The sequence below is a fragment of the Sylvia atricapilla genome, chromosome 1 (assembly GCF_009819655.1).
Source record: "Sylvia atricapilla isolate bSylAtr1 chromosome 1, bSylAtr1.pri, whole genome shotgun sequence".
Classification (NCBI taxonomy): Eukaryota; Metazoa; Chordata; class Aves; order Passeriformes; family Sylviidae; genus Sylvia; species Sylvia atricapilla.
The window spans coordinates 112,514,000-112,658,178 of NC_089140.1; the positions used below are offsets into that span (position 1 = coordinate 112,514,000).

A 144,179-nucleotide genomic window follows, 5' to 3' on the forward strand; every position below is an offset into this window, starting at 1 on the left:
TGAGGCTTTATTCAGAGCTGCCTCAAAGAGCTACAAAGCTCCTGCAACCCTGTCATGAGCAACTGGCACTGCCCTTGGAATAGGTGAGAGTCCTGCCAGTGCTGAAGCAGAGTTACAGTCAGACTGTACTCCAAATTGCTCTACCATAGGACTAGAAATAAAACACATATCTTACTCAGAATTTACTCCCATGTATCTTTATTGCACACAGAGGACTACATAGCAAAGAAAGATCTTGGTAATGTGTCTTGAGCATTTTTTCCAAGTTCATCTCAACCTGGAGCATAGAAATGGAACAGTTCTGTTGCTGCCAGAGATAAGAAATTTTTCAAATTATTTTCTAAACATTATAAATGCTTTATTCATTGATACATTTTCTTAAAATAACCTGTTGTCAATCTGTATCAGTCTTTTTTAAGCACAGTTATAGGAATCAGATAGTGTAAATATTTCTTTACCCCAACAGGTAAACACATGGGAAGAAGAGTAATACATCTTGTGTTTTTATAAAGATTTCCATTTTTTTAGGAGATGAAAAGATGATTGAAAAGATGATGAATAGAGAATGGATATAGGCATTCCCTATATCCTTCCCCTATCCTCCTTCCCACTCCACTCCCCCACCCCCCACAATCCTTTCTGCCTGATACTGTCTTTCTTTAAAAAAATGTAAGTAGAAATAGTAATGGAAAATAAAGAAAGATATATTAAGGGGTAACTAGAAATGGACTTCAAGCTGCAAGTAAAGCTACTATCTCTGGCTGTTTTATTTCTTCAGTGTTCCAAAAGACAGTATTTTTTTATTGCTCTATCAAAAGGATAACAGAGACATACATGCTAGAAAAATACTTTTTCTTGACCCGAGTTGTTAAATAAGGAATTTTTATATAGCTTTATCAATACTGGTTTTCTAATGGAGAACTCACCTTCCTATAGTAAAGACCATCAACCTTCAAAGTTTTTAGCCTTTATACCCAAGGCAAAACACCAAGTATTAGCAAGACGTAGAGGAGGAAAAGAGCCCCCAACATTTATAACTTACATGATTCCAGCAGGAAGGAAAGAAGCATGGATGTATGAGGCTTTTTAAAAATTCAGGCATTCTGTTTTGTTCTACTCCAGCTGTATTTATATACTTCTGCTGCTGAAAGGTGTTGATATTATTCAACATAAACTGATCTAGACATTAAAGAATTTTTTTGCCTTTGGTTAGATTGCTAGTGACAGTGTTGTGGGTTGTAAAGGGCTGATTGTGAAATCAGGCGAACAACAATAATTCAGAAAGTTCATTTTAACATGACAGAGCTGACTGGAGGCTCATTATAAATACCAGCTCTATATAAAGAAAGGCAGAAGGGAATTGACTGCAGTGTTTTTATTCCTGGAGGTGACAGACACACACACGCAAAGTGAAAATAAACAAAGAATAAATAAAAGCGACTTCGCTTTGTAAAAGGTCAAGCTTGTTTCACTCAATTTTGATTTAAACTTGTTTAAAAACCCCACAATATTTGGTTTACTTCAGCTTTTGCATCCCTTTGACTGAATACCATTCCATGTATTCAGAGAACAGTCTTATTTCAGATCATGACTGCTCTAGTACTGTAAATATCCTGCTCTGTCTTAAAAGACCTCTCAAAGAAATTCCTGTGAAAGCTCTATTTTGTCATTTAACATGATATGTCAACTGGATGAGAAAACTACAGTCCATTTTTAAGTGCCTGACTTCAATTTTTTTAAGGTAGTTCTTTACCAGAGCAGTAAGTGTAGATAGCTTGCTCCTTACAGCACGTCTTCAAGCATTTATGGGGAGGCACAAGTTCAGTCTGGCTGCTCTGAGCTGCGTAAAAGCTGCATAGCCCATAAGATGAAGAGAATGCAGACACATTCTGGTGCACAATTCCTGAGCCGACATAAATTCTCACTCCATGTTCTCTACACATGGCATCTGAATAGTTAATTCTTCTTACTCGATGCTGGCACAGTAACACTGGATAATGCTGTCTTCCTCCTGAAAGTCTTCAGTGATTTTGTAAATGTATAAACATCAAGTAAAAAATGTGCAGAATGATCCATCTAGCACGTTCCCAAGCCATTAACTGCTTATTCGTGTGGACAAAGAGAGGAGGATCTAGAACTTCCTATCTGGAAAGTGTAAAACATGTCAACAGATGTATTTGAAGGTGTTTGCTATTACCTACAGTGGGCATGAGGCCCCAGAAATCAAAGGTGTGTCTTCCAGTGTTATATGGATGCCATTTGGCATGGCAATTTGAACAGAATCTGGAAACTCAGGAAGCTACTAAGATAGCAGAACAGTGACAGATTGATGGTGTGGTAAATCCCTTAGTCAAAGGCGATCCTAATAAGCTCTGAAGAGACTAACTCAGAAAAGGTTAGGGGAAACAGAAACTCATGGCACACATTAAAGTTCAAATGAGTAATTGTCATGTGGATTCTATTTTGTGGCTTACCAGCCTCTCAAGTTTGGAGCAGAGCATTTATTTTTTGAAAAAGCTGGTTGCATTGATAGGGCATTCTGTCCCTGGATAATTTTATTGACAACAGGTATGCAGTTAAATCTGCAATTTCTCAGACAGTATTGTATTGATTACCTTTCACTGTATACTGTATGCTCCTTAAAGATCAGATCACCAAGAGTACATTAAGGAGTAAACTAGCTTTTAATTGAGTGCCTTTTTATTAGACTAAGTAGTTTGAATTAGTGGCACATCAGTGTGCAGGATGTGTTTACAGCTTCCTCTAATACTGTGCTTCTATAATAGCTAGAGAAAGGGAAGCTGAGGGCTTTAAAAAAAAAAAAAAAAAAGGAAATCAGTTTAGATAGCTATGCACTCTACAGAGAACTTCATTGACTAAAATATGATTAAGTTAATGGTGTGAGATCAGACACTAGTATAACAATAGATACTTGTTTAAAACTAAATAATGTGCAAATCTGTGAAACAAAGAGAAACAAGGTGCAAATTTCTCTGGACAAGAGCAAAGAACAATGCAAAACAAGAGAATTACAGGTGAATGCAAAAAAAAAACCCAACAAAAACCAACCAAACAAAAAATCTCCACAACAACAACAACAAAAAACTCAAACCAAATTAAAAAAAAAAAAAAAAAAAAAAAGGAAAATGCCCACAAATTAAAAAAAAAAATCAGATTTATCTTAAAAGAGCTTTATGTCAACTAGGCCAAAAGTGATATGAAAGGAAAAATAGAACTATATATGGTGCTCTATATGGTGAATTGTACTAAAATCACAAAATCTGAAATGTAAGAAGACAATATTCATGTCAGTGATTATTTTTACTGCTACTCAAGTCCTACCCTTTGCCCTATCCATATTTGTTTTCTCTACTTCATCTAGATTTTCTGACCTGTCTCATCCCATATTCTATGGGAAGCAATGACTTTTGCTTGCAGGGCTGTCAGTTCATCCCAAGAGGAGAGAAGACACAAGATTTGCCAATACCTTAATCAAGGTATTTATCTGCAAGGGGATGTGTTTTGGCCAGGGTAAAACCTTCAGTTTATGTAGCATCCTCAGACCAATGCTCATGTGACAGCTTTTCTACCCAGAAGCTCAATAAAGGTGCAATAAGGCTTCTCAGTCTGTCTTTCAGGGCTGATGTTTCTCCTTCAGCCACTAACTGTACTAGATCCCAGCAGGTGACAGGATGGAGGAGGAAGATGAATCATTTGGATTCTACTGCCATGGATTGACTTATCTCTGACTTATCTGTGAAACAACTGATGTGTCCTCCCAGAGATGTAGCCAGCAGCCCCCGCTCCAGGGCACTTCCTAACATGAGGCCTCTGCCTCCTCCACCTCCTGTGAGCATAAGCTTTGTCAGTGTGCAGTCCAGCACTCCCCCAGCTGATTATTGGTAAGATGACTGAGGATGCATTAATCCCCAGAGAATTTGCTTATGCAGTTCATCATCTTGTAAATTATTTTTCAGCCTCTCTTCGTCGCTTCTGGGCAGACTAATCATAGAAGCAGAACTGCAAAACTTACTGTTCCACCTGTGCTTCTTTATTGTTTCTCATCTGCTTGGCTCTCTGTAAACAGCACATGCTGATGAACATAGGGCTCAGGCAGAGTGAGACTAGAAGGTGGGAGAACACCCCAGCAGAGCAAACTGCTTCCTCCTCTGGAATCATCATAGAACCATAGAATGGTTTGGGTTGGAAAGGACCTTACAGATTATCTACTTTCAACCCCCTTGCCACCTTCTAATAGATCAGGTTGCTCACAGCTCTGTCCAGCCCAGTCCTGAACACTTTCAGAGGTGGGGCATCCCAGAGACAGCTTCTCTGGACGATTTGTTCCAGTGCCTCACCACCCTCACAGTAGAGAATTTCTTCCTCATATCTCACCTAAACCTAATTTCAGTTTAAAGCTGTTTTCCCTTCTCCTGTCACTCCATTGTCCTTGCAAGAAGTGCCTCTCCAGTTGTCTTGCGTAGCCACTGTAGGTACTGAAAGGCCACAACCATCTCTCTGGATATTACTGAGCCTCAGAAGAGCAAAATTCCTAACTAATTTATCAAATAGTCAGAAAACCTTTTATTTCAAATTATTTACTTTCTTTTGTTAGGAAAAGTTAAAAAGTAGTACAGCTAATAAACAGACATGGGGTCCCTACCCAGCAGCATTTTTTATCCTATGCACAGGCTGGCTGACTGGCTCAGAAATTCCATTTTGATATCTTATGTCCTGTACAAGCTGCCCCTGGTACCCCAGCAGTCCCAGAGGTTCTGTCTTGTATTGGCTTGGAAGTTGTGCCCTGACATCCCTCTGCTCCAATCACGCTAGGTGAAATGCATCAGTGAACACCCACACTGGGACCCTGACAAAAGTACAAAACTCGCACCAATATTTTTTTCAGCTAGATTAGCAGGCTGGAGGTATTAGCTTCATTACAAGACCACTAGGTGGCAATTTAGTAGCCCTGTTTTAGATGTATAATATATTTGATTTCTTTGTTGCTTTAGATACAAACTTGATGAATGGCAAATTGAACAGCATTCTGGAAAACCTGCACTGGTCATTCCTGCCAAATATATCAAAGTCTTTCTGCTTATCACACCTCTCCCAGAGATTCATTAAATTCAGTGAATGCCTCTGAGCACTCAGTGAACACCTCTGGCCAGGTGGCAGCAAAGGTAATTGATTATCAAGAAAAAATAAGAGGGTCCTTCTAGCTCTTTGATAAATACTTGTTGTTGCAGGCTGTATAGGAGTCGTAGCTGTATATGCCATGAGGAGATTGACCCTGCCACAGCTACAGTACCACAACATAGCTATCTGCATACACTGAAGGTGAATTTCTGTGGCAGCACACCAAAGGCTACAGGAGAGCTACTGTGGCCTTTGTATCTGCCAAATGTGTTTGCAGTGACCTCACAACCCCTTCACTGCAATAACTGTAGATCAGAAAGATAGTATGAACCATTTTCCTAGAAATTCAAAATTATTTTCCTAATAAACAACTATTGTATGATTGTCTGAGAGGACTGGATTGCTGCAGAAAGCATTTCCAGTCTGGAAGCTTTAAGACTTGGCACCTAAACAGAGGGAGGAGCTGAACAATGCAATTATATGAGTATGTGAGTTTGTACAGTTATTTTCATTGCAAATACTATATAATTGATAGAAATTGATGTGGTACCACAAGATATATACCAAAACACATACAAAAGCTACATACAAGAGAAATGTTTTGGTTGCATACCTCTTCATCTTTGGGATAATGTGTTTTTGTCTTCTTGTTCAATGTTGAGAGTTTTTATTAATTTTACTCAGCAGTGAAGTGATGCTGAAATAACTGATCGCAGAACTTTTGTGAAAACTATTTATAGTAGCGCCCACGGTTAATGATTCAATAAGGAGGGTTACAAAGTATTTTTTTCCCAGTGATCTCAAGTGACACATACTAAAAGTAGTGAGCTTTTGATGCATTGACATTTGTTCCTGGAGAAAAAAAAGAGCAATAGCATATTGTAAAATTTCAGCCTTCAGATGCTAAAAATAGGAGGAAATGGAAAAAAGAATTGCTTGAAGTCAGAAACCAACATAACAATATGTAATGCTTCTGTGGCTTCAAAGCAGGCTGACTCAGAAGCTAATGTTTTGGTGGAAAAGGTCAAGAAGAAAATGGTTTATGATTTTCAGTGATCTTTATGTTAAGTGACTCTTAGGTTTCTGATTACCGAATTCAACCAGTCTGTTAATATCAGAAAATATTTCAAATGAGGTGCAGCTTAAAGTTGCAGGATGTGGGGAGGGGGGACAGAAGAGAAAATGTGCATGAGCTGTAAGGAAAGGTTTTGTGAAGAGTGCTTCAATCCAGATGAACAATTGAGCAAAGGATGCTCCCAGATAACACAGTAAGGGAAACCAAATTGATCAATAACTACATTAATAATAGGAAGAGTGATACCAGCTTATAATTTCTTTTTTTCTATGTTTTCTTTTAACTGTTGTTTTCATTTTTAAAGGATCTGAGGAAGGGATTCTCATTTAAGGTAGGAATGTCTTAGCATTAAAGAGAGTCAGCTGAAATGGGGGCAGGGTGAGGAAGAGAAGGTAGCTGTTTCCAAACCAGCAAGGAGAAAGGAAAACTTACTTATTTTATGTACAGCTTGGAAACTGCACTAATTTTTAACGATAATGAGTATGAAGTAAAAAATACTAAAAAATCCCAGGATTTATTGGAGTAAGAGTGTGACCTCAGACACAGACAGCTGAATTCCTTTCCCACTGTCGGTGTCACCACTTGTGACGGAGGGTCACACTTGCGGCTGCTGTTAGAAGTCCGAAAGGACGACGCAGGCCAGCAGGAGGTCAAGCAGGAAAGCTTCTACTTTATTTTTCTGACTCTATATATATATACAAATTTACAGACAGGCCAAGATTGGCTACACAGGTAGCCACCTCTTCGACCTCGTTGGTGACCATCACCATCAATCATCATTCTCCTCCTAGAGAGGAAGAATGTAAACAATTCTAATAATATACATAGTTTACTTGAAGCTGCGTGAGAACAAAATGCAAAAAGTGAAAAACAGGCAAACTTGAGGCAACATAAGAGGGTTTGAGAACCTCATCAATATATAAATATAGGAAGGGAGGGTGACAAGAGAAAGGAGCCAGGCTCTTCTCAGTCATGCCAACCTATAGGACAAGAGACAATGGGCAGAAACTGATGCTCAGAAATTTCCACCTGAATATGAGGAAGAACTTCTTTACTGTGAGAGTGATCATTCAATGAAAGATTGTCCAGAAAAGTTGTGGAGTCTCACTCACCAGACATACACAAGAACCACCTGCACACAATCCTGTGCCACATGATTTAGAATGAGCCTGCTTGAGCAGGGAGATTGGACCTGATGACCCACTAAAGTCCCATTTTACCTGACCCATTCTGTTATTCTGTGAATACATTAGAAACTGAAGAAGATCTTAGATTTCCCAAGTCGTGGAGTTTTTTTGGATAGCTCAAGACCTTAAAAGTTGTAAGAGTGGTACTGTTGCTTTTCATGCAGTGACTGATAAACAGCTGCTGGTTTCATGTTTGCTCCCAGCCCTCAGCCTGTGTTATCTGCTGGAAATCCCAGTGCCATCAGCTGAAGGAGGGAGTTTACCAAAAGGAACTGAAATACAGGGACATGCTGTGATATGTTTAGATGTTTTGATGTTGGCATTTTCCTACCAGGATTCTTTCCCAATGCTTCACCTAGGGGTGTTGGATCACATTACAGATTGCATCCCGCCCCTCCCGCAGTGCTTATTACAGCCTAGCGAGGGGAGAGTCGTGCCAAGGATCATCCTATGAGGAGAGGCTTAGAGGTTTGGAGTTCTTCAGCCTGGAGAAGAGAAAGCTCTGGCAGACCTTAGAGCAGCCTTCCAGTGCCTGCAAGAGATCTGTAGAGGGACTTTTTACCAGGTCTGGTAGTGATAAGAGAGGGGGAAATTACTTCAAACTGCAAAAGGTTTAGATTAGGTATCTGGACGAAAACCTTAATTGTGAGGATGGTGAGACACAGGAAACGGTTGCCCCATCCCTGGCAGTGTTCAAGGCCAGGTTGGATGGTGACAGAGGGGGTAGGACTGACACCAAAGAAGCATCAGCACCTTGTTACCTAAAAGTCCTTCATACCTTTTCTTTGTAGCCTCCCATGGGCAGCTCTGGCTCTTTCTCTCCTTCTCTCTTTCTTCTGCTGTTCTAGCTCACTTCTTCCTGTCCCTGGCACAGCCACCTAACTTCATCCGTCCCTCATATGGCATCTTACCTATTCTGTCTCTCACACAACCTCCTGTCCCTTCCTCCTCATAGCACAGTCAGCAGACTCCATCCAACTGTCTACCAGCTAATTCACTCTTTTAACACACCCATGGCTGTGAGGGCAAGGCTGTTCCCTGGTAATTAACACAGCTGCAATATATGGGGGCAAGATTGCCTTCAGCACTATCTCTGTCTGTCTTCCCACAGGATGGGGTTCTGAGCAACCCGGTCTAGTAGAAAGTGTCCCTGCCAGTGGCAAGGGAGTTGGAACCAGATGATTTTTAAGGTCTCTTCAAAGCCAAGCTATTCTAGAATTCTATGATGACCCACAGTTTTATTGAGCAACAGGTAGAGGGAAGCTGAATAGAGGCTGCAAAGCTCACTGACAAAGGCATTCCTTATTTGACACTTCTTCTTCTTAAGTAGTTGTTAGTTACACTGGCAAAGTCTCATATTTGAAAATTTTCTACAAAAAACGCAATTAAAAGCACAAGAAGTAATTTTTGCTTGTTTATTTTCCATGTGTAAACTGAGAAACTTCATGTTTAATCATAAGTAATAGCCGTAGGAAACTGCTTTTTATATAAAAGTCTTAGAAAATTCTTTCAGAGAGAATTTTTCTTTCTTTCATAGAGAAAAATTATTTCAGAATATTCGAGAGAGTATTCCAAAAATAAACATTTTCTTTAACCTTAAAAAGCAGTATGGAGTTTATTTTAATCGAATAGGTGGATTTTTGATTCCTGGCAGTCATTTCTTTCTTTATCAACAATTAAAACAATTTCATAATATTTTCTTTTTGACAAAGTAATAATTGTCCAAATTCCAAATGCTTCATTTCTCTTTCAGCCACGACAAATTAATGTATGTGGGCATTTCAATTCAACACATCAGGCTTTAAAGCACATATTTTTAATTTTTATACAGTGTTTACTGTGTTACTTGTTGCCTGTATAAATTTTCTTCTTTAAATCAAAAATAAATAACCAACCTCTGACACCTCTTCCATTCCATATCTGAAACTCATAAAAAATTTCAGATGCACTGTTATCTGAATAACATACTTGAAACCTAAACTATGAATAGAAATTAAAGGCTATAGACTAATTTTTTCCTCATTTTTGTGAATTATACCAGTTGTCTTCCTACTTTATTGCTGTCTTTTATCTTCCAGCAGTGACACCCCCATCTGACTTATGATCTCTCCACAGGAAGTCATTGAGTGACACAATAGAGTTAATGAATTGGTCTTTCACCTCCAAAAACCTGATCTAAATGCTAGCCTGAGATAATGAGCATGATGGAGTTCAGTAATGTCAGCAGAGTATTAACTTCTGTTTAAAGGAAGAATGAGCACTGGCAGGAAAATGGATTTTAAGAGAGATTTGGAGCAATTGCACCTGCATGCATTATGGCAACTCTAGCCTTCCTTCATTAGAGTCATATTCACATTATCCCTTTGCTATTTGAATAGAATTTGGCAGAGGTTTGTCTGCAGAGTGTATCATTTATCAGGGATCTTTCTAGATATTTAAGTTCCCTACCATTCTAATATCTGAGCACTACACCTTCAGTACCTGGTGGCTCAATGTCATGATACATCAATGCAGAGAATCAGAGAGGACCATTTAACCAGTCAAGGGTAATATATTTTATCAGAGACATACATAATGGCAATATATTTCAGGGAAAAAAACAAAACAAAACACTACCATCTAGGAATTGCTGGGTTGACTGCAGAAGTCAGCAGGACTGACTGTTTATCTTTCCACCACAGAGAGGCCAAATACAGCTTACTTCATTGAGGATCACTATCCTTGCGGTAGGTGGATTATTGGCATCTTCTGGAGGCCTCCACAGGCATCTACAGAGGTAACACCTTTGCTCAGTTTTGGAGCCGCTCCCTAGCTGCAGCTACATCAAGAAGTCAAAGAGAAAAAGAAAATCCCAAGCAGCAAATCCCAAAACTCACCACCAACAAAAATAAGTCTTAAACAAGTAAATTCTTAACAGGAACAGCAGCAGCTATCCATTCCCCACATTTTATCCCCACTGAATTTCTTTCCCTGTGTATGTCCTGAGTCTTTGGGAGAGAGATTCCTGACTGCTCCTCAAAACTATAACAGAGAACAAGATGCTCAGAGTAGCTCTACTGTTAATAAATCTTAACTGATTTATTTCCCTCACACAACAAAGTTCAAACTTTTATCTAAAAAAACCAAAAACAAAACAAAACTGAAACCAACCAAACTCCACAAACCCCTCAAACCACAATCCAACTTAATTCAGACCAAACCAAAAAAACCATAATACCATAAAATACCATAAATCAGGTATTTGCAAACTAACCACTGAAATTTTTCAAGGCAATAGAATCATGAAAAAACAAAGGAAGCAAGGACTTAAGAATAATGACATAGTTGTTACCATCAAGTGTACACAGAAAACACCATCTTTACCTTTTAGCCAAATAAGCTTTACATTTTCCTGAGTGGAGCAGCATCTGAGTAACTTGTTCCCTGCACAGTCACTGGCTCCTCACACTCTTACACAGACTGACATTTAAGCACTCACCAGTTCTGTATCTCACTGACTTTAAGCTTTCAATCCCAGCAAAATAGGTCTATTATAGCAGGCAGACTGTAAACAGTTTACAGGCTGGTACTCTGTTAGCTTAACCATTACCATCTTTTTTGCTTGCCTCTTGGTTTTACCATTTGTTTGGGTTGTTTGTTTGTTTTTCCTTCACAGCTTTTGATTCACCCCTAATGACTGTCCATAAACAGCTTCAATATAGCTTTGTCCTCCTCTTGTGCTCTCCTGCCTTCCCCTACACAGCTGCCTGCAATTCCCACCAAAAGGCTGGTTCAGACCCTCACTGTGCACGTTTATATCCAAGTTTATCTGAGCCCAAACCATGCCTGTCTCTGATCAAAAGTTAATTTTAAACTTAAGCAGATGTTTGTCCCCAGAGTTTACATAGTTTATATATTTAGAAGACAAATGATCTCTTGGCTTTTGTTATTCTATATTAAACAAGCCAAATTCTCTTTGGGTATGACCAACAGGGAGCAGACAGTGGTGTTTGTGCTCAGTCAGTGCCAGGGGCCAGCTGAACTGCAGCAAACCTGTGCCTTAAGTCAGGCAGATCCGTGTGTGTGGATACCTACTCAGTGCTACACTTACAGTATTTAGTCCTGCCCTTCAGGGCTTGTTTCAGCAGCAAGCATCAGCCCACATCCACCAGGTATATTGTTTTGAGTCCTGGATGGCTGTGCTTTGGTCATAATACAGGTGGAGAAAAATGCACCAAGATGTGTGAAGCAGGACCTCAGTATCTTCTTGGACACAGTCTCCAGTCACACAGTTTTAAAAGAGGTTTTCTCAACCCTAGCTGTTAAACAGCTCTCTTCTATTCTTCTCTATGGAACACTGTTCTTAAGACCATATCCTTACACCTGGTAAAGCTAAGCTGTTTCCAATAGGTTTGAAGGTTTTATTTGGGATTGTTTCTTTTGTCTGAGGCCCAGAGCTGTAGGGCTTGGTGTAAATCACTTGCCCTGGTGGTATGACCTAGGACTTGCTCCAGGTGGCATTAGCAGAGCTCTCATCAGGGCACTGATACGTCAAATGCTGACTAGGCACCACTGAAATGCTAAATGAGAAACATAGGGAGGCACATATTTCTCTGAGCCAAGGGAAATATAGGTTGGATATTAGGAAAAGGTTTTTCACGGAAAGAATTATTAAGTACTGGAATGGTCTGCCTGGGGATGGTGGAGTCACCATCCCTGGATGGGTTTAAAAAATGATTGGATGTGGCACTTGGTGCCATGGTTTAGTTGAGGTGTTAGGGCTGGGTTGGACTCGATGATCTTGAAGGTCTCTTCCAACCTTGTGATTCTCTGTGTGTGTCTGTGTACATGGAAAATGTCCTGTGCACCAGGGATTTGATGTCATGTGTGGGATATACAAACGTGTAAGCTTCAAGACTTGCAGAGCCTGACATGGGCACAGCCCAGGAATCACTGCTTTAGAGTACACGTGTGTGGGAGGAGGAATGTAATGATGCTTAGAAAGGAGCTATCTTCTCCTTTTTCTACCTGCCTATTCACTCCATTTGTTCTGTGCTCCAGCAGAGAAAGAATCTTAGATGTACCAGTACATACTGTCATAGTACATTTGCTCAACTACATTAGGCTTTGTTGTAATTTTGTATCATCTTAGATGTCTTTTTGAATTTTCTTCTTCTTCTTCTTCTTTTTTTTTTTTTTAACTTTAAAGGTGCAATATTGCAATATGGTAAGATTTAGAGGGCTTTTAGGCTGTATGGGATGCATATCAGTATGTCAGACATTTGTCGGTTATTTTCTTTCAAAAGTGTGTGGCAGGCCAGTAGAAAGGAATTCTGCTTGCCCTGTCCTGCTTCACACACTAGGTCTTCCTCTGCCTTCTGGAGTTGCCACCTTCCCCAGAAATTCATGGGCATGATCAGAGAATGGAGGATTCACAAGTGAAGAATGGGGCAGGCAGAAGGAAAAATGGAAGATCCAGCAAGAAAAAAGAATGGAAAACAGGCATGGGCGGCTCCTGAAGAGACCAACATCAAAATCACAGCCAAAACAGGAGATGAGCTAAAAAATCACCCCTCTCTAAGGTTTAAAAGAGGGCAGTGTGGGCACTTGGAAAATAAATGAATTATGAGTTTGAAACGCAGACTGAATGTGAAGGCTGCCTCTGCTGTAATACTTGGGACTGGAACACCCTCAAATTATCTTGTCTTACCTTTTAGTTTTGAATTTTCTCAGATGTAAAAGTATGCTCTTGGAGCATTTGTTCAGAAATAAACTGGAGATATGTACATATGGGTATATATATATACACATATATACATATATAAATAAATTATATATATATAAAAAAATATATAAAACTCCTTTATTAATCTGATAGTGGTTACTTCCAAGAAAGAGATTTGTACGTATCTACCTTACACTGTGGTGTATTCAGGATGAGCATCTAAACAGATCCAAAATAAATCTCCAGTACTTCTTGGTGGCAGTAACTGCAGCCTTTCACTATGCTCCGGAAGGAGAAAACAGGTTCATCCTGCTGCTTGTTTTGTTGAAGTCAGTTGACTGTAGAAACTGAGCAGACAACTCAGAGACTTTAGAGTGGACTTGTTTATGCCTTCCTTCTCTCTAAGCATTGTATATTCACAACTGTATTTCAAAACACAGCTGTCCAGGATATCTCATGTCTGGATATGCTCAGAACAAAATAAGAAATGGCAGAGTCAAATTTTACATGGTGCTGTGGTCAGGTTAATAAATCTTGCAAGCTTTCCAAATAGTATGTCATCTGAAATATTTTTATGTAGCTTCTGCATCTTCAAAGATTTGCATCCAGTCAGCTGAAAACATGCAAAGACCAGGCTCATTTTCATCTGCAGAATGCCAAGTAATGTACCCTAAAAGAATTTGTATTTGTGCCAAAAATATGTACACAGAAATAGTAGTTATATTTCCAAGCTTTAGGTTTGTTTTTTAGCAAGCTAACAGAAATGGCTTTGTTTTAAGATCAGCAACCATGTCTATAAAAAGGTATGATACACCAGAAACATTAAAATAGCCTTATAGGGATACACAGTATGTCTCTGGTGATAATACCAGTAGTGTGCCTTGTGCACATGATTTTATTTGCATGACGGGCTAGCAGAGTTCTGCTTCTTTTGATCATATACATGGTGGAAAATTGACCAGATTAATGTTCTCTTGACAAACTGAGATTTCTGATACTCTGATCAGTGTTTTAATGACTAGTGTAAACATATCTAGTGTTTTTAGCTGGCGGTGAAATGGCTCTGAAGCTGTAAAATAGGAATGCAGTCTGTGTTTGTAAGATGTTGAGGATAGAAATAAGAGAAAGGAAAACAGTTATTTTAAAGCATTGGTAAAATGTTTCCCATAACTCAAATTCATCCACAAACCCCAGGAAAATGTATTTTTAACCTTTCTTAAGAAGTGCAGGGTGCCCTATTCCTTAGGGGAGAAAATGTGGCTCAGCAGTGCTGCCAGATAGCAAAGAGCTCTCAACTAGTCAGCATTTAAGGAGGAGGTGGCCATGAAGGGATAGGTAGCTACACTTCCTGCTGTAAGAAAGCGACCTTTTGTAACTTGAAAGCACTTTTCACTTTTCTTCATGGGTTCAGGCAGAGACCTTGCTCGAGTTTTCTGTCTCAGGATTCATTTCCATTTTTGTGATGTTGGAGAACTCCATAATTCACATGGAGAAACAGAAACTAGATGTGAGGAGTCCAGAGAGTTCAGTTAAACCTCATTCACACGGAAATTATTTGGAATTCCTGGAAAATGCACGAGAATTATTTTGCCAGTTTTTGGACCTAACCAAACTGAGGAGACCTCAAGGTGTTCATCCCAGTCCTGAAGCCCAGAGTTTAGCTAAATCAGTGATGATTTTTAAGCAAACTCTCTTTGCTCAAAATAGGCATATCCATGTTTTCAGGATCTAAGAGTCAGGATGCAGGAAGACAGGGTAAGAACAAGAATGTTCTCCCATAATGAACAGAAAACCTGCACTGATCTCTAGAATGATAAAATAGAGAAGATCCTCCTGAGCTGCTGGCAGGAGCAAACAGAAGCTTCTGCCTCTTCAGTTTACTGCATCTGAGACATGGAGATAGTCTGGATTTGTTATTACCTAATGTTGATGTTATACTGCAATGTGCATGTACTCTGGGCTTTCACTAGTATCACTGTGGCCTTGAGAAAGGTGAATTAAAGATTGAATATAATAATTTTACTAGATCTACCTGCAGTGCTAATTTTCAGTGAAGAAAAAGGAAATTTCCACTTATTTCTAAATTTAGAGAGACAATAGATCTGAACAAAAGACAGTAATTCTGTGGTGTAGGTTTTGAACTTTGTAGTCATATAGTTTTAATTTTTAATTTACATTAAAGTCATTTAGATTCAATTTTGAGGACAGAAAGCAGATTAGAAATCCACAGTGTGGTTTCAAAAGCTTCTGTGAAGTTAAATTTGACTCATGTGGTTACTGCTACTGGGTTGTTTTTTTTTTTCTCAAACTGTCTGATGAGTTTCTTAAGTAGATTTATTGAAAATCATTGTTTAAAACATGGTTCTCCCTAGAACACCTATGTAAACATAACAGATGAAATAAGTATTAAGAGGGAAAAATAATACTAAAAAATCTAATTATACTTAATAAGATAAGAAGTTATGGAAATTATTTTAATGATGTCTTTCCCAGTTATTGTGAAAGGAGAGAACATTGAAGCCCAATTAATTATTATTACTACTTCAGGATTTGGGGCTAGTGTTAAGGGGGGAAAATGGAGGTTTTGCAAATTTGGCAAAAAAAAATACATTTTTCTGAAAATAAACAAAGGCTACTATCTACACTTTGTGTGATAGAACAGCAGGCTTTAGAACATTTAGTGAAAGAGAACAAAATAACATGTTGCTTGTATGTCACATTGGTACTGGTCCCCTGTCTGAAAGCTGATAGCCCACTGGCACCTTGGCCTGGGAAGGAGCAGCACCATTAACTGCAAAATAACTTCATTGCAGGTAAAATCCCATTTGGTGGAACTGCTTAATTCTGACTCTGCTCCACAGAAGCAAAACACATAAAAGTACATTTTAACTGGAGTATTTAACCTCTTTCTTACCTCCTCCACATAGAAGAACTTATTACTCTACTGTCCCATGAGTCAGTTTTATCACCCTATAGTTTTCATTACTGGAAAAACAAAATGAAAGTCCTTGTCAAAATGTAAGTCTTCCTTGCCTTCACTACAGGCTTCTCAACATAAAGAAAACCTTAGTCTTTGGGTATGTGTACTCACAACAAGTAAAAAATTCTAGAACAATGTTTTTAATCAGAATTTAGCAACCACATTTGGATACTTTACAACACCTAGTAAGGAACTAAATCAGATGGCCAAGTGAGTCACTGAATGTCTGTCACACATCAGAAGGGAGACATGGAATTAAGACCAAGCTCAGGAAAAGTGCTTTGTTCCAGTGCCATTTTATAGGTGTGGCAAAAGGCTTGTTTACATAGTCCACAGGCAAGTGGGAAATACCCCAGCTGGCAGGGACTGTTCCTTCATAGGCAGAACTAACAACTAGCAGAATCATTGCGAGCAACTACACACGAAAATCCCTAAAAATTAAGGTGAATATTTGTATAGATCCATACACACATTCCATTTACCTTTTTTTTTTTTTAAATATTATTTATTTAAGTGCATGCCATATGGACATTTGACTGTTTTCCTGCTAACAGTATATATATGCTGCCTGCGATCATTTCCCTGGAACACGAAAATTGGAACTTAGAAAGGATTTTGTTAATAAGCCTTTCCTAAATGACACTTTTACAGTCCACCTCTCAAAGGAGTACAGTGCCAACTTTGTTGTGAGGCAGATGGTAGTGAAAAAGGTGGATGTGACTCTGATCATTTAGCAGGGAAATTAATTTATGTGGTACTAACCAGCCTCCAAATTGGCTTTATTGGCTCATTACGGTTTCTCCAAAACACCAAGGCTTTATGTTTTAAAGAAGCTGAAGGTTATTTTCAGGATATTTGAGAGAAAGGGAAAAAGAAAGAGAGAGAGAGAGAGAGAGAGAGGAGAAAATTGACTGAATGATGAGGATCTCTATTAAAGGTAAGATGACAAATTTAATGGAAATTTCAATGAAGGACTTTGCAGATCAGTCAAAGAATGTTGAAGAAATTCTCCCATCTGGTAGAGAAATGCATCTTTATCTATCTTTCACTGTTGTAGTATGAGTGTTCTTAGATTGTTAGCATTGTGCTTTTGGCATCAATACACCTTCACTGCACAAAGTAAATGAAATGCACTATGGCGTAGCATTACAACATATAGATATTACCCTATTTTTTTAATAAATAAAAAATGTGGATATCTTTATAGGAGAATAACTCTGTGTCTATTTAGTATATTGAAGTGAATAAATTCAGGATAAAACTTGGACAGCAAAATGGAGATCATGCTTTATGTTTCAGAATTTTTGTCAGATGGGTAGTCCTTATATTGTCTCTGCTTGTGGCATTCTATGGCCCATCATTATCCTAAGGGCAATTAGGAGCCTTTACTACCAGTCTGCCTGAGAAAACAATAGTGTTCCTAGAACTGGTGCTTTAAACTTTATTGCTTCACTTTCTTCAAAGTTATTATTTGTGTATGTAAATTACCTACTCTGGAAAGGATTTATGTAATGCATTATAATATGTACTCTGATGATATTTGCAAAAATTCCTTAAAATACAGTTCTGAAGTTTTATTTGGATGCTGTAGCCAACTGTTATCTTTAATAATTTTTTGAAATTTCATGGAATGGGCTACAATTTCAAGACTAATTAAACACTAGTCTGTGACATGGTTTTAGATATCTTTCCTTACACTCCTGGTGGGAGGGACCTAAAAGATGATCTAGTTTCAATCCCTGCTATGGACAGGAACACCTTTCACTGAACCAGTGACTACTCTCAGTTTGAATCCATTACCACTTATCCTGCCACCACATGCTCTTGTAAACAGTCTCTCTCCATCTTTGCTGCAGGCTCCCTTCAGGCACTGGAAGGCCGCATTTATGTTGCTCTGAAGTCTTCTTTTCTCCAGGCCAAATCTCTCTCAGCACTTCCTCATAGGAGGGGTGCTCCATCCATCTAATCATCTTGGTGGCCTCCTCTGAACTTGCTCCAACAGGTCCATGCCCTTCTTGTTCTGGCGACCCCAGAGCTGGATGCAGTGCTGCAGGTTGGGCCTCACCAGTGCTTAGTTTGTGTTTAATTCTGTAGAAATTGAGTACTATAAAATTAATGTTTTTTTTCAAGAACAAGTGGTATTTTAATATTTCTATTTTTATCACAGTATTTTTTTTTAACTTCATGGAGTACAGACTTCAAAAATATTAGCAGTTTGTATCCAGGCACACCTGCAGAGAAGCACAAGTCATGATGTGGCAGGTAATACTCCCAGATTAGGATAACTCCTTCACATCTGTTGGATAGGCTTTTTTATAGATCCTACACTACAACCTGAAATATGCAGGAGGCACACGATTGTGCTTTCCACTTGAAACAGGAGCACTCTCATGGTTTTCATTCTGTGAGCTCATATTTATCACCAGAAACAGAATCACAGAAAATTTTCAAATGGAACAAGATGATGAGAGCCAGAAGCTTGGGGGGATTTTGTGGCTTTCGAAGTTTGAAGGCAGGGCTACTTATATTGTCAGGTGAATTAAGGTTTCTTTCAGATAATGAACAAAAAATTCTGATACTTTTTGAAAATGGAATTGTTGCATAGAAGCTCATATGTGTGTCCTATTGCATTTCAGTCCTGTACTAATACTCATTTTCTCCGGAACAGATTGTCTGTAATTAGTTGAAATAATTACCTGCTATGGAGTTTAGGACATCCTCCAGAAAGACTTGGCTGGAATGAAGGCTTCCCAAATCCCAAATTGAGATGTAAAATAGTCCTCCCTAATCATAGGGGTATTTATATTTGACAGCTCAACCTTGTTTGACATGGAAATTTTCAAGGCCTATGCTTCTGTTCCACTTTTCTAGAAGTAAATTAAGTTTGTCTCCACTTCATCCTGTTTTTGCCAGCCTGATTGGGTTTCTCATAGAGTGTACATGTGGGATGTACAAAACAAGCTTTATCACTTAGCAAATGGATGTGGCAAAAGCTATGCCAAAGCTCTGAGTTCAGAGCATCTCTGTAGATGCACACCTTTGCAGAGAACAATTCCCTCCCACGGTATTAAAAAGAAGAAAGTTTTTTCTCCAGTTCTGCTACAGTTAACAGGTGTAGATCAAAGTGGTTGAAGTGACCAAGATGCATTGGATTCATAAGTACAAGACATTCCTCTCTGCTGGTTAGGCTTTCATTTCAATTACAGCCTAATCCTTTCATAATTTATGCTAAAGATTCTCTACCTGTTCCAGTTGCCTGACTTCTTACAAGCATCAATATGGTTGTAAACTTTTGAAGGGCAATTAGAGACAAAAGCATTACATATAAATAAAGCCTGATGAAGTGAAATGGAGCAAGGAAAGAGAAGGGCTTCTTATCAAATGGTTTTCGGTAACACCACTGGAGTGTGGAAGTGTGGAGTAACTCCCTGTGAAAAGCTCTAGTAGTCCAGTTATCTGAAGAAAATGCAGTAGTGGTATAAAAGAGCTGCATAAGCCTCTCTTGCATCATCATGCTTCTCTTCTCCTTGCCTGTGATTAAAAGCTGACTTTGGATGCTAAGATCTGAGTCTCTCTAGATACTGAGGTGGAATCTTGAAGAGTCCAATAACAAGCAACCAAAACACAGCAGATAATATTTTACACTTTAGAGTGGAAAAAATACAAATAAAAGTGCCTGTTCCATGAAATGCTGCAGATTTTCTGTTTCCTGTACATCTATGGCAGTTGTACATGTTCACTGCCTACAAAAGATAAATGGGTCTTGATATCATACTCAGAGATTCCCATGGGAACATTTTGTGAGATGGTATAACTGATATGACCCCGAGTGTGAGCCATCAGGACCAAAAAGTCCACACACTCCTTCCCAATTTAATTCCTTTCTTGCTCAAATCCTGATATGATCTCCATATGTAATATTATATTCTCATTTGATATTAAAAAAAAAAAAAGGAAAAAGAAAAATAAATAGAAAGGAACCAAACACTTTAAATGGATTTTAAAATTCCCATACACAATTATTGTAAATTTAATAGATTATCTGTTAGTTGATAAACTGTACCATTTTATAAACCCTAGATCAGACTTTTTGGAGTCATCTAGTCATTGCCACTTCAGGTTTTAAGTGACTATTTGAAGCATATCTAAGACAGATTTTCAGAAAATGGCAACATTTTATTTAGAAAGACTGAAAGGCTGAGAGAATTTGAATTGTTCAGCCTGAAGAAGACAAGGCTTCAGGGTGTCATAACTGAGGCCTTCCAGGGTATAAAGGGAGCCGCAAGAATGACAAAGAGAGGCAATTCACAAGAGCTTGTAGTGACATGACAAGGGGCAATGGCTTTGAACTAAAAGACGGTTGGTTTAGATTAGATATTAGGGAGAAATTCTTTACTGTGAGGATGGTGAGGGACTGGAACAGGTTGCCGAGGGAAGCTGTCAATGGCATGGGGTTAATAACTAGATTATCTTTAAGATCCTTTCCGGCTCAGGCCATTCTAGGGTTCTCTGAAGTCAGATGTGTTTCTCCTCATGCTTCACAGTGTTCCAGGTCTAGGTGTGCAAACATTCAAGGAAAACATGCAGAATGAAATGAGTACCTTGCTAATGCCTTGGGGGATCTCTGTGCAACACATTACAGCAGTTCTCCGTAGAGCCACCCTGTGCCTGCCATCGCTGGTGCAATGCAAGGTCTTGTAGGTTGAGGCTTACTAGAATATCTAATTTCCACTGCTTTAGGGCCAGTTTCTGAAGTGCCTTTGGTTTACCTTAGCAGTAGAGTCTGTCACAAGACATGTTCTGGGAAGATTATGCAGTTCAGGACATCACATGATTTGAACTTGGTCCTTGTACAGATACTGTGCTTCAATATCATCTATCAGGCTTCCCCTGAAGATAAAGTGTCAGCTGCTATGGGAACCAGACACCAAAATGGCTCTGCATGACCCTATCTGGGTTTCTGAAGGGTTGGCAGTGGGCCAGCATGAAAGAGCTCAGCCAGCCCTGCACATTTTCTCCTCCATAAATTCTTGGGGATGTCTTGCTGTACTAACTGTCAGTTCCTTGTGCTTTTAGCAATACCCACATTAGGTCTTCCCCCATCTGACCATTGCTTGTACCCTAGTCCTAAATCATGGGGTTTGCAGTGGTAGCTCTGAAGTTAATTTTGTTTCTTTAATCCCAAGAATGAGTATTAACTATGTTTTTTCATTGTTGGGGACATACACTATCAAAATCCTTAAGCCTGAGTATTTATTTACCTGGTAAGGTTGACTGTTTGCTGACATTAGGAAAGATATGAGAGTGCATTTGTTAGTGAGGGTTTTTTGTATGTATCGTGGCTTCATAAATTCTTGTCTGTCAATCACCCATTGTCTTGGTTCATTACACAAACCATTTCTTAAGGCTTACCACAGCAGGAATTGTTTTCATTTTTGTTCTGCTAATGGAACCTGATTTGGAAAAACTCAATGGAAGTTATTTAAGGAGCCTTAGCTTCAAATGAAAAATATGAAACAATTTATTTCCCATTGGGGAAAAATGTGGGTTGGAGAAAGGAAAAGGCAGCAAAAGAAAGAAATGAGATAGATATAGAATCACAACTCAGTCCAGACTGTGAGACCCTAAAACACTGCAGGAGTAATCCAGTTAATGAACCAACAGTCTGAGAAACCCACAGGGAATTTCCAAAACATTTTGTCTTTGGAGAAGATAAAAATAATTTCCATAAGAATTACATTCAGGGGCTTATAACCAACACAAAGATCATATACTCTGTTTTCAGCCAACTGTTTCTGCAGTGTGGATGAATAGAAGTTGGTAAAGCCCATCTCTCAGACAAAGGATGTTGTTCTGCAGCTCATATAGCAGAAATATCCTTGTTTCAAGTCCTGTTGTCACCATCCTAAAAAAAGATTGCTCTCTATCTTTGATACACAGCAGTATATCCAGATGACAACACCACTACAATGTTTAGTTTGTTCAGATTTGAGGTTGCAAATGATTTATGAAGCTTTTCAAAAATTCAGTATCAATAACAAAACTTTTCTCTCTTAATAAATTTCCTACAAAAGCTTCTGTGAGTTGTTTCTTTTTTTCATAATATTTTTTGTAAATATTTCGTAGAATATGGGGAGCAGAAGAACCAGAACACTCATTATTTGCAATTCACTTTATGAATTTGTTTTTAGGTTCATGGATATTCAGCACTGTGGTACCAAAACTCCTTGTGTCAACAAATTTTTTACTTTCAGTGATTAAGTCTCAGGAAAACATCACAATTCTAAGGATTATAAAACTGTGGTTAAACAGTTACATTATTACCAGTGAAAACAAAGTACAGCATTTGGTATAACTAGGTTGTCAAGTGCTTAATCCATTATTCTTGAGAATTCTGTGAATTACAATGCTTTTTTAAAAAATTACGGAAGTACTGAAAAATAGCATGTAGTATAGGCAGAACTTAAAAACTAAACTGGTAGGCCACATGAAACTAGTTAAAAGCAAAGCAATGAGCACTGAAATATTTGAATCCTTCTTTAAAGGTGTGATTGGAAACCATGAGAAAAAGAGCTCACAAAAATCTCAATCCAGACCCTCTGCACTGCTTTCTGGTCAGGAATTTTTCCAGGCTGAAAAAATAGGAATTTCTCCATGTCCAGTTTCACCTCTTGACTGACAAATCTGACTCTGAACTTCCTTGGTGAGGGTCCCCTTGCAAATCTTCATAAAGGCAAGGTCCTTCAGATTTTCTTTGGACCATGACACTGCTAACAACACCCCAGCCATCAAGTTTCTGCATTCAGCAAAATCCAGATGGATTCAGAGTTGAGGGTATGAGATAATTAACCTTGAAATCTGTTTCCATCCTCTTACTTTCACGTCCCATATTCACAACGGTCAGAAAGCACAGGTAGAAATACTGCTTAAAACATGAGCAAATATTTTCTTTTGCTTAATGCAGCCAAGGTCATTCACTCTGGAGTACCTGCTGTACCTGTGGGAAGATGTGTTGCCTAAGGGTTTGAACTGAAGGAGAAAGAGTTTGCAAAACTCAGTTATACTGATATTAATAGAATACAGCCAGATGGTGCAGTCATCAATAATCTAAAAATATCCCTGGTGCATAGTCAAAAGCAAAGTAGCATGAAAATTAAAGTTAAAAAACTGCACTCACCAATAATGTCCAAAAAAACCTTTAATGGCACCCTATGTTTGCTAAAAGGTCAATGCATAGGGACAGTGAAAGTCTTTGGCTGTGAGAAGTCATTGAAAGAGAATCTTACCTATTACATACCTGGCTGATTTTAATGTGCTCTTAAGCAAGTGAGTTAGAATAAATACTTTAAATGGCGGCTTTAAATGATACCAAATTTTTTGTTAAAAACATGTACTCATCCTTCTGTATACCTGGACCACTAATGAGTCAAAATTCCTGTGACAAGCCCGATTCATCACTCCTGTGTGGGTTTTGATATTGTTCCTAAACTCTTCTGCAGAAAAGGCAAAAAAAATCAGAATATATGTATTTATGTTTATAAGTAAAGCTATGAGAGTACCATAACTAACATATATATATATTTGATAGTTGCTCAAGTTATTTATATATATGTATATATATACACACACATATATGCATACATAGATATGTATTTGTGAGCAGTGATCCACCCTGCCATCTGCATAGAAATGCTTCTAGACCTCAGCTACTGCATTTTTGTATTACTGTGAACCTCTTCATCTAAGACTGTGGTTGATCACTGAATTAAAGAAAGCAAAATAAGCACTAAGCAATAGGCATAATGTTTATTTCAATGTTTATTTCAATGCTAATAAGATTTTGAATATTTTTATAGAAATTTCTGAGGAAGTAGTCCACATTTCAGTCTTAGCAATTAGTTAATGCAAGCTTTAAATTCAACAATATTAGCTAAGGAAAATAAAATACAAACGCGCACTTTTTAAAACCCTTACCTGATGATCTAGAGTTTTGATTTTCTCTAGGCCCAGGGGAGGAAACGCCACCCAAAATAAATCAGTTTTCCTTCTGCTAATCCCCAAAGAAAAAGGCTGATACAGTACATTTTTATTTTGTGCACATAAGCTATTTCTCACTAACTCAGTCTTTTTATAGTACATGTCAAAAGGCGAGTAGGATGGGTTTTGTTGGTGTTTTTCTCTCCCCCACAGGTATTCCCTAGGAATGGATTTGGGAGCCTTTGTTCTATGCAAAGTCAAAATCTCCTGTATGTCTTCAGAGATCTACATGCACAGGCTCTGTAAAAGAAAGAGTACATGAAATTTCTCAGGGCATGTCAGCTTTTATGAAACCCAGCATTTCTTCAGTAACAAAAGAAGCAAATGGAAAAAGACATGGCAGGAGATTATACTTGTCAAGTAGAAGAAATAGCACAACTGCCTGCCACAAAGCCACCTCAGCCCCATAATTGCCTCTACAGCTCAAAGAGATAACTCAGACCAACAGTGCTTGAAATGGTGATGTGCAGGAAAGACTCCATAAATCTTCAGGGCAGGAGAAGATCTAAAGATTTTTTTCATTAGTTTTGGGGATTTTTTTTTTTTGTTGTTGTTGTTGTTGTTTGGTGGGGGTTTTTTGGGGTTTTTTGGTTTTTTTTTTTTTGTTTGTTTTTTTTTTTGTTTGGTTTGTTTGTTGGTTGGTTGGTTTTTCTTGGTTTTTTTTTGGGGGGGGGGTTGGGGTTTGGTTTGTTTGTTTTATTTCTTTGGTTTTGTTTTTGTCTTGGCCTCACTTTCCCCTCATGTTCTCTTCTGACAACCTTCTCACAGATTTCCCTTTTCCAAGGCAGTTCTGGACTGGGTTGCTGAGACCACATGGACTTGCTTTGTCAGCGATGGCTTTTCTAAAGTATGGAAAAAAGTTATTTTAGGGGGAAAAGACACCATGAAAATGGGAAGTGAGATGGAGGTTGGGATGTAAAGTTTAGGGTGTGCTAGAGATGACACTAGATTTAGAATACTCCCATACTCTCCCATACCATAAGAAATGCTCAAATTATTAAGGAAAAAAAGCCCATTTTTAAAATGCTTGAGAGCTGCTGAGAAGAAAAGCATTTGAAGGAAATGAGTAGATATACAAAGGCTACTTTTGCTCAAGAGAGCAGGCAACTAAGACAAAGTGTTCTGCTCAGCCTCATGTCTCACTACAGGTGCCATATTATAGAAATGCAGCAACATCAGAAGCATGTATAAGAATGAGATTTGTGCTGATTTTTCATTGGTGTAACCAACAGTTGAATCTAGACCAGATTTATACAGTTCTATCCAAATCTTCATTAGTTGCTTCTTAGAATGATACTTATTACTTTTCCTCAAAACTATTCACTCCTTGAACCATTTCAGAGTAGATAGGAACAACCCCAAACCACACTGAAAGATTAGCAACAACTGAAATGAAGGTAAAGCATATCAGTTTTTATAAACTTTTACTTTTTTTTTATGCAAAAATAAGACCAGAGGTGTTGCGACAGTTCTTACAGTACAATACTTCTGCAGCTATAAAACCTGACACTTCCTTTTGGGGTCACGCAAAAACCAATCCAAATATTTCAAAGGGCCAAAATATCCTGTAATTGAAGGCTCCCAGCACCCATGAGTGATACTCAGAAAATATTTGGATTTATGTGTTAAAAAAGCTTAAAAGGAACACATTATGATTTTGGGGGTTTTTTTAAAGCCAGGGAAAACCAATTTGTTTCAAAGCAGTTCACTGAAAAAACCTAAACACCAATATGGTGTTGGGCTTGTTTTATGCTTCTATTTTTTTCAGACAGCTGGTGATACCCTTTTTTCTATGAATAATTTTTTATTCATGCTTACTTCAGGGATGATTTCTGAAGTTAGCAGTGGTACTTGTGAACGAAAATAATTTTTGAGCATCCAACTTTTAAGGATAAATTTTTCAAAGGCACATAAGTGACTTAGGATCCTACACTAATTTTCAAAAGTGACTTAAGCCCCCTTAGCCTAGTTTCTTGACAGCCAGAAAGGTTTAGGATTTGAAGGGATTTATTTAGATGGTTTTCAGCATTGTTTGGCAGAGATGCACAACACAACTCCTCGACCGCTCACAGCTTGGAATTTCAGCACCAACTTGAGTGCCTATTTGCAGCTTGGGATCCCTACATGGGAATTGCTAAGCTTGTAAGAAAGGGATTTTCAGCTTTTTAAGGCAAACAGCTGAGGGAGGAAGCTGCCTGAATTAGCCAATAGTGCAAGGCTGAAGAATGGGGCTTATGTGTCAGAGCAACTGATGTGATGCCAGTTTAGAGGTGGCTCCCCTCGCTCAGGATCCTTGGCTGGGAGCTCTACTGGACGTGGGCACCACAGCCAAGTCAACTACTTAAGCAGCCTGTGCCCTAGTTGTCAAAACCTCTGCTAGTCTTGAAGGCTGTCTCTCTCACTTATTCCATTATTTTCATTATCCCTCAGCTGTTAGGTAGTCTGGAGTTGGCTTTTCTTCCGTCTAGAGGTGTCCTTGTATTTATTTTTCTGCCATGGTGCTGGGAGACAGCCAGCCTCAGGCATTCGGAGGACACTGCTGGATAGGTAAATCCGTAGTGGAAGGATATTGCTTAGATAGAAGGATATATACATTTAGATATCCAGACTAAAACCCTGGTGTCAGGATTTGCAGGATCTTTGCTTGAGGCAGGGCTCAGAGCAGCTCATTACTGTGGTGCTGAGGTTGAGATCGGGCTGATTTGAAAGTGCTGGATAGCAGCAAATGAGAAGTTATCCTTACTGATTTGAACTGATGGATTCGCCATCATCTGGTTTTCAAATGCTCAGTGAAGCTTCTTCAGGTGCACAGTTTGACTGTATGACTTGGCTCAAAGGAAGTTGTTTTTGGAAATGGAATTTATTATCATAACCTATTAATGCTGGGATCCCCAAGGTAATCACTATCACACAGCAGAAGTGACTAAATATTTAGGTATCTAAGTATTTGTGTGAATCTGAATCATACATGCTTTAAAAATCATGGATGCCTATCAGCATCCTCTAATACCTAAATGTCCTTACAAACATAACCTGTAACTTACCTGAAACTGGGGGTTTTTAATTGGAAGTTTTTCTGAGCATCTGAATTAAATTATTATAAACATATTAAAAAAAACTTTAAAAGTATCTTCTTCTGAGATAACTGTTAAGTTATTGACTATTGAAGCAGCTGCACTTTCTATTTTAAACTTCTTTATAATGGAACATGGATTTATTATTGCACAGTTTGTTTTGAAGTCCTGCCACCTATTGGTTTATCAGAGCAATGATCAGGGCAGCTGGATGTCTCCCTGTGAAACCACAAAGGAAAATAGATCTTACAGCATCAAACCCCTAAGCACTAAGAAATCTAACAAGTGAGCAGAAGTAATTTAGCCCCTTTGCAATTGCCAGATAATTTTGTAGTGCTGTATTTGCACCCCATATGGACAAGGCAATTGCTAAACCTTAGTTTCTCTCCTTTTGAATTTAGAAAAAAAAATCCTCTTCAAAGATCAAAACACTGAAGCCCTGAATCTTATTCAAAGGATTTGCAGACTACACTAGAAAAAAATGTACATATGTTCATTGATGCAAAATAGTTTTTAAATATACAGATATGCATGCACTACATTTACTTGTTTTGAGCCAAATTGTGCATAAATAACTTCTCTCATAGCTGCAAACAGATCAATCACTTTGCCTGTATTTGCAAATGCCTTCTTCTGTACCACTAATACATTGCACTGAGAGAATATTTTAGACTGCTCTTGTAGGTTATGTAGATGTTATCCTGGCACCACATTACTTTCAAGGTCCTTACTACAGTACTAAAAATTGGTAATCATAAGAGTATCTGGGTAGTGAAAGCAGAGCCCAGACAGAAGTTAAGAGTTATATGAACAGTGCAGGACAAAAGTCTAATGAGTAAATATCACCTATGGGAGCAGAAGTAAAAACTGGGCGAAAAAATGTATTTCTAGACCTTCTGGTACTGATATTTGAAATTTTGCTATGGAAGTGAGGACTTTTCAAGACATAGCTGAACCTGCTTTTAACCTTAACTTTTGTTATCGCTTTGTTCAGGAGATGTTTCCCTTTTGGACAGTGACCTTTGTCACCTCCACTACCTGATTTCTGCCCAGTATCCTTCAGGGCAAAATAAAACAAATAACCACCTGAGGAGAAGAGACTTACAGCTACTGCTTTCCCTGCTATTACCAAAGCAGTGTAGGCAAGTACTGTACAGAAGAAGCAATGATCAACTTGTCACAGCTGCAACATCGACTGTATAGAATAAAGCATCATTGTCAACAAAGCTTGCCCTGACAGCTCAATCAAGTTGTGTTATGCTTATTCACGCAAAAGGGTCTGCATGAAGAAGACAAAATATTTTAAGAAAAGAGCTTTAAAAATATATCACCCACAAGAAACTTCCAATTAGTTAACGGTTCTTTAAATATTTTGGATAGGAAACTGCTTAATTCACAAGCCTTGCTGTCTTCTGTTCATTATTTTGTGTACCCAAAAGAATTCACTAAAGTGCACTCCACACGATGACAGTGTGACAAGGGCCAATTTGTGAATAACTTGTCAACAGCTTGAATGAAACTCTAGAAATCCATAACAGGTGCTCGATAGCTATAATCGAGTGACAGATGGATTAGATACATGAAACCACAACAAACTGACTGAATGGGAGAGGGAGAGAGAACGAGGGTGAGAGTGGGGGAGGTTCATTAACTATTGAAGAGAGCAAAAATACATGAATTATTAAAGAAGCAGCATGAGCCAATTTGTGTGGATGCTTCCTGCTCATCTTCAGCAGCCCTGGGAAGAGGAGCTGCAATGCCAGCTACTACACACAGCAGCATTGGTCTAATATCTTGACTCTAGGCAGGGGTGTACCAGAGCTTGGCACTGGCCTTGATTGCAGAAATCACTGTTATATTTCAGTACACACACAAGAGCTGATTCAGCAGTGTACTTGAGTGCAGGCCTTGCTCTAAGCATGTGAATAGCACCATTAAGGTCAGCAGAACAACTGTGGTAACTCACGCAAACACGTTTAAGCGTCTTGCTGAATTTTTGTTCTCTGTTGTGGGATACAAAATAGGAGGGGATGAACCCCAGCTAGTACAAATTGTTACAAGCCCCTTGGGGATTGCTGACACAAGCATGTTGAGCACCACTTGGGAGCAGGCAATGATGGACCAGCATTTCTCTGTGGGTTTTAAGTGAGGGTGTTGCCATCTGGGCCAAACCTGAGCCCTGCAGGTCTGTTCCTGTGCCAGCAAACCCAGAGGCCCTCTCCCCATAGCCAGAGGCTGCCTGCACCCACCCCATCACCTTTCCCTGGTGGGGCACCCACAACACCATCAGTGCTGGATACCCTGTGTTTTAAGCACACAGAGCCATTGGTAGGAACCCACTGACTGTGCACAGCTTTGTTCCAGGTGTGTCAGAATATCATACTTAGTCTCAGCAGAGACACATTCTACTAGTCAGTGTCCAGCCTTTGTCTTCTACCTGACCCTGACTGCAGGCAGGAGGGGGGCTCCTGTTACCACTCCTCATCTCTCTTCCTCTCCAGTGGGTTTTCCCTTAAATATTTTTTTACTTTAAATTAAATCGTCTATTTCCTTATTTTCCTCCTGTGCACCCTGCTTAATGCCTTAATCCCAGACTTGCAGTTATTCTATCCAAACAACGCTTTTCCACAGCTACCTATTAAGGGAACAACCAAAACCTTGACAGCTGGTTTGCTTTTATACAGTGACATATCTTTTTTGTTCTGTCACAAATCTTGCTGTGCCTAATATCTTCCCTCAGAGAAAAAATTGTCACATTTTGGAATGTATTCAGATGACAAACAAAATCCAGTTCCTGAATATTTCAGGTGCAAAAACAAGACTTGCTTTTGTAAAAACAAAACAAAACAAAAAAACAGTAGAAGCTTGATTTCTATTTCTCTTCTCCATAAATGTAATGTAAATACATGGGCTAAACTACTGCTTAGAAAAAGAAGTTGCTGTGCAGTCGTTATCTTACCAGAAACCCCTGTGATAATAAAATGCAGCCATTTTGCAGTAAATGTTGGACCCTTGACACCATTTAATTTTTTTGCACTTTGGCATAATCCTTATGTTTTATGATACCTTCACTCCTGCCACCATCCAGGATGGTCTGTTTACCTGAGGTGAGACTGTTCTCTCTGGCTGTGGCTATGTGGGTAGTGATCCCCAAAACACCACACTAGCACGCTCATACTCCCATGTGAACCTTGGATCAGTGAATTCAAAGTGCCAGAATTATGCCAAGAAAGGCACTGCTTCATACTTGAATGCCTTTCAGCTCCTAGCAATGCAAAACAAAGTTGAGTTTCTAGATCCGGAATGTAGGGAAAAGGCAGTCCTGCACACAAGGATAATGCATTAATGAAATTCCATTTTGTTTCATTTAAGCTCTGTAGTCTTTCAGCAGCACATAGCTGCTTACCTTGAAAGATTGCCCTGAGAAAAAGATTTCACTGATTTTTTTTTCTTGATATGCAGTAATGTTCCTCTAAAGATATGACTGAGGTGCTGAAAGAGTATAAGATAGGAGATGAAGAGATCATGAGCTCTGATAAGGGTACTCAGCTATCACCACTACCATGGTGGTCAGTAATGATAATATAATAGCTAACACCACTGTCTCTGACAGAGCAGGCAGGCACATGTAGCAAGCAATAAAAGCATATTAAAGAAAATTGCCTATCCATAGACAATCAATCGTAATTCAGTCTCTGGAAGAGTTTGTGTGCTTGGGTAGTTCTTAACCGTTGTGTCTATAAAAACAAAACTAAGAAAGTTTCCTGTTTAGTAAGTGAATTTCCTCATTCCTCATTCAGATCTAACTAAATGTTCCTCTCTTTTGACTGAGAAACCTATTTTATGTATATTAGCCTTGGATCTAGCAGTGTTTCTCTGTTCCAAAGTTAAAAAACCCAATCTGATTGCATGCTCTTATGTCTATGCCTCCTTTGTAATGCACACTGTAATTATCACCATGCAGAGAATTTTGCCTGTCTACTCCACAGCTGCTTGTGGGTGAAACAGCAACTCTATGTGAGCAAGTACACAGATGTTCAGCTATTGAATCACTTCTTTGCAATCCAGACCTGACAATAATTAGGATGACAGTGATCTCCAAGCACCTGATCCAGTGTTGGCTTTCTTATTTTGAGAAATCAAATTAAACTTTGTCCTGGTGGATTTTAAGGTACTGAAACAAAAAGTGATGGTTGTGTAGACTGGGAGAAACTGGCAATTGCGCCTTGGATCTACAAGGAGATGCTTATTTTGAACCTTTCTAATTTGCCTAACCCTTTTGAGGAATATTCATAATATCAAGAGGGCAATCAGCCTCTTTCACTGGAATGAACAAATACTAGACAATGGTTTGTATTTGGTTTGAAATTTTTTGCACCTATTAAACCAGGTACGAAACTCTGTCTGAACTCCCAAAGATTGTGTTAATAGGTGTAGCACTGATTTATACTTAGGATCTCACTGAGAGCATTCTAGAGACCACTGCAGGTCTTGCTCAAGTCTACTGATAACAGCTAGATGAAAGAAATGTTGTTAGCCCCATTTCACAGATGGAAGGTGAGAAAGAAGCAGCAGCAGCTTCTTCACAATTGCAGATTCATACACTTGTGTAACCAAATGGCAGACAAATGCCTGTGCACATCTTTCACTTCTCCATGAATAGGAGTGAGAATTTGCACATGGGCCATTTGCATGTGGTCTGTTGTTTGAAGTGTAAATGGTGTTAAGACCATGCAGATTTGCTTTTCAAACTCATTCTATTAAGACACTTTGGCCAAGACTTGTAGATCATAAGTGTTAGAGCCAGGAACAGCTGCAAGGAGAATACCTTTCCCCTTGCATTGTGAGAGCAGCTGTTGAAAGAGGTGTTCTCCTGATTGGATACTATAAACAAGAACTAGAAACAATCTGAAATGCTTCACATTACAACTTTAGCAAAATCCAGTCATCTAGATAATCTGATAGTAGCTCATATGAAACTGAAAAATTTTAGAAAGCCATTACTTTAGCTTAAATAAATTTTTCCTTTAGCTGATCTGACCTGAGGACATCAATTTCTTCACAGTTTGATTTGGCTTAGGACTTTCAGCTTGAGCCAGTAGAAAACAGGAATAAAAATGTCACACAAAAAGTTTCCCACATAATTCACCAACTTCCAAGCCAATTTGTTATTTCTATGCCAAAATAAAGGAGGCATAAGGGCACAGTTTCTACTCAAACACTTTTCCTATAGAGATTTTGTCTTCTGGACAGAAACAAACAAACAAACAACAAACAAACAACCAAACAACCAAAAAACAACCACCAAAGGAAGCCTCCAACACAATGAAGCAGTATAAAACCTCCCATTAAAACCATTAAAACACCTCCATTAAAACACTCATCCTTTATTATCAGCCTCTGTCACTGATGTAGGGTGAATCCTTATGTAATGACTGGGTCTAGGTTCTGAATTTTCAAAAGTTGTTTTAAAGACCATGAAGCCAACCAAAATTGGCATGATCAGACCTCCTTATGTTTAAACCTGAAGTTAAGAGTTTCTCTTAAGCAAAAATCCATGTGTATATTGTAACTGCTAGGTAAATTTGAGACCTGGAATACTTGGTTGGATCCTAGATTTCAGTGTTAGAACTATTCCTGTGTTACTGAGGTACGTGCCAAGGGGTGCATGAGAGTGCACTAGGAGATGCGTTGAACAGACTTCATGCTGATTTTCAGGTCTTCTGCATCTTTCTGGGATATCTTAACTTACTGACTGGCTTTGATACTGCATATCACTCTGAAGTGGACAAGAAGTCTAAAGGATGAAGCACCTGAATCATATGTCAATGATGTGTATTCGTACCATAGGGGAAAGAGAGAGCGAGTATGAAAATTTTGGATGCTGAACGCTTGTGCCCTCAGGCCAATGCTGTACATTCAGCAGCAGGCTGTCACACCCTAATTGCTAGTACCCCTTTGTGAATCAACATCTCTGAGAAGCCAATTCTACATGAGGCTTCTTTAATATACATCTTCTCATTTGCCCCATGTATATTTCAGTTTGCCATCTGATAATTGGAATTGTGTGGGTAGCAGCCGGTACCATCTGGCTTGTTAATAAGTAGAGGATAAAAATGTCTAATGCCTTGCTCTACATAAATACAAGAATTACCCTACAAATAAACAGCTCCCTAAAATCTCAACTGATGAGAACAAAAGAAAATAGTGTGGTCTTAGCTCATTAAAAAAACACTGAGGAGAGAATGAGGGAACAGTGGGAAAGCCTCATCACTTCCCATCTGAAGTTTCAGTGTAACCAAAACATATGGGGAAAATAATGCAAAATTAAAAGTGATAATGCACTTTTCACACCAAAACATATTGGACCACTATACAAATGATGCAATTAAAACTGCTGCCTTCAGGAGCCAAAACCTAAGCTGAATAAGTACGGTACAATTGAAGTTTTTGATTTAAAACCAGCAAAAGATTTATCATAATGAAGCTCAGAATAGAGATAATATGACTTGGGGGCATCAAAGCTAAGCTATAGAAAGCCACATTTCCTACAACATAGAGTTAGAATTGGAAGACTGACATCAGCAGATTTTAGGGCACAGAAAGGCTTACAAGTTCATTTGCACGTGAATGGCCAAGACCATGCAAAATCTTACATGTAAACAGTGCAGTATTGTAATCACTACTTTAATTAACAGGAAGGCAGTGCAAAGCTGTCTGCATTGGGGAAATAAACCCTGATCCTGCAGGCTGGATGCGAAAGCCACACTGTTGTATTTGGAACCTGCTGGAACTTGTACAGCGCCTTATCTGGAAGGCTTCATGTGCACCACGACAATGTCCTCTAATCTAGCAATAAAAAGGGCATCATGAGCAGTGGCAGCCAGACCAGCCAGAGAAGGCTGCAGTCACGCTGTGCTCCCAAGATGGTGAAAGGAGATTTAAGCCTCTTGCAGAAAAAAACCCAGCAAGGACTGCCTCCAGCCTGGCCTGGGTATGAAGGAGGGAAAAGGAAGGAAATGCAGCTGGACAGCCACTACCTGGTTGGGGCTGGCAGTATGTGGGAAGGTGCCAGCAGGCAGAGGACACAATGCACACAGCCAGCACCTCGGTTGCTCCTAACCACAAGCCACCCCCACCAAACCTCAGCCTGCAAAAGCAGACGTGCTGGTCATCGGAGTTTTGCACCTCTGGGGTTTTTCCCGGCAAGGTTGTGCCTGGCTTGCTGATGCTGGGTAACAGCTTCATTCCTCCAGATATAAAGTCATCCCAGGGCGAATAAGAGCCCAAAGGTAGCATGTGCTTCCCCAGGAAGGAGGGTTAGTCACGCTATTCCTGATGATTCCATAGCAAGCTGGAGAGGGTATTTTGTGTAACAAAATGGTTTTTGTGTAACAAAAATGGATAAAGACCCACATTTGGAAAACAGATCTGTCCTGCACTGAGTGGAGCTCATGTAGTATGGCACCCAAGGGACTCCTGTGGTTTTGTGCCCTGTGCCCCAACCCTGCACTATAAACACAGGCCTGCTTGTCTACCTTCATTCTTGCTCAAATATTTACACTCACACGTAAGACTTGTACTGTTTACACGCTTTGACGCTGTACCAAGCACACAAGTGCAGTTTTCTGGCCTTGCACTAACTCTTGCTGCTACTCCGAGCTGTACGTCATGCTGATCTGGAGCTGGCCCTTGCCAAACAGAAGCTCTAACAGCTGAACCTCCCTCCTCTTCCCTCTTCTCATGAATCATAATTTTGCACTCATAGCAATCAGCTGATTTTTCACAAAATCTGTAGGAGCTCCATTATCTCAATAAAAATACTTCTGCTTGTATAGCCTTTGCTTTTGTTGTTTTGAAATTTAGCTTCTGCATTTTGAAAATTTAGTTTGAGACTGGCCAGCAGCACTGACTGGAAGACATCTTCAAGGAAAACCATGTAAGAAGCAGGGTAATAAAATGAAGACTGTTATAATGTCTTAGAAAGAATTTTAAAAAGGGAGGAGGGGTGTTATACGCCCTTACACATCTGCTCTGGCTCTTTCTCCCTCACTGTACACACATCTGTACCTCATGCTCTTGTGTAAGATTGGCATTGCTCATTCCCAAAGCACTTTGGAGTAATTTTAATTTCCCAGATGTGGAAACAGAGCTAGAATCAAGTGTCAGGGTTACCTAAAAGCCTGAGCAGGGTCACAGTCTGGGGTTTCTGAGGTGCCATTTTGTCTCCTGCCAGCTGGAAAACGCAAGATGTCCCCTCCCAGTCTCCAGAACTGGTGCTCCATGGGCGGTGCCTCTGCCACCTGTCTGTGCAAAGAGCTCGGCGCTTCAGTCGGTGGAGATGGCACTGCACTTCCACTGAAGGAATTCAATTTACACCCATTCTCCTAGTAAGTTTTTGTGAGCTTTTAAAAACCTTCCTTCCTTCCCTAAAACCTTTTTGACCATCCACCAGAATTATTAAAGAAACCAACTCCCAATTCTAGGCACTTCCCCCACAAAGAACCAAGCTCATCCTGCATCTAAAGGATCAGATCAATTTCATCCCAATAATTTTGAAATCAGGATAAAACCTGAGTTCTAATTCAGGGTTTTTTTATTGTTTAGGATTCACATAAGATGCTACATGTTACTATAATTAGGGAATATTTCTAGCCAGATAGCTTCAATCTTAGCCCCAGCATCAGGGAAGTGTTTCGACAGACAGTATCATTAGTTAAAAGAGAGAATGAGATTAATTCCTTTGGGTTTGTGGTGGGTTTTTTTGGGGTTTTGTTTGCTTGCTTGTTTTGGTTTGTTTGTTTTTTGTTTTTGTTTTTGTTTGTTTTGTTTTGTTTTGTTTGTTGTGGTTTGGTTTTGGTTTTGGTTTGTTTTTTTTCTGTCAGAAGAGAAAAAAGAGAAAACAAAGCTAAAAAAATAAAATAAAAATAATGTGCACAAACAGTAAATGAGGAGTTTGGTAAGGTTTAGCACCAGGCTTGGGGAAACACAAATGATGTTTCCTTAAATACCTGGGATGGGCACAAGTACCCACCTGGAATTTTATGATGTATTGTTTGTGCAAACAAGTATTAATAAGGTATCTACATATTATATATACAGATAGATATATATATATATAACAATGCTACAAAATAATATGAAAACTTAGTAACTGATACTTTGGATTGGCCAGAGAAGGGAATTTGGAAAAGGCCATGCTTGGCAAAAACAGTTGTGAATTTAGCTTCTAAAAACTAGGTTCTTCCAAGGGACATGAAGCCAGCCACCAAAAGCTGGTGCTGGGCATCAAAAGCTGGTTGGAAAAAAATCTTGTGCAGTAGCAGTTTCAGGAGCAGACAGCAGCAACCTAAATAGTAATTGCTATCACATAACTGAAAAGTCCTGAGATTTACTTAGACAATGTCCCTGGGAACATTCGTTAAGAATGAAGTGCAGTTGAAGCAATTTGTACCATGAAGTCAGACAGGAAATCAGACTAATCCCTGATGCAATTATGTGTAAGCTTGGCTGTCTAAGACTTACTAGAGCAAAAGAGACAGAAGAAAACCAAGCCAGAATGAGATATTGAAAGGTACTGAAAGTAGGTCACTGTCCTACATTACACAAAAGCTAAATGGAGCTCTATCATCCCACAGTATCCTGAGCAAGTTGAACAAAGGACTTTGTCTGGTGCAGATCTCCTGGCAGCATCCAAGTTACACAGCTGTCTGAATCATAAAAACAGTCTAGGCATAGAAGAATTTCCAAGACAGGTAGAATGTATTGCACTGAATGAACACAGGAGGAAACCAAGGAGAGGACTTGTGTCATAACTCTGTGTCACAGCGTGATGACAAATTCCTATCAAGTCCTGTGACGTATTAAAAGTACAGGGTAAGTAGGATGAAGGGGCATTGAGTAGAAAAGCCATGACACAGTTAGATAGATACACTAAGTCAGCAAGAGAGAAGAGATATTTAATTAGTAAAGAGAGATAAAATTGCATGAGAAAACAGAATCTGTTTTCTACAGAATCTATTTTCTACATCATAGACTAAAAACTCTTCATTATGGTTAGTTAAGAGAGAGAAAAGGTTTCCTGAGCTGTCAGGACAGCAGATGTAGACTGTTCTTGCTCCCCTTCCTTCTCTTTCGTATTTAAAGCTTCAACTCCTTTCAAGTCAATTCAAAAACTGGAATTTATGTATTTTTACTGAATTAAATACTTTCCCCCCTTCTATGGGCATAGTTTGTTAAAAAGGGAAATTTCAGAAGATGAAAATGGTTTGAAAGTTTGTTCAAGCACAGTGGGTTTGGGTTTTTGTTCCGTTTTTTTTTAATCCCTAACTCCCCAGCTTGTATTAGTTTAAGAATGAATATAGCTTAAATGTGGTTGGTTTTGTTTTTTTTTTTAGTGGGAAAAGGCCATAATTTCAGCACTGAAACATTAACAGAGAAAGTTGTTTAAAAGTGAATGTAGATAGTCTTTAGATAATAATAATTTAATCTCTTAACTGTGGATAGCATATTCTTGTCCAAAACCACTAGGAATTGTTATTCTGCCCACAGTCCTTGTCTCAGGTTGCTGGAAATATTTGAGATTGATGCATAGTTTTCATAGGTCTCTGTAGAGCCAAACATCCTCACACCACTGCCTTTCCCCAGTCTTGTAAACAGCAGATAATCATATTTAGTATTGAAACTTTGAAAATTACGTGAGAAGAGTTGTCTGTTAGACAATAAGGTCTTCTAAATTTGTGATTTGAATTTGGGCAGCCAGACAAAATGAAAATGTTGGCCTCAGTCTTTATCTGTTTAGCATTAAGGCACGTTGCTAAGACAGACTTGTTTCTGCTTCGTCTGTGATGTGTGAGAAGAGCCTGACCCACTAGTGTCTCATGATATGAAGATCCACAGCAGAAGTTTGACAGTAAATTTCAAGAATGCTTAAAACTATTATTTTATATCAATTGTCATATTACATAAATAACTAATAACTGTCTTATTAAAGAGAACCAGTTCATGGTGCCCTTGGATAAGTGTCCTAGAACAAAGAAAACTCCAAACTCCACTGGAGCAGAGCTTTCCAGCACGTGTCTGTCTTCATTCCAGCCCTTTGCTGACTCTACAGCTTCAAACCTGGCAAGATTTGTGAGCATCCCAGATTCATGTGGTGTAAATTCTTTAATTCCCTTCTAACTAAATGCAGGACATGTCCTTTTTTTAATATGTCAGTCCATTATGGTTTATCTAAATATGTCTATTCAAATAAATAATTATCACCTACTTTATGGCATGTAAATTTGATTTATTTTCCAAATGAAAATTATTCTCTATCTGTGGAAAGTTGGAATTTGAGACAAGAAATGCTCCTGAAGCCATTAGCACACATCCTAAATAAAACTGACCTGTTTTCACTACAACGAGCCGTGGAAAAAGAAAGTCCATTAGCTGGAAATACTGTCTTTCTAAAACCAGCAGATTTTTATTTCTGCAATGTCTAAGCACTGCAATTCTCAGCAGAAAATTGCACTGGAACAGTGGGCGGTTCCAAATTGCTGGAAACTTTACAATGGCTTTTATGTTTAAACATCGTTTAGCAGCTGTTAAAGGTCAGCACAAATCCAGTACTTTATCAGTATAAATGAAGTCTACAACTGCCAAGAAAAGAATGCATTAAATAATGCAGTGATTATCATCTTGAATTTTTTTCCCTTCAGAAGTGAAAAGGACCTCTTAAGTGGTTCTATTTTTCTCCTCCTTATTTCAAATTGACAAAGTAAAACACTAATTGAATTATTTATATCAGAAATTTACTTACAAGGATGACACATTTTGTACACAAAGCAAGTGAAACATCTGAAACATCGTATAGTGCCAGGTGCACTAAGTTAAGAAAGTGTAATATAAGTCGGCATCTAGAAGCTAAAAAACCCAACAAACTTGCTGCAATATTTCATTATCAATTTTATTTCCTACCATACACCAAATGTACAGCACAGAACACAATTTTGTTGTTTTGATGTAAGAAATATTAATTGTATGAAGAAACAGTATACAAACTACTCCAAATTAAAAAAATGCATACATCATTGCTCTTTACAAAAGGTCTAATTTACAGTATAGCTCATCAATGCATTTAAACGCGCAAAAAAAAAAAAGAAAAAAAAAAAAAGAAAAAAAAAAAGAAAAAGAAAAACAGAAAGAAAATAAACAGTGCACATTACAAAACACATCAAATACAAGGGAGGCAAATAAATACAAACATACTTCACAGAACATCCTGAGCAAACAACCAAACACAGATAAATTAACCTGAAGCCATAGTAAATCATAATAATAAATACATAGGTCAGTAAGAGATATTTTTACTTAAATAAAATATATAACAAATTTGTTAAAATATTTAGTAAATTAAATTTTAGTCTTTGTAATGAGTGAACTCATTTTGTATGCATTTAACAAGTATAACAAATGTTTGCTTTTTGTGTTTTTAGCAAGAACAATAACTTTAATAGCAAATTTTTTGTTTGGTGTTCTCCTATTTATATTAGACAGCACATATGGTAGCTTTTGAAAAATCAATTTAAAAATAAACACAGCTCCTAAGAACACACATTTTCCCCTGTCTAAACTAAGACTGGAGAGTTGAATCAACCCCCCAACAAAAAGCAAGCCCCACCTAATGCAGAACAGTGACCACAGTGCATGAGAGTTGAATCACTTCTGAATAGTACTTTTGTGCAGGAACAGTAATAATATAATTGTATATGTCAAGCCTGTGAATGCCATCATATTCAATCTAAATATAAATGCGGCTAATAAAAATAAACACTTTCATTATAGCACGGAAAAATTAAACACACGCTAGATCCATGTATACATTTACACTGAGGCACATATGCACATGAGGTGTGTGTGCATACAAAAAAGGCAGTTTAGCTGGTTGTTTATACCTTTTTTCTTAAAAAAAATAAATATAAAAAAAACTTCTGAAACAATGCTTAATTACTTACAATCCCTGAAATAGACATTGCCTCTGTTATAGCAACCGCTAGTTTCTGACGGATTCAGAAGATCCACGCCCAGGCTAACCGGATACCGAGGCGCACGCCCGCACCTCTGCGCAAGTGCTCGTCTGTCCACACCTCCACCTGTCTGTCTGCTCTGTAGCACTTGGGACCCCACCAGAAGACTGGTGACAAATTCAGTATCAGCCTAGTCTTAGCGAAGAAGGATGGGAGAAACCAGTCACGGTGTTGCTACAGGTCATGCGAAAGGACCAGCGACCACCGTGGTGCCAGAGGGGTGGTGTTGTTGCCCTCCAGACTGCTGCCTTCTCAGCTGCCATCACCTTCAAGCCAGTATTAAATGCCATTTCAGGGGAGATGTGTTCGACTCATTATGTACAAAGCCTTTAGCTTGGGATGTGTTCGCGTTTTTTTAAATCCAAATCCATTGCAGTACTGGTCACTTGCTTAAAACCTCAACGTCTCATGCTAAAAAAGTACCAGTACCTGCCTAATTACCCTTCTTGTTTTGAGATCTTTGTCATTTCCCTCCATGAGCTAACTCTGAACATAAACTGCAGTGGTAAAATAAATCTGAAGTTCTCTTGAAACATTTTAAATAATCATTCTCATAGGCTAAATCACACAGCCAAGTCAAGTGCTTTGCTGATTGCTATATTTCATTATTGCTAACATATTCTTTAACACACTGTTTTCCAGCATACTGTGCTTTTAAGAGCCCAAGTTCCCCACTAGTGGGCACCATTTATCTTCTCATTCCATGCATCTTCACATCTCATGTTACTGCAAACCCATTTCTGATACAAAGCCATTATAAAAAAGGAGGATGTGAGGAAAATAAAACTAGAACCACGGTTCAGTCATTTGTTACTTTCATAGTTTTTTTTTTTTCTTCCTGTACAAACCCAGCAAGTTATTTAATTTACAGTATAGCTTTCAGTCTATTTAAAATCCCATTGGAAAATAAATTAATAAACACATTTGTAAAAATATGGCAGGCCGCAAAAATGCTGTTAAAAGATAAAAAAACCAACTCTTTGATTAGAAATAAATAAAAAATATAAAAAATAGTCGCACACACTTTTTACATTCACTTTACAAAAACTGAGTGCAAAAGAAGAAAAAAAAAGAAATTGTACTGAAATAAATACAATATACTAACAGAGTGCATTGCTGTTAATACAAATAGTCTGTTGTGGTTTTATTCTTTTTTTTTTTTTATGTCAGCTGGGAAAAAAATTAGTGCAATGTTGCAATTGTAAATGCAGCATGGCAACCTACACCCCTTAGCAGTACATGAACTCCTAACAGATCCATCTGGAGTTTACTGCTGTTAAGTAATTTCTGTTGCCCAGCAGCTTTCACATCCTACACATGGATGCCCTTCACTGCCTGTTTGATACTTTCCAGCAGAGCTTTGCATTCGGGGGAATAGTCCCGTTCCAGATTGCTGTACATGTCTGTGAGTGTATTTACATATGCTTCGAAATTCTGCTCACTGATTGGCCCCTAAATGGAGACAAAACAGATTATAATTGTAGGAGGTAAAATGAAGGCCAAAAAACCTCAAACACCCAACCCCAAAACATGTCAAAGGAGCGATATGGCACTGGGGAGAAGTCATAAACAGGGCAGCCATCCAAATTAATGGAGGGGTTGTGGAAATTACAGGAGTTGAATGTCCTGGGGAATCCACACTCTCTCCAAGCAAGAAAAGGAGTTGGCTATGTAATGGCTAGTATAGGCTTCTTTTTTTTTTTTTTTTTTCCTTTGTTTCATTTTGGGTTTTTTCTGTTTTGTATTCGGTTTTTTGTCTTGGTTTTTGTTTGTTTGTTTGTTTTGTTTTGTTTTGTTTGTTTTGTTTTGTTTGTTTTGTTTTGTTTTGTTTTGTCTTGTTTTGTGGCAAATTTGTCTCTGGGATTGTGACTGATGTTCCCCTTAACTGTCCTTTCCTAACCTTCCAGTAACATTTAGAAAGGAGACTGGAAACATCAGCACCTCTGTGGATTTGGCCTGTGTTTGAGAATAAGATGTGAAATTTTTGAGGAGATAGAGCTTGGTTGTCCCCAGAAAAAATCATCTGTAGGAAACAGGTTATAGTTTTGATCTGGGAGCTGAGTAAATAAGGATTCTCATCGGAGTGAAGTTTTCATTCTTTGTGCAGGGTGGGCGTACAGGGAGGTTTGAGGGAAAAGCCTGCCTTGCATGTTGTGGTACAGGGCAGAGATACCAGGGCTGGATTATTCCTGAAAGCAACTGCACCTATTACCACACAGACTTCATGATCCTGCATCTCTGCAAAGCAAATCAGCCTAAAAGTGCTCTCTGCTAATGCAGCTCCAGTGCTCCTGCCGGTCCCTGAGCTTTCTCATCTGCTTCAAGTGCTGCCAAGACAGTCTCAAAAGAAGTTAACCTGCTGGCTGTGGTCTTACCATCTGTGGAAGCTGAATGTCAGCGAGACTGGAGATAAGGGCTTGGCTTAAGCCAGCTAACTCCTTCAACAGGCTCTCGTTGTTCTGCTCTATGAGTTTGTTCTCTTCTTCTATTGTTTTCAAATTGCTCTCCATAGATGTTATCTAAAAGAGACAGGCAGGAACAAACACAGACAGACAAACCCTTGGCAGCTTTGTTTCTGCAGTTTGGACTCAAAATATCAGCTAGGTGTTTACAGGAGAGGCCATAAAGAATCTTAAACTAAGCTATGCTTTTTTTAGGAGACATAACTTCTCCACAGAACATTCAGAACAAAGAAGATTTTTTTTTTGCTCTGAAGCAATGGACTTTGCTGCTGGTTCATGGAGAAACCTTGTGGCAGCAAGGCACTGGAGAGTGCCCCAGAGTGGGAGGAGGGAATTGAGCTTGGAGAGGAAGGTCAGTGTGGAGCTGGGATGGAGAGTGTGGCCTCAGGGCTGGCGGAGGGAAGGAGAAAAGAGGTTGATGTTTATGTTGCTGTCCTGCTCTTACAGCATCCCTGCTGCTCCACCACAATAGCAAGGGAACCCGTATTAGCTGTTGTGCTACTTTCCTGCCCTGCTCTTCGGTGAGCTCTGGGCTGGCTGGGATTATCAACAGGCCTGGTGCTGGGAACAATAAGAAAAAAATAGAGTGGAAAGAAAACTGGGAGGCTGAGCTGTATCACAAAGATGATCTCTGACCAACAGATTGGAAAGGAGGGTTTTAAACAGCAGGAAAAAGCAGTCAAGGTAGGAAAAAATGGTGTCTGTTGTAAGTGAGATCTCTGGGATATACTCAGATCTGAAAGCTTAGATGTGAAAAGCAGTGCTGCAAAAAAGAAAACTAGCAACGGCAAGGTCTGGTTCTCTCCTGCCCCGCTCCTTGTCCCGGGAGCAGAGAGCTTGGCAGGGTAGAAGCAAGGGCTGCCATCCCTGTGCCCTGCCACAGCTGCACAAAGCACTGACCCGTGCAGTCGTATCCACCATTGTCATGCCCACCCTACCTTATTAGTATGCACCTCTTTGCACTACCTAATTGTCCCTTGCATGTGGCCACTTTATTCCTTTGTTCACACAGTCACACAACAAAACTCCTGAGTGTGAGAAACCCCTTTTTGTGTGCCTGTCACCCAGTACAACCTCTCCTCTGGTTGTTCATAGCAGTCTAACACCTGGCTGGGGTAGAGTGAAAGGAGGTAGGAGATTTATGGCTTCTGCTGTACTTCAGTTCAGGCTTTGTTGGTCAAACTGTCTTCACCAGGGAGAAAGTCCAGGGAGAAGAAATCTGACTCCATAAACTGGGCCATCTCCATGCAAATAGCGCATTGCTCACCAGAGAGAACCAAGTGTCCTGAGACAGTGAGCACAGCCCCCTGCAGTGCTGTTTGGGCTGGAGAGCCCCACAACTGCTGGGGTGTGAAGCCAGGTTTGTTTAGATCCAGCACAGGTGGCACAGGCTTCTACCTTGTTTAGACCATACACGCAGTGGTTATTGCAAAAAGAGCATGAGTCAACACTGCTCAATACAATGTGGTGCAAATACAGGGGGGTATGATTGCACTCAGTTTGGTTTAGATCAGTCCAGATTTATATTCAGTTTACAGATTTCATTTTATTTCACTCTCATTCTGAAATTTCTGAAGTTTCTGCTCATGCTTTTACCCAGTCTGCCCAGGTTAACTTCCAGGTGCATGTGGGATTCTGAAGCTATAAAGTTATACAGCTCATTCCATTGAACAACTATCAGCATATTAAAGGCAATTTAATATCTCCAGCATATAAAATAGTGAAAGAGAATTACTCTTTTCCATAACTCCCATCAAAATCCTCTACTACACAAATTAGCAAAAGGTATACATTCTTTACCAGCTGTTGCCTGGAGGCAAAATTCAAACTATTTGAATAATTGACAGTGGGTGAACTAAACTAGGAAAATTGTCTTCGGTACACATAAAAACTCATTAAATTGAATTCTCCTTAAGACTTGGATTGGATTGGTAAAAGGAATTATCATCCCTAAATCTCAAGTCATAGGACTTCCATGGTTTGGTAAGCAAATGTTTGGTCAACAAAGGAAAATTAATGTTTTGTTTGGTAAGTATATTTTATTTCTGCTTGCTAAGATTAGCTACAAACTGCCCTGAATTTGTCGTTTGCTAGATCTTTAAAACAATACCTGCTGTTTATTTACAGAAAGCAAAACCACAAGAGCTTGGAAAACAAGTGCAGAGGAGACTAGCTATTTTTAAACGTAGCATTTACATAGCATTTAATTTATTTATCATGTTTGAACATAGTGTAAGAAAAGGTTTCACATTTATGGCATACCTGAGTTTGAAGTTTCATCATGTCAGCTTCAATTTTTAGATTGGATTCATTCAGTTCTTTTATTTCCTCATCCAAGTGTCTTATTTCTTCATCACTCTCAATACCTGTAAATAGTTGAAAATAACAATATCAGATTTAAAGCGTTCATATGTAGATGGATGTATGAGTAACAAGCTGCATTGCCTGTTACTTAATCATAGGAAATAAGCTTTTCAAAAAAATTTGATCCTTAAATTATCTTTTAGTTTGATTTTACTGTCAAAATTCTTTCCTGCCTGTTAAACGTCTACATGAGCTGAAACATTGATGAGGCTATCTTAGTCCTCATTTTTTCACAATTTCTTTCTTTTGCATTGCATCATGCAATGGTGTAATGAAAAAGAAAGAATACAAGCTGGAGGGTAGAGAAAGGAAAAATTGCCCAGAACGAGGAAATTTTACCGTAAAACATGAAGAGATATTTATGGTGCTTGGGTGTGTTTGTTTGTTTGTTTTAAAAGGAATGCTGCAGCAACCCTTCTCTTTCAGGAACCACACCAGGGCAACATCTTCACTAGTATTACTGTTGAATTGTTCACTCATCTGTACCTGTTTCTGATCTTGCACGAATCTCTGTAGGGGCAAGCTCTTGTGCAAAATAGCTTCAATAAGCACAGCCTTAATTATATCTGATAAATAATGAAATTTAAATAACAGAAAAGGGTGAAATTTTCAGAAATCTAACAAGTATTACAGGGAAAAAAAAATAAAAAAAGGAAGCCAGTCTTTTTCATCCCAACAAGTTAGATAGCAAAGAAAAAAGAAATAAAACTTCCTTTCCTCAATGAAAGCCTTGTTCTGAAAAATACTGAGCTGTAGAAGCTCCTGGCAACACATGTGCCTGTTTCTGCTTAGTATCACTCTGAGCTCAACTCTGCCTGCAGATTTGTGCCACTGTTGTTACTGCTTTAAAACCCAGAACTGAGTCTTCTGGGGAGCCAGCTTGGGAAGTCTGTAAGCAGTAATGCAACCATTCTCCTCAGCAGTTGGAGGCTAAAGACTAAATTTCCTGAATCTTGGCACAAAGCCCAACTTGCTAAAGCACATTGTATAAGTAGGGAGAACTCCTACGCATTTCCCCCGGCAAGTCTTTGGTAATTATTGCTTTGCACTTGTTAGCTAGATTGCACGAGCACTGCATAGATACTAAACCATGTAGGAATGAAGTTAGAGAGATGAGTCAATTTCTGTCCACAATATTTCTCCCTTCTTACCTTATTCATCAAATGACTAAGTCCTCCTGATCTGTAACTAATTGCTTATTAATAAAAAACAATATTGAAAGCATACCCAAATAAAAAAAAATTATGCTCTATGGCAAGAGCATATCCTCAATGTTGAGTTATCAAGATGTAAATGAAAATAATTTTATAATCTCTCATGCAAATATTTTTGTTAGTCAAGAATTTTTTATTGCTAGAGACAACTGAAAGTAGTGAGAATTAATGCCAGAATGGCATGGAGGGGCACAAGTATAAATAGGAGTCAGGGCCCTTCTGTCTAAATAAATGTCATAGTTTTTACAGATCTCCTTACCACCACTTGCTTTAAGCTTGATAGTCATTAATTCTTCCGAAATTTTGCCCTTTTTTATGGTTTGTGCATTCAGAGGACAACCAGACAGGCTGAAACGCATAGGAAAAAAAACATTAGCACCCACTTGAAAATGGCAACAATCCTTTCAGGCAATATTATCATGCACTTGGACAGACCTCTGTACCTAAGGTCACATCAGTATCTCCATTATAGCATGGCTTCGGGGAATGACATAACTCATAAAGAGTCATTTAGCTGTATATTCCAGCTTGAAAACTGGCACAGAGATCTCAATCTATGAGTAAACAACTCTTAAGCATATTTCAAAATAATCAAAATTGCAGTAGCAGCTACTGTTAAGCTGTATGAAGATGCATTTACAGAGTTCTTAAAGTTTGAACATTTATAAACCGTTTTTATCAAGGGATTTTGCTCCGAAGGAGAGGAGAGTATGGTCCTTTAAAATGGCAAGTTTACTATCCTAAAAATAATTAGTTAATGGGATGATGTCCACAGTGCACAATTATTGTATCACTTTGTTGATGCATAATAATGATCAATACAATAATAACTTTGGATATACTCTATAGACTGTAATAGCTTTTTTGAATGGTTCTATTATATAGTCAGTTTGCTTTTTAACCACTGTTCACATGAAATTACATTTGGCTATTTCAAAGCTTACAATTTCATCAGCTGGTAATTATCTGAGGCAACTTTTATAGCCCACTAAAGGGCTGAGAGGAATTGCACTGTCTTAATGCTATCTTTATAAATAACAAAGAAGAAATACCCATATGCTGAAGAACTGGAAGAAGGATTTGGCTTTAGGTGTAGCCGAATGAGAAGTGAGGGGAAATTTTGTTCCTCAGGAAAATGGTTGATGTATGTGTATGTGTGTGTGTGGGGGCGGGGGGGGGGGGGGGCGGGTGGGTGAGTGGGTGTTGTTGCAAATTTTTTTTAAAAGAAAGGAGAAAAAAAAAGAAACTAAAAAAAAAAAAAAAAAACCAAAAAAAAACCCCAACCAAACAGAAAGAAATCTAAGCTTTCATTACCTTTGCTAAAAGCTATATAGAGAAAGAAGCTAGTTCTTCAATCCTAAATTTCTGCATATTATCTCTGCCCAGAGTAGATAGCTAACTGGGAGATTGTTTGAGAGCCATGAGTTACTTGTTAAGTATCAAATGTCCTAGGAAAGGATATAAAAAAAAGTTATATTTGCTATGTCATTTTAACTAACATGATCTTGAGAATGACCCAGTCTTATGTAGGACAAGAATCATCTGTACTATGAATTGCTACCAGCTAACATACAATTTTTGCTACTTCCTTAATTAGCAACAATTTACAGTAGTGTCCAAATGAAAAGACTTTTAGATGGGATGTAGGAAATAAAATTAGGATAACACTGGACTCTGACTGAATTTTTTCAAATTACCTTGGACATTTCTTGTTTTGGAGAAGTTGGCTCAAAGTGTTAGGAAGAAAGCAAAGGAGATAGAGAATGTAGACTAAATTACTGTTAAAGACAGAAAACCAAACTTGCCAATCAGACTCTTTGATTTTTTTTAATTCAATATGGTCAGATTATTTTTTCACAGTGATTGATGGTGTTTATTGTTGTTAGTTATATGTGTGACTCCTTCTCTGTAAGGATGATTTTCTTTGTAAGACTGGTATAATTTTGAACTTCTTTAATCCATATGAGTGTTGCATGCTTATTGCTTTTTCTTTGTGTAACTTTAGCTGTTTAAATGCAAAGTTTATGAGTATAACTTTTCCACTGTTAGAAAGATGAAATGAACGACTCTTGGCTAAAACTTTTTGGGTGACAATTTGATGATATCTCTATTGTTTTCTTTGAAGATATGCAGACACAACTCCATATTTCCCTAGGAAAGAACTCTACTTAATTTTAAAATGCATAGGCACAGTGCTAATCTGAACACCTTGGAAGGTCATGCTTCAATGGGAACATAGAAAAAGACATAAAAGTTTTGGTCTCTCAAAGTAATCCTGTTTTGTATTACTTTAGCTGCAATATTATTACTCAAAAGACTTCACAATTTATTCTGACTCTAAACTCACATGTTGCCAAAGAGGAATGCTAAGGAAAAATGAAAAGAGAAAACACAAAGTTATACCTTCTGTGGGTGACAAAAACATTATTAACATGACCCAGCCCGTTGCAGCCTGGCAAAGGACAGTGTGGCAGCTCTTGTTTGTTCAGTTTCCAGGATAGTGAAGACCCATTGACAGGACTCTCCTTCTGTCTCTTGGCAGCCAAAGGACAACCAGAAGCAGTGCGATGAGAAGTGTATTTACCTGATATGTGACCTTGGCCATCACAGCCTATCACTGGACATCTACAGAAACACAGCAAAAGAACCCTCATTTTCACTGGAGAGAGCAGGCAAAGACAGTCTCAAAAAATCCTGAGAAAATCACTCTGGCTGCCTTTGCTACTTTGCTTTAGTGGAGTAAGGCTTGGTCCCTGGTGTCACCCTGTATCAGAGCATCCAATTCTTGTCAAGCTGGGTTGTGGGGGTTCAGCTGATCTTAAAATAAGACAATTTAAAATACAGTTGCAGAGACTAAGAAACAAAGTCATTCATTTAGATAGTATTTTACCAGAAAAAAAAAATTGAAATTCTATTATTGGCAATAAATCACACTACTTCAAGTGTGTGGAAAGTCAACATTATCTCCTTTCTATCTCAGTTTCTGGTATGAAGCAGAGAGTGGGTTCCTATAACTGGAAAACTTGCATGACAACCCATGTAAATACTTGCAAAGAAAGGATAGGGAATTTTTGCACTGCCCTGTCAGTGTTATGCAGTTTTATATATATCATTAGGAAGTATTAAGACAACATTCCATACAACTAAGTCTTCGCTTTTATATTCCAGTAGTTATAATTTACAAATTTTAACAGAATCTGCATTCATGCCAAGAATGTAGTGAATGTCTACTGAGTTTTCAGTTTTCACTTGAAGTGAAATTTTCATTCATAGATAGAGAAAAGACATGAGACTTACAGATATTTAAGTTCTCTGGAACATATTTTGAAGGTGTCACTCTGATTTAATTAGCTGACATGTTTCACCTCAGTAATAATTTTCCTCCATTTTGCCAAATTTTTCAACCAATTGGTACTTGCATAACACTCTTTAAAATAATTGGAGCAGTGCAAGCAGATACAGCAATCCTTCCTCACTGTTCAGTCTCCTAGGTGATGGGCTCCACCAGCTCCACCAGAAGCAGAAACACTTGGTTTGGTTCCAGCTCTGGGCACTATTTTCACATGGTTGAGATTAAGTGGGGCATCTCCCTGTGATTCCTCAAGTCCTGAACTCTTAAAGGCCATTTCCCCCTCTTCCACTGGTGGTGGTCCCCTGCTTCTGTACTCACTTAAGTTCAGGGTCTTCTTTTTCTTCCTTGGTAGGAGTGACTTTGATACCTCCTTTCCTGGCACGAGGACAACCAGACAAGCTGAAAGAAGCACACAGAATAAGAGCCACCTCTTTCTGTTGAGAGCCCTGAGCACTGCAGCCCCATGTGATGGGGTGGTTGTTACCTTCTGTGTGATGCATAGTTCCCTGTCACATGGCCAGAGCCATCACAGCCAGGTGTTGGGCACCTATGGAATAATACAGGAAGCTTACAAAATACAGTCACAAAGACACAGATTAAATAATGTGCACAATCTATTTTTTGTCTAGAGTGGAAGAAAAAACAGCAGAGCTTTTGCTGAATGACTAAACCTACCTCTCTCTCTTTGTTTGTTCGTTTTTTCTTAAATAAGCAGACTCCCTTTTTTGGGGGGAAGGTTTTTTAAAATAGAGTTTTAATAAGGAATGTGAAATACATTGTATATGATGTGTAGATTTAATTAGTTGATATCAATATTTGCATCAAACATTTTTCCTTGCACAGAATCAACATTACAAAGAGAAGAAAAAAAGCAGCTTGATATAGATCTATCTGTAAATTTGCTATTACATGTTTGTTTGTTATTGGTATGATGTTTTCAGGTAGAGATATAAATAAGCCCTTTGCCAGTATTTACAGACGGGAAAATGAAAGCAGAGAAGCAGTTTTACTTTTGGGCATCAGTAGACGATAGCTAGAATTTGAATTTAATAATTTGTGTATTCTAGCACAGTAAAGCATACCACAGGAACATCTCTTTCTAGCTTGAGATTCAGTTGGGTGTTCAGCTGAACAATTGGATTATGCTTATTTCTCATAGTTAAGGGGTTTCTCTGTGTATGCACGACAAACAAGCCTTTTCAAGTATGAATGTTTAATACTGAAACATCCATACAATAAAAAGAAAAAAACCTGCTTGTTACTGTTCTTTTGCCAGAAGTCTGGCAGGGGGATGTTCTTGCTTGTTGTGACCCAAAAGCTAACATGGATCAGTAGATATTTCCACTGACTCCTGTGGGGTTTGGAGCAGGATCTCACTGGTAACACCTTCCACCTAATGCTCGGAAGTACAGGGATTTTTTTTATTTTTTTTTAAGCTGTTCTATATTTGTGGGGTGTTTTGGTTTGAGTTTTTTTTCACAGAATATAAGCATACCTCAGCAAAAAAGGAGCTCCAAAAAACATTTGCCTTAGAAGTTATGCCAGCCTTTTCTATGTTTCTGTATTCTACAACACAAAGTTCTTATACTAAGCAACCTTAAGGGACCTTGAAATGCTATTTTTTTTACAAAGTATCAGAATTACATAAGGAGTTTTGCCAAATAATGTACTGAGCCATTAAGGAAGCTTGAAGGGGTCAATATTCTCTTAAGGGTCTTAGTTGTTACTGAATCTTTCCTGAGATAAAGAGATTGGTGATTTCATCTGGTCTTTGGTAGGCAGCCATGGAAAACACCTACAAATATAATTGCAATAGCACATCTGATTGTGCAGGTGCATCTCTTCACAGAATATTTAAAACTAGTTTTCTGCGAACAATTAATTTGTCAAAAAATCTGACTTCTTTTGGACATGAACAAATTTATGCATTGATTCAAGTAGAATTCAGCAAATAATTTCAAATGAAGAAAGGGGTGACTTTTTTAAAGATAATGTCAAAACATTTCATGACGACGCTTAGTGAACAAAATATTTTTGGCAGAATGACTTGCCTCACACTGACAGCAAAGGTAAAGGTGGGGGTTTGCAGACTGCCAAGATATGCTTGACTGTGTAAAACTAAATGCTGACCTGTTTAAGTGTGGGACAAGGTCTGGGCACAATGTCATGTGGAGCAGGCAGCAAGGGCAGATGTCTGGAGAGTGTGAATGCTCATAAGTAAATCCAGAACACCTGCCAAAAACTAAGGAAATTAATTTTGGCTACTTGTTCTATCAGATGATCACAGATGGAAGGGCTTCCTGCATAGACTGGAGGTGGACTTTAATTCAAGAAAAGCTCTTGTGAGAATGTGTGACACATTCGACTCTGAAAGTCTGGGAGTTGTGAATATACTTAGAAAGGACACTGAACTAAATTTTATATCACCCCGTGTGTATTTACCACTTCTGGCAGCAGACAGATTTCCAGCTGGATTGGAGTCCAAGCTGTTCTGGAGGTCACTGAAGATCTGAGGCTGAGATATTGTCAGTGCTAATGAAATTGTAAAAGGTGGGCTACTGACAAATAAGTAAATGGCTTTATTAACAGGATTTAATCTTGACCACTGAACTAAATTTTATATCACCCCGTGTGTATTTACCACTTCTGGCAGCAGACAGATTTCCAGCTGGATTGGAGTCCAAGCTGTTCTGGAGGTCACTGAAGATCTGAGGCTGAGATATTGTCAGTGCTAATGAAATTGTAAAAGGTGGGCTACTGACAAATAAGTAAATGGCTTTATTAACAGGATTTAATCTTGACCACTGAACTAAATTTTATATCACCCCGTGTGTATTTACCACTTCTGGCAGCAGACAGATTTCCAGCTGGATTGGAGTCCAAGCTGTTCTGGAGGTCACTGAAGATCTGAGGCTGAGATATTGTCAGTGCTAATGAAATTGTAAAAGGTGGGCTACTGACAAATAAGTAAATGGCTTTATTAACAGGATTTAATCTTGACCACTGGGTTGGGTTTTCTAAATATTGGTTATATCTTTGTATGGATTGTGAAATTCCAGAACACAAAATACACCAAAAATCTATCGTCTTGCATTCAGTAATGTTGTGGAAGTTCATCAGCTTTTAAGTGGTGTTTGGACTGCTATCCCAGTTTAGGGATAATGGATTCCTGTGCAGAGTCAAGAAAATAAGATTTACATCAAAGACCCAGAGGTCTCAGGATGTCAAATTAAGAGATGCCAACCCTCATGTGGGTGTAGGTTACAAGTTCTTTTTCAATTCTTCCAAATTTGTTATTCAAAAATACATCTCTCAGTGATTTCACATATAAACTCTTACAAATGGGCATTGAGTGCCTCCTATTTTGTCCCTTTCACCAAGAGGATTGCTTTATCTTTAGGAAGATGAACTACAACTGCATGTAAAATTTAAACACTGAGCTGAATGTTTAGGAGCACTTCTGGTACATTTTCTCCCTCAAAAGCTCAGCAGAGGTGTTGGATATGAACTGTACTTAAGGCAAGCCCATAGAGGTCAGATGAAAAACCATCTTTTGAAATTTGTTATATTTCCTGTGGAATATAAACCAGTATCATTGTTCTACACATTGAATTTGTGTAGAAAAACTGCTCAAATCTCTCCTAAAAAACTGACACTTAACTACTGCAAAAACCAGTCTAAGGATAGGACTGATCATATATTCCTAGAAGTTTCTGAATTTTAAGTAAATACCTCTCTAAAGTACACATTTAAAATTACTTAAGTCTTGAAAACCAAACTCTTTGATTAAATAGGATATCTGCCACAATTATCTGTTTTAGCTTTAAAATCTGAGTCATCACCAGCCTCACTATGTTTTAAATGGACCACCTCAGATTGTTCTGAGAAGTAAGAATCCTCATATAGAAATTTTCTGGAATCTGAATTGCAGGCCCATTTTCTGAGCAGATCTTCCTTATTTCCAAACTGTGGATCACATGGAAGCCTTGTATCTTTGCTGGCATAGAGTTTCATAATTAAAGCCAAAATCTTATCTTGATTCTGGCAAATTAAACACGAATAACATTTGGAAAAAATACACAGCTTTTTCATATTCATGCCTAACTACATGAGGGTACTTTCCTGGCCTGATTTTATGAGCGTTTATGCCCTCTGCTCACACAGCAATGTTAAAATTAACTATTGATATCACTATACCAGCAAAAGCATGTATGCAGCATTTTGGAATAAGATTTAATTTAGACAGAAGCAGAGTTTTGTTCAAAATATCACCTGAACTATGTTTGCAGGAGCCTAAATTAAGGTGCTACATTTGTGAAAAATAATTTTATTTAGCCTTTTTTCCTTTTACGAATTGTCTGTGAACAGATTTTGATTTTTGCTCTTTTTTTAGTTAATTGAAATTAAATGCTAACTGCGTTATGCAACATATTTCTGTCTGTGAAATGTCCATGAACTTTGACTTTGTCTTTCACAACTCACTTATTATACATGGCGTACAGTGTGCAGTTTGTCATTTAAGTCATATGCTGTTGCTCCTCTTTCCTTATGGCATGACCAAAACTCTCGAAGCTTTAGTGGAAAAATAACCATATTGGTATGCAAATTTACTTATTCACACATGAATGGGGTGGGGGGGGGTGATGCATGAGGAGCAACTATTCAAAATATTTGTGTGAGTGTCTTTGCATGGCAGAAAGCCAATAAAAGCAGGGACAAATATATATGACTCAGCAAATGACTTCAAATTTGTCAGCAATTTTGCAAGTCAGTTCCTTGCTAGCCATTCTGCTCTTTTAAAACAAACTAAACCTACATTTTATACCTTTGAGAATCAGACATGTCAGAAAATGAAGCATTCTGCCAATGTGCCAGTTTATCTACTGGCTTTACGAACTGCTTTGGACAGCTGCCTGTATAAATGGTCTTACTTTGCTATTTTGCTGCATGTCCTGTACATTCAGTTTCATAGCTACCATCGGTTCAGCATTTCAATTATAACTTAAGTTGTAAGGCTGGGGAATAAGACCACTAACATTTGATCAGGGGAAGCCAAACTGTGCCAAGCCTAAATGTAGTCACTTCTGCTATTAATACGATTAGAAAAAGGAAAATATTACCATGATCAGACTTTTTTTTCTTCTATCTGGATTAAGGATGAACTTAAAGGACAGAAAGGACAGTCACGGGGTTCTCCCCTTTTTGCATGCATTCATGAGTTTTTCCAAGCCATCTATTATGGGATCCAATTTACAAGTTGCAGAGAGAAAGCTATGAAAGAACTCTAATTATCCTTCCCTTTTCCCCACATCCTTATTGACAAAGCCAATTCAATAACTAGATGACTGGTTGCCAGTGCCTCTCTTGACTACAGATTTTTGAAATATTCATATGTCCCTATACATCTGTCTATATAGCAAAGCCTGCACAGACCTTTTGTAAGTGACATTTCATGGTGAGAATTATGCCAGCACAAAATCATATGACTTGATGTCTGCTTCAGTGACATTAAACACATAGTATAGGGTAGTGAATAATAAAAAAGGATTTACAGGTATTCTGGTCTCATTTTTAGGTTTATTCTAACTAGATTTACTTCTATCTGAATAATTCCAATTATTTCTATCTGGATCAGTTGCCAGATCAGTCCTACATACTAGATATTTTCTATTCCTTTCTGATTGGGAAATACTGAGAAAACAGCATCTTTCCTAGTGTTTACAATCTTTGTCCCCCCTCAGGTCTTGATTAATTAATGAAAATGAAGGAGTACAAGAATGAAGAAGGAAAAATGGAGGAAAGTAAACTTTATTTCACTCAGAAGCTTTCAAACCAATTCACTACACTTTTCAGACAAAGATTTGATACCGCTCAGAGCAATTCAAATTTACAACTTCAATAACATAGGGAACATGTTTGTCAAAGATAAAAAACAATAATACTTGTGCTATTGTCAATACTTACTTGAGCTCCTGAGAGTTAGCAGCCATAAGAGATTTTAATGTCTTGTCAGCTAATGGACACCCAGAAACACTGAAAAGAAAACCTGATGTGAAATATTTTACTGAACCAAAGGATTTATTTTTATCAGAAACAGCAACATCCAGACAATCTTTGATTTATATTAGTTAAAATTATACTCTCAAATATTATTCTTGGCAAAGAAGGACCAGACAACACAAGGCTGTGGTTCTTAAATCACTAAAAAAAGCTTTCTAGCCCCTGTAAATTTGCTATGGGGGGGACAATGGTACACAGAATCCACCCTTTATGTTTCCTATAAGAAGGACAGCTAGAGGATCTGGTCCATGTAGTTGGTAGAAAGCAGAAAAAAACTTCCATTCTGCTCCCAAGGGAAAAGCAGGAAATTATTGTTTCAACACCTAGGTTGACAGTAGGTTATTTTGAGGAAAATACTTAATATCCTCAGGTTATCTTTTCAAAGCCATTCATAGAGAGGTATGCAGAAACCTCGTTTATAATCACATGCAACAGCATCTGTATAGAGACTGCTTGTACACTCAGGAAAATGCAAACTTCACTAAATGACTTATCTTCAGGTCTCAGCTGAGAAATGCAGCAACAGTAATAAGCATATGATATTTAACTGCCTCAGTATATTAAGCCCAGACCTTCACAAATATAACAAAACCAGAAAAAACAACCACATTTCTCCGAGGATTATTTTCTGCAAATTGCTTTTGAATACTTATCCATGGTTAGTACAAAAAGGTTCAAAGATGGCAAGAGCTAGAAGCAGCTCTATTTCCTGTTTTAGGCTTCCTGTTGTTTCTTACCTGCGGTGTGAGGCATAGTTTCCTGTTACATGGCCGCTACCATCACATCCTGGGGTTGGACAGCTATGCAAAGAAGAAGGAATGAGAAATTAGAGTATATATAATACGCCCCATAGCTCATCATACTCTGTAGTTAATTATGTAATGATCCTTGGGATAATCACGTTCATCATTACACACTGTCACGACACTGCAGAAATCTAGAAAAAAGCTTCACTTTTGTTTTTTAATTATTTCTTGAAGCACAGAGGGAAAGAATTTCTCCTGTTTCCAAAATGCAATTAATTCAAACCCTTATTTTTTTATCTGTGTAGTGTCACCTTTACATAAGTATTTTGCTTACAAAGTGGGTTCTTAAAAAGACTGTTTTATTATTAGCACAAAACTTTCACAGCAATTCATAAATGTTGGAGCTGAAGTTTCTGATAACATACTGGAGGCCAGAGAGCAGTGATATTTAAAATAATTCTTTTCTTTTCTGACTAAAATAAAGGCACCTTTTTAAGAAACATATTCAATATTTATTTACTGATAAAAGTGAGAAAGGTGTTAGGGTTGCTTGCAGAACAGCAAGCACATCAATATCACACATCTGAAGTTCCAAAAGAGAACAAAACTTTCTCAAGCTGTTTCTCAGTGGAACTGAGAAGTGATACAAGGGTGGTTGTTGAGGTTTGGGAATGGTACTCTGCAGATTAGTGTTCCCAAGAAGACTCTCCAAACCATAGGCTGCTTGCTCACCCCCCCTTCCTCCTTCCTCTGTGGCAGGCTGGAGAGTAGAATTGGAGGCACAAAAGATGAAAGTCACATCTTGAGATAAGAACAATTTACTGCAAATAGCAATGAGATAACAAAATGAATGGGAACAGCAAAAAATATCCAGAAGTGCACAAGACGGGCAAATGATAGCTCAGAACAGAACAGTTTGTGTTACCCAACTGCTCCCTTTGCCAAGCTTACTTGACTGGGAGGAAAACCTGCTCCCTGGGTGAGGTTATAGAATAACCCCCAGGTCCCAGCTACCCTACCTCCTGGCTACTGCCAAATTTGATCCTGTCCTGGCTGGAACCAAGACAATGGTGTACATTTAACAGGACAGATATACTCATTTAAACCAAGAGATGGAGGTATGCTTGTCCTGGAGAAGATGTTACAGCTTCTCTTTTTCCTCAGCCTTTCTTTAGTTGTAACACTGGAGTTATTTATCAAACTGGGATACAGTCCTCTGCAAAAGGGTAAAGACACCAAGAAATGCAACTTGTGCATGGAGGGGGAGGTGAATTAAATATACATTTTATAGTACTTTAAAACACTCTAACACTAACCCTGCAGAGTTGCCTTATAAAAAGCTGATTTTCTATCACTGGGAATATGGATTAAAAGGGCAAGCAGATGCTGCACAAAAGCTGTTAGCTAGTGCTCCATGTGAATGAAAAAGGTGTGCATGAGATGCTCACCTGGCTATCCTCTCTGAGCTGGCAGAATACTAGGAAGTTTTCAAATCTGTAAAAAAGCCTTAGGAAGACATCAGCCTCATTTTCACAGCTCATTTCAACCTAAGCGATGCTGCTACAGCCAACAGAATTAATATGGAGAAATAGAAAGCACATGCTAGATGGTTGTGTTCATACAGTAGTTCGCTCCAACTGTGCTAACCACGTTCAAAATTTTTTCTCTGCAACTGCCTATGTCATTTTAAAAGCTTCCTCATGATGGAGCCAACTGTACTGAATTGTTCGGTAAAATATCTGAGCTCGGTGGGATCACAGGAATGTAATCTGATTCCTATATTGCCTATGAATTCTTCTGATGAATTAAAACTATTCCTTATTTAATTTTGGGCACAATGCATTTTAGATACCTGTTTTAGATACTATTTGAATATAGCAGAGTAAAACCACTCTAAGCTCTTCATTGCCCTAGTAAATACTTTGGTGTTATTATTTAGGAGAGTAGAAAAGTATATTACAGGTATCTCAAAACAGGTCACTATCACAAAGGAATAAATACTGCAAAAGAAAAGCCATTAGTCTTCAGCAAATAAACTCTCAGTGATTTTTGTATGCATTTGTTTTAGAAGATGAGGCAAAACAACTTGACCTGTAGCAATTTAGGTCATGAACTACGACTGCAGATATAATGTGGTGAGTAGACAACATGCAGACTGCATGACATGAGGGGAAAGAATCTCTCTTCACAGCAGTTTGCCCCAGGGAAATGTAAATTCTAGAGACAGCTCTAACTGCTTTAGTGCTACCGAGTCCAGAGAGCAGGTCACAAGCTGGGGGGATGTGACTCGTTTCTTTATGGGTGAGTCTGCAGTGATATGTTATGGGCTATCACCACTAAGTGATATGGACCACACTTGTCCAAGAGACCTGCTCTGGCTTGGGACAAAAAGAAAAGTGCCATAAATGCTGAGTCCTAGTTGACGATTACAGTGAAAACTCTGGGTTAATATCAAAATGGTATTAATGTGAACCCAAAGAGATTTTGTGAAGAGCATAGATGAGATTTTTAAAAAGTGACTTGTGTTATGAGCTGCTTGGGACAATTTTTGCGAACAATTCTAAACTGAAACAAGCTGTTGTGTGCAGACAGATTTAATAGGGTCTATTTGAGTTCTAGACAGTAAAGTTTTGGAACTTAACACAGAGCAAGTGCATCTTGCTAATTGTGAAAAGAGAGTATTAGCCTATAGTCCTAGGGCATGAATTTCTACTGCCACTGGATTTTCAGCAGGACTGATAATTAATTCTGCTTGGAAGGAAGCAGATAAAGGACATTTCCTACAGGCTGGAAAATGCCTTTCTGTCTTGTATTTTGTCTTTTTATGAACTCTGCATGTTTTCTGTCTGAGAAATCCTGACTGCTCCTACACAAGCTCTAAGCAATGGATCTAAAATGACAATTGTTCAGTTAAAGCTTATTTGATTATGCAAGCATTAGCACAGCCAATCTGTAGCGAGGGATGAAACTGTGTTTTGCAGAAGGAGCCACTTCGTTGTCCACTTGTTACCTATCTGTCTGAGGAATAAGGGGTTGCAGCCAGTATTAATTTAGTCATTAATCTATCCAGACCCCCAGGCACATTCTGGCTTTTTGCAGCTCCAAACCTCATGTCTGCACACCCACGACGTGGAACTAAATACAGGCAGTGAATTGTGCAAGTATCCCTGCTCAGGTCTTGCAAATCTACTTCGAAACAGAAGTCAGAACAGCAGCATAGCCAGTTTTTACCAGGGCAAAGGAAAATGCAGCATTTTTTGTGACTCACGTGATGAGTTCCTTTTTGAGATCTCTTGAATGGAGCTTGGGTTTAGGACTCGGTATGGACACATCTCCTGGGTACTTCTTTTCCTCCATGTTTTCTGGAGAGCCCACTGGATCTTTCTGAAATATTAGATGAGAATGTAACAAAAGGCTTCTCTCTTCTAGTCGTCCCACAGATTCACAAAACAATTTTCCATGGCAAGAAGAGAACCTCTTGTAAAACTTTTAAAAAAATAAACTTAAAAAAAAAGCAAAGAAATTAAAAATAATTAAAAATTAAAAAGAAATTATGGAGATAAATTAAGAAAGTTCAGTATATCCTAATTTTAGGTCATTAAAGGCAGATTTATAAAAGTGCCATGTAAATATTTCTGAAATCAGATGCCAGTTTAAGCCATATATAGGAGAAATTTGTGTTCGTTTTATAAGATGCTGATAAAGGCCAAAGAAAAGTAGACAGAGAAGGGAAAAGAAAACTGGTTGTTGGTAGAGTCAAACAAGACTTTGGCAGTTATGCTCTTTTATTTGTTGTGTAAGCACATTGCTGACTTTTGAATATAATTGAAGTGGTGACCATTTCACCATAAATTACAAAATTGCAACCATAAATTTGAAAAAGTGTTATTTACATACGCAAATGGAAAGGCAAATTTTTTAGGTCTGTGGAGTGGAATGTCCTGTCTCCTTATTGAAAGAGCAAATTCTTGCTAAATAAAAAAAATGAGGAACAAAAGACTTTGAAGTTTTCTTAATAGCAGGCTGCTAAGGGTAGTTCTTGATTTCTACTATTTGCAGATCAAAATCATCACTGCTACCATGCAGTTTGGTGGATGGTATGACTCACGAGCATTCACTCCCTTGAGAAGGCATTTTGGAAACTCCGAGTCCTGGAAGGAAATTACATTTTTTTTCCTGAAAAAATCTTCTTTGACCACTTCAAAATAGCTTGGTTTATCCTGTTTGGGGACTTAATGCCTGCAATTATTATTGTCTTTATGAAAGATAAGTGTTCTCTTTTTGAAAGGATGCTCTGTATCTATTTTATCATTTGAAAATTCTCCAAAGCTTATAGCATCAATTATCAGACCTCTATTAATTCCTTCTTGGACTTCATATTGGTTTTGTGATTCCATTCCAATACTCAGGTGTTTCCCAGAGATTACCATCTGTGGGAGTGGAAACTGCTGCTTGTGGTTGAGAGGGGAAGGTCCCAGCCTCTGCTAAACTCACAGTGCTGGTGCCATGGATGCTCTGGGCTTGTGCAGCTGACAAACATGCCAGGACAGAGGAGCAGGGTTGTCTGCAGAGCTGTGAACACAGAGTGCAGGGCTGAGTCGAATCTGGACTGAAAATGGAGTTTCTGCCTCCTGGGTCTTGTAAGCTCTGAGGGGTGTTTCTTCTGATAAAGCTTCCATATGGTCCTCAATTCTGGCAGCTCCTCTTTGCCTGTTTGGAGGCTGGATCCTCAATACGACTTTCTTCTGCTTTCTGCTACTGGCTACCTACTGCCTACTGTAACTCACGCTTCACATACATATAGAAACGATGCCATATTATTGCTGTATCAATTACTACTGATTTTTTCAACCATTTTCAACATTCAAACATTTGTGAGATTAATTTGTTTGGGGATAATCTAATCTGCTACAAATATAGAAAGTAAAAATACATATATTCATCTTTAATGAACATTCCTTCATAGTAATTAATGAGTAATTATTTTAAATAAATGGGAGAACTTTATTTCAGGCTTGGGGAACTATATTTCTGAAGGAGAACCTCGAATAAGGAGCAATAGTGAAAATTAGCAACTACAGAAGGTCTTGATAAAATGTTAGTACAGAAATAATGAATGATTGAAAGTCTTTCAGACATGGAAACTAAAATGCTAAAATGTAGAAGTAGAAAAATGGATGTCAGCTCTGTTCAAGATCAAGATCTTGTTCCCGTTAGCATATAGGGGTGATTTTGGAAGTGGCATATAGTGGTGACTTTGTCATGGCTGTTTGAATTCCTGACTACTTCTGTCCACAAATTCTGACCTACCTTTCTTACAAACACAGAAGTACAAGCAGGGATCATCACTGGTACAAGTTACTGTAAAAATCAAAAGCTCCCCAAAGAAACAACAAAAAATGCTAACCCCCTGTTTCCAGCTGGAAGGGATCAGATCAGATGTCAAAATAACTTCAAAAAACGCAGGTAAAATGTTTTCCACTTAATTTAAGAAATGTTAAAGAAGGGTGTCATATCAGTTTCCCATGTAACAACTAACTCTGCCAGGCTACATCTGTGTCACTGAACTGATGTGATGTTCCTAAAAATTTAAAGCATGCCTTGCCTGGTCCCTATGTATTGAAACCAGGCATGCAGCAGCGTTTTCCACTTCTGAGAGCTGCCTGGAGCAGGGGGTGGTAAAAAGGACCCTCTAGTTCATCACTATGATCCTAATCTGGGTGCACCTCAGGATGCACCTGCAGCACACCAGAGTAGCCATAACTGTTTGTGCTGTAGGATGTGTTAATATTTTCATATGTGTAACTTGTGTTCCTTATTTTAAATGAAAGATATCCTGGTCTCTCTCTGGTGATGGACCAGAAACTTCGTGTGTGTTGGGTGGGGGCGGGGGAGAGTGTAATTCATCATGTAACTGTCTGATGCCCGCTGGACAGAGCAGACTGATGGAGAGTTATGTATATCCAAGGCTTGACAAAATTCTACAGTATTGCAGGTCACAGCTTCATTTCGCTGAGTCATTTAATAAAACCGAGATTTCATGGTGAAGACTGACAGGAGTACACCTACAGCCACCAGTATAACTGATATTAGAAGGATTAGAATCACAGCATTTTAATTTTCTATCTTCAAATAATTAGGGTTTTTTTTTCAAATTTTAATGGTGAATTTCCTGACCTGAGCTATTAAGATTTGTAATTTTTTTAAACTAAAGGTATACACACACGTACATACAGAAACATCAACAATTTTATACAGGTTTTTTTTCCTAGTATATTTCCTAGGAGTAAGTGAGATATATAGACATTAAAACAGGTGACTTCTTCAGCATTTTCTTAGTTCCTTGAGGGACACTTGGTGTTATTCAAGCAGCATAAAATCTTCATATATGTAGAAGCTCCAAAATCAGGACAGTGCAAAGGAAATGTAGACAAAGCAATACTGAAACTCTGCCTTTCTAGAACCTTACATCATTACATGTGGCCCAAAAGGGGTTGCATCTGTCTGAAACACAGAATATCAGAAATAAAGAGCAAATACTTTTTGATCCTCTGCACTTAAGACTAAAAGTAGAACATCGTGTCTTGGCTTGTGAGCTTCTCCAGCTGTTTATCTTTAGAGGGAAAGATAATCCTTTGGGAAAACACCTTTAGCACTTCTCTCTTTCTGGTATGTTATGTGATGATCATTACAGCTAGTCAAGCCCAACTGTATGTATAATTTTTCCTTTTCCATTTGAATGGATTTATAGTTAAATGCTATTAAAATCTAAAGTATTTCAGACTAAAAGAAAAATCAGAACCAGCCCAATTGGTCCAAGCACTGCTATTTCCTGCAAAGAGCATGTGTGTATTCATGCATGCACACTACTGAAAGAAAGCAAGCAATGATACTCCATTAATGTACAGATGGAAGTTTATATTGATTTCAGCAAAGACCAGAACATAATGGTAACATGAATAACAGATAATAGCATCTGGCACTTTTAACATTTTTAAGCCCTGAAATCTTTGGAGAACTGACAGTTGAACTAACTGACAGCTCTAGTTATTTCTCAGCGCTTTCCTTTTGGAGAGATTTTGAGCTTTTTCCAAATTCAGTTTTTTTTAAGGGGGCATCTGGACAGGCTATTTTGCTGAGAGAGAGAGAGACAATATTTTCTGGAAATTACCACCAAAATTAAGCAACTGTTGTGCATATGAACCAGATAACAATGAATTAGAAATAGATATAATCAGTCATTTTCTTTGCATAAGGATAACTGCCAGTCTTTGATTTTGAAAACAGAGCCTCTGGCCCTGACATCACTGGACATATCAAGGCTCCCTGGGACAGCAAAATCTCACAGCAGAGATCTGGGGCTAGATCCTCAATTAGGGACAAAACGCACAGTGTCAGAGCATTGAGTGCAAGGGGCACCAGTGCCTGAGTGCATTGGGCCATTGTGTCCCGTTGGGTAGTTTAGCTGCCTCCAATACCATGTGTTGGAAAGGGACTGGGAAACATGCAGGCATCCATCATAGCCTTGTGAAAGACAGGCATGGACTGGGGGAGGATGAGGAGGTGCTCGTGTCTTGGCTCTTTCTCTGAGCTGTGATGGCAGCAGGGAGGAGGAGTGACAATACAGGTCCCCTGCCATGTCTGTGACACCTCTTGATCCCAGCAGCAGGGCAGTCTTCTCAAAGCTGATGAGCTTGCTCATTGTGCAACATGAATGGGGAAGGGCCTGAGCCCTCAACCTCCTGCTTCATGTCAAACCCACTCCAAAACCCTGGTACAGGGACTGTTCTGTCATTGGTGAGATAAAGATCATCATTAGCTCCAAAGAGGAGACTGCAAAGAGTACAAGACAGCCCAGCCTCCAAGAAATGCAAGTTTTTACAGTGGACACATTACAACCCACTATCCAGTGCTGATAGATTTTTTCCTCACTAAATTACTGATTAATCACTGAAATATTTTTTAATTCTAGGTGGTTTCAATTGGAGACCTGAATCCCCTAACCTCAATTGTAAATAGCTTTACCCCATCTATATCTTCTTGAAGTGTCAGATTTGATATTTGAACAAAAGATAATTTCATAATAATATAATGATCAAATAATATTATTAGATTTATAAAACTAAACAAGGAGTAGTATAAAACCTTCCAACCAGGACATCTTCTAATTTGTTTCTGAAAGCTGAAACATAAACCTTCATCTAATCATCCTTTTAAAGAGCTGGTGGTCCCTTCCTGATTTGAGAAAAATGAAAGCAGTCCATATCCTTAAAATAAGGCTCAAGAGAAAAAAAAAATTTTTGAATGTGCCAGCAAAGTAGAAAAATAGGAAAGAAAGGCCATAATAGACTATGTTTTGTTTTCAAGACAGGGTAAACAGACATAAAAGAGCAGAACAGAAACAACCAAAATCAAGACAATTATTGATTTGGAAGTGACACTCTAGAAGTCGGATAGCATAAGTTGCAAGTTGGAGATCTAAGATTCAGAGGCAGGAATTTCTTGCAGTATGCAAAATAAAAAGTTTTCCAGCGAAAGAATATTACAGTCAAGGTTTAAGCATGAGTTTAATGCCTAAAACGCAAGTTATCTAGAAGTCTGAAGAGTTGGTATGGAAAAATTATCTTTTGTTTCAGCATGAAAGAACTGTCTTGGTTTGATTTTATTTGTTTGGGTTATTTTTATTTTGTTTTTCCTTTTTTTTTTCTCTAGTGATTGCTAGTCCATTTGTGTGTCTGTGTTACAGGATTGAGCCATTAGGAACAGAATTTAAAAAGCAGACTCTAATGATGGATACCTTTGTTTCCTTTACCTTAGAGACTTACAGACATTAACAAGTAGGCTCTGAAAGCAAGATTTTTTCAGAGTGGGTAAGGGGCTTTTTATACCCCATCCATGGGACCACTAAAACCAGATCAATGTTCATAAGCCTCTACCTATGGAAAGTGATTCCCTTTAAACTGTACTAGATGGTCCTAAAGACTATCATATGGCCTCTCATCCAAGGGAAAAAGTCACTCAGAAACTGAAAAAAATACCTCTTTTTCTTCTTCTTTCCTGCCATGGGTCTTGCTGTAGTTGATTGGTGTATCCCAGCCTTCCTGTTCACAAAGTGCCTGGTAGAAGGCTGCATTTACCAGGATGCTGCTTGCTTTGAAAGGAGAAGAGGAAGGAGTGGGAAGTGCTGTGCTGGAAGAAGTGAGAGGCATAACTTTGTCTTGGCTTCGATTCTTTTTCATGCTCAAATCCAGTGTGCCATTTTCATCCACTTCTATCTCAGCTCCCTGACATGCAACAGGAAACAGAGACATGTTTAGATATGGACATGGTAAGACTGTAAAATAACCATGTGGTGCTTTTAAAGGATAAATATAAATGCATGCTTTTATTTAAATTTATCTGAATCTAAACCCAGCTTTTCGATTTATGTCAGTTAATGTCCAACTCTTAGACTTAAGTGTAGCTTCAGTAATGGTATCCCTGCATCTCAGCTTAAACATAGTAAGTAGAATTTAAATAAGATGCCACTAAATCATAACCTATACACCCTAAATCTAGTTTTATTTAAAAAAAGTTTAGCTTTAAATCTTCTTGATCTTTTCACTCTTACAGAGAACTATGACCCCAATTCACAGTTAAAAGCATTAATGCATTGTTTAGGTCATCAACAGCATTACTATTACACGTCCTCCCTTCCCCCCACATCCTGGAAACATTACAACATCTGCATCATAGAGGGGGGGAAAGAGGGGGAAAGAAATACATCTAAAAGTAGCACAGTAGGAGGAATTTTCACTAGGGCTTTCTACATCACTTGAAATAACATATTGCCTTTATCATAATTTGACTGGGCCACTAAGGCACAGGTCTGCACTGAGACCACCAGGCTGAGGGGTGCAGGAGGATCTTGAGGAGGTTCTCCCTAATGTAGACATTCTGCCTAAGTTAACAAACCCTTCGCTTCCTGGGGAGCACAGCAAAGCGCAGCCTCTGATTGCAGAGGTGTGTGCAGTTTGGGGAGATACCCAACCTCTCTAGTCTGGGAGAAGCTCTCCTGCTCACAAAAAGGGGCATGCTTGGCTGTACAAGAACAAATGCTGCTTGGCTGTACAAGAACTAAGGAAGGAGAGGTCCTGTTCTCTTATGCTGTTTGATCACAGAAAAAGAGGAAAAACTCCTCTTCCTGCAGTGGTAAAAAGCTGCTGAAATTGCATCTTACTAATGTAAGCAACCACAAATTTGCCCTCATGCTTAATATGCTATACAGCATATTGACGTATTTTCTCTATAGGGATGATTATAAGACCAGTCCTTGCTCTTGCCAACATTTACTGAAGGCAAGTAGGGGAAAAGATGAAATGTGGCTTCTGGAGGACTTCTCGGTAGTCTAGTTCAGTGTTTTCCTGAATAAGGTGGAAAACATTCAAAGACTATGGAGACAAATAGGGATGTCAGAGATCTACACATAGAATATTGTAATTAACACTGCTCATTGTCTCCCGGTTATTGTCATCACCGCTGTTTTTAATTTGCATCATCACAAAGCTAGGGTAATGCTTGAGAATTTGGGGTAGATGTGTTTGGTGCTGTGTAACTGTGGGAGACAGTCATATAAGCCAAGATTTCCTACATTGAGTAATGTAATAGGAAACTCATAGCATAAGTGAATCACCTAGATGTTCTGTTGTAAATAGAAAAGAGTCTGGTATGTCCAGGGGGCAGGTTTGTCTGTCTTTCTTATATCTCTTCCTCAGAAAGACATTGGCAGAAGGAGCCCCTTTCATTTTCTGCCCATTAAATATTGCTGGAGCATTAGTCAACCATTCAACTGACAAAGATAAGGCAGTAAAACCTGTCCTTTCCTGAGCATCTTAAGAGTTCTTCCCTGTGAAACAGAGAGTTCTGCCCTGTGCTGAAAGTGTGACATGGCCACACTGGCTGGACTGAGGAAGCAAGCTCCCTTCATGCAGCCTTGTCTTCTACCACTGCCAGTGATGACTCATTTAAAGGTAAATGTGATTGATTAAACCCTCTGAATCAGAAGGAAAATACTGGTGGTAGATGACAATTTAAGGCCCAGCAATCGCTCTTCACTCAGCCAGCATGACTTCCTTTTGCATCCAAGAGCCTGACACAGATGCCCACCTAGACCAAAGCACCACCAAGCCATCTGCTTGTCCTTGGTTCAGAAACTCAGGCACCTCTTATGTTTGCTTCTCCCACATAGCCAAGTTCACATTTTCAATCACAGAGCTTAAAGAGAGAGATGTTTTATTATATTTATGGGAAGTAAATACACTTCTAATATGTTCATACTAAGACGCTTTGGTTATATCTTTCTGCCCCTTTTTAGTAAATAGTTTAATCTCCTGTGATAGTTTTAAGCCCTGAATTTGACAGTGCAGCTTATCCTGGATAATAACTTAGTAACCACAACATCTTATGCCATCTGTATAATATCAAATACATTTTTATACCAGCATTAATAAACCTTAGTTACAAAAATCCAAGATATTAACTATATCAGTGCCAAGCACACACTCCAGGATCTGACAATATAGCTCTGCCATGATCGCCCTAGTGTTTTTTGGCTTCATAGTTGATATGTAACTATAGCAATGAAACAGAGCTACAGTAATCAAGTTTAATGACCAATGTAAAGTAAAATGCTAAATATTGTAGTTGCTGACATTTTTCATAATAAAAAAACTTGGGTTAAGTCTGCACAACCAACATTCACATAAAATTCCAGACCTCTGTGACAGATGGCTTAGGAAAGGAAGCCATGTGACTGGGCTGCGGTAGTTTTATAGTGCAAAACCCATAAATAGTGCAGATTCTCTGTCACTGACAAAATATCAACTACTCAGAAGGCAACAGCAACAACAAAAAGGACCAAAAACAATCAAGGTCCCTTTCTTAATGCAACTTGGCATAGAATAATATCAGAAAATCATTTTCTCTGAGAAACAGATACCAATAGCCTCCACAAGGAGCTCTGACTGATAAGCAGAACATTTACAAACATGGATATTTAGAGCTTTCTCAGTACTTTCCTGACATTCATGTAGAAGTTGGATTGTCCAACACATACCTAATTCTGATCAGGGAAGGCTGGGTTGTGTGTTTGTGAAGTAGTGTGCAGATGGGGTTTAAGTGAGCTCACAGATGCACACAACAATTAAATAAAGTCATGGGAAAAATATCCCCCTTTGCCCATTGCAGGACTGGTCACACGTTTACAGCATGGCTTTTACTCAGAATGGTACAAAAGAGCTATTGGTTTGGTGCCTTCCTAGCAAACTCCAAATGGCAGAGCAAAAAGAAGGAAGTCAGAGTTATTGCTCCAGTTTACATTCCTACTCTGATCCCACCCTCCTCTCAATATGTTTCCTTTTCTTGTTTTACCACATTTATTTTTACATTAATTTTTAAATGGAACTAAAAATACAAAAATGGCAAATGGGAAAAAATGTTAAGCAGTGCTCTGACATGCTGACAGAAAATGGCACTTACTATGCTTAGCTCAGGCTTATAAAGGCTGTGTTCTCCTCAGTGAAGGCGAAACCTTATTACTGTTGACTCTAGTGCATGTGTGAAAAGGCCTATATTTATCCATTTATCATGACATATTTAAAATACAACTACTTAAACAATGCAAACTGTTCTGATTATCCCTTAAAACTGTAAACAAAACAAAAATTAAAATGTTTCTTTTTATTTTCTAATTTATGTTTGCCTTAAGCTTTTTAAATCTTCGCAGCCTGATTTTGATCTTACTCACATTTATATTTACACTAGTATAAATCAGGAAAATATCCACTGAAGCAATGAAGAGAAATCAATGAGCATGATATGACACACACAGTAATTAAATTCAGGTTACTTCCTACCTACTACCTCATCAGTGACAGTCTAATCCCCCCACCTCACATTTTACAAGCAGCTGGTAAAAGGATTCCAGAATAAAAAATTAAAGAAAAATGACTGGAGCACATTTTCTTTATTCCAGTAGCTATTCAGTGAAAAGATAAGGTACAAATAGTACTTTATTACCAGAAGTGAAGAGTAATATAAATATGTAAACCAAAACCAAAAAAATGGTCTGTATGCTCTCCAACTGCTTTGTACAATAAAGTCAATCTTTTTCAGCCTTGTTTATCTTATGACATAAATATTAGGGAATAATTTTTAGTACTTAATTAGGTCCTGTCCTTAGAACTGAATTACAACAGCTAGGACAATAAAATATGCTAGGTTTTTGTGTCAAATTTCTCCTGCATTTTTTGGTGTGCTTTTGGTGTATCTGATCACTCATAACATTTAATACTCTCCAGTGTGTCTCTGGTAATGATTACAAGTTAAGCTATCTCAGCTGGATCAGAAAGAGTAAATTATTGTGTCTGCATGGATCTTATTTCAAGCCTGTGACATATGGGAAATTGTGTCATGAAATATAAGGAAATTCATGCATTCTTTGGTTGGCATCAGCCATGGAACTTAAGGCTAAGGAAGTCCAAAGAAACAACATGATCAGTGATTTTGCATTCCCCCTAGCAGTTCAGTCTGGTTTGGAAAGCTCAAAAGAGCTCTTAAGTTCTGGTACTGGGAGTAAATGAAACTTCATTTACTGGGAGTAAATGAAACTGTCTTGCTGTGTGTATGAATAATATTCTTAGTACAAGTCCATCCAAAAGAGTACAATCTTTTCTATTCCCAGCCAATAGAAACACATGCACCTGGTCCTCAATTCTTCACACTTAAATTTAAGCAATTGAGTATTTCTGCAGAAAATTAAAATATTCATTTGGGTCAAAATGAGAAAACTTGTAACAGCCCAACAACATCTGAGACAAAAATGGAGTCACAGTTTAAGCCCAGAGCAGTTCACAAATTAAAAAAACCTAGCCAAGAAGAGAGCAATATGCACAGCAGTATTACAGGATGGTACCTAGTGATACTCTTGAATGATTTTTCATTATGTATTTAGGCTTTAAGGTATTGGGAGTAAAGTACTGCCTGACAAACATGCTGAGTGTTAACCACATTTTTTAAATAATCGATATAATTTTCACCATCATCAATATTCAAGCATGGAGAGATGATGCAATTTTGTTCAAAACCAGAATTTAAACTTTAAACATTTTTAGCAAGTGTGATTTTATTTTTATATTTTTGTATTTTTGTTGTTGTTGTTTTCTTTCAAGGCATAGTGTGCATATGCCATTTTGTCTAAACAGGTGGGAAAAACACCAAAACAGTCAACAAAATGTTTGGCAAGCAGTAGTGATGAGGATACCGATAAACTATTGCTTGCAGCTACCTCACTGAGACGTGTGTGGTGAGGGTTGTAAACAGGGGAGATCCCTGGAAGTTATGATGATGTGGAGTCTTACACAGAGCTAGAAATCACAGGCTAAGCCTCCCAGGGGAGCCCTTCTGCTGACTTCAGTGGGAGCTGAAGGCAGCTACATAAACTGCAAAATCAAACACAACCGGGAGATTGGCTTGGGGTGCTGAGTGCATGAGAATTGTCTGGTTGGGATTCTATTCAGTGGAAAAGTTTACTGCAGTCCCAGGCTGAATGGCCCAGACAGTGCAACCTTAATGTGGTATTAATTATTTTGAAAACTATACCATTAAGGTGTCTGATGGTCTTACTACTTTGTATGCAACTGATACATAATTCATAGAGAAGGTTTAAGATTCATTTTACTGCTCATTTCAGAATAAATGTATTATTTTAATGGCTTAATTTTTAAATTATTATTTTTAAACTTGCGGTATTTGTCAGATCACCTTGAACATAAGGTCTCTTTAGAAGTTTTTCTCACCAGTGGTACTGTTCATGTGTAATGTGACTTCTCTATCCTTGTTATGCTTCACTTTCTCTTTTGTTGTCTTGGACTCTCCCTTTTGAACTGATGTAGGGAATGAAAGATACATATTTGAATATCCAGAAAATTATTGCAATTTGGAACTACATTATAAAATACGTTTACTTTTTCACTTAAATGTTATCTGTATATACAGAAAAGTGGTGAATATTCAGAGTGAACTATCCAACTCTTTTTAGGAGAGAGACAATGCTTTGGGGGTTGAGAAATAAAATTAGAGGCAAAAAGTAAAGAAAAGGTACTTGGGAGCACACTTATGCTAAAAAGCTTTTTTTTTCCCCACTTTTTTAAGCAAGGCAACATATGCATGCCTTGAGCAAATACAAGAAAATCCCACTTACTTGAAATGTTTGAACTTGAAGTTCTGCATTTAAAACTTAGAAGCACAATATTTTTACATCTCTGACAATTGTGCTACTGATAAAGTATTTTCAGCAAACCTGGGAAGTCTTCTGCAGTCTCACATGTTTTTGTTCTACCACCACACATCTATAAAGGACCAAGGACTGGGTTGCTGCCTGATACTCGAACACCTTTACAAGTCAGGAGCTTTGATCTGCTAAACTATGGATGATGCTAACCAGGTTTTCTTAGAAAAAGGAACAAAAGGGTGTTTCAAGGGGGCAGGGCTGAGATGGGGCTCTGAACACAACCATTTCACACAGTTATTTTTAAACCTGTTGATTTTCAAACCTGTGTGTGCTGTCTAATAGAAAAAGGAAATAATTAACTCCGTAGTAATGCGTGGCATTATTTAAGTTCAAATACGAATAGTCTCAAGAGGTTATTTTTTTAATGATCTAAACATTTGTAAGATATCCTAGCTATTAAACACTTACATTTGTGGCCACTACCAGCCACAAAACAATTCAAAAAAATTGATAAATTTTATTTTATTGTTTATTATTTTAAAATTAGAAAGTGTCTTCATTGAAGAGAGTTTGACAACCTAATTCCACATTTTTTTGGTTTGAATCCTGTATGATCAAAGTAATAAATATTCAAAACCAAACAAAAATATGTTTTGTGTACTTTTGGACACCAAATCTGTTCTGGGCTTACTTGTTTGTGTTTTGGCCAGAAGCTAATTCTGATTCTTCTGTCAGATGTTTTGTATAGCAGCATGCCCTCCAGAAAGTCTGGCAAAAAGTGGAGGCAGGCAGATAGCAAGGTAGGCAGGTAATTTTCTTTTAGGCTGGATTCCTGGCTGTGAAAAAGGAGTAAGCTATGTGCCCCAAGTGCCCCTCTGTATCATTACTGTTATGTTCAGTTCCATTCAATCCTTCCCCATGATTTGGCAACTGTGAAGCAGGTACGTAGGAGAAAGTCTTTGGGTTATGCCTGGTCCCTTTACTGCTCTTCTCTGGCAACAAAGGTCTATTGCTGAGGTCAGCCAAAGGCTGCTGCAGCAATTTAATCCAACCATTGGCGTCAGTTTCCATTTCCCTACTACAAGAAGTTTCTATTAAAGACTGGTGGAAGGAGGTTTTTTGCAGCGGATATCAAAGATGGATCTGTCATTAGGAAATGTTCTATGAGCAGTCTTTGGAACAGAAAATGAGTTACCATTATCTGTCCCACAGAAAATGTGGACATCCCCTAATATGTTTACCCTGTGTCCAGTGGCATCTCCCAACATTGATTTTAATGTCCAAAACTTTACACACAAGTAGAAATGAAAAGCAGCAAAGTAGGGGATACCACTCTGCAAATGGACGAGGCTCAGAATGCCTAATAAGTTGTTATGCTGGTGGCAAAATCAGTGGTTCACTCAAAAAACAATAGCTAACTTCCTAGCAATGGTGAGTAAACCCTCAACCAAAATGTAGATCAACAGCTGTGGAAGACACATCTAGCCAGACTGAGCCTTGTGAGGCTCAGATAACGGAGAGGTAAGGTAGAGTGACACTGACTTGCAGAAAAACAGATCATCTATCTTTTGGTGTAAACATCATGATTCAGAGACCACAGCAGAAGCCCACCTGCTATGCTGTGTTTTGACAAATGTACCTCTTTTCACTGCCCAATAATTTCTCCTTAAGTCCTTGTAATGACTCCCTCTCATCTACAAAGAGCTTTCGAAAGTTTCATTGCAGTGGAACATGTGTGACTTTAATGCAAATAATAAACAATAGTGCTCCCATACCACTGTCATCAGAAGAAAATCTTGTCTATTTTCATCAGCATTATAATACTATGTAATGGCACAGAAAATAAGGCTCATAGCTCACACAGCTCCATTTGTAAATCATAAAGATCTGGGAGGAAACGCAGAGCAGAAACCAAAACACGAAAGCCACACAAACATCTACAGAATTAGGCAGCTTTCCATTACGACAGACTTGCCCAAATTATCTATCTCCAAACGCAGTGGGCCTGATTCTCCACTCTTGCCAGCAGAAAGGGGAATTTTACCAAAGTCAGTTGCTATTCCCCCCTCTCCACCTTGCCAAACTGTGAGGGGCTCCAAACACAACATACTCCATAGGTAGTTCTGTTCCATTGCTAGCAAAATATCCCTTTGAATAATCATATTATATATATATATATATATATATATATATATATATATAAATCAGTCTCCAAAATGATCACTAGTGGCAGGCTTCAGAGAGAGAAAAATTCCCTCTTAAAACAGATCTTACTCATTATCCACCACAGATTGTTGTTGGATTTCAAATAACCTTTTTCTTTTTTCCTCCAAGAAAACTCCCCCCTTGTAATTAGGGCTCAATTATGAAAAGAATTAACAACATAATTCCTGCTATTTATTTAGTTTTATCAGAACTGGTCACTGCATTACTGATTTTTTTTTTTTTTATCTGCCTCTCTTCAAAAGAGCATGCAAACAGAAGCCTCCTTTCGGGGGATTTAATGCAGTCACTAACATGAAAGACAGTTTATTCGCACAGTTCAGTAGCTAGCACACCCTCCAGGTTCTTGGACTACCCTACCTTGGCAGACAGACTCTGTGGTTTGTTGGAGAGGATCTCTGCTGCTTCCCTGCAGCGGGTGGAAAGGTTCAGGATAGCAGCAGCTGCTGCTATGTGGGTGTCTTCACTACATTGACCGTAGCTATAAGAGTTGGCATGGCAAGGGCTCTGTGTGTGGGCGCTAGCACTAGGCAGTCGATTAGAAAATTTCACTGGATTTGAAAAATGCTTTGCTGTTGAAGAGAGATTTGATTAGCAATCGCATGTATGAAATTTTTTTCCCATTTAAATAGTTTTGCTTGTCAGACTACAATTTCACATGTAAAAAGAAATATTCAAAGATTACATTTAAAACAATCCATTTGCTATTGCCAGTAAGGGTTTACAGTAAAAATGGTTTTGGAAACATAACAATTTAATTTTTCCTTGAGAAATACACATCTGTCAACAAAACTTCTGAGATTATTACTCATATTTTACTTATCCTTAACTCAGGCTTTAAAAACAATGATGTCCAAGGAAAGACTGAGCAAGCATTAGTGTGGTATCCATCATGATTTGGCCACTCCAGTGGACAAATGCAGTTGTAAATATATTCTTATTAAGGCTTCCTCTTGGAGCTCTATTGTGCAAAAGGACCACCAGTGACTTGTCCAGTCTCAGCTAAAACAACACTGCTTACTCTACTTAGATGAATAAGTCTGTTACTTAAATAGCTTTGCTTATGTCACTAAGGAGCAATAATCCAGGCTCTTGAATGAAGAAGAGAAATCAGATAAAACCATTACCTGTAAGGAACATTCAGTACTGATTTAATTGAAATATTTAGAAATTTAAGTCTATCCTTTAATCAATTAAAAAACTAATGAACATACATATGATCCTGGTATGCAGCCTTTTGTTAGCTATATTTGGAATAATACACAGATTTATTAGGCACAGGGAGGTCGGTTGAAAATTAAATACTAACAGGTGAACAGAAAAGCACTTTCACAGACAAAAGTGGTGTGTGTGGTTCTTTGTTTCCTTCTTCATCAGCAGCATTTACTCTAAAACAGTTAGAGAGAACTCTGTTGTTTCTTCTGGATTTTGGAGCTTGAGATGGCATAAACTGTTGCAGGGAGAACACAGCACTATGATTTCAGCTCTAAAGAAGCAATAATCACTTCTTTTGTCTGCAGCCCTCACAGTGTCCTACAAAGATAAACTAAGCAAAATCCAATTTCTCAGCCTACACCCAGATACATCAAGAACATTTCTGCATATGGCCATCTGCTCGTTCCCTAAAGATCTGAGCCCCAAGGCTCTGGATCCCTTTGGATGTAGAGCTTTGGCTGAGTGCTTTTTAATGCTAAGAGCTACACAAGGCATAGGAGGACTCATCTTCCCTCAAACTTGGGATGCCCTGAAAGAAATGCTTGTTTATGTGCTTTGACTGTAGCTGAAATTCCATTTCTCTAAGCACTAGAGGCATCTCAGTAGAGCAATACATGAAAGCCTCATGATTCAGTTCTCCCTTTCTCTAGTGAAAATTAAAAAGGATTTATCTACCCTACTGTAAGCACAGCACAAACAAGACAATCTTCATTTTTAACAGTTGCTACAATGAAATTTAAATTGTGTTTAAAGACCAGAAGGTGCATTTTTCATTACCTATCCTAAAAGAAAACCAAACAAACAACTACCCAACCAACAAAAAAAAATTACCCCAGGCTATAAAGGGTGTATGTTTTGTTAAAAAACAAAACAAGTTTACAAGTGCAGCATCCACAGAGGACTAATGATGGGCTTTTGTCTGGCTACATATTTACATAGGACTCTGAACCCATCACTACATCATCAGCTTCTTATTGCCAACTTTCATATACCTGAATAGTTAAATCACTCACCAGCTCTTTTACTTTCACCTTTCCATTAAAATAATAGCTGCACATTGCAATCTTTGCAAGAACAACGGGCTGTAAACTTCAGCTCGGATATACTTCATACATAAATTGCATATATATGCATTTGCATTTGTATAAAAACATTTCAATCATTTTTTCCTTGAAATGAACCTGTGAAATAGACATACATCTGTACAAAGAGACAGCTAATAGGGAATGTTCAATTTTACAAACAAAATTGGAAAATCTGCCACCCAAGAAGCTGGCAATGCGTGTATTTGCTTTCAGTTAAGCAAGCCTATTTTCCAGGTCAGATAAATATCTACTTTTCATTTGCAATTTTAAATAGAGCATTTATATATATTCACACAAAAAACAAATACCTACAAACATATTTGTGTGTTTTTGTGTATTCAGACACATGCACAAATAAATATAAAAATATACAAATTTTTATAAATATATAAAATGTATATAAATTTTATCATATTAGATGTGTATTATAATTGTCCACTAATTTATTCATTAACTTTTTTTTTTTTTGCTTTTCTGTTCACCTTATCATGAATGTTCTTCTTCGTTGGAGTAAGTGGGACAAAATTTTTTTTTCTATTTCATTTTCCTTTTCTAATCTTTTTGTCATTTAGAAAACAAAAACCAACTAAAAATTTCTTTTTCATGTTGGTCAGGATCTATTTTCTTCTGTACCAAGTTTTGGCAAAATGAAACATTTCCATTTCCCTCATGGCAACAGAATTATTTGTTTCTTGAAACTGAAGAATATTTTATAATGGTCAATACAATGGCAGAGTTTGCTGGTGTTTCCCATGCAGATTCTGTTAATAAACCATCAGTGTGATATCTCATTTTTGCAGAGCAGTACCTCAGCAAATCTGTAAACGATGCAAGCAGAGGAATCTTGATAACAATTTGATATCCTGGATTTTACTGCACTACAAATATGATTTAGTACAGAAACGTGATGTACCAAAACAAATTCAGCCCAGACCTGGAATTAATGGAGCTGGGGCACATGCTCATCTAGGGAAAATAATACCTGTAGGATTCACCTAAATGGTATCTGAGCTACCTTTGAAACCTAACTTGGATTTCTTTATACTACAATTCATCACATCTTGTGCAGACACATTCCATGGGACTTCTCATCCATCCCATAAAGATATCACAATTTAGTCAAGGAAGAGGGTAATGGGTCAAACATAAAGCATTCCTTTTTACTCCTCTTTTTCACAGATAACTGCTTTTAAAAGAAGCATCAAAAAAGTAATCCTTGTAGTGATGATATTTAGTATTTTAAAATTCTATATTCCATGAATTAGTGATTCTATTTAACATTCTAAACACAAGTGATTAAAGATGGCTTCTACAGACCTTTTTAGACTTCTAGAAGTTTGAAAGTAGAACAAGCAAAACGGGAAAAATCATTGACCTTTTGCATTCTTTTCAAGAGAAAATTAAATTTTGAGCTTACATTCAAGAAACTGAGGTGTTTTTTGACCTTGTGACACAGGTGCTGTTGTGCGTTTGCCAAAGACTTGTGCATCAAAACTGGCATAATCAAATGGGACTTTCCCAAACTTCTCCTGTTCTTTCACCAGGGTGCCTCTGGAGGAAGTGACTGGCTGTGAAGTTCTGTAACTGTACTGAGGTACTTCAGGCTGCTTTCCTAAATTTGTCCTGCAGAGAGGACGAAAAGAATGAAGGAGAAAGACAATAATGTCTTTAAATTACCTTGTCTTGAAAAATAGGATATGACTGCATCTCATAATCCAACAGTGCGTTATTACCACATGCAAAACATATTGGTGGGTGTATATAAGAAATAAACAACATAAACATGGTGGCTGATTGGTAGTCAAAAAGTACTTTGACTACTTCACAAACGAATAGATGAGGATATTAAAAATGCACTATTCTTTAATAGCAGTTTGGGCTACTTACAAGGAAGTTACTGACTCACTGCTCGATTATCACTTCCTTTAGTTCTAAAAATTTGTCTGGATATTTTTCCTAGCTTTCAGGTTTTTTGGATCAGTATTGTTCTCACTTTACTGTGAATGAGTATGGCATAAATATAATATAAGATGATCTGGAATAATTGCTTGTGCTATTTGGGAGGAATGAATGATTTATGGTGTGTCATTCCATTTAGTTAATGTTCAGTAACTACTTGTCTTTAGTAATTTCCTTAGGACTTTTCATATGTAGAGTTAAGGCACGTGCAACTGGCAGACACATGGACATAATATTCTGTAATGGCTCTGAAGGAACCATTAGAGCTGATCATGTCAATAATCCACAAATTAAAGTGTCCCCAAATAGACCTGAATATAATAGGTTGTAATGGTCGTGGTGCCAATGATGTGCAAATTATGTGTGTCTGTAGGGTCTACATAACTCAGACGAAATACAATTGCAATAAAAAGTGTTTCTCCTTTTTGATGTCATTGTATAAGAAATAAAGTAATTAAACAAATGAACTAAAAATAAAGAAATTCTATTAATTGTTCTGATCAGGTTACTTGTATGGAAGTAAGATTTAATAGGATACATTTGACTGCTTATCCAAAGATATGTCTCTTGTCTTTAATGTCAGCCACATGCACCAAGAACCAATAGAAAGATGGTGGTTTATTTTGAAAATCAGGTAGTTTTGCAGAGGTTCATCTTGGAAAACTGAGTTGTCACTGAAGCTGAAATCTGAAGTGGGTGAAAGATTTGAGGACCAATCAACAGAGTTTGTGCATAAATAAGAGTTTGTCTGGAGAAACTGGTTTGTGGGGGCTCTTACCTGTGAGTCTGATCATGGCACTGCCCAGCTTTTTGAGACTCAAGCTGGTTCTTTTCCTGGGACATTGCCAGCTTTTCAGCTGCAGCAATTGGACAACCAGAAAGGCTGTTGAAAAGCAAAGGTGACGAACAGAAACAACAAGAAAGAACATTGAAATTAATTATTGGGCAAAGGAGATGTATACTATTTTTCTGTGGAAACCAGTGACTTTGATGGTCTGTGCATTTAAGGGAACTGCTGCTGTTATAGCCCAGATTCATCTGTTTTTCAATCCTTAATGCAAAACTGTGAAATCTGTGTATTTTAGGTGATATATCTGGAAACTGAATCATGTAGGAGTTTTCCACAGTTCAGCTTTGATGTTTTGTGTCTGGCAAGTCACTAGTAAATTTTTTGACAAATGACATTTACTTTATCAGCTAAACCATGCATATAAGCCTCCTGCTGATTAAAAGGAAAGTGAATTTTGGAAAAAAATGCAGGGATATACGAGGGACTGTTACCAAAGAACACATTTTGTCATTTCAAATTGTGCTAGCTTATATTTTCCCGTTTGTTTTATTAGATTAGAACATGTTTTCTTATCCTATTCATGGGTTGCTCATGATACAGCTGATGTGCTTCAAAGATAACTGGGGATTGAAAACAGGAGAAACAAAGAAAAAAATATCTGCTTGTGCCTTAAATATTCTTGTAGACAAGTGCTTCATATGTTTGATAAAGACTGACTTACTATCTCTAGTATCAAAACACAGTATGATAAACCTTAATTTTGGTTCACTGTGCAGTAACAAATCAATTAATAAACAAAAAAACCTCAAAAATCTCACAAAAATTGAGAACAAAGAAAGTTGGTTTTGAAACTCTCATGTCTCAAGTTTGATTTTAAGATTTTCCCAGAAGCAGTATAATGGAATATACTGCTCCCAGCAGAAAGCAGTACTGACAAGAGCTGTGCTGACAGCAATGGCTTGATGGAGACAGAGTGTGTTGACTCTCTGCCTCACCTGCAGCCCAGCTGTGATTCCCCAGCTGCCTGTCTGGAAGTCTTTTCCCAATTTTACTTTCTCCCTGCAGGCAGCATGTTAAACAGACCAGAGGGTTCCAGGCAGGAAGATGGCATTCCTGGGGGTAATAAGTGGAGTTTTTAAACAGATTTTTAAAATAGTTCACTTAAATTTTTCTGTTTGGCTAAAAGGGAATATGCCTTGATTAGAAGTTTCTGTCAAAGACTAGCATGTAGTGGTGCAAAACAAATGGGTTTTGGTTTCCATTGGGTTTCCAGTTGTAGCAATAATAATGTGTTTTTCATTCCTTCCCTTCTACATGATGATTTTTCAATCTGATGAAATCGTAGGTTTAAGTCTCATCTATGAAAATACTAGCGGAATTTGCTATCCTCTGTGCTGCAGCCATTTTTTATATAAAGGAATTAAACACAATTATTTGGTTATAAATAATACAGACTGCCCTTGCAGTTCATAGACACTCTTCAGAGTAGCACATAGCATCTAATTCCAAGATGTGCCTATCAATTTGCTCCCGAGTACGTGTTAGGTTTTAAGTGGACAGGAATTTTTCTGATCTACCTTCGGTGTGTGTTGCGATTACTGTTGACATGTCCTCTTCCAGTGCATCCTGGCGTGGGGCACTTTAAAACATTTTCATGCATGGCAAGAACTAAACAGGAAAAAAAATGATAATAAAATGCATCAATTAAAAACATTTTTCTTAAAAAAATTTAATATGTCCTCTTTGAGCTCAGATTTTCAATTCTTTTACATTTTTATCACAAAAGAAGAGGAGAAGCAAAGGATCTACAACACACTGGCCATGCTGCCTCCAGCATAAACCAGTTTATTTCTATATTTCTGTGGTGTGGCTTCCCACATGCACAAAATTTTTAATGCGGAATTAAGTGGAAGTTCCACTTAAGTGGAAGTCCACTTCCACTTCCACTTATACATCACTAACACTGGAACAGGCAGGTGATAGAGGAGCCCTGGGCCACACAGTCCGTGTTACATGGGCCTGCAGTCCCTCTCTGTCCCAGGGAAGGAAAGCTCCCAAGTACAGGAAAGCTGTTTATACATTTTATCAGATATTTTGAGTATGACCCTTTGAGAATACACCTTCTGGTAGTCTGAGCCATGCTGAAGCTACCTTGGACCAACCAGTAATGGTTCCAAGCATCAGCTTACACTCCTGGTAGCAATAACAACCTCTTGTACATTTCTTATGCTCTTGGATGGGGGTCTCCTTCACTAAAACTGACAGTTATGTCCATGTTAAATATTATCCATCTTTGGGGCACAGTGTTTCACAAAATCTGGCTATTCAGTCCACGGGTTGTTCTGCCAGGAACCAAATTCTAACTTTTTTCTAACTTTTTTTTTTTTTTTTTTTTTTTTTTTTTTTTTTTTTTTTTTTTTTAATCCCATCAGGACAGAGCACATCTAATTGGAAGCATGATAATTAACAAGAACTTGTTAATTTAAAGTTTTTAGGAAGTTAATGTTGCTAAGGCTTCCTAATGCAGTCTGCTTAATTCAGCAGATGTTTCCATAAATACCAGTTTAGTACCAGATTTTTTAAAAGGGAGAGCTACAGTAAGGAAGAAGATTTTGGTAAAGTGCAAATATCCTTTTAATTTGTTGTTATGCACACCACCACAAAGAACCATCTGACTAACTAGGTTGTTTAAGTGAATAGTTTCACATTAAGTTTTGGCTTATTATGCAGCATTTCATTGCATCATGTTGCATGTGTCTGCACTCTCACACGCAGACACAAGCCAATGTAATCAGAGCAGCACAGTTAGAAATAAGCAGAGAAATTCAATCCAGACTGGTTATAAAAGGGTTAGTGTGATACTGTCACAAGAGAGGGACCTGCTACAAATGCTTATTTCTTGCTACCTGCTTGTTTTCATCAGTACATCCCATGAGTGCTGAGATGTACTGATGGAAATAACCTTTCTGAGCTCAGCAGTAAAGGGGGACACTAGAAACATCTCTGCATAAGCATGCCCAGGCCTCTCATCTGTTGGCAATGAAAAGCAGCAGCCTCGGCAGCAAATGAGGCCACAGCTCCGAAACAAGCAGGTGATGTTGTGCCTCAGCAAAGGTGTGAGCAAGCAACATCTTGAAGATTCATGGGGCTACAGCATGCAGGTCTGCTGGCAGCATGGGGATAGGTTGTCTGATCTTGTTCTTCCCATAAGGAGCCTGCTGCTGTTTGTAAGGATTCTGCTGAGGAGCACTTGAGCTGCACAAGTGTGGGAAGCAGGACTGCGAATATGAGCTGGAGGGCAAAGAAGGTGTGATGGCTTCTTTCCCAGTCTCATCCTGCAATCTCATGCAGAAAAAAAGAGGATTCTCCTCCAGCACACGCACACATGACACACAATACTGAAACAGATCCAGTTGTTATTCTGGCCTGCAGGGTGATGATACTCACTTTCTAGTGGCACTCTAACTTTATGTGGACAGCCTGAGAGACTGCGGTGGTGAGGGTACAGCCCAGTCACGTGCCCTGTGCCATCACATCCTGGGATGGGGCATTTGGTTTCTCTCTTTTCAGGCCTGGGTGAATCTGCAGAGAAATCAGATAAAAATTTTGTTTGGGTTTAGCCTGTCTGCACTTGTCTGAGTGATCCTGTAACAGTGTGATATTTTCTATTTTAAAATTCATATTTAATTCCTGCCCAAAGTTTTAACAGGGATGTATGCAACTGAAACATCGCTTCATGTTTTCACGCTGTGCCCTTTAAACAATGATTTCCCTCTCCCAATATGCCATTTATGTGCTAAACTATATAGCTTTAGGATTGCAGTGTCATTTATTCCATTCAGAGCCTCAAACAGGACAGAAGCCACAATCCAATAAGCCAGAAAACTGGCAGCATGAGCCAAGAGCAAGATTATAAAGGAATAAATAAAAAAAGGAGAAACAATCTTTTGCTCTGTTAATGTCAGACTCCAGGAAGCTGGGACAACCAAATAAAAGCTGAGGTGTGAAACAAATAAACAAACAAACAAAAAGCATTTCAACCAGAAGCCATTCCTTAAATATCACAGATCTCTAGGCTGTAGGTTCTTTGTTAGGAAACTGAATACATGCCACTTTACATTTGAGAGGCAAGGCAAGCAGCTCCCTCTGGTACACATGGCAGTGCTGCTTTGTGGAGCAGCCCACAAAGGCACTGAAAACATGGAGCAGCCGATACCCTTTCAAAGGCGAGGTCTCAGCCCAGCCCCACAGCTACCACTCTGTAATGGCCACAGTGCATGCCCAATTCCTGTTTCAAGCATCTAGAATTGTGCAGGAAGCACTGGTCAGAAAACCTTTATTTGATTTCCAACAAGGGATCAAAAGTCTGGGCGAGAAAGGAATGATTTCTGGTCCAGAAATTCTCTTGTGAGAAATCTGAAGGAAGTGGCGGCATAAATTGCTGAGGATGGTTTTAGCTCCATCTGTGATTGGCTGCCAACAGCATTTGGTGCTGGGGGAGAAAACAGCTGCAGCCAGAACAGGGAGCTGCCTTCTTCGAGCTCATTTTTCTGGTCTATGAGGTAGGATGTGATTAGGGACAGAATCACTGGAGTAGCTGAGGGTTAAACTTCCTGGCAAGTTTTTAGATAAAAAAAAAAACAAAAAACAACAACAACAACAACAACAAAAACCACAAAAAAAAAAAACACCAAACAAAACAAAACAAAACAAAAAAATATGAATGAAAGAAAATAGACTCAGCATCATCAGGCGACGATACGGTTTTTAGAATCACCGCAAACGGAAAGTGCTGCAATAGTGAACAGAAAATAAAGAGGGACCTTGAAATATGATTTAGTGTTCCTCTGGTAATTGGAAAGGTTTATCATGAAATAGATTTTTTTTTCTGATCTAGCATCCAAGAATGAAAATTAAGAGCTGGTGTATTTGATGGTAGAATTTTTAGAAATAAAACCCAGTTAATTATATAAAGTGGCAAAATTATGTGCCCGATACATTATTGACTACAATCATACGGTGCTTATGCAACCCAAACAAAGCCTGGTGTGTTTCTCCACGGGTGTTACCTCTGAACTCACCTGGAAACTGCAGCTAATTATAATATGTGATAAATCAGGAAAGGATAGATTGTGACATCCTTACATCACTGCTCTTTCCTATATGTGTTGTGAGAAAGTCACATTGACACCAATGTAAACACAGCTACCCTCAGGGTAGGAAAGGATATATATAGAGTTCCTCCATATGCTGAAGTCATCTGAACAAATAAAGGTTCATGTAGTTTAATAAAAAGGTAGATTAGTATCATGCATGCACAGCTTAACACATGCTAATGGAAACACTGCTTGAGACACAAAACTGAGATTGTCTGCATTTTCGTCCCAAATGCTGCAGGAAATATTTTATAGTTGCAGCTCCTAAAAGTGCCTTTCAGTTCTCTTTCACACTAAATGCTTTAGATAAGTAAATTACTATAATATTTACAATGTCCACAGGGACTACTCTAAAGTTATATTAGAAATACCAAAGTAAACCATTTATCAAAAGCAGAAATTGCATCAGTGCTAGGATGACCTCGGGATGTTTGGAAGGCCAAAAGGAAAAGTCAAAGGACAGATTAATGTATTGTTACTTACTACAGAAGGGAGTGTGTGTATAAAATGACATCTCTTGATGTTCTGTAATTATCCTCTGTTGTGGAGTTTCATACGAGACAGCCTAGTTTTTAAATCAAACCCAAATCTTTTAAATCTTCACTTCTGGAAGCCTGATTAAGTGCTGAAAATTAAGTGATGTTCCTACAGGTTTGTAGGATGCCACAAACCCTCAGAAACAATAAAGATTTTGGAATTTACTGGTATTTCTACTGATGGTGAATGAGGCAGGAGAGCACAGCTTGTGCTTTCCTGGCTCAGAAGTGCTAGATATAGCAAAATGTAATATTAATTGATGTAATAATGATTGATACGTGAAGCAGACTGAACTCAGAAAACACATGGCTTAGGAATAAGGTAGTATCTTTAGGAGATGCCAATTTTTCACCCTAAACTTGTCCTTGAGCACTGTTTTATTGCCTTGCCTTTTGGCTGCTGAAACTTTGGAGGTTTGTATTAGCGCCCTACAGAGGAGGAAGCAGAGGAGGAGGAAAAGGAGGAGAAGGAATGTCAGTGCCAGCTACACAGGCCTTTTAGTACCCATTACTGATCATTTCACATAGCAGTTTGGCAGAAAGCCAAATACCTAGCATTTAACCTGGTTAGACGTGAGGCACTAGTGTGAAGGTACATAATTAACAAAATTACCAGCTAAATTCCAGATTCTTTACTGTTGCTATAAAACCCAGTTCAGAATCCTCTATCAGTCACAGGACAAATGCTTAAGCCAGCAAGAAGAGCCAAAAATACTTCCTTACGTTTGCTGCTAAATATCTGTCTCCCACCAATGTCAATAACTTTGGTTTGTCTCCTTTCCCCTGCTAGATGCTCCAGAAGAAACCTATCCAGCTCCTTGTAGGTGCTGTGGAACACATGCCCTTGCTCTGCCTGCAGAGCGATTGCTTGCTCTAGCAAACTCAAGTTCCCTTTTGTTTTGTCCAGCTCAACTGACACATCTGTGGTTTCTGACAGGCACTCATTGTCGTCTTCCTCGCTTTCAGGGAAGAGATTCTGAACTCTCTTCTCAAAAGGATCCGAGTGAGGCTCCTGGGATGCTGTTAGCTCTGCTTCTGAGTCACAGAGTGTTTCACAAGGACCATATTCTACCTCTTCCTTCTTAATTTCTGGGACTTCCAGGATGCTGGGTTGGTTACACTCTACAATAAATTTCTGAGTTACATGGGGCTTTACACTAGTTTCTTCTGAGAAATTTGAAGAGCTATCCCACTCATTGTCCATAATTTCAGAGTTACTTTCGTTTTCCTCAGATGAACAGTATTTTGGGTCAGAAATAGCAGTCTTTTCCTTTCCTTCAGCTGAGCTAATCAGGTAACATTCATCAGCGTCATCACTTTCTGTTTTTAAGGATTGAATGCCACTATCATTTAGATTTTCTGCCACTGTTTGACTAGGTGCATCTTTTGCTACTTTTCCCATGTTCATCAAAGATTTAGCCACGGCATCTTGATAACTGCAGTAGTTGTCTTTCCTCTGACTGGAATTTTCTTGCCCACCCAAATCAGGGGTTTCCTCAGATGATTTTGGAGTACTCTCCTCTGCATGAGAAAAAAGGCAAGAGAAATATGTAAGAACTAATTTTTGTATCTTGTCAAAGTGACATGAAGATATTGACTCATCAGTTACTGTTTCATTACTTAGAAAGATACTCTGAAATGATTGAATTCACACCAAGGATCTGTTTGAAATGACTGCTTGCAGCATGATGAAAAACCCTTCCCATATTATATATACTTCATATTATAGTTCCAACACTAAATAAGAAAAAATTATACCCCCATTTCTCAACGATGGTGAAAACATATATTTACTTACAACACATGCACACACAGTCATAAACATGTATGTAAATATAATGTTCCATACATTCATATAGATAGATAGATAGATAGATAGATAGATATAGATATAAGCACACAAACACATTTTAAAATTCCTCTGATCTATTTTAACTTTTATTTCATCTAAGATTCCCAAATATTTTCTCAAAATAAACCCTAATTACTTTCCCAGTCACCCCGGATCCCATGAAAGATCTTGATGGAAAAATCCTCAATACTTCACAAAGGGCAAGCTCCTGGTCACCATTGAAATTGCCACACTAAGTGATAGATCAGGTCATGCACAGGCAAACAGAAATGGTTGTTATGTACAGACTCATAAAAGACTTGTTAAAGACACCACTGAAGTGCATCCTGTCTTTATAAACATCTTTCTTCAGAAGAAAAGCAGCAGCCAGCAGGTAATAAAGGCTGCATGTAGGAGAGGTAGTCAGTGTGGAAGACAATATGCCTTTTGTATCTCATTTAATTTTTTATAAACATTTCCTCTGACAAGGACACTCAAAAATACATCCCCATCATCTTCCTTTCTGGTAATTATCTCTCTAAAATCAACACTGGTTTTGCCAGGATCAAGTAAATATTGCCATAGTAACTAAAAGCATTTTTGGATGAAGGGAAGAATTTAGTCACAACACTAGCCCCTTCAATAATGCTGATTATAGGGTACATTCTTTTGTTGGGATCTATTCAACATAAACTGAAAAATTTAACATTTTACTTCCTAGAAAGGAGGATGAATAAACAAGCATAGACTATTTCATAAGACGTGTCTGTCCTTCCCCGAAACAGAAGAACTCCAGGTTTAAATAATAAATTAAGCATAGCCTAAAATGCAAATGAAGTTTCTCTCAATGACACAGTGAGCTATTAAGAGAAAGTGTAAAGGGTTATGATAATTTTAAAGTATTATGAACTACAGAAAACAAATAAAAAGCATTTTCAGTGAATATGTCCAATTCATTGAACTATTCTCTCAATCCACTTAACTACCCACATGTGTACAATAATGATTTATAGACATTATACCTAATTATGCATATTTGGGCTGTGTTAGAGTGCCTAACAAAAGCTCTAGAAAGCAACAATTACCTCTGTTGCTTAGCTACATAGTTTAAAATATTCCTATTAAGTGCAGATTATTGTGGAGGGGAAAAGGGGGACAAAAATGCACATGTGCACCACAATGCATTTCACTTTACTGCTGCCAAACTGTTAGCATTTTGGGTCATTTCCAGTTTACATAATTGTTTGGTTCAACTGTTTGTTATATGTTAAAAGAAAATATTGATTAATTCTTATTCTTCTTCAGAAAATTGGACTCATGCAGGCAGAGGTGGCCTTGTGCACTGTGTGCATAAAGTTGTATTTAAAGAAGTGTCTGTAAACCTCCGTGTAACTTTTTAGCAGCTGGTCTAGTACCACACACATTGCAGTATTCTGAATAAAGTCTGCCATCTTTTCACATCTCAGCAAGTAAGAATGATGGTTTGGCTCTATAACTAACTTTAGTCAAATGGATTTCCATTATTTGCTCTTCTGCCATTTGGAAAATAACAGAATCCCATCAGTGGGTAATTTCAAAAAGTAACAAGATCAATCTTAGAAGAAATCTCCCACTCATCAAAAGAAAACAAATCAAACAAAATGCTCAGTTGTAAGAGGAGAATTTTTCAGTTATTTTTATGTGTGAAAGATGAAAAATAAGTTCATGATAAAAAAATATTTGTTCCTTAAAAAATCCGCAATTTTTAAAGCAATGTTTAAAAATTTATTGTTGAATCAGTCTTAATGGTTCAGCTGTCTCAGCTTTGCTTTTTACATCTACAGGCTGTAAATTTACTTTTAAAATAATCAAAACTCAGCTTAGTTTACAGTTGCATCAATCCATGAATTGAATTATTAACTGATCAACAGAAAAGAATCATGAGTTCACAATAAAGAGAGCAATATTACACTAAGAAATCTCAAGTAAACCTACATACCCAGACCACTGAAGCTTTCACTGAAATTTGTTTTGTAGCTGGAAAAAATTATGCAAATTATGTAAGTTTTATTATCACTGACACAAGCAGGCTGGAACGTATCATACTGGGATCAAATAAATATTTTCAAAGTCAAGTGGGATTTTTTCTTTTGACTGAAAACCATGGTTTCCCTACTTTTTTTATCAACAGATTTGGCCCAACACCTTTTCCTTTTCAAAAAGGAAACTTTAAAAAAGTTCAATAACTTAGGTTTGTCAGTATATGACACAGAGTCCACCTTTACACCCATCATAGTAATTTCTCTTCATCAAGTTTCTCAAGATGTGCAGAGGACAGAAAAAGGGGAAGAAAAAGACGTTACTGAATGCAACTCTGGATTGTCAGGAGCCAGGTTGAATCAACACAAAAATTTAGCTAAAATCCAAATATCTAAAAAAAAAAAATAAAAATGTTGCAACAAAAAATAACAAAACCCCAAGACATGAACCATACAGGAACCCTTACTCCAACAGATTCCCTTCTGGTGTTAGGAGCTAGAAATAATCCCTGCAGCCTGATCCAGCTGCGAGAGGTATGGGATTTTTTCCTTGATGATATTTTTCTTAAAAATGTCACCCAAAAGACAGAGATATTGTGTATCACCTGTTAATGTTCTGTTTGAAGATGGAGCTACCTTCTAGGCTTTCACAGCAATGGGATGCAGACCTTTGGAAAAATCTCCTCCCAGAAGATTTGCAAGTTACAGCTGACTAAAAACTTTGCTGTTATAGAAATGCCACAAAGACCTCCACTATTTTGGTAGAATAAGGATTTGACTCTCATCTGAATGACATTCTTCTTTCTCTTCCATGTTTTAGAGTAATCATATGTATATAATTTGTGGAGTTTGTTTTGTTTTAAGGGAGTTTAATTTAGAGTGGATATATACACATATAACTAATCTCAGTTCATCATAAAATAATAGGACAGCCCAGGCTGGAAGGGACCTTGAAAAGCCATCTGGGTTCAGTCTTTTGTGATAGAGACCCTAGATAATATAATCTACCATCCTGTCCTTCAAAAATATTTGATAGAAGAAATTAAGTGGAAAATAAAATATCTTTTAATTCTGATAGCAACCAGCAACTGAGTGACATTTAAGTTCATTCAGTTTACATATTATCTATGATTTCTAATTTCCCAGTGCCAGATCAAATTTCTTCTGTTTTAACATTTTCTGTGTGCAGGTAACTGCCAGTGTCCTCCTGATGTTTTCCACTGATATCTTCTCACTTGTCTGATTAACTATTCTGGCAGGACTTCTTAAACAAATATGTGAAAAGCAATTTGGTTGGAAACTTTTGGTCAACTTAAATATATATTAAAAGTATATTAGAAAGGAAGAGTAAGCAAAATATACTATAGCTATATCTTTCTGTTCTCCTATCCTTGTCCATATTTTCCAGCATACACATTGTAGAAGCTGCTCTAAATTGTTGGATGTGTTTGGCTTACCAGTGTTGGAATAACAAGTATAAAAGTGCTGAGTCTAATAATCGTGTTAAACAGAACACACACAGCAGTCACACGCATGAAATTGCTTTGCTAAATGTTAAAGTCAACAATGTTTTGCTAAGCATTATTTTTCCTTCCTAAGAGCTCTATATATTCCAGTGAAAATCTGCTCTTTAGAAATGTGTGGGATGGTGGTGGGCTTAAGCTTGTCCTTTGCAAGAGGTAGCGGAGAAGCAGATGCTGCTCCATATCTGACCTGCTGCAGTAGTTGTCTCTGTGTGACCTACAAAACATTTACTAGAGGCCAGGAGAAGTTATTGTACAAAATAAATGAAAGTATGATGCTTAAACCTGGATAGAAAGACACCATTTCAACTGTCTTAGAAGTCAAAAATGTCTTGCATCCTGTTTCAAAATGCCTTTTTTTATCTCCCTTCCTGTGGAATTCAAGTTCAAGTCGAGTTCAAGCAACTACCTGGAGCTGAGCTAGTTTCCAGGACACTGATATCTTCCTGTAGCTCTGTCCTGTCTTCATTTTCTTCTTTGCATTCCAGGCTGGGGCTGTAGTGGCGGGGTTTCATTAACAGGGACTTCCTTTTGTTAACGGGAACACCTGACACCTGATCTTCAGCTTTTCTCTTCTTAGCCATGGAGCATTTGTAGGCACTGCAATGGTCAATTGCCAGAGACAGAGAAAAAAATGGGAGAAGTGAGGAGCAAATTGTTCTAAAAATAGCACCACCCTATAGTTTAATTCTAAGTATAAAAGTGAGAACTGACAAAATGCTAAATCACTTGCAGTTTCAGCAAATTGTGTCTATTGGATATTTAATTTTAGTTCAGGTACTGAAAGCCCAGGCCGCAGGCAAGTCCCATTTCTTTTCACTGCTGCCAAAATCTCTTCGGGGGAAAGGGAATGAGGAATAAAACAAAACAAAAAAGAATCCATATCCCAACAGCCTTAAGGAAAGGGTAAACAAAATCGTAGTGTTGATACTCCAGGAAAACAGCTGAAGGGAAAATAATACCACCAGTTGTATTGCAAAATCCCAAGCCCTTGGTTCATTACCTTTACATCAATATGAACATACAATTACACATGCTGAGATCAACAGCATAAAACCTGTGAGAAACACACTGTACATTGATAACATTTTGCAACACAGGTCCCTCTTTCAATATTGGTCCTGAGCATTGGTTTCATTTAATTTACTCCAGCCATAAAGATCTGATTTAACCTCTTCTCAGGTCTCTGTATAGATTATGAAAAAAGACTCCTACAAAGGGCTATTCATTTCACTAAAAACTATATCTATGTAAAAAAAAGATGGAGCTGTTCCTGAGAAAATTGTTATCCAGTTCAGATGCCTAACTTTCAGATGACTGACAGGAGGAGGAATGGTAGGATTTTAGAGAGGAAGACCTTTAGCATGTTTAATGTGCTTCTTTCAGCTCCTAATAGACCAATATTCTATAATATAATAGATCTGAATATTCATTTGGCTCTACAGTTATTTAGCCAAACCTTTGTCCTGGTACAAATCTGTATGGCGTGTAGGTGTTACAACATAAGACACATCCCTAAAAAGACTGGAATTTTCAACACTCTTTTCGTAATAATTTTTCATGTAAGTGATTTGACATGATTTTGTTTTACTCTCACACAGAGTATACTAAGAAATTTTTGTAGCACGAATAATAGTGGTCATATTATATCTGTCAGAGATGAAAAAACTACATATATGGATATGTGTAATCCGCTCAATGGTTTCTCAACCTTAGGTACCCCCAGGGTGCATTACAAATCTACACGATGCCCTCAGGTGTTGGATTTTGCATTTGGCTCACTGACTTAGCTGCAGGATTTGAAAAAAAAAAAAAAAAAAAAAAAAAAAAAAAAAAAAAAAAAGAAAGGAAAAAGAAAAAGTATGAAGAGAACTCCTATTCGTTACACATCTTACAAGCTGAGCAGCATAAATTAATCCTTCCAAGGTATCTTATGTGCACTAAATTGGCTCAGGTTCTGATTGTTTTGGATGAAAGCATATGACTAACTTGAGCTTTTGAGCTTTTTGTTAAAAAAAACCAAAAATGCTTTTGGCTAATCACCTTTTTGGCAATCCTTCATTGCAAATATAAAGGACATGTAAATACAAAAATCTGCATTTTAGGGGGAATGGTAAAATTCCATCATATGCATCTCAAACACTGCATATTCTTGATCTGAAGGGCAAAATGCTATTGGCATCTGGAATCCAGGAATATGGAGTGGTAAGCATATTCTGTAGTTGAAAAAAAGTATTTTTTCTGTGTTATTTCTCTGTTTACAAATAGAGGATAACATGAATATCATAATAAAGGTAAGAATCACAGTAGTATCCATGTACCACTGGAAATAATGTCCTTATAACAGATATCAGAGATGGATGAAGTGTCAAAATATATACATGACTTCTTCTAAGGAAATATAGTTACTTAGCTCATATTTGTGAATGGCAGTTCATACCAGTCGTGTTGTTCCAGGAAAATTGAATAAATTATCAAATTTTGAAATTCCTTCATACACAATTATTTTTTAAAACCAAAACCTTCAGTAGGTTTGCTTTTGATACTTCTCGTTTATTTTTCAAGTTACCCTCAAGTAGATACTGTGAAAGTGTTTAGGATATGATGAATTTCCAGTGTTTATTCCTGTTTAACAAAACTACAGCTGTTTCATACACCAGAATAATTAATAGGTTTTTTGGAACAGAAGGTCCAGTTGGATCATATAATATGTCCTCCTGTGCAACACAGGTCACAGAACTTCATCTATTTCTTCAACTTTAATCCTGTAATTTGTCTGAGTATAGTCAAGATTTGACTAACCTCAAGTTAAGGGAAAATATGATAATATGGTAAGTTCATTGCTGTTTTCTTGCTCACTGAGTGCAATATTTTCCTAGTAACGTAATGTTAGAGATCCTACATTGTGAGCTGGCATAACACTTATTCAACACATTGGTTTTTCACCACAACTGGAAAAAAGAGAGTCAAACTCAGATATTAGCAGACCATGGTCAAGACCACTGTGGGAATACTGCTGCCACCTGCCACCTGCAGATCTACTCTGGGAAGTGAGAGCACAAGGATCCCACCTAACAGAACCAGCACAGTTTACAGCAGTAAATCAAAAGCTGCTGCATCAAAGTTGGGACAGGCAGCCCACAGATGATCTTGGGAGCACATTGGTCGTGTTAGAAAATTTCTCCTCTATGAAAGACTGATACATTAGCTTGTCCTTATTGTATCTTTTTCTGTTCATGAGCAGCCACCCATACAGGTTTTCTCTATAGATCCCATCATTTTTAAAAAATACATAAGATTCAACTTTTAGTAAAGTCATCCTTGAAACTACTCTATTACAGGAAGTTGACAAACATAGTTGTCACTTATTTCTTAGGAAGTTCAAATTTCTCTCCATTCTCCAGGAAGCGATTTTTCAGCTCTTGGTTTTGCTGATGGTCCTTTAAATTGCTATTTTTGAGATTTACTTAGAATCTCTTATTTTGCAGGAAAAAGTTTGAAGTTCTATCATATATCAGAAATTCCTCCCCTTTTCTACCTTACAGTGCATAAAATGAAAAGTTTAAATAAAACCAGGAAAAAAAATCACAAATGGCAGCTTTTTCAAGTACACATGATTTGCTAAGGATTTGATAATGGAAAACAAAAATTTCAGTACTATGAAGAGAATATATTTATACCTTTGTAATATTCACGTCATGGTGATTTTACCTTAATCCTTAAAAGTTTGTATTTCTCTCTTTTCCTTGTGCACATCCATACATAGATACATGTAGGTTATCACTGATTTGTCAAGCTCTACTTTGTCAAGTGGTAAACCTATAATTTAGCTTCTCTATTACTCGTCTCCTAAATTCAACATCTAATAGTTTTGTTGCTATTTATCAATGGCTTGCTTGTTGTCATGGAACACTGATTCAGCTGTCAAGGTTATTTGGTAATCCAAGGCTCATAAAACAGGAGAAGCTCTTTTTGTTATCAGCCCAAAGCCAATATATAGTTGGGAGTTTTTCCCAGTTTAGTTGTACTTAAATTTAATAGATAACAAATCATGTTTGCATTACCTAGAATGAGCAAAGTTTTTATTATATCTTTTTTTCATGACTGATTCAGTTCCAGGACCAGTCTAGTGTCAATTATCATAGTGTGAGCTGAGAGATTAAAATCTAAGACACTTAGAACCTGGTTGCACATACCGAAAAAAAAAAAAAATCCAAGATAAATCTTTCATAGATATTTCATACCAAAATAGATTTGGGGGGAAATTCTTGGGTCTTTCTTCAATTTCTTTTCAGATCACATCCTGCACTGGTACAGTGGACAGGCAATACTGTCCACTGGTTCCCCACCACAAAACAATGTCTCAAAAGAAAGATAGAGGTTATAATCAGTCCCAAACACATAGTACTTTTCTTTAAAACTGGTGATAGTTGGATTTTTTTGTTTTTTGGTTGGTTGGGTTTGGTTTGGTTTTTTGTGGGTTTGTCTTGTTTTGTGGGTTTTTTTTGTGGGGGGGGGGATTTTTTTTGTAATTGGTTCATCTAAGTGATATGTTTGTCAAGCCTTCAACCCGACCTTTAACCACATTGTATCCAGCAAGGATTTGTTGTAGTTAATCTGCTGGCAAGACTTCCAGACCTCTGAGGATTTTTTTCTTATTCACAGTATCCTGCAGATTGGCAAAGCATGAAAACAGAGCAAAGAATTGTCATAGTGGATAAAACTAGGGGTACATTCAGCCTGAAAACTGGTGTTTAATAATGCTTGTAATGGATGCCATGTAAAATAATGAGACCAGAACACATCACATACATTTCTTGGATTCAAGAGAGAAAATAATTGCCTTTAAATATTAAGGCACTTACATTTATTTTCTACTGCTGTGTGAGGATCACATACCTTATGTGAGTTTGTGCAACAAAACTGAGTGGAACTTTTTAGTTGTTGAGAAAATTATTTTAAATTTGTAATATGAATTCGATTTTGACTGTGTGCCTAATTATTGAATTACAGTTGAAGGAGACAGGATCTTCTGATGTGCAGAAGCATTTAACTTCACACTAGTATTTACACAGAGAAGGTCAGTCTAACTACTCTTTAATCACATTGTGGTAAAAGATATTGCCAGATGCTTTGGACTTTGATTGGATTTATTTTTTCCTAAACTTTCAGATGCCCTAAGGCAATGTAGTCTAATACTACATTTTCCATACAGGAGGGAAGAGTTGGTGTTTGAAAATTCAGGGATTCTTGTCCCTCAAAGATGAAGTTGGGACATATAAGTGTCTGTCATGGTTGGGCTTCTTCTAAAATTTTAAGAATCAGAAATATCTAAGAGGATAGTAAATTTTGAACATCTCCCCACTGTAGTCTGTCTTTTATATCTGTTTGTTCTCTAAAACACAGATGAACTGGATTCTGTCTAATTCCTTAGCACAAGAGCTTCCTAAGGTTTAGGCCAGAGCAGTGAAAATATCTGATAACCTAAAATCACAAAAAAATCTTGAGTTCCTCATAAACTGATGATGATTAGGAGAATTTATTAGCACTGGATACAGAAAGGTGATGATCTGCTCCTAGGATGGATCACATGTCAGTTCAAATTACATTGCTGATATAATTTACATCAACCATCAATGACAGAGGTTCATGAAAGGAGCTGTAATGTCAGAGTTTAAAAGGAGTGCTGGTAGCCTCACCACTGCAGTGGAAAACCCAAGTGGGTGTTGCCAATTACGGTAACTTCAGATGGACAGCAAAGGTTGGGAAGGAAGGTGGAGTGTTACTGTGACTCAGTGGTTTGTTGTCAGGTTATAACAGATTTATGTTCCAGTTTCTTCATTAATTCTCACTGTTTGTGAAGAGTGTATGTAGCTCTTATAGCTCAGTGAGAGTGAAAGTGTTGCCAGCTCAGGTTGCTCTAAACATGATAACAGACAGAGGGGTGATATTAACAGTTTCAAGAAGTCAGAGTCTCCTCAGAAAGTCTGAAAATCCACAACACCAGTCAGGTCTGCAAGAATTTTTCTACAGCCAGGGCCTGGGGTGATGTTTTGAATGCCATGAAATTACTGAATATTAAAAAATTCACAAAATCTAATTGTATATGATATTAAATGCTAGCTTCAGAAAACACATAGATTAGTCACGGCTTATATATATATATATACATATAAATACCAAGATGTATGTTTAAAACTATATATATTTGAATATTATCTAAAAGAAGGAAAAATGCATCACTTTGTATCATGGATACCAAAATATAAAATTTACAAGGCTAATAGACACTTGGAAAAAAAGACAGATAAGCAGTAATTCTGCTTCCTCTATCCTACTCTGAAATCCATATATTTTCTGGATTCGAAATGAAGAAACTTCCCTAAAAGCTTATAAAAGTTACTTGTGTAAATAAAGAAAGATTTCTTGACCCATACCTTTTATATTTTTTAAGAAAGATACTTGATGAGTTGCTTTTCGTTAGTGAGAATGCCAGTTAAGAAAAGGCTGTAATGACTTCAACCCATTTATGTACCCTTCAACTCTCAATCTCAGAAGGATTTGGTTTTCAATATCTCCTCTTTTGTCTGCTGTATGGATTAACAAAGATGTTAATTCATTAAGTTAGGATTTCTACTGCACTGTATCCTGATGTTCCATCCTGCAATGAATTTTCCAATTCCAAACATCTTTCTGCCCAGCGGGATATGACACTATGCATACAGAGGTTATGTAGTTCCATGAATTTATCCCTGATTAGCAGAATATGCTGGAGCTAGGGATAAAAGAAATCAACATTCTGCCTGCTTAAAATAAGTAAAAGTAAGATTTGTGAAGTGTCAGGCGACAGAAATTGCAAATATCCAGAAACAACTGTTTGATTTGCAAGTTTTAGGTAGCCACAAATCAACTACCTGAAGAACTTCAAGGAGTCAGACTGTGACTGGCAGCTGAGAAAATTGCAATCAAGGTTTGGGCTAAACTTTATTAGCAGTGGAAGACCAAGCTAAATCAGAAAACAAGAGTTTTCTTTCCAGTTATTTTAAATAATTTTTACAATTGTTAAAAAATCTAAACATTATGCTAATAAAAACTTATGACTTTATGTGAAAATATTAAGAAGGAAATTTGTTAACTCTGATATGAGATTTTACGCATGAAATTTTGAAGGCTAGTCCTGGAAAGGACATCTCAGTTCTCATCACTGACAAGAAGTTAAAGATGTATTTGCCCCAGTTGCTCATCTGAAGCCAGAGCAATTGGTATTAATTGTTTCTTCTATTTTATAGAATTAATCGAGCTACAGGATTATTTCAGATAATTTATAACACTTTGACTCCATGACTGAGTGTATTGTATTTTACTGATTCAGACTAGGAGATGAGAAAAATCTGCTAAAGTATGCCACCTGGAAATTCCTCAGAAATACATTTGTGAAAGAATTCATCAGGTAAAGACTATTTTCTTCCATCAATATTTTAAAGCACTAAAATTTTTAAGAATATAAAAATAAAATTTGTTGAAAACATTGATCTTTATTTGGACAAAGAGAATTGGTTGTGACGAAGATTAGATCTTGGAGGACTTACTCCAATGGTAGTTAAAGAAAATCTGACTGATCTCATTTTTAAATGGCACACACAACACAAAAAAATCATGTCATGCCTTTGTACCTCACACACTTGGTTTACAACTTGTATCTGTGAAAGGGACAGAGGGTGTGCCTGTGCCCTATAACAATTCCAGGATTAAAGGACCTTGTACAACTGTAGAAGTTTATTGCAGTGATCTTTTTTCTAAAATGCCAGAGTTGTGGGAAGTTCAGTCAAGGGCTGGGCCAAGATTAAAAGAATGGACATGAGATATAGATGAGAAAAAGATAAAAGGGAAATTAATATTTATGAACACTAATATAGAGAAAAACAAGATCAGTAACTTGAGGGTATTAAATGTCTTCTATATACATTAATGGAAAATTTAGCTAGAAAAAAAAGGAGCAGAACTGGACAGATAATAATGTGGAGAAAATACAGTATCATAACTGAAAGCTCTTTGTAGCAAGGTATTAAAAGATGTATTTTATTTTAAAAAGACGTATAAGAAAAGCAAAGGAACTGTCATAGCCTTGTTGGTAAAAGAGGATTTATTAGACCCCATAAGAAGAGGCTGGGGAGAAACGTGTAATGGTGTTGAGTCATTATGTACTGAGCTTGGAGATGTTTCAGGCAGTAAACTGAATGTTACAGGCCACCTGACCAAAAAGAACAACTGGGCTGTGAAATGATCGAGCAAATGCAAAGAAGCATGTAAAAAGAGTAGAGTAATTGTAAGTCAGCAGTAACACAGGAAAAAGACAGGCAGTTACAATGAAATTGAGCAAACCTCAAGCTTATGCCTCCGTGGACAAAAATTTCAGGCAGAAAAAGGTTCATGAAATGGATTTTAATTTTTCTTTTTAAATATATTTGCCATTGAACTCTATTTTATTATCAGGATTCTCCACAAAGGAAAGGCAACTCAGAGGAAAACAACAGAGATTTAGCTTCTCTGATTTTCTTGTTTACAGTTAACAAGCTTGTATGATCATAAGGATATTCAGATCATATGAAAATTATTACATATAAACCCCCAATTTTAAATACTATGTCAGTGAAATGGATGACTTCTTCAGAAACATTCCATAAATAAAGAACTAAATATGGTTAAAGTTGTATGGTTGGACCTTTTCTAACAGGTAAGTTATTTTTAGTAAGAGCTAGTTTAGAGAAAATTTAGTTTTTATTCTGTGGAGCTCAAGAAGTTATTAAATTCAGTAATATGAATGAATGTCCAAGATCTGGGCCAAATCCAGCCTCCCTAGCCTCTTTTTCATTTACTCACTCAATCTGTCCAGGTTCAGTAGGTCAATAAATTCCAGTGGGACCCAGGCCAAGAATTTGGCTTAGAATGGATTAAGTTTCTAGGCAAATCTACAGATCATCCACACAACCTTTGCATCCAGAAAGGCTTGCACATGAGTGGTCGGCTGCAAGTGCCAGTAAATGCTTAAATAAAAAGCATATTGATAGCTACAGTCTGGTTAAAGAAGAAGTAAAGAAGCCAGCTTTGTGGGGTCTTTTTGCCAACAGAGAATGGGACTCTAAGGAACTCAATGTCTGCAGCCATTACCTCCCTTTAATGTAGCAGGAGGTCCCATGGCTTCATTCTTTCCCTTTCCATGCTATCTCCAGGCTGTCCACAGTCTGTTTCTCCTCACTTTTGCTTGGCTGAACCAACCCTTGACATCAGTCAGAGGCAGCAATTCAGCTAGCCATAATATTTAACTCATGATTGATATATATGAGGCAGAAGTTACGAGTTTCCATCTCTGTATCATCTCTGTGGTCATCTACAGGGAAAAGATCTGCCATAAGAGGAAGAGAACATTTAGGGCTGTAATGTTCTGATGCATTCTGTCATGCAGCAGAAGGCATGAAGGCATATGCAACCCTGAATTTCTGTGTAGGTTTGGGAGGATAACATTTACTATGTGCTGATAAGCACAGAAGTTATGATGGGAAAGACAGCAACTTGTGTAATATATTAAATGGCATAAAAATTTTAGACCAAGGCAGGGAGTATTCTAAGATACAACTAGCTCTCAGGTAGAAAAAACCTGAAAATAACTATCTTAATCTAGCAGCCACAAAAAAGTGATGTGAATTTGACATATATTATAAAAAACTTCTTACAGAAAAAACATAAATTGAAACTAAATTATAATTACCCTTTTAATATTAAATGGAGGCTTTAAATAAAAAAATTGTAAAACTACAATCAAATAGAATAACGAAGAGAAAAGAGACACTGAGACTGTGATTTTTTGGCTAGAAATCAATATAGTAGATATCAAAAGAGGCATATTATAATATGCTAGAAATATATATAATGCAGTTGTTGTTAAGCAGAGTTATAAAAGTCACCTACAAAGCAAATGCACATTAAGTATCAACTAAAGCAAGCTAAAATAGAAATCTGAACATGAAATGCTATCTCCAAAAGTTCTAAAATAATCCAGGAAGAAAAGGTAAGGTCACAGTACATAGATCAAAAGGCCTGAACATGTACATGAATTAAGCAAATTATTAATCATAATTACAGCTTCAACCACAGTTATCTCAAAAAAATTATGAGGTACAATTCTTACTTCAACCATCTTAGTGGTTATTCAGAACAGCTCACTGAATATTTAAGTAAAAGAACTGCAAACTCAAAGGTTATGGAGTAAAAGAACTCCAAACTCCTGCAAAATGGTAAAAGTCATTACTCGTAGTCACACAGAACTGTGCTATCATTTGTTGAAGCAGAATGGTAGTTCTTACTACCGTATTATTTCACATTCAAAGAGTGGCATTTTAATAAGAGTGAAAAAAATTATTTGATCTTCTCTATACACAAGTTGCAAACATCTTATGTAAGCCTTAACCCACTCACATGAATGCTGAAAGAAGAAAACTTAAAGAGGAAATGTTTGAATTTTGAATTTCTTTCCATGTTTGTTGTTAACTGTTGTCTTGGTTACTGATTTGACAGTACTGAAAGAATAAGTTTGTTCTGAACTGTGGAAGCACCTGGTACTATAAAAAAGTCAAAAAGCCTGAGGTCCATCAACTCATTCAAACTCTAGGGAAAGGAAAGGAGGAAAAGAAACAAGATGGAGAGGCAGAGGGAGAGGAGGGATGACAGCTCTGTAGATTTCACAATTTGATTGCTAATTAGAGGGCAACTGGAAGATGAAGGAGGAAACAAAGGGGGAACTTAGACATGACAGACCATAAACTCGATAGCCATTACATTTGTCATTAATGCTTGGGTTTTTTAGCGATGATGACTATATTAACATACAGGATATAATAAAAAGCATAGGTGAGTTGTAACACTATCCTTTGTCACTACTATGACTGTGACAATATACTGTGAATATAGACTTACCTTTGCTTTGCAGCAAATGATTGTTCAGTGTTTATGTTTGACTGTTCAATGTTTTTTATCAAACATCAACTACGAAACCATTTTCCCTTAGTTTAAAACATAGATTTCAACAGATTCTTTGAGGGGAGTTAGGGCTAGCATGCCAGATAAAGTTCTTTAGGAACCTAACAATGCTGTCAGAAAAGAACAGTAAATGAACAAGATTTAATGGGGATTTCAGAAGCAATGATTCATAATGACATGACAGACTTGCTTGTACCAGTAATCATGGAGTAAGAGACAGAGGTTAATATTTTCAGCACTCCATAACCATTTCAATTTCTGCAATGGCCAGGGCAGGAAGTTCATTTTCCAAGCTAAAGAGCAAGCAGCAGATACTCTAACTCATGCTGTTAACACATCTTGGGAATAACTACTCTTAAGATTAATGCCCACTGTTTAATTGAAGATCAGTTATCAATAGAAAACAGCATGATACAGATCTTTGACTCAGGTGAAATGCTTAATCCAATGTGTCATGGAGAAATGTTTAAATTTCAAGATGGCAAAGCTCTGCTCCAGACAGTTACCACCATGGGGAGCAATGAGGAGGAGAGCTGGAAGTGTATGCTGTCAACATCCAGTCTTCAAATGCTAAAAAAGACTTTCTGTGAAGCTCAGACAGCTCTGGCAGTAGCTCTAACTATTGACCATCTTCATTTAACATTACTGCTAAGTCTGTTTGAATTCAGAGATACAATTTGTTTCAGCAAAGCACATTAAGGAATGTGAGGGTCCCACACTCTCTGCCAGTGGGAGACGATGAGAGACCAGGAAATGCAAGAGTCCACCTCAGTTTATGTTCCAAATGTGCTTATTCAGGATTATGTCAAATGTGCTTTTCCACAGCAGTTTCCAGGAAATCAGTCTCTGACCAACTCCTGTGGAACAGAAGCCAAGCCCAAAGGACAAACCTGACAGTTTTTTTCCAGATGCCAGCTAGGAACAAACAGATTTCTCAGTCTCAGTCTCATTTCTAAGCAGTGCTATAGGACAGCATCACTGTGAAGGTGATAGCTACACAAATCAACCATAATCTCAATTCTTACTGAGGAACACCTTGGAGCCTTTTTATGTGATTTTTCTTCATATGCTCACTTCTTCCATCATCTCACTTCACCTCCTTCTCCAGTCATCTGCATACTACTGCCTCTTTTTTTTTTTTTTTTTTTTTTTTTTTTTTCCCCAAATACTTCTTTAAAATCTGCTTACTTTATGAAGTTCAGAAAAAGAGTTGCCAATCATTCCTTTCCAAATGCAGCTAGGCGTGAACAGGCATTTCTTTCATGCCATGGGCTTTCCCGGCTGGCCAAATATCTTTTTATGTACCAAATTCTCTACCTTCATTCTATTACTGTCTGAAACAGAGCTCAGTTATAACTACATATATGTAATTTAATAGTTCTTAAAGGAAACCAGGAAAATATTTGGCAATGTAAAATAAGGAGTAACAACTTCAGTTAGTGAAGTGCTTTTTAGCATGTTGTCACATACTTGTACACAACAGTATATGGATGTACCACTTAAAACATTACAGGTAAAGTTAAGGAATGCACTTTAGTAACACAGACTTTCTGAGATAGTTCAGTTCCATTGCTTGCAGGGTTGCTTTGCTGGTTTCTCACTCTCCTAAACAACAGCGGGCTGTAAAAGGGTGAATTACTACTTCTAACAAGGAGACATCCAGATAGCTCTGCTCTGTCAGTCCTCTCTCTGCTAAAATATTCAAGATACTCATAAGTCTGTACATTCACAATGAACAGTTCAAGTCCTTTGAATAACTTAAATATTTAGCAACCCCCAGAACAGAGTTCCAGATACAAAAAGTTATTTTCCTTACTTTTGGAGAAAATGATGCAACAGTGTGGACAATAAGGGGAAGTGTAACTATTCCCACCAAATGGCAATGCTGCTCCTCATGATTTGAAATACCTTGTGGACTCTACATTAACCGTCAGTGACAGAAGCCAAAAACTTTGTTTCACCTGTATCTAACTCGGAAAAGGTACCCCTTCTATTCAGATATGGATTTAGCCAAACTGATCTACACTTTTTCAATCCTGTGCTTGGATCAATCCAATTTGCTCTTCCTTGGTCTGACCCAGATGCCACTCCATAACCTACAGATGGTTCATTGTAGTGTATCCCATCTGTTAAATAAAACACAGTAATGAGAATACATCACTCCAATATTCCTCACTTCACTTTGGTTTCCATTCTAATCCTGAACACAGCTGAAGGTCCTGGTCCTTTCAGTGGTCCATGACAAAATTGTCTAAGAGAAGACCTCTTCATTCTGCTTCTCGCAGAAGATGGATACAACACAGCTTCCATGCCCAAAAGGTGTCAGATTCAAACTTGAATGTATGGAACATAGATCTCCCAGCTTCAGCACTCACTTCTACCACTCGTTGTTTGCTATGTTTAGTTTCTGATAAAAAGATTCATGTTTTCTTAAGGTAGCTTAGCTATCAATGAAAACACCACAGCAGTACATTCCTAAATAAAAAATTAATCACATTGTTAATAAATAGACGATCAAGACTTCAAGGAGAAATAGTTCTGTTTTGAAAGTCTTATCAAGTTTAGCCTACTAGGCTTCAGCACTACAGTACATACAGTAGATATTGTTCAAATAACCCTAATAATTTGAAGCAATAGCACAGAAATGTTAATGGTGCTCATGTATAAAGAAAATAATTTATATTTTACTGAAATTTGGGATTCCTTCAGGCATATAGTTATTTGAAATAAGTACAAGTTTGACAAATAAATCGTGTATACCTGGAAGAAAATTCTCCTCTGATAAGTCAGGGCAGTGCAAGACAATTTTTAGTTATTTTAGTAAGAAAAAAAAATCTAAAACCCAGCTTGTCCCTTAAGATAATATTTTTCTAAGAATATACTTTTTTATGGAGAAAAGTGGTCCTTTTTGCAGAAGAAGATGGATAATACCAACATTAGCCAGTTCTCGTTGTCAAATCTTGGCTTTCTTGAAATCAAGAGATTTTTGGCATTGAATTTTACTAAGCAAGATTTCAATGTCTGAAATTTAGAAGAGAGAAATTTTCATGCTTTATTGAATCTAATCGGTGATTGAAACTCTTTGTTTTGCTTGCCATTTATTCTCTACTTTTGTGAAACATGAGTTACAGAATAAGAAAAGGCTAACAAATGCTCTAGAACCAATCAATGTTATGAAATTAATAATAATACAAAATGAACATGTAAGCTTATGTAGTGTCTTTCATGTAGAAGTATCCCAAGGCACTTCATAACAGAAACTCAATAAGGAGTGCAAAAGTGCTTTGTCAGATAGGATAAGCCAGGGGAAAAGGGGAAATTAATTAAGCATGGATTTAAATTTCTCAGCCAACACAGCATTTAGACCTTGGTCAGAAAAGACAGTGGTTCCAATATCTGTATCCAGGGAACACAACAGACTATTTCAGTCTTTAATTCTTGAGGAATGTTCAATAGTTTTTCCCACAATAATATGGGGTATGGATAACAGAAATGCAGTCCAGTGGTTTGCATGTTCCAAAAGCAGTCCCTGCCTCTCTCCCTCTACTTTTTCATGGACAAGTAGATTCCTAAAAGCTGATCACCTGACTTGTATTCCAGTCACTTGACTGTGGAGATACCCAATATGGAATTTGGTACAGCAGAAATTAGAAATACCACCTTAAGGACTGGATAATACATTTCTGTGCTGTTTAGCTCAGTGTTTTGAAACCAGTGTGTGTTTCCTTGTGGAGAAAGTCCACATCTCTAGCAGAGTGGTCTGCTACACAGCAGTTCCTAAGGCAGCACGTATTTCACAGGAAAAAATAAGGTTGCTTGGGAAAAACTATAGCAATTGATAATACATAAATCACAGCTTCCCTGATGTTGCAGAAACTTGCACATCCTCTATTTTTCAAACATTTTTCTCTTAGGAACACATGGACATCCTTTTTTTGGATGGCTGCCTCTTCGGATTAATGCATCCTTCTGGTGCATAAATTACTGATGCACAGAGGAAAAAAGGAGAAGCACTAAATCTCAGGAAAACTGATACCATACAAAAAAAAAAATGAGATTCACAGTAGAGCTGATGAGTGACTCACCATGAATAATTTATCCAAAAAGTTACCTACACTTCTGTTCATGGAGTAGCTATAAGAAGCTTATAATTTCCTTAGTTTTATCATAAAATAAAACTTAAATATTGTATGTCTTCACTGCAAATAACTTCCTGTAAATATTTCATGTCCTATTTTAAATATATTGGGCATTTTTGGTTGATCAGATAAATCACCACAATGATGTTTCTGTTCCCTAGATGGATGAACACACTAGCACATATTTTGGATGCCTGCTGTGATTAAGCAAGCAGCTCAGTAACAGTGAAAAGTGACTGTAGAGAAAGAAGTTAATTTATAAAAAACTCTGAAGATCTTTCTGCAATTTTTTTTCAGTATTTACACTGAAGCTGTAGTGAATTGTAATTCTGATTGATACCTCTAGGAATTTGCAGGTACCTCAAAATATTTTCTTTCTTGAAGATTTGGTACAGAATAATCTGCCAGTCTTTCCAGAGTTTAATCTAAGCTTTTGGATCAGTTATAAGGATTTGGTATGTTGAAATTTTGCTAGAATATTTGCAGTCTGAAATATCCTTGTGTAGTTTTAGTTTTTGGGGGTTTTTTTTTGAGTGGACTGATGTTCTTTGTGCAAGTTTGAGAAATACTCCCTGCTCTTTCCATAAACTATGAAACCTCAACAAATACTTAAGGAAGAATGAGTCATTAGTGCAGTTAGCATTCATAGGAGTATACAGATCAGTTTTATAGAAGCCATCTAGTAAAATATATTAATATCTCTTATAATGTTCAGATATTGAAATACTACAATAGATATTGTAGGAAAAAGAAGACTGAAGATCTGAAGATTTATCAGGTATTTTGTTGTGTGCCTTGAAGACAAAGGCAACATACCAGAGTCCTTCCCACTTCACATTACTTTTGATTATGCATGCATAATTATTGCTAACATTTTGCTTTAATTTTTTGTATATCTAAAAAGTGAATCCACATAAATTATCCTTTTTCAGATCTGTGCTAAAGCCTTACAAAATACATTTGCTTGACTATTTTATAGCAGTAGCAGTGATATAAATTTTCAATATAATAAGAAAATAAACTGAAAAAATAAACAATGTAAGTTCTTACCTGAGCTCTTGAGCTATAGAGTCCACTTGAACTGTTAATAAAGCAGGAAGAATTAATTAGTTTACACTTCCAGACTTGTGCTTTCTGCAGCCTTGCACCTGCCTATCTGTAATGACAGAGGAGTGGCTATCAAAACACAGGTGGTTATTTCATGCTAACCACAGGATTGTAGCTACTAGTGACAAATGCTAAATTAACATGTAATTCTCACAGTTATTTTAGGATGCATGAAACCTGGAGTATGATGTCTAGTGGAAGAATAAGGAAATTTTTTTAAAAATTGAATTAAAAGATAAGTCGCTTGTTTTTGCTGAAAATAGAGATGCTGAAAATCTCATATTTTTCAGATTTTAAAACCAGTTTGGGAATTGTAAAGACTGGTATTCACAAATTCCTGCCCGCACAAGAGTATACAGCATACTGACAAGGCCAACAGGTGTCTCTAAGGATTACTCATATTGCAGAGGCAACTTTTGTTGTTTCCACTTCTGGGGGAAAATGTCTTGCTATATTAATTACTATAAGAGCGTATGAACATGTATAAAACATAGAGAAAAAAATCCTTAAGTTTTAAAATTGTGTTATAGCCTTTTGAGTGAAAGGGTGTGAAACTCCTATTTACTGCAACTAAAGTTTACTGTGCGGCCAAACTGTTTTTAAACTCATCCTCACCAAGAGAGGAGACATGCTCTAATGCTGAGGTGTGAATAACCTCCTATTCAGAGACTTTCCACATTCTCTGCTTGGTACCTTTGAAATATATATGAATGTTTATCTTAAATTCAGTGATCACCACTGAGGGTGCACCAAAGTTTGGTATGACAATGATTATGACCTTTGGGAAGGTTTCTCTGTATTTATCCCCTTATCTGCAGTCAGTCTGTTTGTACTTCAGTGCTCTTCCTCTGTCTTTCCCTGAGTGAAGTCTAAGACTTTTTGCCATTTTGATCATTTGAAAATAGAGAAGTAATGCCAACCACTCTAATTTTTCATTCTGACCATAACTTGAACCTGAAGGGACAATTATTAACAATTCAACTTAGTGAGTTGTGACAACGAATAGAAGTAGTCTGTTTTAGACTCAATCCTGAGAATGCACAATTCTCATTACAATCAAAGTGAAGGATGAGTGCTTTGTGTGCCTCTGAACATAGTCATAAGCAAAAAATATTCATAGGGTAGGCAAAACTTTGACATTTTAATTTTTAGGTATATCCATTTTTCACTTGTTACCAAGAGTCACAAAAAGTGTTATGAATTAAAATAAAAGTTATTTTCCTGGATGGGTTGTACTGCTAGTCAATCATGTTTTCCAGATGTTGAGATCATTAAGGGCCTGTTTATCTCTCAGTAGTGCATTTCCATCTGTTCCTTACAAAAAGAGAGTAATATCTGGGAAATACAAGTATGTCAGAACTTTGCCAATGGAAACATGAGCACCAATACTCCAAAAAACCCCACAAGGTTCTCTTCTGCACATACACCTGCAGCTTTTGATTAAAGAAAATTTACTTAAAGAAAATATTAAAGAAAATTATAGATAATTAATGGCAATAGACATAAAAACATTCAGTTGGCTGGGACAAAGTTTTGATATACTATTTTTAAAGCATCCAATTATGTGTGTCAACTCTAGTCACTGCGGAAAATAATTTTGAGGTTTTTTAGGGTTGGTTTTTTTTTCTTTCTTTCTTTTTTTTTTTTTTTCTTTTTGGTTAGTTCTATTTTTGTCTGTTTGGTTGGTTTTTCAAGTAATAAAAATCGTAGCCTTTATTTTCTTTGAAAAATAAACTCAAGGATAATGGCATCAGTAGAGTTTTTTGGCTTTTTTTCATACCATAGCCAATAATATCGTGCCTTTAATGCCAGCAGTCTGTGTCCTGCCTTGATTAAAACTGCAGCTGTAAGGAAGCTACAGAGTCCTCTCCCTGCCCACTAAGGACTGTGCAGAGGAACTATGATATTTCATGGAGGTCTGGGCACAGGGTCGTGGAGCGTGCTTGCTAACTCACCCTTGGTTTCCTTTGGAGCGTGTGCGCAGCTTTTTATTTTCCCCATCTGCATCCATCTGTAATATTACACAAGGTCTTTAATTCATACCTTTTGCCATTGAGAAAAAAAAAAAATACTCCAATGGTTTGGGGTTTTTTTTTTTTCACATTTCCAAAGGCTAGACAGTAATAGAAAAAAAAGAATAATCATGCCTTATTAATCTTGTCAAAGAGATAAAAAAGCCATCTGTGAATATCTAGTAAATACTAGGAGATACCTTTAATGATGCAGATTGGGTTTAATAAAGCGATGGTTATGAGTGACTCTGTGAGGTTTAATGATGAGGTCTACAGGTGTTAGCTGAAGGCGTAAGGTTAGAAAGAGTATGCGCATGAGTGCGCTTTCAGCATCCACCTCCTGAATTAAAAGATCCCAGAATTCTGCCATGGCTACAGGAACTCTGCATTTTTATTGTAATTGAGGCATAGCTCTATAGGTGTGTTGGAACCTGCTTTTTTGACAACTTCATCCTCAAAACATGAAACTTCTTGCTTGACAGTGCGATAACTTCACATATACAGCTTTGAAATTCTTCAACACGTAAGAAACTATTAAGTGTTTTGCTTAAAGAGACAGTGAGGTACAGATTAGATAAGGATTTAGTTTGGGAGATTGCAGTGTCCAGATTTGTATTTTACATTTGAAAAAAACCTAAACCCTGACATTTCAAAAGTCCAGATTCTCCCCAGAAGTCAGCTCCTGTCATAAGTTTTCTAATGGAAATAGGAGAGTCCTTTCAAGATCAGCTCTTCTCACTACACTCTTGCTACATCTAAACCCAAACTGGAAGATGCACCTTCTGGTCTTGGACATGGCCCAGACACATAATTATAGGGGCAGGCTTTCAATCCATGGATTTTATTGCAAACCCCTGAAATTCAAAGGGATTAAGATTTCATATTGTGGTGTGGAGAACTGCAGTGACATATAGTAGATTGTACAGTGATGCAATTTTCACCATGTCCAGGGAGGCAAACTCCTTTCTCAAAACCACACTTACTTTTTACATAAGGAAGACTCTATCACCAGGAATTTTTGTCTAAGAAAAATGTTGGGAACTATGGAATTTTTCTACAGTCTCTGAGGGAACTTTGCTATCTGTCCTTTGAATCTCGCTTTCCCTGTTTGTAAAATGGTGATGATAAAATATATTGTAAATGAAGCAACTCCCATGGGCTTCTGCAGATCAGTTTGCAGACATCAGTGTCTGATTATAAAACTGTGTTGGTGGGTAGGTAGATTGGAGACCAGAAGTTCCCAGGCATCTCCCTCTGCAAAATGTCACAAGATAAATACTCATGTCACAGAGATCCTGTCTATTATTTCACTTTTTCTTTCTGAGGATCAGCTGGACTACACTGAACTGAGGAAAGATGCAAGAAGTCCTGTTTGTGCCTTTTCTTTTTATAGAATTGAAGATCAGAGTATGTTTTATTTTTAGCACTATATGACTCAGACTACTGAGTTGTTTTGAGGTTTATCTGAAAGAACATTGTCGAATAGGACAAAAATTGACCTGAGAAATAAAAAGAGTAAAGTCAGCCTTTCTAGGGGATAAAAATAATTTCTCTAATTTCTTGGTGTTCATTTGTTTTTATATATGTTTGAACATTATAAGCAGCTATTGGAATCAAAATACCTATTTGAAGGAGAGGAACACAAACATTTGAAATGGGGAATGGACTTTCATGGACTTGAAAGAAGTGTAATTCTAAAACACAGGTTAGTGATGTCTGAAATGAAATATAAATTGATGGAAATGCACATCAAAGCCAGACAATGATACCTTTTCTCTGTTTAAATTTACATCTGATATTGATTATTAGCAGGGAAAAACATGAGTAACAGCCTTTACTTGTTACTATCCTTTAAAAGCTGGAGAACGAGTTTTTGCAATGTGACTGCAATGGTAATGGGCAAACATGGCTCTGTTCTCTGATGCTGAGTTGTGATTGAAGGCACTGACCTGCCATAGACTTATAATAGGGGAGCAGGTGTGGCAATGATGGACTTTAATTTCCTTTAATAAACCTTTTATGTGCCACACTTTTACTGCCATTCTATGCTCTCCAAGGTCCTGCACATAATAGGTTCATTACTTTTGATTACTATAGTCTATTGAGACAAACAACTCCAGAACACACTATATATTATGTTCAGTTAAACCAATATAGACTATTTATCCACTGTGCATTATTTCACCTGCAACTCTACAGACAAAATTAACAACAGCTCCTGTAAGCTAAAACTATTAAGACCACTGGTACTCCTTTGTCATCATTTCATAATAAATACCACACCAATCACAGTGCTGCTCTTTTAATTATGAAACAAAAAGTGCCCACTGCTTCTACTGAACGGCAGTTACTTTGGTCTAAACAGCAGGTTGCATTGTGATGAATATTTAAAAACTGCACAAAGAGTGAAAAACGATGATAAAATCAATGCAGGTGATTTTTCAATTGATTATCTATCCTTTTAAAATTTCAAACTTTGAGATATCTTTTTATCAACTCAAATCTAAAATGTATAGGACAGTTTGTTCTGGTGCATACACATATCAAAATAATCACCATATTGCATAAAAGGCACATTAACTTACAAAATAGTCCTATGCATTAACTTAAAATACAAAAATAACAATAAGACTGAAATTTCTTAACTGTGTCAGCAAACAAACCTCTCTTGCTCAAAATTTAAATGTACTATCTTTGGTGTTTGGTCTCTTAGAGACTGGCTGATACTGATACAAAATGAACTAAGTCTCTCATTTCTGGTTTTAGTCTACATAGTGATGATTTTACATGAAATTACAGCAAAAGATGGTCAGCAAAAAGCATTCAAACTTTCTAATCACCCATGGACTATCAGAAGGATTAAATTCTGAGAAATTCTAGCCAACATTTTAGAGGTAGTTTTCCTGAAGGTGTTAATTTGAGACATACACTATTACTGTTGTGACTGTAAGGGTTGGGTGGATTCTGGAAGGTGCTTCAGGCTGTCAAAGCTGAGGGGTGGTCATCCTCACTCCCACTATGTATGATGTCTTGAGTCAAGAATCCATAAGAGGTAAATAGAATGGTCATGTCTGAAGAAAATCCTCTCACTATACTTCACTGGTAATTTTTTTAACCATCAGGACCATGGGGATAATAAAAGGTTTGCCAGGAAAATTTTATTGAGGGTTATAGTCCCATAATTTTTAAGGGCAAGCTGTACAAAAAAAAATGGCAAGTGAACAGTGGAACTAAGTCCACTTAATCTTTGTGGTTTATAGCTAGATTCTCTGATTTGATGGATTTTAAACTCATCTAAACATTTTCTTTTCAAAATTAGTTGAAGCTAGCTAATGGACTCTAAAGAAATTAGTGGGAAATACACAGTTAGAAACACAAGGGCAGAGGCGAAGCAGCTCTGCAGTCCCAAATCATTAAGCAAGTAGGCTAAGAAATAAATGCTTTCTGCTTCAGTTATACTTCATTTCTGTGATCTCAAAATTTACTGAAGATATTGATGTCAAATTCTTTTCTGAAAACACGTTTCAATAAATCCCTTGAGGTTTATGAATGCCCTCTGTCTGACTTTGTGAATTTCATTCTGGTCTTTTCTCCACTTTTCCTTCAATGTTGATTGAGATTTAAGTGTAGGTCAACAACTATATCGTAGAAAACTGACTGGAGTCGCTGACAATACCCCAAAATCTGCCTGGCTGAAAATGTAATAATTTGCTATTTAACTGCTACAGGGTATTCATGTTTCTCCAGATTAATTTACTGCTGCAATAGTATCAATCATACTTTCTGAACAAACTATTTCAGAGTTCCTGGCTGCAGGAACCAAATGGTACTTCTTTTGTTTGTACCATCCCACTGCAGTTAACAGACTCAAGAGCAGCACCTGGAAATACTTCCCTGAGTGAGAGAATCAGGATTTGGCTGTGAGTTTGGTTTTTTGTGTGCCTGGAATCTGTCTGTGCACATGTGCATGTACTGATGTTATAATAGGATCCAAGAATACGACTAACAGCTGAAAATAGGGCATGTGCAGTAAATTATAATAATGACAATAATAATAGTAACTATTCCAGTTTACTTAGGCATTTTAAAATTTGAATTTCAGAAACTAAATTGAAACTACTATCTGGGTAGGATAGTTTCACAGCACATTACTCTGAAATAAACTATGACTTAGGGAAACCAATGCTGCTGACATAAGTAAAAAAGAAATGCATCTCCTGGAAAGAGCTCATGTAAGAGCTATACACCTCGTAATTTCCATTGTAATCTTCACACAAGCATGACTTTCCCGGAGTGAGTTTCACACTGCTGGAGTGTCAGTCTGTTTCCTTTTATCTAATTAGCTAGAGGAATAGAAATTGCCAGTTTATCTAGAGATATAAGTTTTATCATTGCACTGTGAGTTTCTGACTTAATGTTTTAACTGATTTCCAAAATTAAATTTGAGGAATCATTTCACTAGGACAAAATTTACCCGATTTTAGAGATCTGGAAAAATAATAACTTTTCCCTATTATTTTTAATTTGTGAATTACTTAACTTAGTTTTGAGACAGCAGCTGTATCTGCCGCAAGCTTAGTGAACTCAGAAGAAAAATCTCGCTGATTTTAAAGCACACAAATCCATTCTCAAGTCTGCAATAGAAGCCACAAACTTCAGAGATGAAATCAGATTCTGCTAAGGACAGTGAACAGGACTATGCTATATTGTGTCCCAAGGTGACACGACACTTTGAGTATTTCTCCCTATGGTAAATAACACCCCCAGAGCAAGATTTTCAGTGGGTTTTGTACCCATATTTTGATATTTCTTTTCACTAAGTCATGTAGGAGTCTACCAAAAAAAAAAAAAAAAAAAAAAGAAGAGTATAAAGTCATAGAGAATTTTTTTTTTAATAAATCTGAAAGCAAGATTTCCTATAGCCCGTCCAGAAGAGTAGAGCACTATTTGTCTCCATGGGTATATATGTGCTGACTGAATCTTTCTCTTAGCCTATGACAATATTTTTAATATGATGTAGTAATCTCACACTGACAGTGAGAAGTATAGTGAGAGAAAGAAATGCCGAGACCACATGTAACAGCTTCTAGACATAGTTATGTATTTTCATTGCTGGTGGTAAAAGTTATCCCGAATCCAAACTAATTTTTAGGAACATTTTTGTAATGTGGTTAAAGTTTATTGCTCTTTTTTCTTTTTCTCTCTTTTTTTAAAATTATTATTATTTTTGTTTGTTTGTTTTGTTTTGTTTTTGTTTTTGTTTTTTTAATAATATGTTGACGAGCGGAAAGGAAAAATATTTAGAAATATGGTCCTAAAGACTGTCACTAAAAATATGCCCTTTTTAGTGATTTTGATTAATCTTAAATAAGGAGTCATTGCATTTTTGAAAATTTTGCTTTAGTTTGCTCAATGCTTTGCTTAATTTCTCTAGGAAAAAGTTGAATGACATTGAAATAATTGATTCAGCTCTGTGAATTTCTTGGGAATTAAAATAAGTACATTTACTACATGCAAACTTTAAGTGTGTTTATAATACATATATATCATCAACAGTTTGGCATTTTGTAGTGTGATTTAATGTTGTACCCATTTTGGAGAAGTAGATAGTTTTTAATATTGAATTCACTACTTGAAAATTTGCAAAGACAAAATAAGCCTTAGATCAGAGGCCAGCTTGAATAGCTTTGTAATGAGGATGATTTATTTTGATTCTCACTTTTGATTTCTGAGTTGTCACTGCTGTTGTATACTTTATCCATGCAACTTTGCACAACTGGCAGTGCTGAATATAAACCAAAGCCATATGTTTATGTCCTTTTGCCAAACGACTACAGCAAATAGTTCTATTATTCCCTTAGGTAACCAACATGTGCCAAGTATTTCTATTAGTCTTCTTTACCAAGGCTTTAGAGGCTAGAGTCACAGCTTCATGAAATTAAGGGGCAACTGCTAGATTTTAAATTCAGAAAAAAAATATATAGTATACTATGTTGAAATTCAGCTCAACCCAGGATGCTTTCTGGAGGTTTTTTATTCCTGGAGGTTTTTTATTCCTAATTATTTTTTTAATATAGTTCAAGGTTTTATCACTAGTCCTTGTGCTAGTATATATTAAACATAACTTTTTAGAAGAAAGAGTCAATATTAAAAAAAAAAGCTTTGGTACTTTGAGATCTTTTTAAGTACACTAAAGTTTTAGCCCACCAAACAACTATACAGTTAAATTAATCCCAAAGCAATAAACCTTATACATATACATACATATTAAAAAATCAGTAATAAGTTATTAATCAAAGATTAAATTTTTAACAGTGCATCGTGAAATATATTCTCATTCCTGGAGTCATATAGGTTCAAAGGCATTCATGTTCCTGATAGTATGTATGGCTTAAAGAGTGTAATTCACAAACTTAAGAACTAGAATTTCTACATATTTACAAAAATTTTCATCTCTTTAAATACTGCTATACCTGACTGTTGAAGACTTTTCTTAAAACAGTAGATATTATGAAAGAAAAGTAATCCTAGCGGATGGGGCACGACACATGAAACCACAAAGTATTTTTCCTATAATATAGTCATATTTCTACTCAAATTATTTTTGTAAATAAATTATCCCACCTTTACGTGTTTCCAGGTGAAAATACGTGCAGATTCCAAAGGACCAAATTGTCACACAGCCCAAGATGCCTTGCCTGATTAACAGATAATCCTCAAATTCATTCTCTGGAAAAAACAGACAAACAAAAACAAAAACACCAAAAGAAAACAAAAAACCCAGCTATACTAAATAAAACATAGATGAAACAAGACTCTCTTTAAATCAAATGGGTAAATAATCCAGGTGCAATATTTTATTCAGTGGTTTTACAAAGATAAGGTGTAGAGGCATCAATGATGCTTCTAAAAGGCATAAAGGCTAGGTCTTTTATCATATATCATTAATTCCCTTTGATAGCTTATGAAATAGACCTGGTCTAAGAAAAGGTTTTCATCTCATGTGGACAAAAAATCTACCATTTCTATATGTAGAAATCCTTAGACAAATATTTTAACTGCATCAGAACCCTTTTGACTGAGTGGGATGGTTCAGTTCGTGATGTAAAATAAATGAGAAGCATTCTGAAATATTTTAAAAACAGAAGAAAACCCTCTGGTTTATTTTTTCTGAGTTCAAATATTAAAATTTAAAGTTTTGCAGGCTGAGAGTGTTCTCAGCATAAGCTAAATTAGGGAAATCTTTGACATTTCTCCATGCTCAATTTTTATTCCTTTCTCTGAGGGACTTTATGCTAAATCAACAGTGACAGCGAGGGAAATAGAGCTGCAGAAGTTTCCATCTGAGTGTACAACACTGAGATCCTTGTTTTCAGAAATACAAAATACCCAAACACTTTTAACACTTGAAGTTCTAAGCACTTGCAGCCTGGAAGAATCTGACAAGGAGCAGTTACTGAGGACAAGTTTCTTTAGGCGTTGCTCCTAACACCAGTGACCAAAACATTCAATTTTTTCTACCAGTTGCAACTTCAGACATCTGTTTCACATATTGCCCAGTGTATGTAGTAAAATATATCTATTCACCTGAAATATTCCAGTTATTACAAGGTTTGCAATAACTTTCAGAACATCAGCTATTCCTTTAATGATTTTTGATGGGATTTTTTCCCCAACAAAATTTTGGATGTTGCATTTCTGAAATTGCAAAGGTTCGTTCTAAACAGATTGTCAGGGAAGCTAGATTATCTTGAGTAACTAATTTCTGCTTGTGTCCCAATAGACAGGATGCTAGTTTCATCCCATGAAGAACTTTTAATTTAATCAGTACACTTTTATCAAATAATCAAACAGGCAACAGATATAAGATGATAAAGAGAGAAAACCCAGAGCAAACCATCCCAATACCAGAATGATTTTAAAGCTTTTTTTTAACCAACACATTACTAGAAAGAGATGTTCTTTATCCTCAAAGTCCTAATTTCCTGTTAGTCTATTTCAACATTCATTAAAAAAAAAAAAAAAAAAAAAAAAAAAAAAAACACAAAAGAAGTCTCAAACCTTCTACCTTCCTCTTCCTCTTTGTTCAAAACGCACTAACCTAAAACAAAAGACTTCTGAGAATAACTACACTGGTGAGCAAAGCTCTTTCTAAAGACTTAAACTTAGCCGATTTTTGTCTAAAATTCTAGCAACTAAGTATTTATTAACAATATATTTTTCCTTTATTTTCTCAAAGACTGCTAATAAAGAACTAAATCACATAAGGGAGTAGCTGCAAACCCTTTGAGTTCCCAATGTCAAACTCATTAGCATCCGAATAACCACACAGCAGCACATCATCTGCACAATTGTAATTTTTTACTACTTTTAATAGCGTTTCTCAAAGGGCTCATTTTCAACTTTCTTCAGTGGTTAGTTGGTTCTCTGGGGAAATGGAGCTTCCTGACGCTCACAGCTTCCACTCAACAACCAGGCCGTTTGCTGTCAGAAGCATCAGCCCTCTGCCCTAACCCCATCTGCTGTCTCTCTCATCCTAAGGGACCGAGAGTTAAGACAGCACAGCTGAGATCCACTTGGAAAAGTGCACAAAGGACAAGGAAAAACATACAAAACTTTCCACATTTAGCTTTACATAATAAGCTAGTGTATTGAAAATCCTCCTTATAAGAAAAGGAATTTGGACTGGGATGGGTCTGGGGGCCAGGTATTAAAAATTGTACTGAAAATACTACATGCAACAGTGTCAAAACACAAAAATTCTGCACCCCTCTGCTGTGTTTAAAGCAAAACAAAAGTTACTGCTTAGGAACTTTTAAATGTGCTGGGTTTGATTTCTTGCACGTAACAGGGTGCTGGCTGCCATTCAGCTGATTTGTGGGTGAGTGCCCACATTTGAAGATATGGTGTTTCATAAAATGTCTAATACAGTGGTCATGCACCTGTCATGCTATAAACAGGGCCTGCAGGACTATGCTGTGTCACGGGATGTGACATACCCTTAATGTAACATAAACTATGTGTCTGCACTCCAAGAAGTAAGTTATATTTCAAATATAAGTGATCTGATAGTTCAGGTAGCAAAAAAAGGCTTCTTTCTGATTTCACAGGGATATCAAAGATTTATACTGAATTTATTTAGTAAGTTTTACAAGTTGAAAAATTGATCATGGGCCAAATTTTGAGGTATTGCAAGAAGTGTAGAAATCTGCAATTCCAGCTGGAGAAAATAAGATCTCAGCCTCAAGAGCCCACAAAGAACATCTAATTAGTTTGTTGGTGGCTTTGATGAAAAGATCATTGTTGATAGAAATTAGACAGAGTTAACTTACTTATTTGTCAATCAAATGGGGTCACTCCCCTCAGGTCTTCATGTATCTTCATTTGGCCCAACCTATTCACAGCTTGTATTAACTCATTTCTCTTTTTCAATCAAGGATTCAAAGCGATTTACAGACAGTAAATTATGCTTACACTTAACTGCCTATATGTCTGACCAATATTCTATTCTAGAAGGTGAAGCCTGTCTCCTAAAAAGAAAACATTCCCCTTTTCAACCATCATCTCAATTCAACTAGAATAATAAACTTATAAACTCACAAAGATGGAATAGATGAGTTGCTTGATTTGTCAGTGTAATTGTTCAGTGAAGTCACCTGGAGTCTTTGCAATTCATTCCTTGGTTTATAGCCATTTCCAGTGCAACGTGATTTTGTACTGACTCTGAAGTGTCATCCTACTGAGATCATGAGTCATACCAGGATACTGAGGTGAACGACAGTTTAGGTCCTGATCCTCTACATCAGATGTGTGTGACAAATCCCTTCAAACAACTATTTTTGTTGACCCATCATCTGTGGGTAAAAGTCCACTCATTCAGGTCAGATGACCAGAGTTCCTGATGATTTTTAAATGAGAAAAGACATATTGTACAACCACAAAATTATCTCAGCAGAAGTCTGAAGTTCTTTTCTCCATCACTATTTCAATACTCAAAGCAGTACTATATTTGTGAAAGATCCCAAAAGCTTTTTAAGCATAATACATTCCATTTCCAACAGATTAATTTGATTTTCTCTCATTTACCACATCACTGGTTGATATATTGTAAATGTGGGAATGAATAATGTCTTCAGTTTGTGACTTGTTAACTCAGAATAAAGTAGGATCTAAGAAAACAAAATCCAAAGTGCACCATTATGATCCTGAACATTTCTTGTGTTTCTACAGCGACAATGATTTCTCTTTCTCAAGACAAAATAATACAACACATTTAGTATTTGAGAAAATAATATGTGAATGAAAGATACTATTACAAAGAAATAAAGATGACTCACTACTTCAGTCATATCTTTATCCTGCACAGTCTGAAGTCTGTGACTTTAGACATTAAGTTCTGCACAAGCCTTAGAGAGATCCTGAAGCACATGTAAAATGTTTCAGCTCATGAGTGACTGAATTTCATTTGGCCTGCACACTCTCTGCAAGAAATCTGCATGATTCTACTTGGAAATACCTTTTTTTCTGTATAATTTGAGCTTCAGAAAGGAGTTTCCATGGGGCAGAGTACTCCTCTTCACACTGGTTTTATTCAGTACAAAGTACACAGAATTATTGCTGTTTCAATGATCACATTTTCTTTCTCAACACTAATGCTAAACTTTATCTGTTTTTGTTCTACCATGAGATGAACAGAAGGTCACGTTAGCAGTGTGAGGCAGGCTGGTAACACAGGCAGTTACCCTTCTAGTATCTGTAAAAAACTTCACTGTCACTCCCTCTCCCTTTCAAACCGGGCAGTAACTCCAAAGCCAATATCATATTTCACCTAGCAGAGGAGTTTAACTTTCACCTGATTTAAGCAACAAACTATCCCTCAAAGATGCCAGAGGCTTTGCTGTAATTAACATAACTGCATTTAGATGCTATTCATGACCGATAATTCCAACACCTTGTGAAAGAAAAAAAAAAAAAAAAAAAAAAAAAGGTTGCAAGCTGTAAACATTATAAACATATTCAAATAAGCTTAACGCAATCTGCCATGCTTATTTCTGCCTAGATCATGGACCAGTGAAATGGTTAATGCAAATGGATTTATAATTTGCTTTGGGGGGCCAGTTTCTTCTCCTTATTTATTAGCCCAGCTGATGGGGCAGATTTGATGAGGCACTTCTGGAATAATTGAGTCATCACACAAAGAAGGCTGCTAGCATTCAGAGTGGTTTTATCAGCAGCAAGCAGGCCTGATTACTGACAATTACACTCTGATCCGGTGATGGAGGAGGAAAGAGCCAACGAGTGGGAAATGTCCGTGTTTCTATCCAGGAATAATTTCTACATTCATTTTACATGCTAAGTGTTTCCTATCTCTGCATAATAAACTGTAAACAGGAATAGATGGCACAATGTCCCTTAATATTTCCTGGTAATGAAGACACAAATGTACAGTGAGTGCTGATAAATATAGATGAAACATAAGCTATTCTCTGAGTCAGTATTGTTACCTTTAGAATAAATGCATTTTGGTGGTAAAGCATAATCATAGCTAATGCAAAAAAATGACAGAAGATTGAAGCTGTCCTTGTAACTACACAGAAACTTTGTAAAAGTCCTGTTAATCACGACTGCTCTAGAGGCTCATAAGCTGAAGGTGATATACTGGAAAGAACATCATTTTGTTTCTCAATAGTCAACTATGTAGGAACTCTTTTGCTTTGACACAGTAAAGGAGAGCAACAGCAGTGACCTCCATTAACACTTCAGGGAGAGAGCACATCTCGATGCTAAACTGAAAAACAATGAAGCTGGTCCTAGAAGACATCTTCACTATGATAAATTCTCATTTCCCTCTCATCAGCTTTAAGACAGTGTTTATAATGAATAATAGAGCTAGACCATAGATTTCCTGAGTTGTGTTAAGCAATACATTATTGCCTTTAGAGCATTATTTTTATAGCAATTTAGATGCTGTAAAATGACAAAGATTAACAAAATTCTGCAAGCAGAACTTTGAAAAACTGTTTCTTCAGGGGGAAAAATGGGGGAAAACATGAAAATAGATGTAGTGGAGAGTTGAAAAGTAATTTTGTGTTTGTTGATGGGCAATTATAGATTTCAGCTAGAAAAAGTTAATGCCCTAGTCTAGGGAGAGTTTTCCTTTTTAAGAGTTGATCAGGCATGAAACACTGAATAATAAACTTTCGCATGCTTGTTTATTCCTTTTCCTCTTTTTAAACTAATTTATAGCTTCAAAAGAACTAAAAGTTATTCTCTGCTGGCTGGCAGTAACTATGGCAACTATGTTTCATTATAGTAGCCACTTAACTTCAAGGCTTGTGTTACAATGATATGCATTATTTGGAGTAAAACCACACCGTAACAACCTTATGATTTCAGAGCAATTTTACAAGAAAGTTCAAAGAGCATGCGTCATTGACTCTGGAACACAGAGTTTGTTTTCTTTTAAAGCATGTTTACTCTTTTCCAGCCAGGATGACTTTCCCTGCACAGAGTCATCTCTGCTGTGAGGCGCTGTGAGGGGGGACCACTGCTGCCTTCAGCGAGAGATGACCACGCTCTGCCCACCAAAGGGCTGCCCAGTGCCAGCAGGAGATGCCTGAGCACAGAGATCAGCACAGCCAAGAACAGTGAAATTGTGTGGGTTTAGTGACTCCGTCACTGCTTCTTCGGGAGCAGGAAGATCCTGGTCTGCTTCTGATGTTTGCTACACGCCCGCTGTTTAGCCACCACTGCTACAGTCTTTCTATTGGACTTGATTTCCAGCAAGTTAGATAGGAATTGATGGGTTTCAAGGGCAATTTTGTGGGGTGTTGCTATGGTTGCACTGAACCTCTGTAGAAGTTCTGAAGCTGGTTAGGTTCAGTTAAAGTGGTCACTTCTCAAACACTTACTGGCTTCATCTAGGTTCTATTCCTCCCGTGTGATTTCTGACTGTTCCAGCCATATTTTTTAGAAATATTGTAATAGTCAGAATTAGGACATCTTAATTCTTATGCTGGACAAAACCCATGGCTAAATAGCTGACTGGACGTTTTCTGACGTGGAGTCAAAAGGAACAGAAAAGCTAAAAACAAAAACTACTTTTACTAAAAGAAATCAAGCTGCCATTCTGCAGTTCTATGCATTCATCTTGCCCTTTCTGAACAAGTTCTCTTCATTAAGCATGACAGGCATGTCCCAGGAAAGGGAAAGTCACACAAAGGGAAGAAGTGTGCCTTCCCTCAACATGCAAATCACATATGTTCATTAACTTCAAGAGTGCCATGTGAAGTACAGTCTGCCACCATTTCAAAGACTTGTAATGACCCTAACTGTTAAAGATAATGGGGGCTGTCTTACACTACTGCACTGCCCTGGAGATCTTAGGAACAGATTGAAGAGCACAGGAAAAAAAAATTTCCAAGAATAAAAATACCACCTTGCAAATCAAAGCAGTAAAGGATACCCAAAAAATTCAACTAATACTTGTCAGATACAAAAATGTGCATGTCAAATGCTCCTTGGGACAGAATTGCAATGCAAAAGGTTTTGCTCATCACATGTGTGCATCCGGTAAATGGAGCAAGGAAAAGCAAGTTCAGTTTATTCAAACTTATGATTAGAGGTCAGCATCACGAGGAATGGTGGTTCAAATTCTCTTTTCAGAGCCTTTTATGATTCTAAAGTGAGACAAAAGTTATTTCCTAAAATGACACCTGTCTTCTGTTGTAGACAAAAATAGAAGGCAGCATGATTGAGCAAATAACTGGAAAAAAGGGATTCTGGAATTCTCTTCCTGCCTCTGCCACTGATCTGTTCTGTGCCCCTCAGCAAGTCTTTTCACCTTTCAGCTAAATGAGGATAACAACGTAGAGTGCTGTAAAGTGCTTTTGTGCATTTCTAAACATATTTTAACTTAGCAAATATTATTTTTATCATCATGCATTCATCAGCTTAGTGGCTTGTTCATTTCACTTTCTCTGAAACTAAACTTTAAATGATTCTTCTTTCACTGCAGGCTTTTTTTACTTAAAAAAAAAAAAAAAAAAAAAAAAAAGGACAATACTGAGAAGGATAGGTACTAAAAAACACATGGTGAACAACAAAATAATTTAAAACACATTTCCATTCTCTTCTTTCCTAATATCTTAGGCAATCTGGATATAACTGTAATCTTTACACTTCAGACCCTTATCTTTAAAATCTGTTTATTTTCCTGTATAGAGAAACATTCTCTGAGAAAATGTCGTGAACTCTTCTCCTTTGAATATTCTTGCTTTCATTGGTGAAAAAGCCAATAAGGTGTATATATATATATATATATATATATTATAAGTGTTTATGAGATATATATATATAAGTGTAGGTGAAAGTACGTGTGTGTAGGTATAAATATATATATTTCTGTGTATATAAATTTATTTATATGTTTGTGGTAGCATTAAGTTCAAATATCACAGAACAAACACTGTGTTTAATTTAAAAGAAATTGAAAGAGGAAAGTTTCTTTCAATGTGAACCTATTTGATGTGTGGTAAGAAAGTGACCAGCAGTACCACTAAACAATACTGAGTTAAAAATAATGCTACAAGAACATACCTTTATAGAACTAATATTCTATTGGAAAAATAATAGTAATAGTTCTGTTTTAGCAGACTGGACTACAGCAAGATGAAAAAATCATCCTATGGGGAGATGTCTTCCAAGCTTTGTCACTTAAAGCTCAGTTGCCCTTCAGATTGCCTAGTGTAAGCCTGGCTGTATTGAAAACAACCAGGACACTCTGGTGGACCTCAATAATCCAAGCTATGTGCATGTGAAAGCACTCACACAGACTCAGTGTTAGTCACACAAGTGTACAAATACACAGTCCTCGTCAGAGAGCCTGACAAAGTGAGGTGTTCCAAACTATTTTGATTGTGACAGCTGTAAATAATAAACAGCAGTTTAGAAATTCCAAAAGCACACTAAATTAAATTTTGTTATTTTAGGTGATAGTGTTTTCATTCTTGATAAGTAGGCCCTTATCTGCATATCTGTGCAATAGTCTGGCTTCTTGTTTGGGTTCTGATTAAATCACCAGCTCTGTGTCTTATGTTGGTACCTCGAACACCAAAGTGTGTGCAGGAGAAAGGATGGGCTGAGGGGTAGGTTTTGTGCTCAGAGCATAATCCTTTTTTTTCTCTTTTTATTTTCATACGTTGTGCTTACCTATTCAGAAGACAGATTTTTGCTTTCTTTTGAAGAGGTCAAATAATTTTTGTCAGAACTCTGTCCTGATACAAGGAGTAGTAGCTGTGACTTTTAAATAATCAGCCTCACTAAAGACTCCATTATGGCAACCAACAACCTTAAATCATTTTGATAGTGCCTTCTCTGCACTGCCGATGTACTTGGAGGCTGTCCTCAAAACACTGAAAGCTGGGACAATATTCATGGTTAAGAAAAGTCCAGAAGCAGCCAAACAGGTGGGCACTTCTTTCAGAAAAGGCCTCTTTAGATAGAAGACCCTTTGTACCCTAGTTCTATCCTAGGCCCCTTTCAGGGGCTACACCTGAGAGAGAAGTGAATTATCAATGACATTTTTTTAAAGAATCAGTGGTTTAACACTAATTTCTAATCAGATCCTACAGAAAGGAACAGCTCGCATGGCAGCTGTACTTTTCCCAGGGTTAATTACCTTTCACTGCTCTCTACTAATGAGTCAGCTGTTCCTGTCATCACACAACTACACTGTGTTCATCTGTAGCTCTAGCTGTGGACAAACCAGTAGCTAGAGCCCTGTTTACATATTGGCAAGGTTTGTTGTGCAAAGAATTTGCAAAGCAGTTTAAGAAAAAAAAAAAGAAACTTAAAACTCTTCCATTCCCCTGGGGGTTTTTTCATGGCAAAAACATTATTTTTTTGGAAAACAACACGTTCTTCAGGTTGCCAAATGCATCCACGAGAGTAGGAATATAAAGAAATAAAAACTAATGAAAGGGTTTTATTGTAATATTGCATAATAGATTTTATAAGGAAGATTAGATCCCTGTAGCCATCTAACTTGTCTTATCTGATTGTTGAGTGAGGATGCTTATTAATAGCTTGATGATCTAGCAACTAGAAAACTTCATTATAAAACATTGGTTTAAGTAGTATAAGCAATAATAGAACAATAATTAATGCAGTTAGGGAAAGAATTTGTATTTTTTTATATGGCAAACTTTAACGATACAATGATTTAAGACTTTCAGTAAATGGTTCACATTTTTACATAATTCCAACAGGTAATTCAATAGCAAGTAATTAGAACACATCATTTGCTTGCCAGGTAAACAGGATGTATTTTTAAGAGCCATTTAAGATCAAGAGTAGTACTCACTATTACTAGTAGTACTCACAGTTTTTTCAGCTTTTCTTGTGGGAGGCTACAAAGACAATGGCTAAAATCAGGCATAATGACAGCTCTTCCAAAATTCAAGCTGAAAATGTTTTTCGAATAACTGAGGGCAGGACTCTAAACTGGTGCTATCTTTATAACATGATTTTATGCTGAAAATATCTGTGTGGAGGTTGCCCTGATCTGAGGAAATTTAGTCCGGGCAAGATTTGCAAATGTTGGCAGAGAAAGCAAATTTTTTACCAACACCAAAGGGACAACATACACATACATATCATGTGAGTACATGTCATGGGAGAATGAGCTCAGCTACCTGCAGTTTTATCTACAACAGGCTTGTTTATGAAGTTATTATTTGAAGCTGGATTCCTTGCTAGGTGTGACATGACATAACGAAAATTGACAAATTTATGACAGGAACACAGACATCAGAATATGAGAATGGAAGAAGAAACTTAAGCTTCCAGCTCCAGGTAAACATTGCAGGACTGACAACTCAAAATATCCTTTTGAGAACAGCAAAGAAAATCACAATGGAATTTCAAGGAATCACTTTAATGGTCATCTAGGAAATGAGTAGTGCATTTTCCTTAGAGCGTTACTGTAACAAACCATCTCTTTCTGACATGAACCCTAGGTTGTGGAAGTTGTATTGACAGCTTGAACACTGAGCAGAGGGAAAATGTGAGCTGTGTGGTTATGCTCTTTTAAAAGGCAGATATTTATTTATTGCACCATTAGAAGCAATTCTCCTGCTTGATTTTGGATTAAGTGAAAGTGAATTTCCTGAAGGTGCCTTAATTGGCTTAATGATTCACAGAAACCCCTGATCACTCAGGTCAGGCCAGGGAAAATTATGTAATGCTCATTTTGTCTCAGATTCTTCCCCTGACCAGATTATTCCTTCTTCCAACATACTGTAGCTCACTCACTGTTCATGAAAAAAAAAAAATTAAGTCCTGGAGATAGCATGACTATTCTCCACATAGTCAAAATTTTCTCATGTTACTAGCTTGTCTTAGATTTCCTGAGTTCTCAAAAACATAATTACTCCTTCATCTATAGGCAGGAAATAGGGAAAAATTCCTCTCCACTTGGTGAATAGAAAAATTTCACCTGTGGCATGAGTTTCACCTTTCCTGAGACCTGGTCTGTTTAATTTGAATTCTGTCAGTACCCAGGCTAAATATCTCTCTACTAGAAGTAGAACTTCATGCTGTACACTGAAAGATTTGGGATGCAAGAAGGCAGCTTCTCTGAAGAGTCTACTGAGCTGATGACATTCCTATTGTGGGGATCTCTGTTGGAGAATCAGGAAGAGAGAAAAAAAAAGAATTGGTGCCAAAAAACATTATGTCTTCCATAGTGTTTCCTCTTATAAACTTGACTTCTTTACTCCTAAAGTATCATGTAAATTTAAAAGACAGGGATCATCATGCAACTAAGAGATACCAAACCCCAAATAAACAGGGAAGTAAACCTAGTGACCTGGAGCATGTCTGCAATGCTGAACTTGCTGTTTGTAGGCTGGCAATCATTGATTGAAAGCAGCTTGCACTTCTTCGGTATTACAGTACTATTCCCCATGATCACAGTATAGAGGCAAGTAAGTCGCATTAATAACAATAAAAATAGCTGGTACTGCTAATGTTGTTGCTATAAATAACACTGTGCCCAAAGTACTGAGGGCTAAAGCTGTTTATTCTCCGATGCTATTCAGAATGACTTAGGAATATGTAAGAAGACACTTTTTAATGATTGACACTAAAGAGTTGATTTTGGGCAAGAAATGTATGAGAATATTATGTTTAAGCTTTTCAGGAGAAGTGTTACAACATTATAAAGGTTTATGTTTATTGAACTGGTGCCAATTTAAGCCATAATAAACTTTGCATGCTCACAATCTTGTGAATGATTTTCATTGACTTTGAGTCTGTGGAGGTGCTATGGAGATGCAGAGTCACTCACTCTTTGTAAAACTCATCATTTCAAAATAAGATCAAGCTGAGCATTATCTTCCAGCAGAAATCACTCCTGAGTCTATCCTACCCTCAGGGAAAGAGTCTGAAAAGGCAAAACTGCATCAGAGACCCAGCTATTGCTCTGTGCAACCAAGGCCCACCTATGCCTTCTGTGCATGGGTTTAGGGAATTGCATAGCCAAATACTGTCCCATAGGGACCATCTACTACATAAGGTTTAGTGAAGATCTGTGGAGTTGCAAGCAGCTTTGAACCCTGAAAGAATCTTGAACTGCCCACTTGGAGAGTTTAAGAACTTCACCTTGATCTGAAGGAACTTTGAGAAGCTGTTCCTAGAAATTCAGATGATTATTTGTTCAAAAAATCACATGCCTATGTGTTAAAATCATGGGATGATAAATAAATCTGTAAAAATCTAATTTGTGTCATCAAATCTCTTGAAAAATGAAAGAAAATAGTTGAAATCTATACAAAGTATGCACAGCATCTGAAATTTAATCTGAAACCTTGTTTATAGTTTTTATGAAAGCATGGGGAATATTGAATCACTATAATCCCCCACTGAAACAGTGCAAAACCATAATCAAATCAATGTTTCTATTACTTTGAAGCTTGAGAAACAGAGTCTTAAAGCCTGAGGAGACAGAGAAACCACCCCTGAAAGTGTCTCTGGACACTAAGTGGTGACCAACAGGAAAAGGAAAATGCCTGGAAATGCTTCTATCAGTAGTGTTTTAAAAACCCAACAAATTCAAGGTATTTTTGAATTAATGGATATTGTTAAATCTTTACAGTTTGCTTCTCTTATTTTTTAAGAAGTAGTTTTGAGAAAAGAAACTTTGTCTTAAAGGAAATATAATGGCTTCTAAGAAGACAAAAATGGAAGTGACACCTTCTCTTTTGTAAAATTACATTTCAGGAGCAAAATTTAGTCCTCTGAGCTGCACAACAGTATTCACTTCTGTTATTCTGCTCTCCATTAATAGCTAAGCAGACAAAGATTTTCATCAGTGTTGTGTGAGGAGATTAGCAAGAGGAGACTTTTGATCTAAAGTATATTGTATTATCCATATCACTGTCCTGCATGAATATGTGAGAAACGTTCCTGTGTAGAGACAATTTAAGAAGAAACCAAGTCCAGTTTGTAGGCTGGATGGGAAAGACAGGATTCATCTTGATAATTTTACATGCCTGAAATACAAACATGTATTTCTGAGGCAGTGACCTGCTGGATTCCCATGGTCTCTGGGTAGCCTGTAGGCAACCTGCAGGCATCTCTGAGGCTATGTGGATGTGTGATACATCTTACTCATTTCATACCCTGCTTCAGGGTGAGATGAATTGCCCACAAGTAATGTCTCTTTCCACTGACTCTAAAGGGAATCTGGATGACTGGCTCAGGTCTAGCCAATTCCACTGTGCACGCTGACATTTCACCAAATGATGACTCCTAACCAAGGAACCTATGGCAATCACTGAACAGCATCTTAAGCTTAAATAACATGTATGCCATGTGAGCTGTGTTGTGAAATAGGGCTGAGAAGGCAAAGGAAAAAGAGTAGGAAAGCATCCTCCAGGAACAAAGACAGTGCCAGTCCTTGTAGGAAAGAACTGGCAACCAAAGCAAAGCTGATGAACAAATAAAAGGGAGCACTAGTAGGTGGTGTAGCTTACAGAAAAGGAGGGTTAGCCATAGCTTTGACATGAGCAGTGTGGTTTCAGAGACTCAGGAGAACCCAGTGCCAAGAGGCAAAGGAAAAGGTCAGCATGAGATAGTAAATATTTCTTATCTAGATATAGCAGAAAGAAGACAATCAAGCTCCAAACGGAACAGAGGGAAACTGAACTCTGAGAGCTGTTATGGACTGAAATACCATCCTTTTAGTATTTGCATGGGGTGATATTTTAGGAAGAACAAAAGTATGTAAATTCATCACATGGATTAATGTCTGATAATGGAAAGGGTCTGATATGAGTAAAAGTTGCTCATAGAGCTTATCTGTGTTTCTTGCTTGGTTTACTATGAACGTTGCACACCGGAGAAACCTGATGTCACCAGTGACAGTGGATCTGCATTAATTCTTTTGTATTGCTTTGTTTTAACCATACACAATTCCACCTGCCCTGTTTTATTTGGTGTCTTCTGTTCTGAGCCAAGTTTTCAACCATGTAAGTAAATAAATTAAACCCCGAATTCCTTCTCGTGGACTTTTGCTGGCCTTTGGGAGTTAATAGGAGGCAGGTTTTCAAGAATTAAAATGTCATCATGCCTGCACTGCTTGCCACAAACATGCCCTTTTTTAGCATATAAGGTGAGTGTTTAGGCAAAGAATTATTAACACAAGTCTTTGCTTGATTTGTCAGTGTCAAACAGATCATATGCACTCAGTAAAATGCAGTATAAAAAACAAAGTGAAGAAAGATTTTACATTATTATTATTATTATTATTATTATTATTATTATTATTATTATTTCATGTATTTACCCCAAAGAAAAAAACTCTTGTTGGTGAAATTCATCATGTCTAAACAAAAGACTGGCAGCTTAAGTATATGAACAGGGGGAAGGGAGACTTATTTCCTGAGTTTCAAACAGATGTCATACTTAATTGGTTGTGAAATAAACCAGAGCTACTCTCGGCCTGTTTCCCTAGTTTCAGCTGTGAAGACACTTTTAAACATGTGCATTTCCCTCCTGCTTCTCATAATGAGGGTGTGGGGTGAGAATCAAACCTCCAAAAGGAGTAAAGCAGCACGCATGTTGTATACAGGCCTTCAGATACACTAATTAAACAGAAGTGAGAGTTACATCTTTTGTCCCTGCGAGCTACACATCAATACAGAATGAGCCAAGACAACTCTGTTGAAGGGTTACTGTCCTTTGACTTCTGCTAATATCAGGAAGTCACTGGACTATCCCATTCTGCACATAGTTTTTTCCACTTCCTCTATTTTTTCTCAAAAACACTTTCTCCTATATCATAGCATTGACAATATACTATAAGTAGTTGAAATGGGATAATTTTTTTTTGACAGAGAGCACCTTAGAGAGTGAGGGTTTTCCCCTAGTGGTTGTTTTCTGCTAGAAGGAGCAGTGTGACACAACATTTAACACAATGACAACCACTAAGAATTTTTTTTTAAAAGAAAGGATTATCAAGCATAAAATAGTTTGGCTACACATGGTGATGGACACAAAAGCCCCAACATTCGCAACTGTGGCTAACACCAATCAATGGTCTACTGATATAAATGAAGTAATTTGTTCCTAAAGTGCTATGGAAAAGAATGTTAGCCATTCATTTTATGACTTATTGGATGTAGCCTCCTAAATCAAAATGCTCTTTTGAGCTTCACAGGAAAAAGCTGAATATATGATAGGTGCCTCTCTGTGAAACTCAGTAAACAAATTAAAAAAAAAAAAATTGGAATGGTGTTTGTTAAAACATTTCACATGGAAATGCAATGAGAATTGTGTAAAAAGAAAAATTAAGGCCAAGGTTAAATATGTTTAATGCACCTGTGGCAACCAAACTGAACAATATTGTTCTTTTAGTTTAAACTTGGAACCCAGATCCCAGAGGTGCTAGGAGAGAGCTTTAATCCCTAGAAAAAAAATTCAAATTCCCAAAGTGTGTGATGAAACCAGTATAATCCTTCCTGAAGTGAGAAAAAAATAGAAAATACTTTTTTCCCTATTAAACAAGAGCAGTCAACATGATCTTTATTCTTTTAATGTTTTACAGGCCTGACTTTCGGCAGATGACCTCTCTTGTTTGTCCCTACATGTTTTCCAAAATATAAAAGTGAAATAGAGTCCCAAGGGCACTGTACTTGAAAGGTTATGAGAGTTAGAGAATTTTAACCATGCCTGCCAATCAGCAGATGGCTTGTGATTATAATTATATGCATCAATAAAACGAATAATCTTTACAAAATTTGAATTTCTACTAAAGTAAGGGATTTAGTAAGCAGATGCAACAGAATGCATTTTCTTTAACCCTTTTTGCAGACAGTACTGTTTATCACAAAAATAATGGCAAGGTTCTCCATAGATTAGCTTGGACATACACTTGAGCCATAAATATATGTATTTCTTTTGACCAAGTGTCAATGCTACTTAATGTGATTATGTGTTCAGTTGCACTCTGTTCACTGAATGTTGAATGCTTATATATAGGATGATTCCCATCAGACACATACTTCAAAATGGTCTTTAATTTTATAAAATGTTAGAGATACAATGAAAGTGTCATGTGTAGTCATTCTTTTTATTTTTGTTGCAGTGCTCATTTTTCTCTTTAGGATGTGGTGACTTTCCATGCCTCTTATGGAGTCTGAGTTAACCACATTATTAGTGAAAGAAAATACTTTTTCCCCAAATATGTTTCATGTCTGTGTATAGGTTTTGCCTTTTTTAAAATCTGAGAAAATATTTTTTTTCAATTAGAGAAAAGAGAACATATTAATAGGAAAAAAAATCACAACTGTGGTTTTCTATGACCACTGATCTTACTTTCAAACTTACTTTTGTAACAAGATCATGTGTGTTAGATTGTGTCAAACCTCTGCCTGAAGTAGGAGAAAAATCACATAGTAGATAAATTAACATAACAAAACAAAACAACCACCCCAAAACCCTAAGCCAAATTTATTTCTGGGCTACCACGTAAAAAAGCTTTTCAAAGACATGATATACCCATCTTATAATTCTTCTAATACAGTAAGGAAAAAAAATTGGAGAACAATAAGTACATTTTCAAAAAAGTCCCTATTTGGCACACTGTACATTTCTACCTTCAGTAGTTTGATATTTATTTTCTTCAAACATTTAAGTAAGAACTTCTACTTCAGGAAGTTATATATGTTTGTCTTTTAGCTCCCCTTGTACCTCTGATGTGAAGAGTGTAAAACAGTATTTTTATGCTGATTAAAAAGTGGATTTTTACTCAGAAATGACAGAGCCATTACTCTGTATCATGTAAATCCTTCTTAACATAAGGATTATTGACCTGATAGTCCATAACGGTGCCTTTGGAGCCATTACTACTTTGCTGTGCCAATCCAGATGCTGTACATGTGCTTCAACTTGGGGGCAAGAGGGGCAGCGAAAGTGTCAAAATTTCTCTTGAGACTTAGGGAACTGACCTAGTGATGCTACCACTGGAAAAAGAAGAGCATTGTTTAGAAGAAATTGGGATCTCCATTCCTCATTTGAACCACTATTTGGAAAAGTTCTAAAGTATTTTTTCTTAAATCTAATGCCCAGCGGAGCAGCAGAGCCCAAATACATGCCTTTAAATGAAATATATCTCTTTTTCACCAAAGTTCCTTAGTAAAGGGAAAAGTTCACATAAGAAACCAAACCTGAAATATGTGCTGGCAAATGTTATTTGAATCTCTCAAGCAAATCAATAAAACCCTCGTCTTCAAAGCGCTTACACACCTGCTTTACTGTATTAAAGTGAACCATCGACCTCACCTCAGTGGAATCATCATGTGTAAAAATGTTTTTGTCAGTGTTCAACCTACCTAAGAAGGTAAAACTTACTTATCTTAAAGTAACTTTTGCTGTTAGGTGATCACCTTTTCTTGAATCAGAAATCTATTACTTAGAAAGACCGAGTTGCTACTAAAAGTCTTCCATAAAAGAGAGCAATTCTCCTCTAAAAAAGTTCGATATAATACTAAAATCTTAAGAGGGAGAAAACCTTTTTTTATTATAAATTAAACAGTATCTATGGTGTTAACTACTTCAGGATAGTTAAAATCCAGAAACACTGGTTTTGCTTATGTAGTTTTTAATAATCCACATTCATGCGCACAATAACTACAAAGTGCCCCGATCCCAGGTATGTACACTTCCAAAATCAATCAGTTCAGTAAAAGAATTTAGTCTAGATTCTCTCTATATTTGTGGATATAGTAGAATATAAAGTTTATTCTGCATGTCATCTGCTATATTTTATTTTGGAGCGACAGCATCAGGCCCTTATGAGGATTGTCACTGACTTTGGAGATATTTGCTTGTCAGGAATATCAGATATTTTGGGATTACTGGCTTGAAAAACTATAAACATGCAAAAAAACTGAATTAGAATTATTCAATATAACTGCATAATACCATTAAATTTTTCAGATCCACATGCACAGCTCAAACTGTTGTGCCCTGAAACTGTGCACTAAGATAAATGTAGAGGCCTCATATTGGATTGTAAAGTCCAAAAAGTCGAGTGAAGAGTGGTTTCTAAAAATCTAGAGTGTTTCCTAGTTTATCAGGGAGATCAGATGAATGAGGTTAATCAAGTTTTCTTTGTCTTTTCTCTTAAGTGTAGTAAAGAAATGACAAATGAGGAAAAAAAGTGAAGCTGTGAAAAACTGCAAAAACTTACTGATGCTCAACCTGTCGGATTACAGAAGGTAACTGTCAGATTACAGCAGTATGATTTCTGTAACACTGCTGCATGTGCATTACCCCTGTGAAACCATCCTTTGCTTTTAACAGTATAAATAGCTGAACTAATTAATGAGGTGAATGCTAAAATATCGAATACCCTTTACTCTTGTTGGTGCAGGTACATAAAAAGGATACATGACTGTGTCACAGGGGTATGCAAATTTTTAAAAGCTGTAAGGATGCACTTGAACATCGAATATCTTGGAATATTTTCTGTTAAAATAAACTGAAAACTCAATATGGGTTAGCATACTTTAAAGCAAACTGTATTGCAAGCTTATAAATCTCTGTAAATCTAGGTTTCAATTATAGGACTTATAAAGAAAGCTTGTTTTCTGATGCTTGAATAGCTCATATTTGCTGAGGTACACAGGGAAAACCTTGCTGAGATGTACACAACTTTTAAAAATATGGAAAATAAATTAAAATACACGATTTCACTTAAGTTTGGTTACTTTCTCATTATATTTCCTGAACTGGAATTACTGGGAAATGCAAAACCAGATGTAACTGTAGATATACCAAATACTGAGTGTCAGGTAACTGGGATGCTATATAGGTGAATATAGTGTTTTGAATGTGTGAACTTCTTCTATGAATATGCGCACATGGATTTGTATACATGCATATACTCATACTCCTTTGCAAGGGGTATGAGTACATGCATATATACATCAAATGTATGTGTTATAATGTCACATTTTATCTTAGTGTCAGTAACCTGTGGTAATAATTATATTGCCCATGTTTCTGGGTAAGGGACATATCATAACAAACTGACTTCTGTGACCTGTGAAGAGTTTTAATTAAGTGAACAGGTTATTCTGCTATGTCTAAATACACATATATTGACAGGCTTTTTTTTTTTTTTTTTTTCTAAATTAAATAAGTCTCAAAGCAAACAAATAAAACCCATACAAAACAAAAACTAAACCCCAAAAACCCAAAGACAGATCAATTGCAGTGCAGACTGATAGCTAAACCCTACTTCTCTATCTGTCTGTATTCGATAAAGCATTCTTAAAACATATGGTTTGCATTGCTTTTGCAGGGAGGAGAGAAGAAGCATTACTTAAGGCACAACAGGCATCTTGCAATAATATCATGTTGTTTTGAAGCTAACGTCCCCTGAGCCTCCAAAGTGCAAAGCAGACAGAAACATTTTAGTAATGCAAACAAGACTTTCCGGCAACTTCCTGTTGCCATTTTTCAGCAAAATAAAGGGTCCTGAGGCACTACACCGAAACACTACTAGAAAAGATTTATCATTGGTTACACAGGCAGGTATCTTCTATTGTAAAATATCAGCTGAATATTTTGCTACTGTTCAAAGAAAATAAGTAATGACTATGCAACTGTTAAACAGTAATCTTCAACTCTTTTAATTTCAGCTCATGTAAAAGACAACACAGAGAAAGACATCATGTAAAAGTCTTTTTTAAAAATCCCAAAATTATAATATCAAGTTCATTTATATCTGCATACTTGTAAAAACTGTATCAGGGATTTAGGGGTGTAAGTAGCTGTCTAGTAGATTGAAATTTGCATTCGTATATATAGCACATTTTCAGCAGATTTTTACAGAGAAGCAAAAAGAAACTTTCTGTCTGTAAAGTTCATCAGATGTAATGTACATCTGAGGCAATGATTACTGTGTGACGGTTCCTACAAGGAATATTTAATTCATTAGACTATAATTGAAATATCCAGTTCACAAACATACTGTTTCACTTTACTTTCAGAATTCCAGAAACTTTTGTAAGCTGGCAAATCAGACAGAAAGAAAAGGGAACAAACAAACAAGAAACAAACCCAACCTTGATTCCAGAGATATTTTTTCTCCCCTTCATGAAGTGACAGGGGGGAAAAAATCCCTTCATTATGACCTACTTGTCTAGAAACGGACTTTCAACCCCATGGTTAGGCTAAGATTTGCTCTACTTTCTCCCTAGGGCATAATTGTCAGACTGACTTACCGTGTGCCTTTTAGCCTTTGTTCTGCCTCTCACGCTGACATCAGGGAAGCAGTGATGTAGAATAAAGCAGGGGTGGGCTAGGTTAGTCCACTGTTTGTGTCGTTGTGTGGTGTGCAGGGACCCTCTGTGATACTCTAGTGAGCTGCTAAGCTTTTTTGTAGGCTTTGTGTCATTTACTTAACGACCAATCTCATTAGCTGCCAGGGTACAATGGGCTGCTGCATTTCTATGTACATACTCTACACAGTGACCCTCAAGGTTGCCGAAGGTCTATTTAATCAGTCAAAATGCTGAATATATTTGCAGTAAATCACAAAAAAAAAAAAAAAAAAGAAAAAGAAAAAAAAAAAAAAGGATCCCCCCAAAAAAGACCTAAAAAATAAAATAATAAAAAACCCACCAAAAATAATCAAAAATCCAGGACCACAGAGGTATCTCATGAGTGTTTACTCTTTCCGGGACTATTTGCATGTAATAAACTGATAGAGTTGTAGGCAAAAGCAAGGCAAAGAAGGGAAAAGGGTACTCACTGGGTTTGCATTGTCCACCTTTAATTTAGGGAACCTTGGGGGCCCTGCACATCTCTGTGTCTCTGCTTGTTATTTCTCCATGCAGTTCATGCTTCGGTGTAATCATGTTATCACCAATTAAACCCCTTTAAATAAGAAGAGCAGCCCTAACAAAAACCACAGCCTTTCGCACAATTGGGAGGGGATGTGTTTGTGTGTGTGTGTGTGTGTGTATGTGTGTGTGATATTTATTTATTACTTCCTTACTACGGCACCTCAGGGCTGGCATCTTTGCATTTCTAACCTCTCGTCAGTTACAAGGTAAACCCCTTTAACTCTTATGAAAAATGAAATGCTGAAAAGCCCCATGAATCACGACAGCTGTCCATAAGTAACAGGGAGAGTTCTATTGTCCAACTTGTCCCTGGATAAAATGAATACTTTACAGCAGAGGCTGTTCAGCTTGGCTAAAGAGTATGGGGAGAAGGGAGGAGGTCACTGGAGATTTCGCACACTAATTTAATCTGGGAAAAGGACAGGCACTGCATCTCACTTGAACAGACTGGCGGCAATCTGGCTCCCACAGAACTATCTCCTTTTGCCTGTGCTCTATTTATTCCTTATCTCTGTTTACCAACCGCTAGGTCCCTTTCATTCACACCACGAGGCCGTTCTCCTACTATCATTCAGCAGCTGACACTGTGGAAGAGCCTCAAAGGCAAAAAAAAAAAGGATCAAACACTAAACCAAGCTGTATAAACAAGCAACAGTAGAAGTAAATGCATAAATCCTAATTCTTAACCCAACCCACAGGGTGCGAACAGAACCTTATAGTAAATCCAACAAACCCACCACAGTGAGCTATGGGCTACAGAGGAAATGGGAAAAGCCAAATATCATTCATGAAATCACCATCTCAAGGCCGAACATTGAAAATAGGCATTGGGGGATATTTAGCTGGTTCCAGGATAACAGGTTCATCAGTCCCATGTATTCGTCAGCAAGGAATGAGACACAGGTTCACCTGTGTGCCTGGAATAAAATGAACAAGAGATTTTTCCACTTAACCATCTTACTGTTCAAAAGCCTTAGCTAACTTTGCACTCACTGCTTATGATTTAGAAAAAATTAGAGACAACCACTTTAAAAAAAATCTTTATCTGGAAATTGTGGTAATTTGGATAACTTTATACCTGAACTTGAATGTCAATTATTATTGAAGCATTCATCCAATTAATTTTGCCTTTAAAACTCTGGATTTTTAAATATCACCCTTCCCAGTTGTTAACTTATATTTTTCACCTCATACTCTAAGCTGGTAGCACTTAACATGAAACTCAAATGGGTGAAGACAAGAAAGAAAAGATTAAGCTTGTGTCTCTAATAAAAAACTTGTGACTCGAATAGAAATGTAAAGTAATAACACTGCATTTGACATTCCTGGGTTCGGATTATTATGATGACTAAGTATGCATAAGTCTATTTTCTAATTTCAGTGGTCCCTTTATTTTGTATTCTTAAAACTGACTTAATCAGAGACAAGTTACAAATATTCATGGAAAGACACCAATATTGTTTCACACCGAAACAACCTAACTTCTAAAACCTACACAATCGTAACTCCAAAGTAGGGATATTCCTTCTGGAAGAAAGTTATGCTTTCAAGAACTATTTTCAATATTTTAAGATATAAAAATCCAGTTAACTGCATATAGTCAATATGCTGTCAACTGACTGATCAAGATAATTGTAACAATTACAAAGAAAATGATTCTCACTATCAAAGAGTATCAACTGGGACTTAATTTCAGTTTTGATTTTCACCTATGTGCATTATGAGCAATGAAGTCTTTACTATTTGGATCCTTTTTTCCAAATGAATTAATGAATTAAATTTATCCTTTCACCAGCTGCTAGGCAGCAGATGGAACCATTTCTGAAGCCTTGTTGAATTCAATCCATAAACTCATTTCCTAGGATTAGCAGTCCAAAGTTTCTTTAATGTTTATATACCGCTTGGGATTTTGAAATTTCATGATGTTAACTTTCAATTTAACTATTTGTTTTTCATTTCATATCAAACAAATATGATCGTTTGGATTCTATAGCTTTATAACCACACATTTCAGGTCACATAAGGACAAGAATTCATTTCAAAAAGCAATCAAGTAATGCAAGATTGGGATATCTGCATTATTTTTTTCTTTGTTTTGTTACATTAGAGCACTACCATAGAAACCATTGTGTTGTACTCATAGATTAATTTAGACTGGTAAAGTTTATTGTCTTGTAACTTTGGCAAAAACCTTTGTATAAAAAATTTAATCTTACTAAGCAATTTTTCAAAGTTACTGGTGATTGAAGGTGTGTTTTGCTGTTCACAGAAAGATGACATGCTACTGAATTAAGGTTTTCATGCACATCGTTTTTATAGTTGACTTCGTTGTAAGGTGGTGTTTTTTTCTATTTCTGAGGGGAACAAGAGAAAGTAACAAATGGTGGCGGTTTTGTGAATACTTCAGTAAAGGTGTTTTTTCGTTGCAGTAGCAGGAAATATTAGGTCAGTACCCTGCAGTACCCTGGACAGCTCCTCTTCTTTCGTTTTCGGTTTTCTCACCTCTGCCACACACCTCTGTCACGAGAATTAGAGATCAGGGGAGCTTGAACAGTAATTTCGTTCCACAAAGATCCCTATTCACAGATCTCTGAAAAAATTAAGTTATAATTTAACCAAAGTTTCTATTAGAAACTACAAGAGAATAAAACAAAACAAAAAGACACCCTCTCCGGCTTAGCTTTCAAAGACAGATTAATTAAAAGTCTTAAGAATAAAACACCGTGATGTCAAAGTCTCCTGTTATTCAACAAAGTAAAACTATAACAAGAAAAAAAAAAAGTGATTCGTTGGTGTCTAACAGTGATTTCCGCTAATTTGGCACAAGAAATCTATATTAATCTAATAAGGCAGTAAGCCAAGAAGGCCACATAATAAGAATTACCATTGAGTAATTGAATATTTAGAAGGAGAAGGAAAAAAAGGAAGACTGGTAAGCTTAGCCTGCAGGCATGAAAGTACTATAACACAAAGATGATATTTATAAGTAAAAATAAAATGCTCCAAACTGGGAAGTTAAGAGGCAAAGCCTATATTTAGAAATTCCTCATTCCAAATCTGCATTATTTGTTATCTACCTTAGAGCAAAAATATATTATTTTCGTAGAGAAATCTTTCATCACAAGTGCTGTAATTTCCCTCCAGAATTCAAAAACCACTGCACAGCCAAACCAAAAAAGACACATCTACGCAATTAACTTAACTAAATTAATTGACAAAAAGAGGTAGCAAATGGTCGTTTTGAGTCCCACAAAGATCCTTAACTAACAAAGTTCAACCCATACAGTTTTACAGTTTAAGGGTAAAATCTGGGATTTGTGCTTTTATAATCTCTTAAATGAAAAATTCACAGGACCTTGCACAAGATTGTCTTGCTATTTACATATGAAGGAAGACAAACATCTGAACTAAATGCTTTGTTAAAGACAAAAGAAAGTCAGAGAGAGAGAGAGAGAGAGATATTGCTGATCAGAGTGTTAAACAGACTTTCCCTAGCATCAAATGCTATTTCATAAAAATTATCCTCCTGCAAAATGTTGTCCCAGAAGGTCCATTTCATTCTTCAACCTTGCCTGATATTACTGTCATTTAACTTTCTAAAGATTTTCCTGACACATACATTCATTCTGAAGTACAGTATTCGCTTTTTTAATCAGAAACTCTCAATTCACTCTCTCAGTCCCAAATATTTAAAGGACAGGAATGCCATGCTTTGAAAGACCCTTTTTCCCTCAGAGTAAAGTTAATAAGCATATTGATCAATAATTTTCATTTCAAAAGCATTACACATAATTTTAAAGCCTTCTAAAACATCCTGAGAAAGCTCTCTGGTCTGTAATACAGAACTGTAAATGACCTGCATCTATCGAACAGTTCCTACAAATACACTGGTCCCACTCTCCCTCTCCCACCTAATTTTTTTTCTCTCTCTTTTTTAAAATGTCAGTATTTAAGTTCAGTAACTTTTCAAAATGAGAGAAAAAGTGTCCTTGTGATCATTTCCTCAAATCAAATAGCTAGAGCTGCAAATTTGCACAATTGTAAAATGTATATGAACAAAGGCTTTACTGAGGCAGTATAAATGCAATTACACCATGACATTTTATTCAGAAAGCTGTCTCAAAGCAGTTACAAGTAGCTATTTTTTAATTGAGGCCCAAAATAGCATTTAAGATAATGACCAAGCATACATTGTGGAAGAAACAGCATTAGTGTCATTGAAAAAAAAAAAAAAAAAAAAAAAAAAAGTTTGCAGAGAGCATTTTAAACACGGATTAACCCCCTCAAACTTCTTAACAGCAATCTCTCAAGATTTTAACATTAATATATGGACAGGATTTTTGCTTTTTGCAAGCTTAGAGCACAAACAAACAAAAAAAGACAGAAAGTTACTAACAGTACAAGTTGCTTAAACATCAATGGGTTCATAGTGTGAAAAAGTTGTTAAACTTACTTTATTTTTGTTTCCAAAACTTATATGTTTCTCCTCCCTTGTGTGCTGAACTGTGCACTAAAGCTGTGTCTTTGAAAGGTAGTTCCCATGATATGACATCCAGCGCCTTTGACTGCCTAGAGATAAGCACCTGCGTTTGTGTCCCCTCTTTACGTCACACCTCCTATTCAAACCTTCTCAATATGATTCACATTTGCACATCAACAGCCTCATGCGCATACACAGATTTTTTTCGGCTCTGGGCCCAAACTTTCACTTTAATTTTCATCACATGATTGCTGTGGCATATGTCCTTCCAAACCTCCCATATATCAGTCATCATGCAAATGAGATGGAATATCACTCCTCTGCAGCAGATGGCCAGGGATGATAACAATGGCTCAACAGAGGAGATTCAATGTCCCTGACTTTATCGCCACGGCAACAACAACCTAAAATATATGTAATGGAAGTGGTGCTTATTAATTTTGCAGGCTCGAGTGTTCTGATTTTGTGAGTGAATGGGCTGAGTTAAAAAGGGGGCTGTGTCCTCCTGCCTCTAGAAGACTATCTATAAAAGCCAGGGACCTGGGAAATTATTTTCAGTGACTAAGAAGGCAACAGCCTAGCAATTATTTGAGTAATTAGGTGTAATTCCTCCCTGTAGGCCTTGTACCCTCCTGTGCTTGTTTCACAGAAGCTCGTGAATTAGACAGGCACAGATACTGAAAAGAAAAGTGCCTCAAGATATAGCAGGAGAGCTTGCAGGAACTAAGCTTCAGTGATATGACACTTGGCCTCCACCCAGGCTTGGTAAACACAAGCCCCAAGCCATAAGTAAATAGAGGCCCCACTCCACAAACACAGACCAATTAAAATTACAAAGGCAGCCACACTTCTGGGTGGGGCTGGGGGAAGCTTTATTCTGCCATGGTCTCCCTGTGAGTTGCACACATAATGGTCTCTTAGTTCGGAGCACTAAGTGCTGTATTCCATTGCTATCTGTCACTATCAAACCCGAGCACAAGGCTCTCTCCGGCTGAGAATTTCTCCCCAGGGATTGATCATGCATCTTTAAGGAAATGTTTCAAAGAGAATTTTGTGCTTGTTGTCTTCTGAATGGCAAACCAGAAAAAAGAAGTAAATGCAGAAAGTTTGCTATTTATCTTCAACAGATTAACAGATAGGAGTACCCATCTCCATTTTACCCCTGAGCAAGCAAAATCTCCGCAGTGTCTCTTCATCCTGTTCATGCCACAACTTTCACATCCTTTAATACTTTGGGTATTGGTGGGACTAACCATTTGATTCCTCAGGAATACAGTTCAGCTATAAACTGTATGTTTAACTAAGAAAATATACTTAAAGAAACTATTTGTCTTTTGTCTTTTCCCCAGGGAAGACCTTAGAAAAATGGGGAATCCTTTGTCTTCCTCTGCAGTAGGGGAAGGATGTTAAAGTACAAAGTGATGAAACATTCTGGAAAAGGAGTAGCTCCATCATGTGCTAGAGATTTAGTGAAGAATTGAATAAAGGAAGCCTGCTGCCCCTTACATGAGATAATTCCTCAATATTGGTAAGATTGTTGAAAGCAATTTTCATTGCTTGCCTAGTGGCCCACATACCTTGAGCCTAAATTTAACACCAGAGAGGAGACACATATAGCATCTGGAGGAAAATTGAGACACCAGATGCTTTCTTGAAGTGAATGATAGAAAACTACAGAGGAAGTGCTGGGCCTGTGGATTCTTCTCCTGTTGTGTCAGGGCTCAACACCATCTCACCAGGCTCATGTTCTCATGTTAGCACTTCCATTTCCATTTTTTATGAAATCCGTCTTCCAACAAAAAAAAGAAAAAAAAAAAAAAAACAAAAAAAAAACAAAAAGAAAAAACCAACAAAAAAACCCAAGATGGACATATTTCTATTGTGCACCAATGTCATAAACTTCCAGAACATTTATTTACTTATTTATCTACAATGTTACATCACCCAGAACTCTCACCTTCAGACCTAGCAAGAGATACTACTGTAGTACAAATTATCACTAGCTCCCGAGGAAATTATTCAAAAAACAAATAGATCTAATGTAAATCTTATTATTTACCTTTACCTCACACTTTGGTATGGAGTTTGCATTGTATTTCCAAATACAATAATTGGGTTTTGTATTCCTGTTTGGAAAATCTTAGCTGAAACGAAAACCTAAACTTTTTTTCAGGTGTACATGGGCTTTCTGTGTTTATGTGTGTCCATGTATGTTTGCATGTGCAATAGGATTCTAGAATTGTATATGTCCATGTTTTTCTGTACATTTCCTTCTCCCCCTTGCTAATTTGAAAATAACTCATAAACGAGGCAACTTATGGTGAGATGAAGAGATAGGTTTGGTCCAAGCCTTTGCAAAGCTCTGAAGCTCCTTGTAGTGGAAGAGTAGTTGGACAGAAAGCCAATACAGAGAGTACTTCAGGAATGATGTTTTCCTGACAGCTTGTGTTATTTATGGAACTGGCCACTCTCTTCTGAACCAGATGGAGCTTTTTTCCTAGTCTATTTTTTCTTTTTTTTTTTCCTTTTTTTGTGATCTGCTGTGCATGGCCTTAATTGATGATAGAGATTGGCATTTAGGTCACTGTCTTTATTTTTTCCAGGGTCAATTATAAGCACCTCCTTTACTTTAAAGATACAGCTCACTTAGCAGAGATATTCAAAGCCTCTTGAACATGGGAGGAACATGGGACTGGGAGGATGAGTAAAATTTGTACATACGGATTATTTTTTCTAGTATGATAGCTATCTATATAGTTGCAGTGGTAGTGCCATGCATATGGAAAAATATACTTTTTTAGGACTATTTCCTAAAAGAGGATTTGAAAGATATTTGTTACATTCCACTGAGACAAGTAAGAAAGTGAAAACCTTTGTCATTAAAATCAATCCTAATTAAAGTTCAGATTTAACATAACTTGGAATTTTGCATGGTTTGCAGTCCATAAATAATGGAAAACTGGCAGATTGGATTGTGCTCTGTATGCATTTAAAAAAATATATTTGGCATATAAGAGCTTAAAACTTAGCAAAACTTTATGTTGCCAACATCATCCTGTTTTAATCCTCTAAGTAATAGAAGGTCTCTACCTGCAAGACTAATGAGGAAAAGGTAAAAAGGATAAATTTTCACTCAAATTGCTACTTAGGCAAAAGTGAAATATAAGAAGAAAGAGTGATGGCTTGTTGCAGAAACACAAATGGAACAAATGCACGTTGCAATATGCAGTAGTTACTATCAGATTTGTGATAAGAGATTGTACATTCATAGTTAGGTACAAGACCTCATAACCTTCAACTGCATAAATAAAATACTCCTCAAAGACCATAGATAAAATTGTAAATTAATAGTGGTAATACATCAGATAAACTAGACTGACAAAGAAAATTTCTTCATAGACTGTAGGGCAGTTTACCTGACTGCTATTCAAGTTCATGGAAAACTTCAAAAAACTGCACCGAACTTTAAATAAGTACTATAAATATTGCATTAAATAGTACTAAAAATTTCAATGTTTTCATGTGAGTTTTGTTTATTTTCAGTTTTGAAGGAGAGACTAATACAGTGAAAAGGGTGGTTTTCCTTCCGCTGCAGAAATAGATGCACTCTCTGAATCCCCACATCTCCCAAATGATATTCCAGATACACTTAAGAGAGAAAAAACGTGTTTATGGTACTACGTCCCAAACAAAACAGAAGATGCCTAGAGATATCAATGAGACAAAAACATGAGAGTGACAATTAATTATAAGAAACTTCAACATAGTAATTATTTCTACTTTTCTGAACAGCAATTGGCTCAGCAGAATCATAACTAAACATTCTTGAAAGGGAGACATATCAAAGAAATCAGAGAGATATTGAGACATATTGAAAAACAAGCAATATGGGAGATGAAGCTTGCTTTTTCACAAAGAGA

At 37.2% G+C, this 144,179-nt stretch overlaps 1 protein-coding gene across 1 annotated transcript; it reads right to left on the reverse strand.

The window, feature by feature from the left end:
* Nucleotides 1-39,204: 39,204 nt before the first annotated feature.
* ST18 (ST18 C2H2C-type zinc finger transcription factor) lies at nucleotides 39,205-106,317 on the reverse strand. The gene is made up of 19 exons (XM_066330975.1): nucleotides 106,292-106,317; nucleotides 90,478-90,668; nucleotides 85,420-86,217; nucleotides 82,452-82,586; nucleotides 80,582-80,672; nucleotides 78,993-79,097; nucleotides 77,673-77,878; nucleotides 74,316-74,527; nucleotides 65,503-65,748; nucleotides 59,733-59,848; nucleotides 56,456-56,518; nucleotides 55,623-55,691; nucleotides 50,143-50,205; nucleotides 49,977-50,057; nucleotides 48,710-48,931; nucleotides 46,566-46,654; nucleotides 44,991-45,094; nucleotides 42,642-42,785; nucleotides 39,205-41,718 (listed from the first exon to the last, which is right to left on the reverse strand). Exons 2-19 carry the CDS (start codon nucleotides 90,650-90,652, stop codon nucleotides 41,578-41,580), a joined length of 3,060 nt encoding a protein of 1,019 aa, XP_066187072.1. The 5' UTR covers nucleotides 90,653-90,668; nucleotides 106,292-106,317; the 3' UTR covers nucleotides 39,205-41,577.
* Nucleotides 106,318-144,179: the final 37,862 nt, after the last annotated feature.

Excerpts from the sequence above, each read along its gene's own strand:
- ST18 (XM_066330975.1), bottom strand. The coding sequence starts at position 90,652 with ATGGCTAAGAAGAGAAAAGCTGAAGATCAGGTGTCAGGTGTTCCCGTT. Across the intron at positions 77,879-78,992 it reads TGCCATGATCAGACTCACAG|GACAAATTTAGGAAAGCAGC; the intron begins GTAAGAGCCCCC and ends TCCTCTCTGCAG. Across the intron at positions 45,095-46,565 it reads CAAGCTTAAAGCAAGTGGTG|GTATTGAGAGTGATGAAGAA; the intron begins GTAAGGAGATCT and ends AACTATTTACAG.